At 45.2% G+C, this 144,179-nt stretch overlaps 1 protein-coding gene across 1 annotated transcript; it reads left to right on the top strand.

Annotated features, from left to right (window-relative positions):
* Positions 1-30,976: 30,976 nt before the first annotated feature.
* On the top strand, positions 30,977-140,391 carry CFAP73 (cilia and flagella associated protein 73). The gene is made up of 8 exons (XM_078667167.1): positions 30,977-31,130; positions 52,593-52,698; positions 94,666-94,770; positions 96,469-96,669; positions 106,150-106,371; positions 111,827-111,985; positions 112,727-112,840; positions 136,548-140,391. Exons 1-7 carry the CDS (start codon positions 31,072-31,074, stop codon positions 112,817-112,819), a joined length of 945 nt encoding a protein of 314 aa, XP_078523293.1. The 5' UTR covers positions 30,977-31,071; the 3' UTR covers positions 112,820-112,840; positions 136,548-140,391.
* The last annotated feature ends 3,788 nt before the right edge of the window (positions 140,392-144,179 follow it).

Genomic DNA, 144,179 nt, shown 5'->3' with positions numbered 1-144,179 from the left:
CTATTCGGCGTGAAGCCAAGGCTTCCGTCGCGGAAATCCTTGAACAATTAGAATATCAGGGAGTTATTGAAACGTGTGTGTCACCGATGAATAATCCTCTTTTTACTGTGACCAAGCCTGACGGATCATATCGTTTGGTATTGGATTACCGGCATTTGAACTCGCATTGCCGTAACTGTGCAGTACTGAATACTCACGGCTCTGCCCTAGTGGATAGTCTCGTGCGTAAGCGTTTTAAGACAACGCTTGACATATCCAACGGTTTTTATGCCCACAGATTGGACAGCTTTAGCTCCCAATGGACCAGTTTTACATGCGCTGGGGTCCAAAAACAATTCCGGCGTCTCCCAATGGGCTATAGGAATAGTCCTGGTATTTTTACCGCACGCATTGTCTCTATTCTGGAGGCACTCGACCCAGATGCTTGTTCGTATGTGGATGACATATATCTCACAGACGACGATATTTGGGAGCATCTGTGTCATGTAAATTCTGTTATTTGTAACTTTGCTGACATGGGTTACAAATTTAACTTTGCAAAATCGCACATTGCTGAGCACACAGTGTTGTTTTTGGGCTATGAGCTCAACAATGAAGGTAGAGGTTTGGCTCCTCACTTCTTGGAGAAATGCGCACAGTTGCGCGCTCCTACTACACTGAAAAAATTACAGTCTTTGCTGGGCTTTTTAAATTTCGGGAGGACATACATTCCGGAATATGCCCAGCGTATCAAGCCTTTGTATGCTTTGATACAACCAAATTTTTCAAAATCATGCTGGCTGCCTGAGCATTCAGCCATTTTGCAATCCTTGCAGGCTGATTTGCTCGCTTCTAAGTTCTTACTGACTCGTGACAACCATACCAACCTGGTGATAAGAATAATACCTGGGACGGTGGGTTTCACGTACCTGACATTTAATGAAGGAGACACAGTTCCTATTGCTTACAAGTCACACTTGTACACTTCGGCGGAAATGCGGTTTCCCACTGTGGAAAAGGTTTTAACAGCTGGCTATTCTTAAGGAACGAGCCCTGTCACAGGGGAAACGCATGTTGGTTGTAACACCCTGTCCTCATTTGGAGGCAGTCACGAAAGCCAGTGTACCGAATTCGAAAGCTTTGCACCCTCGGTGGATTCAGTGGGCTGCGTCCTTGACGTCCACGGATGTCACGTTTATTTTTGACGCCTTTTTGCGGTCGCAAGAGTACTTGCAGTATGAGTTTGTTCACCCTGCTCCTCTAGCAATGCGACCTTTGGAGGACTTCCATTGCATCATTTACACTGATGGTTCGGCGCAGGTTGCGCATGGCTCTAAACATGCCTACGTTTCCGCATGCGCCATTGTGGTAGGTGCTATGTTGAACGATGAGTTCATATCCGGTGAAGTGCACACGTTGCCACTTGGAGATTGCACCGCACAATTGGCAGAGCTTCGTGCGCTCTTACTAGCGTTGGAGTACGCAGATCCTAGTGTTACTACTCTTATTGTAAGTGATTCTTTCTACTGTGTCCAGTCTTACAATGAAAACTTGTTCTTTTGGATTCAGAATGACTTTCGTGATTCCAAGGGTAGCACAATAAAACATAAATTGATCTGGGTTCGAGTGGCAGAGCTTAAGGCTTCGTTGCCGCTCGTTTTTGTAATTCATACTCTTGGCCATCAGCGTGTGGGAGTCCACGCTGTCGGTAACTCGCTTGCTGATGAAGCAGCGAAGTCAGCAGTGTCTACATACTTAGTTGCAGCTGTTACACGGTCCAAAAGTAGAATTGATAGTGACATCTTGGCAGCTGATGCTGCCACTGAGAAGGGAGGTAAACATCCTTCGGGGTTCCCTTCGAAGTACACATACCACTTAAGTCCCGAAAAGGTTCCTTTTGTGAAAATTCCTGATGTTGGTGAACGTTTGATTCCCAACTCGAATCGCAGGCCAGATTTGATTACAGCAGCTCATGAAGGTGTGGCGTCCTGAGGCGTGGTTTCGGCGCCGACCGGGATGGCGGCGTGAGCGAGCGGCTCCGCGCCAAGTCCCGGAATTTATCCTGATAATCCAGCCTAGGGTACCTTTACAGGCATAGTTTCCCCTCACGGGGTATCTACTGTACTGAGGGCAGGATTTGAGACCCAGCAGGACCTCGGGAGACGTGTAATGTCCTGGTTCGGGAGCCCGGAGGAGACGGGCAGAGAACAAAGGAAGATGGCGGCGTGAAAAATCGGGAGGACCCAGAGACGGAATATCCCTGGACTGTGCTGGCTCGGCGACGGCAGCCCAGCTGGGCAAGCGGAGTGAGGGCGTGCCTGAGGGCGCCACCGGCGCTGAGCGAGGAGAGCGAAGACTTTGTGCCACCGGGTTCTGGTGAGTGCGGAGCCCCCCCCCCCCGCTCCCCGGCCCGGTGGATCGTAGATGGCGGGTAGAGCTTGAGCAGAGACGCCGGCAGCTGGCAGCAGACGATCGCCTGGGGGCTCTTGCCCGGATCTCCAGGCAGGAGCTGCAAGAGAAAATAGCCCGGACCACCGGGGGAGGGGCGGGTGCGGACTCTTGATGCAGCAACGGTGACGGGATCGGTGCGCACTCCTTTGAGGACCCGATCGCTGAGGAGCGTGCCAGCCCCCGAATGCAACTGAGGCCACGAGGGGTCGAGCATACTGCTGGGGACAACGGAGAGCTAACGTGGCTGGCAGATGTCACTAGCCTAGCCCGGAGTGGTGATCGTGGGAACGTGTGGCGAGGCTGGGTCAGCAGTATTGCCCCACCGCCCAGTATTGGTGTGGGCACCTGGAGTGATCGGCTCTGGGGGGCGCCTGCCCACCTGGCCAGGGGCACGCTGTTGGATTGTGAAGAGGGCCTTCTCGGGGACCCGGATCCCGGGTGGTGAACTGGCCGCCCCACGTGGCATTGGGTGGTGACTCGTTAGCGGCCACCAGTACCCGAGGGTTGGACCAGGGAGCGCAGACGGCGAAGGGAAGGAGCTTGTGCAGTGTCTGGAGGTGTGTGGGACCCTGATGCTTATGGACACAGTCTTCACTGGGAAGCTGTACTTGGCGGTTCGACTGCGGTGGGAGCACTGTGGACCGGTGAGGCCATAGGTGGTGGCCTGGGTGGAACACCTAACGCAGCCAACATGGCCGATGGCGGCGGTGTTTTGAACACACCACAGTTACAGGATGGCGCAACGGCCTTGGCCCAAGATGGCGGAACCCAGGCCCCGCTGGAGGCCACCACGCCGGAACAGAGACTGAACTTGCGCCTTGATGCTATCCTGGAGGCGATCACCGCGACGAAGGAGTCGCTGCACAACGACATAGCGCAGGTCGCCACGGGGCTGGGCCTTCTGAGAGCGGACCATGCCAAGCTCTCGGACAGAGTGAAGGAAAACGAACAATTGCTCCAGGAACTGAAACCAGCGGTCGTCACGGTGGAACACAAACTGACAGATGTTCTCGGACGCTTGGCGACTCTGGAGCGACGGGCGGAAGATGCTGAAAGTCGTAGCCGGAGGAACAACGTGAGGGTGGTGGGCCTTCCGGAGAAAATTGAAAGAAATAACGCTGTGGAATACATGGAGAACTGGTTTAAGACGGTTGTAGCACCGGAGGGTCTTTCTCCTTTCTTCTCCTTGGAAAGGGCGCACAGAGTTCCGGCCAGACCTCCCTTAGAGGGTCGACCACCTCGACCGATGGTGGTGAAGCTGCTGCATTATAAAGATCGGGACTTACTGATACAGAGAGCGCGGTCTCAGGGCCCCTTCCAAGTGGACAATAGTAAAGTCACGCTCTTCCCGGACTATACACAGGAAGTACAGAAAAGCAGAGCGTCCTTCTTATCCGTTAAGAAAGAGCTGAGAGAAGAAGGGATTCAGTACTCCTTGCTATTCCCGGCCAAGTTACGGGTAATCATCGATGACAGGACGCACTTTTTCCTGACTCCGGACGAGGCTTGGTCATGGCTTGAACTGTATCGCGCTGGAACGGATCGCACGCACACGAGCGGAAGGGAAAGGCCGAAGCCAGCCCGGATAAGGCAGTCGCAACGCATTCGAACTCGGAACAAACTCGAGAGGGCCAAGCGAGAAGCCCAGATGGCGGATGACAAGAAGGGAGCGTTGGCTGCAACGGCGAGTATAACGGGATCACAGCAGGAAAGAACATCGGGGGGTTCGGACTCCGAGGTGGAGGTAGAGAACTCCGGTGCAGATGACTCGGAGACGGGGAGCATGAAGGGGCCGGCAGTCACCCCGCAGACTTCGGATGGACTATTCAACGGGTGATTTTCAGAGACATGAACGGTACCGGGGCACCTGTTGGGACTGATCCTCCAGACTTTTGCTGGTATCTGAGGTATGGGGCTGTGAGGGTAGTATGGGACGGAGGGCTCGGGGTGGGAGCTCTGTCCGCCCTGGGTCGGTGCTCTATCACCCTCTTGTGGCCCTTAAGGCCTTCTGTGGTGACGACCACAGATTAGTACACAGTGTGTGGGTTTGATGGTTTGGAACGGGGCTGAAGCTGGGTTATTAGGTCCTGTCCTGGGGAATGGGAGTTTGGGGGTTTTGGGGGGGGGTTGGGGGGGGTGTTACAGGGGATGCAACTGCTGCAATGCGGGGTACAACTGTCTGATGGTGGAACTATACAGAAATGTCTACTATGGGGTCGTTACCTAATGTGAAATGTATTACATGGAATGTCCGCGGTATACAGACAATGGTGAAACGCCATAAGGTACATGCATACCTGGTGAGGCGGGGAGTGCAGATAGCAATGCTTCAGGAGACTCATTTAACTAAGAAAGAATGTGGAGCTTTGCAGAGGAGGTGGCGGGGTCAGGTGTTTGGCACGACCTATTCAGCATTCGCCAGAGGGGCCCTAATCTGGGTGAGAGCAGGGACTCCGTTCGAAGTCACGTCACAGCGGGTTGATCCCGAGGGTAGATATGTGGTGGTGGAGGGGCGACTTTACGGGAGGGAGGTGGTCCTGTGTAGTGTGTATGCCCCCAACTCTGATCAGGCACGCTTTTTTGACGGCTTAACAAATTCACTAGCTCACTTTTTGGCTGGCCCGGTCTTATTAGGGGGCGACTTTAACTCGATCACTGATGTAGTGCTGGATAGGTCGCACCCGCCGTTGGTCGACTCCCCAGTGCGCAGGCTGGCGGCTCATAGGAAGGATTGGCAGGAGAAGTGGGGACTGCTTGATGTGTGGAGGGTACAGCATCCTGAGACAAGGGATTACTCCTACTTTTCTGCAATACACGATCTACATGTTAGATTAGACGCAGTGTTGTGTAGTGGCACTTTGGCAGCGACGGTGGTGCATACGGAGTACCTGGCTAGGACCTTATCGGATCATAACCCCTTATTGGTGTCAGTGCAGTGGCAGCGGGCTAGGTCGGCGGTCCCATCGTGGCGGCTTCGGCCGGAGGCGCTGGAAGATCTGGTGGTCAGTGACATGGTTCGACAGGGCATTGACCGCTACTTTGCGGAGAATGAGGGCTCCGCAACGTCGCGATCAATAGAATGGGATGCGATGAAAGTGGTGGTGAGGGGCGTGTGCATGGGTGGGTTCTCGAATGCACGGACAGCTGTTCTGAATGATTTAGCGAAAGCAGAAGTGGCGTTGCGGGACCTGGAACGTCAGAGGCCTGAACGGCCGGATTTGCAGGAGAAATTGGTGGAGGCTAAGGAAGTGGTGGCGACTGAGACTGAACGGTTGCGGTGTTATGACTATAAGTTGTATAACATCAAGGTGCATGAGGAACGTGACAAGGTGGGCGCGCTCCTTGCCAAGCTTGCGGATCCTGAGCCTAGGGGGCGCCCAATAATGAGTATAAGAGCGGAGGGGGGGGAGGTAGCCTACTCGCAATCAGCAGTGTTGACGTGCTTTCAATCCTATTACACGGGACTGTATGCATGCCACCTGGAGGCGGGGAGGGAAGAGATAGGTGGACACTTGGCCTTGCTCCCGCTGCCAGAGCTGGATAGTGAGGATGCTAAGGAACTGGGAGGTCCTATAACGCTAGCAGAAGTACAGGTAGCTATTAAACAGATGGCTCGGAACAAGACCCCGGGAGTGGACGGTTTGCCAATAGAGTTCTATGCCAAATTTGTTGACATCCTAGCGCCAAAGCTATTGGTGGTATACTCGGAGGCCAGGCAACGGGGTTGCCTGCCTGAGTCCATGAGGGAGGCACTAGTGGTGCCACTGTTGAAGCCAGGTAAGGATGCGTTGAGTGTGACGTCTTACAGGCCCTTATCGATGCTGACAGTGGACTATAAGATCCTGAGTCGAATCCTGGCCACCAGGTTGCTGCCGCACATGACGAAACTAGTGCATAGGGACCAAGCGGGGTTTATACCGACTAGGAATACTTCCATGAATATACGACGGCTGATCCGAATTTTGGACGGTGCCGGGTCTTCGGCTCTTGACTCCGTGGTGCTAGCAGTCGATGTCGAAAAGGCTTTTGATAGCCTCGAATGGCAGTATCTAGATGAGGTGCTGCTGAAGTTCGGAGCTGGGGAGGGATTCCGGAACTGGACGAGGGTCCTTTACGCGTCAGCTAGGGCAAGGGTGCGCCTGGGCCCGTTGATATCTTCGGCCTACCCTGTTTGTAGGGGGACGAGACAGGGCTGCTCATTGTCCCCCCTGCTGTTCGCATTGGCGATGGAGCCGCTGGCAGCGCAGGCGAGGATGGGCACAGTGTATGGAGGGATCACACAGGGGCCGGAGTCGCATTATATCTCGTTATACGCTGATGACTTGCTGCTGTACTTAGCGGACGCTGAACGGGCTCTGGAGGGGGCGGTAGATATGCTGGCTGGATTCGGTCGGCTGTCGGGCCTTAAGGTGAACTGGACTAAAACCTGTATATTCCCATTGCGGGCAGGTACGCCCTGTCCCCCGTTAACGAGGGAGGTTGTCTGGGAACCATCTGGCTTTACCTACCTCGGGGTGCGAATTTATCACGAGGCAGCTGATCTCCTGGAGGGGAACGTAGGGCGATGCATACGTGCGCTGAAGGGCTGCATGGCATTTTGGGCCTCTCTCCCTCTGTCGGTACTGGGCCGAGTAGCACTGTTGAAGATGGTGGCGCTTCCCCGGCTGCTTTATTATTTCCGAACGCTGCCGGTATGGATTCCACAGCGGGTCTTTAAGGAACTGAAGATGTTGGTGACTGGCTTCCTTTGGGGCCAGGGTCGGCGGAGGGTGGCGTTGGACACTTTGATCAGGCCTAAGATTGAAGGGGGAATGGCAGTCCCCGATTTTGAGCTATATTACCTAGCGGCGCAACTGCAGACCCTAACGCAAAATGTGGCTAGAGAATTCAGGGGCCCTGAGTGCGACCGTGGTACTGGCATTCCGAAGTACATCCTTTCTTATATAGTTATGCAACAGAAACTGGATTTGAGGGAGCTAACGGTAGAGGAAAAGACGCTTAAAATGTGCTGGCAACGGAGTCTGAAAAGAGCGAGGAAGGTCCGGCCGTATGCACCGGAGATACCGCTGGGAATGTTGACCGCGCTGCCGCATGGGGGAGACTGGTCCAGGCTCCTGGAATGGGAGGAATTGGGTCTACAGATGGTGGGGGACCTGTACATCGATGGAGCATTGGTTCCCTATCAAGTGCTTCAGGAGCAGTTTGGCTTGCCGGACGGTACTTTTCTATTGCACGCGGCTGTGGTGGCGGCGCTGCAGAAACACTGGGGAGCAGGGCTTGCCGAGCCGGATGTGACCATGGCATGCCAGTACGTGGTGATGGCAGCGGGCACGGTTAAAGCGGTGACTTGTCTCCACATGAGAATGTTGAACGAGGGGCTGGCTCCACTGCTGGCCTTGAAGTCGCGATGGGAGGATAGTATAGGCAAGCCCATTCCGGACACGGTCTGGAGTCAGGTCCTGCGGCGGACGTGGAAGGGCACGAGGAACGCACGGTTTCAGCAGGTGCATTTCTTTATAATACATAGGGCGTACCTGACTCCGGAGAGGATAAAACGGTATTTCCAGGTGCCTGACGCCGTGTGCCCGCGATGCTTGGCGCCCGAGGTTGACTTGGATCACATGTTGTGGGGGTGTCCGACACTGGGGGCGTTCTGGCCGGAAGTGGGGATGCTCTTGAATGCGGTAACGGATAGGGAGGTGGACTTTGATATGGCGGTATGTCTCCTGTTCTGGTTCCCGCATACAAAAAAGACGAGAATCACCAGTAAATTTATTGATTTGGGGCTTGTATTGGCGCAAAGAGAGATAACCTGGCACTGGAAGTCTAGAGAAGGCCCATCAGTGAGGAGGTGGATGAATGAGTTGTTGAAGTGGGCGGGCTGTGAAAGCATCATTAGAATGCGGCGGGCTACCAGGCTTGGCAAGGAGAGCTGTTTGGACATGGCGAGAGCTTGGGAGATGGTGGTGCAGGCGTTGCGTGATTACATGGTGGGGGATGACGAGGAGGAGTGATGATCCGTGCGGCTTCCATGCACTTTTAGCAGTTGCGAACGACTCCTGGTAGATGACGAGCCTTTGAGATAGCACGGATTTGGACGACCCGCATTAGCAGCAACAGCAGTAGTTGGGAGGGGGGGGGGGCAGTTTGAGGAGGGTAGCTTGACTTAGCGGCTCGGAGCAGTGCAGGAGGATAGCTCGTAGGTGGGACCCGGGAATCCGGGCTCCCGGGATGGCAGGCAGGTATTATGACACTGACACTGGGGAGACCCGGGAGGGGGACTCTGGAGCGACCTGATTGGAACTGTGTTGCGCGAGGTATGAGCTGTTGACGGTTTCTCCCTGGAATTCTGAGTTGGTTGTTGAGGTAGGGGGGGGGAGTTTTAGGGGGGGGTAAAAGCAGATACTAAAAAGTGATGCTGATCGAATACCTGGGTAAGGAGTACACAGCGGCCTCTAACTGAGAAGGGTAATCCTACAGCGCCGCCCAGCCTCCGGGATGTGGGCCGAATGGCTGTGTACGTTGTATCTGTAACTCTTAAGATTGTGATGCTGCAAGTGTACTGATTGGCATAAGATGTGGTCTTGTTTCTAATTCTGCAATAAAAATATATTTAAAAAAAAAAAATGAAGGTGTGGCGTCCGCGCATGCGGGCGTCTCAGCCACTGTAACTCAATTACAACAACGTTTCTGGTGGCGGGGACTGTACAAACAGACGCGTGATTATGTCCTTCTTTGTGACATATGTCAGCAGATTAAACCTTCGACTGCTGCGCGTCCGCCACAGACTCAGTTGTACATTTCTAATAAACCTCTAGGTTGTGTTTATTTAGATCACTGCGGTCCTTTTTCATCTGATACTGCGTATAAGTACATCTTAGTTGCAGTTGATTCATGCACACGCTTTGTGTGGGTCTGGCCCCATCGCAGCGCTGATTCACGGACTGTCGTTAGAGATTTGCGTAGCTTTGTAGGGATTTTTGCCTGTGGTACCTTCCATTCGGATCAGGGTCCGGCTTTCGCCTCTAAGGCGTATAAGGATGCCATGAATTCGATGGGGGTCCAAGTCAAGTTTTCATCTCCCTACAGACCTGAGGGTAACAGTGTAGTGGAGCGAATGAACCGTGATTTAAAGCAATCTTTGACAGCTCGAGTTATAGGCACTGGCAGAAACTGGCTAGCCCACCTCTATGGCGTGCAGCGTGCTCTTAATAATCTCCCTAGAAGGTCTCTGGGTGGGCGGACCCCATACGAAATGCTCTTTGGCATCAGGATGTTCGTCCCTGACCTTGACAGTCTAGACTGCGTGGCTCGCGCCTCGACCTTTGACGTAGATGAACATTGTACTGTTTTACAGAATCTACAAGAGACCAGAGACAGTCTTGCAAAGGAACACTTGCCCTCCACGTCGGATGTTGCGTTGCAGATCCCGGTAGTCGGCTGGCTACCCCAAGTTGGAGAACTGGTTCGAGAGAAGATCGACAACAAGAAAGAATTTGGTCCTTCCTATCGAGCTCCGGTTCCAGTGCTTGGAATGAAGGGCACAAGAACAGTCATTTTACCACCACTTCCTGGTCGTAAGGAAAACAGGTTTATCTCAATTGACAATGTCAAGATACACAGAGTGGCCGATTCTTCTTAGTATGACACCGGCTGTTTCCTGTCCTTCCATTGTGAGAACTTCAGTTTTGCCCACAGCTTCTAATCATGGAACTGAAGTAGCCATTGAATTACCTGCGATTTCCAGTCCTTTATTAAGTACTTTGCCCGGTACAGTCCATGATGAAATTGACTATACTTACCCCACTGACTTGTCTATGCCTGACCTGCAAGCACGTTTGGCCACAGAATCCAGATTTTCCTTTGACTCTGTTTCCAATGCCTCGAAGAAACCTTCACGTTTTGCAGTTTATGCTACCTTGTTTAAAAAACATTTTTTAATTCCCCCTTGGACATATATTTGGCTGGTGCTTTTTTTGATATATCTTTTTATGTCAATTGGTTTTGTATTTTATTTTTTCCGATTGGTAAATGGACACTATGTCGAGGAAAGAACATGCATTCGCCATCTCAATGGAACTTTGGCCCCCATTTCCTCATCGCATTCTGCACATAGACTGAGAAGAGGCTTGACATTTGTTAACATCACTGCTTGGCCTGTCCTTGATGGGATAGTGTGGGATGCCGTTAGGTTTCAAATTCATGGCCCTACCGAGGTTGTTAATGTCCCCAATGTGCTTAGAGTTAACATGGGGGATGTGGTGAAACAAAACATACGTTCTGATGATTGGGATGTTCAGGCCGTAGAGTCTTTGTTTTCTGATTTGAAATACTATGCTGCCTTTGATGCTGAAGATTTATATTTAGAATCTGCTAATTATGGTGATTTGTTTTGCTTTCAACATTTTGGCAATCACTTCTTGCATAAAACAACATCCAGAAGGGATACTGTGAATTATACACAATGGGAGCATTGTCCGGCTCCTATACAAGGCAGTTCAAGTACTTTTTTGAAAAAGTACACATATTTTACTGACTTCAATCAGTCTAATCCCGAGTCCTTTTATTTCAAAATGACACAGAAGCCTATGTCCAAGGTTAGACTTACCGATACCAAACTATTGTATTCGAAGTCCTTTCTTAATCAGCTAGCTGTTGGCGGTTATGAATTATGGAAGGAAACAATTGACCTAAAATCAGTTTGGGGTTCTAAAAACTGGCAGGTACAAGGTGCTGAGGCTTTGCACCGTGCATGTCTCATCCCGAATCAGATTTTGTTTTTGATTTCTACTATTTCACAAACGACATGCTTTGGATTGGCTACTGCTAAAAAACTAAATTTTCCTTCTATCCCCGAGTTAGAGGAATATTCAGGCTGGAGTAATTATACTCAATTTTCGATTAGGGATTTACAGACCCTATTGCTGAATTCTTCCTTTAACATATCCAGTATAGACCCTAAAGGTTGGCTAGTGTGGCACAAGAGTTCTGATTCTTGCCAGCGCCGTTTTCTGGGTTTGTCTGACTGCTTTGCTTAGGTTAAACCAGATTCACGTTTTGAAACTGAGCATTCTGTCACAACTTACTCTGTGGGTAAATTATGTCAAACGTGGCTGAAACATTCTACATTATCTGCAGTTAAATTACATCTTGCAAAACTAAATGATGATGTTGATTTAAATGATTTCATAAAAGGCCCGGCTAGTGGTAGGTCGAAAAGATGGATATATGCTGTCTACAATGAAATCTGGAAAACATCACAGATTGAAATGGCAACACGACTTAGGGCTATAGATCAGGCAAATCTAGAGAAAGTGCTTGCAGTGGTAGACAATAGTATTAACATGCTTTCTTCCCGCATTTACACTTTAGATAACATTGTGTCTTCTGTAGTGGATATTGTGCATGATGAAGTATCTATGTTGTACCATGGTCAGAATCAATTACGTTCTATCATGCAATTTGCATGGACCCTGCAAACGCTTAAAGCTGGCAAGGTGCCATGGAGCTACATGAATGTTTCCTCTCTCTTTGCCCCCTTTAATTTGACTGACAAACAACGCTTGCTTTCTATGCGAGATGCTTCTTTTTCTATGTTACATATTGAGAAGTTGGAGTCCTTGCCTTTTTCTGTGGCAGAGGCCTCAGCTGCAACGTGGCTTATCCACGGTCTGATAACATTACCTTTTGCTTTGTATAAATTTACTAACTGTATGAAATATGTTGCCATAGGTCGCTATGAGCCTTTGGGCAGTGGTTTTCTCCATGAAGTATGGTCCCTTCCTTTCACTTATAGATGTTTGAAGGACGGCCAGGAAGTTTATCTAAATGGGGAGGAATGTACAGAAACTCCAGTTCACTCGTTAATATGTAGGCACATACAATTACACGGTTCTTGCAACCAGGACCGACCAAACTTGGCCTGTGTTTTAAAAGGCACTCCTGTACCAGCAATCACCCCGACTTTTACCTTGTTGGGGAACGGGAGTCATTTACTTTTGAATAATGAAGATTGTTGCGGGTTAATTAAAGGTGTAGCTTATGTGGTAACAGTAAGTGAACGTGTCGTTTGCTGCAGAAATGTCTTGTACCCACCCACACATGAAAATAGGGAGGTTTCCATTTGGCCACGCATACCAACCTTGAAGGCAGAGTTCAACGGCATGACTAGACTGAGGGCTCTATTGTCCCAGAAAGAAGTGGCCTTGAGTTCGGCTCGGGAAACTTTCGTGCTTCACATAGCTAACACCCGGACTGAGGTTCAGGCCCTTTTAAATACTGATTTACCGTTGCATTTTGGCGAAATGATACATTCTATCTTTAACGCGTCCTCGACATCTGGGCTAGCGCATTTTTTTAAAACAGTTAGCAGCGGCCTTGTGACTTCATTTGAAAAGATATTTGGAGTGATCCCTAGTTTCTTTCATTCCATTTTTTCGAGTCTGTTTGGTGGATTCCCGGTTTTACTGGCACTAGCGGCAGGCGTCCTAATTGTACTTTGCTTCCTTAAATATGGATGCCCCACATGTGGAAGAAGCCGCCCAGCCCCTGCTGCCGCTGTTTCGCAACTGGATGCTTGAATATTTTGGCACACTGCCGCTTGCGATTTTGAGCACGGCATATGGATTATCGTTTCGATTCTCCTACTTCACCTGTGTCCAACCTGTGTTTCACTGCCTGAGTTGTGATTTTGATTGGGCCATTGATTTGTGTCTCTGCGGACTGGTTTCTCCTGACATCGATTTTAATCAGCTGATGAGTCCTATCACTACTCACGAGTTGGTTTGTTCTGACGAAAGGATTATGGCCTTAGCAGCGGTGCATGGACTAATGGGTCCTTGGGACTTATTCGCAGCAGCGCAGGATTTCTTGGAACTGAGCTTTCTTGAGAACCCACCGAGTTGTCCTCTGATGGTAATAGAGGCTCCAATACTTGAGGAACACGTATGTTCTTTTCCACTTTTGAATTGGATGGCTGAACTGTTTTCGGATGAAGACGGTGATTTCATGCTGGAGGCTGTTGCTGCATATTTTGCTTATACGGTCTTGTCCTAAAAACTTTTCCATGGTTTATTTCCGGCCATTTGACTTTCAGCTTAAATATTTTGCGATTTTTAGTACATTGATTAGTTTCCCAGACCTATTGACTTGAGCAAAATATTGGAATTTTTTAAAGTATTTTCATGGCTCGCAGTTCTTGAACTCTGCTTTCTTGAAGTTGCCCTTATCTTATCTTATCCGTCCTCGGATCATGGGGGGGTGTCATATAGCTACTGTATATCTTTATAATGTGTTAAGTTAGCATATGCTCATTAAATGTTTAAACGCCATTTTTTCCTTTTGCTGCTTCTGCACACGACACTTAATTGTTGATTTAGCTTTCAACCTAGTAGTTCGTTGTGGTTTACTTGAGAATAATATGTTATTACTCTGATATCAGCTTTGCTTAATAAACTATGTCTGTACATAGAGTGCTGAAGCTTCAGGAACAACACGATACAGAATTGTTATGAGGTCTGATCTTCGCGCCTTTATAGACATAACATAAGTGCAGCTTCTGCCAACTTTGGGCTTGAGGCGGGTTTTATATTGCTTTGCTTGAGGCACAAACACACACTTGATGCTGTTCGCATGCAGAGAGAGCTGGTGTATGCTGATGTGAGCTCTTCATTCTAGGATCCTGAGGTATGGGCCCGCCCTAATTCAACCCAAAGAGACCTTCTTAGCTATTAATATAATATGTGTGTTAGGGAGGGTGAGAAATAAGTGTTGTTAACTCTTATTCATTACAGCATGTTAACATGCTGTCACCATTTGCTTTCTATGGACTAGTAACTATGCTGATAACTTTGCTTTTGATAATATGTTTCCTTGTATTATCTAAGATACTGCGCCTGAGAAGACGGCATTAGTAAATAAATATTTCAAATGTTCACGTGTTCTTCTTGACTCCACGTTCTGGTTTGAAATGATTGCATAACGAAAGAGTGCTCATGTGTTCCACGTAACCTGAGGTATTGTAAGCTCATGTTCTGGTTTGTCTAAACATTGGGAGTTTGTTATGACCAATGAGACACTGTAGCTAGCTCGGTAAGGGGTTTGTTGGGTACTAAGGTGAGTTTTGGGTCACCCTAATTCGCTGAGGTTCCAATCCTCTGTGCACAGTTCTGTGGGAGAACAGAAACCCTGCTACAGTTGCCTCAAAAATTGTATTATCAAGAGAGGAAAAGTTGCACCTAAATGGCAAAATGCCATTTTAGCTTAAGGCTCGGATAAACCTACAACAGCTGTGTATCTCCTCTAGGTCCTTTTACTGTTGGGTGCTCCCTGGTGGCAAATTATATATTTTGGGAGAATTTGTGACAGAAGATGTTTTTCCTTTATTGTGGTTCTTCTTTTATTGGGTTTTATACTACTCATAATCTTTGTGGTGCTTCCAGTGTATACAATTTGAAAGCAAACTAGGCACCAATTAAGCAATATGTTATTAGGAGTTCACCCCTTTGTACTTAGTGTTCGGACAAAAAGCATTCGTTCTTACCTGTACTTTATCATGTGTGTTCCTACATAGTGTGAACACAAGGCTTGCAAGAAGGAAGCAGGCAGATATTGCACAGAGTAGGGCTTAGGGCTGATCACTGTGACACCTCAAGGCTTAAACTAAGGTAGGACTAGATATAGTCTAGGACGTAGGCATCAGAGAGTAGTGTGTCTAAGCCAAGCCTACATCCTTTACATTGCAAGCCACATCTACATCCTTTTACACCTTGATTCAGACTAAGGACCCGATTACGGGTTTGGAAGTCCTGGAGTGGACCACGCTGCCGCCCTGCTCCAGGACCGCCAAACGGGGCCGCCGGTCCCCCACCAGATTACAAGTATTTTCGTAGTCTGGCGTGTGATCTAGTGGCTTTCCCACTTCCGTGCCTTTCAAAGAGGCACCGCAATAGGAACGTCAAATCCCATTCCTGCAAGGCATGGACTGACAAGGAAAGGGGGCACATGCACACAGGGGGGCACACCATGTGCCCCTTTTACATGCATCCCACGGACCTGAGGTTTCTGTCCCGCCAGAATTTTCATGGCAGGCTCACAACCATGAAACTCGTAATATGCGATTTCACAGCAGTCTGACCGCCGCAGTCGTAATATGGTGGTCGGACCACTGGTGCCGTGGCCCCCCGAATGCCACCGCGCCTCCACCATGGGTTCGGCAGGCCTATGGACTGGCAATCTCGTAATCAGGCCATAAATCTTTTAAACCATTAGCCTAGCCTGCATTTTTTGAACGTATACAGGCCCACGCTTTCTTCATCTTAAGCCAAGCCTACATCTTATACAACTTATGAAAAGCCTACATATTTTGCATCTTAAACCAGGTCTAGTTCTTTTACGCCATGCTCCAAACTTACACCTTTCACAAACTAAGTCAAGCCTACATCCCTTTGATTTATTTTTTGCTGGGGGACCATATGGCTGATCATGTTGAAGGCCACGGACAGGTTGAGAAACATGAAAACCATCAGAACCGACCTTGTTTCTCTACCTTGGCAACTACAGAGACACCAGAAGCTGTGCATTCACTGCACACTTCAGTCATTTTAGAGTTCATTGGACGTCACATATATGAAAATTGTTCCCAAGGTTGAATAGGCCCATCTTTAGCATTCTTCATCATGTAATGTTATGTAACTTATGTTATTTTAATTTCTCAAACATTTGTACAAAGTTTTTGGGCACTGCTTGTCAAGAAAACAGCCAATTTACGTTCAAAATGTAGAGAGAACATAGAAGATAGAACTATGGCAGCAAATAAAAATAAGAAAGACGTGATATTATGCTGCAGGTTTACTGGAACTTATCCTGTAGCTAAAAACGGATTCATCAATCAGTTTCTTCATAATAAGTTCCATTTTGGCAGGAGAATAGGTTTTCTATATATGACACACTATACAGGATAATCTGTAGACGACTGGGGCCATTTGCTGAGATAATAACAACGCTGCCACCAACGATAGATATATATATCCAATTCAAGGAAGATGTTCCTGGGGCAAATGAAGTACAATTTATTTCTCATACCCTTGTAGGTGAAAGACAACGTCTGTGGTTCAGTCATTCCATTTTACACCAAAGAAAGGAGAGTGTATGCATGGAAAAGACAATACTTAGTCATTACTCAGGGACAAAAAAAGAAAACAACAGTACCTTCATCCTCACAAATGAAACCGTTCAAATATTTCATTCTTTTGCATCATAAATTCCATTTGATCCATGGGCCTGTTTAGAATTATTCACAGTCTTTTACATTCTGTGAAATTGACATTGAAATGTCGCCTTATTTTAGGTCTGTGGCTATTACAAATGAACCTTTCTTGTATAAAACCTGCAGATATCAGACCATTATTTCCCCCGTCCCCCAAGTTCCACACCTAAATCATTTGCTGCAGGTGTTACTCCCAATATGGGCACCGGCCCACTTACTAACTCCCCCCATGGCTGTGCCCTTAACCCACCCAATATTAAAATCTGGAACTGCCTCCTAGCTAATGTCAGGTCCCTCCCCAAGCATGCTACCAACATATGGGATCTTCTAACTGACAAAAAGCCAGATCTTGGGTTCCTAACGGAGACTTGGATTAAACCCTCCGCTATCCCAACCATTGCTTTGGCTCTACCGCCCGGATTCCGCATCCAAAGACTTGATAGGATTGAACGAGCTGGTGGTGGAGTAGCCTTAATTCATAAGGACTCTATATCTGTCACCATTCTTGACCAGCTATGCACTGACCTATTTGAATGACTCATCTTTAGGTTTGATCTCCACCCCCAACATAGCTGGAAAGGGGCTCTTGTGTACAGACCCCCGGGCCCACTACAAGATTTTAGTAGCCGTTTGCTAGAATTTATCTCTCCTCATGTAATTGCCACCTGCAATTTCCTACTCCTAGGGGATTTTAACATTCATAGTTAGGATGCCTGCAACCATGACGCTATGGTATGCCTAAAAGACCTGGCCTCTTAAAAATAAATAATGAACCCACCCATATAGCTGGCCACACCTTGGATCTCATCCTATCCAACTCCCAGAATATCCTATGTGGGGAAACACACCCTCTGATCTGGTCTGACGACTCACTGGTAAACTTTCGTCTGACAAGTCCGTATACCCCCCCGACTCCCACACCCCACACAAACAGATGGTATAGACCCTGGCATAAAATTAGGCCTGACCACTTTCTGTCCCCTTTTCTGTCCTGGGACAACGACACTCTCAATTACTGTGTAGAACAGCAATTATCTCATTTTAACTCCATCATTTTAAACACGTTTGACGAGGCAGCCCCCTTGCAGCCACAAACCCACCTCCCCAAACTCACACCCTCAGATTGGTATTCCCCTGCCTTGCGTACCGAAAGAGTTGGTGTAAAAAATTAGAGCCGATATGGCGTCTCTCTCAGAGAGAACATGATAAAGCGAGTTACAAAACCGCCTTAACTTCCTACCACAAGAATATTAAAATCACACGCAAACTCCATATTACACATCAATTGGAGCAAGCTGGAACCAATTCCAGGACCCTCTTTCAAATCGTTAAATCCTACACCAATCCCAGAGCCTGTGTTATTGCGGAATCTCCATCACAGTCTCTGTGCAACAATATTGCCTCTTACCTTACTCAAAAAATTGAAAACATATACCAGAATATCATTTCTGCTAATGCTGTTTCTTCCCACAATAGGCCACACCGGCCACCACAACACCTCCTCACAATTACATTGCTTCCCTCCTCTTAGTCCAGCAGACGTCATATCCCTTCTGACCATAACTAAGTCCGGCTCTCCCCTGGACATCATCCCTGCTAAAATTTCTTCAAGATTTGCTGACCAGCTTGCAATTCCCATCTGTTCTATCCTCAATAGCTTCCTGAGCTCAGGTAGACTCCCTCCTGAATGGAAAAACGCACAAGTAGTACCCATACGTAAAAACCTCAGGATTACAACTGCTGAACTGACTAACTACCGACCTATATCCTTACTCCCTCTGCAGACCAAGCTCATTGAAAGACATATTAACAAACACTTGTCTGAGTTTATTGAAGCCTCTCACCACCTAGACGTCTCACAGTCAGGTTTTAGGGCCAAACACAGTACCGAATCGGTTCTTATCGAGGTAACTGATAACATCAGAATGGCACTAGACAAGGGTCAGGCAGCACTCTTGGTGCTGCTTGACCTGTCAGCAGCATTCGATACCATCTCACACCCAATCCTACTGGAGAGACTTCGAAACATAGGTGTTCAGGGGCTGGCCCTGAAGTGGGTGACTGACTTCCTAACTGACAGAACACAAACTGTTACTCTGGGAAGTTATAAATCCACACCTACCAAAGTGACCAAGGGGGTTCCGCAGGGCTCATGCTTGAGCCCCACCCTTTTCAATATTTATGTTACCCCTCTGGCTAAACTCATCAGGTCCCTAGGATTCATTCCCATCTCATACGCAGACGACACACAGCTCCTCCTCACATTTGATAAAAACAGACCAGATATACAGCTCATTTTCTCCGAAGGCATGAAGGCTATCGCTGCCTGGATGCGGACTAATTTCCTACAACTAAACGCTGAGAAATCAGAAATTATGCTGTTTAGAGGAGCTGTTACATGCTGGTCGCCAAACTGGTGGCCTGAGGAGCTGGGTCATGCCCCAGCCCCCAAGGAAGTGGTCAAGAACCTAGGCATCAGAATTGACCTAAACCTAACCCTTGATGCACATGCTAATACTACAGCTGGCTCCTGCTTCTACATCCTTAATCTACTTAGAAGGATTTTTCCCCTTCTACCCTCTTCCACCAAAAAAACGTTAATGCAAGCCTTGGTACTAAGTAGACTAGACTATTGTAACGCTTTGCTATTTTCGGCAAATTAAGGCTCCCTCAATAAACTACAAGTAGTGCAGAACACGGCCGCCCGTGTTGTAGCTGACGCCCCCGCCAGAACACCCTCTGCTCCCCTCCTTAATATTCTCCATTGGCTCCCCATGAGAAAGCGGGTAAAATTTAAAATAGGCTGCACTATCTTCAAAATCCCTTAACGGTCAAGGCCCTTCCTATCTTTCTAACCAACTAGCAATGTACACCCCTCCGCGTTTGCTTAGATCAGGCTCCAAACTTTCGTTATGCACCCCTAGAATAAAAAAAGTGCGCAGCGGAGGCAAAGCATTCTCTTACCATGCCCCTGCCTTTTGGAATAAGCTACCTTTCCATCTCCGCAACTATCAGAATCTCCCCCAGTTCAGAAAGCTCCTGAAAACTCACCTTTTCTAGTTCTTTGCCTCGGCTGATTTCTCCCGTCCTAAGCGCAGAGATACCCTTTTGGATGATTCAGCGCTATACAAATCAATAAACTTCCAACTTCCAACTTCAAACTTCAATACCCCCTGCGGCCAGCAGTGCCTGCTCCCATGCCTTGAGTCCACAGTAGTGTCTTTTATTAGTTCAGGAGCACCTACCCTACACCAGGGTGGGTTTATGTGTATCGGTAAAAAGCAAGAGCCTAAAAAATCTCAAGGGAAATTCATATGTGAACTGTACGTAAACTGATGGGCAGAGAGGGGTAGGTCATGAGCGTGACTCCGCAACAGATCATTTTCTAACCTCAGTTGTTACGTGGTTCTCTGCCCTACTCTGTGGTGCTAGGAACGACACAGTCAAAGGGTTGGATATTGTTATCTCTTTTAGGGACCTCATGATCAGGTACAGCTTAACTGATCCATTGAGGTTTTTTAGGCTCTTCCGTTTCAACAATACACATAAACCAGCCCTGGTGTAGAGTAGGGATTACTCATTCATTCCATCTGGTCCTGAAGAAATGCCACGGACCCCTCCTAGACCACACAGGTATTAAACATCTCAACCTTTTAATAATCCCACGTGTAGAAATTGTCACAGCTCATTGCACCCCAGTGACAGCTTTTTGCACTTTTGTTTTTAACCCTGCCAAACGGAACGTATATTAAAATATTTGTTCTTGATACTTCTTAGGTAGTTTTAAGTCACGGTCTCTTCACTATACACTCTACCCTACGTTCACATACCCTCACTTACTCACAGGGCTTACAGAGAAGATTTCTTCTAAAGAGCCCTTTTGCAGGGCCCGGGGAGCATTGCAGTGGCTGCCCCACGAGGAGCGAAGCCCTATGATGAAGCATGACACCCATCCAGGTGTGTGAGGGCTCAATCTTCCAATAAGGAAGACCCCTCCTTAACTGATGTTTTTTCCACCTGCACTTCTCATCAGACTTTCCCTCTTTCTAAAGGAACAGCTACCCTTCTTTTGTATTGATACATTGTTTTATGGGAGCATGGGCTCTGGACCTTTATCTTGTTCCTAGTTCCCACACTCTGTTTGATTGAATGCACCAGAAGTTGTGTCAGGTCAGGAATGGGATGTTTTGATAATCCTCCAGTTGTTGGCCGGGACTTAGCACTTCGGTTCAACAGTTGGCTACATCATAATACAGAAGTAATATGAGAGCTGTATATTTTATGTTATTGTCATCTGCAAAGTGCATTCTATCATTAATGTGGCACCACCATGCTTTCTTGATTGGGTGCCCTTTTCATATAGTTCTGGGATTTCCATCCCTCGATGTACGCATGATTGGTTGGTTATGTTTGGTTAGCGTGGGATCACTCATGGAAAAACAGAGGACTACAAATGAAAAACTGGGGCATGGATCAGGATAGACAGCTGATCATGTTACCAATAATGGGTTAGCCAGGAGGCTACTCAGTGTCTGCTTGCAGTACTGGGTTGAGATGCAGGTATCACAATATCATGTAGACAAAATGGCAGGGCTAAGGTGAATGGTGTCAATACTAGCGTAGCAGGGAGTCCAAGGCCAAAATTGAGTTTTTGATATAAAAACACCAAGAAAACTGCATCTCAGGACTAAAGCGCACCGGTGGAGCTCTATATGGTACAAGATTTCGAGCAATAGGGAGGCAAAGAGTTAGGAATAAGATACAATAGCAGTGTGGCGTATGGCTTCAGAATATAATGTGTTCGATCGTCTCAGGGATCTTTAATGGACTTTGTGGATGGATTTGCATCCCGAAGGGCGCTGATGGTTATTTTATTTGACTGTCGTGCACTGTTAGCCACTGCTTGACTCGAGTAGGACATGCTGTTGAGCTGTCTTGTTCACTACTTGCATGGCTTTGATGCACTGCTGTGCACCTGTGGGTGAGGCATGTTTAAAGTAACCTGTTCTGTGTGGTGAGAGGACAGGGATGTGTTACTGAGGCAGAAATGCTTTAACAACCATGCAGCTGGGGTGCGATCAATGCAAGAGATGGGAACAAAGACCATCTAATGGCAATCTATCAATTGATGAGCTCTGGTAGATGCCTGGGACATGTTTTGTCAAACGTGTTTAATTGGAAGATGGGCTGCACTTATGGGGAAAATGAAAGCAGGACAAACAACATAAGCTTAGCATTGCCTGGATACATATCTAGCATCATATATCATCAGGCCGTTATGACAAAACATTGAATAAATTGAGTCAATATGCTAGGGAATATGAGATGAAACTTTGTCATTGACACTGGTGGAAAATGACGTTCATCAGGTGTAGCTGTGTAGGGTCCCTGCATAACTTGTATCGAGAAATGAGAAAGCAGCGCCCTGATGGGCAAATACACTCATCAGATAGGCTAATGCTTAGAACTGTGACACCCTGGCAGAGCACTGTATGGTAACATTACTAGAATGGCAAGGAGGTAGTAGGCCAGGCCAGAGGAGCATTGGCAGACATCTGTAGCTACCAATGTTGGATAGTATGAAGGCTACATGCCAGCACTGCTTATTTTGAGCCGATGGTTGCAGATGGGACCCACCAGCACTCATTGACTAATGTTGGTTGTCATATGTGACATCATATTTTATTTATTTTTATCAATGTTAAGTATGCTATTGTCATTGTGTTATGTATTGGTGTTGACTGCTTGTATAGCATTGTTTATGTGTTTGTATGTTATTTTCAGCCCTGACGAAGTTTCAGAAGTAGATGGAACGAAACGTGTTGGCTGGATTTTATCCAATTTGATTACAGAAGATTCATAATAAACAGCATATTTGGAATACACACAAAATGGAAATGTATTGGACTTCGATCTTTTGCTGGTGCACCTATTCAATTGCTATTATCTTTGATCTGCTGGACAGTGGCAGCGAACAGCAGCAGGTGCCGGATTAGTAGTGCACAGGACTTTGTACATATTGTGTGAATTATGATTGAGGTGTGGTCCTTACAATCCGCTGTTGTTTGTATTTTTGGGGTTCAGCACTTATTTCTCAAAATCAGACTTTGACCTAGAGCAAGAGAGAGAAAGACATGGAAGAGGGCAAGAAGGAAGAGAAAGATGGAAATCCTGTGTCAAAGAGAGAAATCAGGGATGAAAAAGAACTTGTAAGCTTGAGAAAAAAGGGTATAAGTATATGTTGGTGGATGAAAGAAGCATGGGGTGGAATCAAGACTACAAAGCCTTGGTATTCAGCAGCCCTGATAATTGTGTGCACAGTCCGGAATGTTATGAGGCACTAGCATTTATTTTTGCAAATTAACCTCTGCTGTGTCATTGGGAAGGAACTGTGTATGTTACCACTGCTGGAACACCTGTGTTTTCAGTGGATGGGCACTTCTCAGCACACATCAAGGCCCAATTATTTGTACAGACACTCACATGCCCTCCCCCTGGAACAGTCTGAGTAATCTCTGTGCGTGGCAGATCGTGAGAAAGCTGCTGCTACAAACAGTATGAGGCCTGGGCGAGCTTCTAGTTAGTCAGACAGAAGCCGCGCTGGCACATTACATGGGCAATTTAGAGAAGCATTTACTAGCGAGAGCTCTGCCAGCGAACAGACTAATGAGAAGGCACGGAAGGAGCCAATGCGAGTGAGTGTCTGAAACATAACTCCAGAGGGAGAGGGAATCAGCAAGAACAAGGGAGGAAAGTCTGAAAAGCGCAACTTCCTTTCTCCTTTTATGCCCTCCAAGCTACGTGTCTTTCTTCTCCCATTTCATCCTTCTGGCAGTTTCTCTCCTCTCTTTATTTCTTATTTCCGACATTCGTTTTCTTTCTTATTTTCTCATCACGCTTCCCTCTTATACACACAAAGCCATAGAAATTCAGCATTTATAGTTACCTCCGCTAACTATAACTTACGCCCCAGCAATGCACTGCTTATGACCTCACATATTACATCACTCATGACATGGTTAGTGACATCACTTATTACATCTTAAATGACATCAATGATGACAGCACTGCTGCCATCATCCACAGAACCACTCACACCACACACAATTTCTAATACACCCTCTCACACACCTACAGACCCACCCACATAACTACTCACAGGCCTATAGAACCACTCACACACCCACTCATTTAACCATGGAGCCACTCATACACCCACTCAGTCACCTCTGCAAGCCTTCACATAGCCACTCACTCACTCATACAACTACTCGCACAACCACTCACTCACTCATATAACAAATCAAACAGCTACACTCTTACCAGTACAGCTACTTACACACCCACTTATCCAACCATACAACCACTTACACAACTATTCACTCATGCATACAACCTCGGAACACATCCATACACTCACCCATGCAGACACTCACACAAGCATCACTCTCCAGTACAGCCACTTACACAGCAACTCACTTAATCAAACACCCACTCACCCGTACATCCAGACACCCACTCACTCATCCATACAGCCAATCACACACTCGCCCATACACCCACTCAGTTACTGATTCAGCCACTCAGACACCCACTGTATGCCAGCCACATAGCCACTTGCCTACCTATACAGCCACTCACACACCCACTCACTCACCAATACAGGCACTACTGCCACTCTCACAGCCACTCACTCACCTATACAGCTACTCACACAGCCACTTATTCACCCATACAGCTACTCACAGCCCCACTTATTCACCAATACAGGCACTCACACACCCATTCATATACCCATAAAGCCACTCACACACAGATACAACAGTCACACACATACTACATGTTAGAAATAGTATAACTCATTAGTAGTACACATTGTGAAGGAACTCTCCAACCCCAGCTCCAACACCAACAACATCCCACCTTCGCAAGACCTGTGCGACTCGCTGGCCACCTTCTTCCACCGCAAGATCGCCGACATCCACGACAGCTTCAACGTTACGACCGCCCAGTCTTTCACTGAGACCTCGGCCCCCATGACCACCGCCCGCACCAACAGCCTGCTCTCCTGGACCTGCATCAACGATGAGGACACCAGCAAGATCATGAACACCATCCACTCCAGATCACTGTTAGACCCTTGCCCACACCACATCTTCAACAAAGCCAGCATAGCCATCGCCCCATCTCTGGAAAGCAATCAAAATCTCCTTCGAGACAGCAACCTTCCCGGAAAGCTGGAAGCATGCCGAGATCAACGCCTTACTCACGAAACCTAAGGCTGACCCCAAGGACCTCAAAAACGTCCGACCCATCTCCCTGCTCCCGTTCCCGGCAAAAGTGGAGAAAGCCGTCAACAAACAACTGACCCGCTACCTCGAGGAGAACAGCATCCTGGACCCATCCCAGTCCGGGTTCCGCAGCAACCATAGCACCGAAACCGCCCTCATCGCCGCCACCAATGACATCAGGACCCTGCTAGACAACGTCCACCTTCAATCCCCCTACCAATCTTATGACACCCGAAATATTGGCTTTTGAACGACTAGTCATGAAGGAAGTGATGGACCTTAAAGCCACACCAAGGTTCATCCCTTACAACCTTCCCCTAATTGAAAAACATGCCCTCAACTCCCTCCAAAACAACAGTGGAATCATCATTAAGCCCGCAGACAAGGGCGGCGGGATAGTCGTCCTTAGCAACACCCAATATGACCAGGAGATCATGCGCCAACTCTCCAATGCGGAACATTACCGCCCACTCTCCAGGGATCCTCTGAACGACATTAGAGAAAAGATTCTATCAACCACGTCCTTGGCCAAGGATCTTGACATCATCACCAAAAAGGAATTTGAATACCTGAACAACCCACACCCCAGGACACCTGTCCTTTACGTCCTTCTGAAAATTCATAAGGACGCCACGAATCCTCCTGGACGACCCATAGTCTCTGGTTGCGGGTCTATACTGGAACCACTGGGAAAGTACATAGATGCCATCATCAAGGAATTTGTACTGACCACTGACACCTTTATACGAGATACAATGGACCTCATCAATACCATAGAAGACAAGGCTTTTGATACTACCACTCAGCTTCTAGCCAGCCTGGACATCGAGTCACTTTATACGAACATCCCTCACCAGGAAGGACTCGAAGTTATCAAAAACATCCTGCTTTCCAGACCCCAACCAACAAAAATCCCAACTGATTTCATCATGGATCTACTTCGAATTGCACTACAAAATAATTACTTTTTGTATAAAGACACAATCTATTTACAAATAAAGGGTGTCTCAATGGGCGCTTGCTTCGCCCCCAACTTTGCCATTCTTTTTGTCCACGACATGGAAAAATCACTTATCCTGAACCCTATCAACCCGTACCGACCACAGATCGATCTGTGGCGACGGTACATAGATGACATTCTTTTAATCTGGAATGGGTCTCCAGATACCCTTTTACCCTTTATCGACTGGCTCAACAACGCACAGGAATACCTAAAATTCACAAGTGAATACAAGGGGAAAAATCCTTTACAACGCAACTTTTACCACGCAGTGCCTTTACGACGCAACTTTTACAACGCAAACCATTAGAACGCATTGCTCTGGGGGGCGCTCTAGGATAGGAAATAAGTTTAATTTACTATCCAACACCTTCCCTAGTGTCCACGGGGACTGGAGTTGGAATAGTAAATTAAACTATTCACTATCTAGCACCCCAAAGTGCTATGCGTTGTAAAGGTTTGCATTGTAAAAACCGCGTTGTAAAGGCATGCGTGGTAAAAGCATGCGTTGTAATGTCATACATCCTCATATAAGACCAACGACTTACCCTTCCTGGATGTGATAATCCATGCAGAAGATGGTTCCTTCGGTACATCCCTTTACCGAAAACCTACGGAGCGAAATACATTGCTACACTATTCCAGCTACCATTCCAGAGGCCTGCCAGACGGACTACCATATGGCCAATTCTTGCGGATCCGCCGCAACTGCAAATGGCGCAAAGACTATTTCAGGGAGGCAGACGTATTGGTTACCAAACTTATCAACAGAGGTTACCCACGACGACTAGTTACAAGAGCGAAGAAGCGCGCCTGGTACAACCATCGTGAAGATCTACTGTCCCCGAATAACAACCAAAATACGCTGACCAGAATTCCATTTGTCTCCACATTCAGCCCTGATAGCAACAAGATTAGTAAAATAATCAAGAAAAATTGGCCACTCCTACGATCTCAGGAACTATTCCAGGAACCCCCTTTGTTCTCCTATCAACGGGGTAATAACATCGCCAATCATCTGGTACATGCCATCACATGGCCGGACCAACCCACGGACAAATATACCATCACAGCCGCATGGGGCCTGGAACCTGTAATTGGACACTACAAATGCCAATCCTGTAGTGTGTGTGACCTCACCATCAACACAAAAGAATTCATCTACAACGGCCTCACACACAAACTCACCCATCACTCCAACTGCAAGACCCAAAATGTGATCTATGCGATCCGCTGCCCATGTGACCTCATTTATATCGGCCAGACCACCCAAATGGTTAAGCAGCGCATCATCCAGCATAGAAGCAGAATTAACTGAAAAGTGTTGACCGCCCCCTGGTCTCACACTTTCTCGAAAAACAACATCTTGACACTGACCTAAGATGGATGGTCATTGAGAAACCCAAACTGCCTATCAGAGGCGGCAGTATGTCCAATTTGCTAAACAGAGCAGAATGCAAATGGATTTCACGCGTTGACTCTGTCAACCATGGCCTTAATACTCTTGATGAGTGGAACAGTACCATCACTGTCTAAATACCCTTATCCTGAAAACCGAGCCCTCCCTCCTTGGGCCTTCTAACTCTCTGTGCCTTGAGACACTCCCTGTAGCTGTTTCCTCCCCATCATACTGCCCCATACCATATGCAACTTGGCATATGTTCTCTATGCATTCTTAGCCAATATGTTTACACATGCATTCTATTCAGTTAAATTCTACTGTGATTCATCACAACTGATAGTTGCCTTAATTACATATATGTTTTACGTGCTCCACTCATGTACTACAATGCTGACACAACATATATGTATTTCGCTCCCTTTTAATTGTAAACATGTAATCCAACTGACCGATTGAACAATGCATGAGTAATGTCTTAATGCCTGTTTTCTAATGTTTTTCAATGTGCCCTCGATTCGCTACTCATTCGGCTTCCTACGATGCCTTGAGCACGCCAGTCCTGATCCGTCCTCAATTCTTCCTGTTTTCCTACGTTACCTTGACAACACCGCAAGCCACCCCCTGTCCCGCCCCGGACACGCCTTCCACCCAGCCCGCCGCCCTATCACAGATAATATACTAGGTCCGAACCCTTCCGGGTTCACGGAGCCGCTTGCATTCACAGCCAGTCGCCCGAATCGCCTGAGCCCTTATCGCCGCCGGCCACCTTGATTTATTCAGGTACTTATGATTATGTTGTCCCGCAGCACGCCAGACAAGGAGCACGCCAGTTACCGCTCCCGTCGGGCTACCGCTCCATACGAGCCTGCTCCCTTACACCCTCCACACCTCCTGCTATCTCGTTGAGCTCTAACTCGGGGCCTGTTTTTTCATAGGTGCTGCCACGCTACCACTGCCCACGGCGACACCATACCGGTGCAGGTAAATTGATTAAAGTAGATATTAGCCTGTGACTTCATCGTCCCCATCTTGGGTCGTGACGGTCCCTGCTTTTTTTTTTCTCTCTTAGACGCCGCTGCCTCCACCAGGGTACCCAGATACCACGCAATTGGTCTTGCGTGCACAAGTATGTTGTAGCACAATTACCCACATTATCCCCAGCACCCGCCTTCCCGTTATCACCATAGTTCACTGCCACCCCCTTGCCACTTCTCCCACATGCGTAAAATACCCCCCTTCAAAACACTCCTCCCACACACCCCTTGACTTCGTCGCCTATCCCCCTGTCATTTCGCGAACCACGACGCGCCCTAGACGACCCTTCTTAATCACTACTCACTTAGTCCTCACACCCCTTGCCCTGGCATGGTTTTGCTCAGCCCCGTCCTATGGGCGTGTTCCGTCTCTTCTCTCCTCACCCAATCCCCCCCCACCCCCTCCCTTCGCCATCCTTCCTTTCCCCTTCCTGATTCAACCTTTCTCCCAACAGCACTGCCCGTAACTCGACAACCCTGTCCTGATGACGATCCCGACCCAAGGGGATCGAAACGCCGTCGACATCGCAGCGCAATCTCATGGCGCATTTAACATTTTTGACTCCTGTAAAATTGTTTATTCCATGTTTTAAGTGACTAATACTTAATCCTGCGGAGCCTTCACTGTATAATTTCATTGTCACTGTGCGCCGTTCACGCTGTACACGTTCAGCACTTGCCACTTCACCTTTCACAAATTGTATATATCACCATTCACCAAGTGCCATCGGGTTGTCACATGATTCCTTCTGTACAGTGCTGATTTAACTGTATTTCCATGTGAAACATCCTTCTTCAAAATTGGTGAATAACAAGCTTTTAAAACTATATGAGCCTCATTGTTTCTTGTTAATGTAATGCTGAATGCATACATCACTTAACTGCCTCCAACTGATACCTGTTGGGAATTGTTTTTCTTTCTACTCCACACCCATCCCAACGTGGTTTATGGGTTTACTCCTGTTATTCTTATACACCTCGAGGAGAACAGCATCCTGGACCCATCTCAGTCCGGGTTCCGCAGCAACCATAGCACCGAAACCGCCCTCATCGCCGCCACCAATGACATCAGGACCCTGCTAGACAACGGAGAAACAGCAGCCCTCATCCTTCTGGACTTGTCAGCCGCCTTCGACACGGTCTGCCACCGTACACTACAAATACCCCTACCCGACGCTGGGATCCAAGAGAAGGCCCTGGACTGGACCATATATATATGTAGAGAGAGAGAGAGATATATATAGATATATATATAGATATTGAATTAATTCAAAATATGCGCTCGTCATCGTGAACAAGGCTGCAGATGGCAGCTGAAATGTGCAGATGAATTGACTCATTTCAGTGATCTTTAAATAAAAGTAATACTGAATTCCTACCTTGGAGTGCCGATTACGTTCTTACTGGGAACTCTCTCTCTCTCTCTCTCTCTCTCTCTCTCTCTCTCTATATATATATATATATATATATATATATATATATATATATATATATATATATATATACACACATCAGCCGCTGTCGGTAGTGGGAATAGCTGCCGGGCGGTGATGTGGGGAGGGGCAAGGTGAGGGTAGTAAACTATGGATTACAGAGGTTTACAGGTAAGTAAACATATAAATAAATAAAACAAATTTTGTTGCGAGCACTGCATCCCATTTGGGGATGCAGTGGGCGCAACAAAATTCATTTTATTCATTTGTATGTTTACCTACCTGTAAACCTCTGTAATCCATAGTTTACAACGCCCCACCCTGCCCCTCCCCCCTCCCCACGTCATCGCCCAGCAGCTACTCCCACTACCGACACCGCGGCTGATATATATATATATATATATATATATATATATGGAGAGAGAAAGAGAGAGAGAGAGAGGTTTCACTTACCTGATATATTCTTACATTTTTGTTGTAAAAGCATGTGTGGTAAAGGCATATATATGCATGGTAAAGACTTGCGTGGTAAAAGACACATAGTAAAGGTATGCATGATAAAGGCATGCATTGAAAAAGTCATACATCCGTTTAATCCGCTCTGCTTATGTCACCACTTAATCTTTTTGTGCCTCCATTATGTCCCTTTCCCCCACTAAGTGCTTCCCGTTTATCTTCCCTTCATTTCTTTTACACTCATGTGTGACCCTGTACAGTTTCCCCATTTTGCATATTTTATTTACTTCCTCCGATTTGCCCCATCGTTCTTCCCTTTCTCCTTCCCCGTGTTTCCTTCCGTGTCTCTTTGCAGCCTCCTCTATTTTATCCCCGCTTTCTTGATGTTCTCATTCCATATGCTCCCCCTATGTTAACTCAATCCACTCGCTTCTATCTTTTCTTCGTTTTATTCTCTCTGCTCCTACTTGTTTTCCTACATCTTTTTTCTTCCATCATTTCCTTCCTCTCGTTGTTCGGCTTTCTCCGACTCTCTCCTTTACTTCCCTTTCGCTTCTCTTCACATGTTGGTTCACCCTTCCTATATTTCCTCCCTTCCCCTCGCTAGCCCCGCCTCCGCATCCAGGACGCATCTCCCTGGTAACAGAATGCGGCCCGGCGGCTCCATGGTGACTAAAGCAGAGCGCGCTTCTGCCTTGCAAGGCTCGAATCCCACGCGTGGCCCTTCGGCACCCTCGGCCCGGACCCTCAGCCAGCACCATGGCACTCCTCAACATGGAGGAGTACTTCCGCACCGCCCTGGAGGACAAGCTGCTAGTGTAAGAGGAAAGAGTGGGGTGTTCTGCTGGGGGAGGGGAGCGTCGCGTGAGGAGACATGTCTACTAGAGAAGTTCTTCTGCAGGACGTGCTGCTCGCTGCGCGGAGGAAAGTCAAGTGGTCCCTTTCGCTGCTTTTTGTCAGGGTTCTATGGATCCCTCGGGGACCTGGGTCCCGGTGCCACTGCACCAGGGGCACCAATGGTCGCTGCGCCCCTGGAAGGGGGTGGGCATGTTGATAGGGGAGGTGCTGCTCTGTACAGGAAGGGTGCGCATTGCTGAGGAAAGCGGCAGCTTTGTAGAGAAGAGGCGTTCGCTATCTCTGCCAAACCATAGATAGGAAATGCTCTCTGAAGGGACATACTCTCTCTCTCTCCTGAAACAGGGGACTCAACTGGGCGAGATTTGTGTATTTTGGGGGCGCGTCCGGTAGAAGGCACATTTAGGAGGCACATGATCTCTACCCGAAGGAACCTCATTGCACGAGGGCAGGTGGAATGGCTATTGTGCTCACTACCCAAAGGAGACAGATATGGGTGGCCACCCTACTATAAACACTACTACAAGCAGCAGGCAAGGTGTAAGTAAGGTAGTGCATCCGCATCCCACTGCACGAGTAGTGTAAGGGATGTACACGACATCAAGAAACAGTTAGGACGTGCACACTAGAATAAGAGTGTCTACTCCACCAGAAGACGCAGGAAACGTGGTGTGCTTTACCGCAAGTCTGCAACGGGGGAGTGAGAGTTGTACGCTACTGCCAAGTAGCAGGAAGGGGTATGCATTTATACAAGGAATGATACAATCTACTCTACTTAAAAAAAGGCACGTGGCATGATTTTACTATTAGCAGTGATTATGGCTTACACTGTACAATACAATGCAGGTAACAGTGCGCCCCACTGTAGAGGGTGGGTGAGCAGGGTTGCACTACTACAAGTAGTGGGTAAAGGGTTACAGACAACTAGGAGGCCATACGGGCTTCACAGTGAACCAAAATAGTGGAGAAGTGGGTCACACTGCTACAAGCAGAAGGATGGTGCATGCATACTCGAGGGAGGCTCACTTCAGGGCTTCAGCTACCCTCTTTTTTATGCTGTCTGGGAGCATCAGCTCAACTTTCGATGCCCCTTCATGCTTTCACTACATAGTTGTGAGCTTTCCTCTGTTCTGCTAGTAGAGTTACCACATATTACACATTTGGTTTCTTTTTTCGCCCTTCTTGCTGACAGCCAAGGTTCCAGCTTCTCAGTGCCGGTTGCTCCTTCTTGGCATAAGGAGTCACTTTGAACAATTACACCTGAAAGAAACAGAGGTCAAAAAGAACACAATTTAAAAGACACCATCCTTAAGATGTAAATGTATACAAGAAATGTGTCGAGCTCTGCTCTCTTTAGGTTGAGCCTCCCAGACAGTGGTTGCAAAAGACATTTTGTGAATTTGTGAACTTACCAAGAACACACAAGTGCTTGCAGTGGGCCCCAGTGCTTACCATTAGTTGGCTTTACTGTCAGTCATTTGTCTACTTTTTATTCGATGGATTTTCATGTCCCAACTTGTCAATATTGTGTTTGTCTCTCCCATGGAGCAAAGCCTCTTTACCATCTTTTTGATGGCTGCCTAGCGTTCTCCTCATGTTTTTTTTTTTAATTTTCTTTATTGTGGTTTCAAGGTACAATCCATATGCATATTCAGTTATATCCCATAGACAACCATTAACAGTGAGCATTACAGTTTCCACTCAACAGCAAATTTTCGATTTAGCCTGCCCCTTAAAGGTGTTTACCGAACCGACAGTTAGTGTGGTCATTTTCATTGTTAAGAAGATAAACTTGTAACTAAACACCCCCTCCCAACCCTTTCCCCCTACCGGGTCCACTAACCTAGATGTCCATCCACCAGAGGCTCAGTCAGGGGTATCCTCTTGTCTCCCCTCTTGTCTGTGGGACTCATTTCCTAACTGACTACCCTCATATTGACAGATTGACAGTGTGCTTGAGTTTTGTCCTGAGGCGGAAGCCGGGATTTGTGTGCCTGAATTGCCGTGACCTTCTTTATTTTTAATAATAATTACTTGCACCTGTGTTTTACTGCTTGTACTTTTAAAAACTGCGCAAACTGAATTTGGAAATAAAATAACTTAAAATTGCCACATTGCATTGACCTACCTAGCGTGGACCCGATTATCGGTCTCTGCTTCCTAGCCCCTCCGCAGCCGAATAGGCGCTGCCCGGGCTCGGTCTCCTTGCGGCCACCATCTTGGGTGAGGAGCTGGCGAGCGGATCAGCGCTCGGCCCCTCCCCTTCTCGGAGGTACAAAAGACTTTCGCCCACGCAAGCACCGATTGACACTGTGCTTGAGTTTTGTCCTGAGGCGGAAGCCGGGATTTGTGTGCCTGAATTGCCGTGACCTTCATTATTTTTAATAAAAATTACTTGCACCTGTGTTTTACTGCTTGTACTTTTAAAAACTGCGCAAACTGAATTTGGAAATAAAATAACTTAAAATTGCCACATTGCATTGTCCTACCTAGCGTGGACCAGGCCCTGGTACTCCTGGATTTGTCGGCCGCTTTTGACACGGTCGATCATTCCATCTTGATCGACCGTGTCATCCAGGTCGGCATCCAGTGTACAGCAGCCAGCTGGCTGAAATCCTTCCTGGAAAACCGCTCACAGGCAGTTCGACTTGGAGAACTAGTTGGCACCAAACAAACCATCACATGTGGGGTTCCACAGGGATCCTCCCTGTCACCCCACTTGTTTAACATCTATATATTCCCCCTAATTCAGGCTCTCAGAAACCAACAAATAACGGTGTTCAACTACGCAGATGATTTGCAGTTGATCTTCTCAATTGACAATTCTGAAGCATCAATTTCCACCTTCCAGTCTACTATGAGATTCATCCAAACTTGGATGGACCAGAACCATTTAAAATTGTACCCGGGGGTTAGATGGCGGCGGAGTAGGACGTGTCTCAGAGTCCCTCCGGCGCCACAACAACTACAGCCTTGTGTAGCATCCTCCCCGGGCCGTCGACACCCGTGGCTGTTCGCCTGTGAGCTGCCTGTTGCGGCGCCTGGCCGTCCGGTGGTTTTAGCTGACCCACCGAGTCGGGAATCATCGCACCCGGCAAAGCGGCCTGCGGAGCTGACGGAGGGCCTGGAGGCTGACGGGTCTGCCTTGGAGAGAGCGGATCATCATAGCTGCCCTCCGGACCGGAGCTGACTTGCCGAGTGCCGCTGCATGCTGGGGCTGGTTGCGGATTCGGCCGGCGTCTTGGAGAACGAGCTGCGGGCCGCCCGTGTTCGGCTGGAGGGCGAGACTCGTTGGCACCGGCTGCCGGCCCCGGGAGTGCAGGGGCGCGGCAACGCTAACTACTAGAGGACGGGGCTTTGGGGCCTGGTGGGCCCACTCACACGGACCGGACCGCTGCCCATCGCCTTGAGATCTGTAGCTGCGACCCGATAGCGGGACCCCCACGCCCGGCTGCAGGTGAACATCGGCAGACGGGGGCTAAGGCGGCGGGAGCGCCGTCTCGCTTGACGTGAGTGCTGGAGGTGAGCGGTCGGCTCGGGCCGTGAGGAGGCCTAACCTGATCGGCCTGCGATCTGGCCCGCTCTGAAGACGGAGGGAGTTGACCACACGCGGCCTGCCTGGTGGGCACTTTGGTGGTGAGAGGAGGAGAGAGGCGGCGGACCTGCTGTCTGTAGGGCAGAGCAGTGGTTGGCTGGTGGTCAGCGCTTTGGTGGTGAGAGGAGGAGAGAGGCGGCGGACCTGCTGTCTGTAGGGCAGAGCAGTGGTTGGCTGGTGGTCAGCGCTTTGGAGGCGGCAGGCGGCGGGGACGGCCAGACGCTTCGTGCGGCGGCCCTAACTAGGGGCCCTGCATAATTCATCGCCCATGCGTGGGCCCTGTCCCAGCAGCCTGGTGTGAGGCGTCCACTGGGAACGCGGAGTGGTGGGTCGGAACTGAGGCTCGGCGTACACATGGCGCTCAGAGTGCCTGGAGTTGGGTCCCTCCTGCTGGTGCGGACCGGGTGGGCTACCGGAGAGTACCTCTTGCTCCTGGACCGGGATCTGGACAGTCTCGGTGTAGCGTCCGGCCTGTGGTACTGCGGAGGGGGCGGACTGTGACCCCTCGGCCTGCATACCCGAGCGAGCGAGGGTGCCGCGATGTCCTCCTCGCAGCGAAAAGGGAAGCCTGGTAAAGATGGCCCCTCCAAAGGATCCGCCTAAACCGAAGGACGACGATGCCCCCGCCACCAAAGCCTTTATGATGTAGCTTTTTGCCTCCATTAAGGAAGACATCTCTGAACTTCGTTCTCAACTGGCTTCAGACCTTCGTGAGGTGAGGAGAGACGTGGACGGTATCGGAGAGCGGGTAGCTACTTTGGAAGATCATGACCTGAGTGTGCCGAACGATGTCCACCAATTGCAACAAGATGTGATTCGGCTCACGGAGCAGAACTTGGACCTTCAAGCACATGCGGAGGACTTGGAGAATCGTTCCCGCCGGAACAACATTTGCATACGTGCAGTACCCTGGGACGGAGAATCAGGTGATCTGCGGGGCTATGTTGTGGCACTCTTCTTGCAGATCCTGGATGATGAGGACCTACATGACATCAAGATGGACAGGGTCCACAGGGTCGGTCTGCCTAGACGTGGAGGGGGTCCTCCGCCCGACAACTTGGTCTGCGTTCATGATTTCCAGCTGAAAGAACGCATTCTTCGGAAGGCACGGGAGCTTCCATCATTGCAGTTCCAGGACCACCACCCACAATTGTATCAGGACCTAGCGGCGTCGACACTTCAAAAGAGGCGTGAGTTTTGTCCTGTGACCACCTTTCTGCGGTAGTATAATGTGTCCTACTCCTGGGGCCACCCCTTCCGCATCATTTTTAGATGGCAGAATAGACTGGCACAGATCCGATCTCTTCAGGTGGCGAAGGACCTCCTGGGCCTTGATGACACTGCCCCCCCTCAGAGAGCGGAAGCTCCCCATCGCGGAGACGACGGCGGTCCTCCTCATGGCATAGAGTGGGACGGGAGTCGAATCGGAGAAGACCTGATCGTGCGACCAGTCTACAGGAAAGGGGGGCAGCAGTGGCCTCTGTGGCCTCGGCCACGGTGGCGACATCCCAGCATGGCTCCGGGGCGGCTTGAGTCCTGAGATGACAGTTGCTTGGCGCCGGAGGGACAAGGATCTGCAGGTACCGTGGGTAAATTTGTACTTTTTGAGAAGACACCCTGGTCTGTGACCTACGGGGCGCTCCCTGTGGCGTCCCGTCCTCGCCCCCTGGAGGACTTCACAGTCTTCAATGTACTGGTAATGTTCAGAACATTGTTCCTCCATGTTCTTGTTTCTTCTTATTGTTCTACTGGTTTGGGGGCCGAACTGGGGCTCCTTTGGGGGGGGGGTGGTGGTATTCCAGGGAGTTGTTGGGGATATGGGGAGGGAGGGGCGCGGCGGGGGTAGTGGTGGTGACTGGAATGTATGGTTGGCTGTGTCTTTTGTGCTAGGGCGTGTGACTGTGGTATCTGCGGACGGGGTGCGTTTGACTTCAGGGGCTCCGACTCCAGGCATGTACTCTTTGACTGTGGGGTGCTGGGAGGGTTATCTGGGGGCTGTACTGCATTATCTGTGGTTACCAATGGTGAATGTGGTGGGGAGGGGAGGGGAGGGGTGGTGCGGATGTAGCGGGATTGTGTCTGTTATCTAATGATGCCTCTTAGTATCGGGACATGGAATGTCAAAGGCCTGAACTCACCGCAAAAACATCAGAAGGTGTGGAAGTACGTGATTGATCACCAGCTTGATATTGTGGGTCTCCAGGAGACCCATTTGGCACGTAGGGATGAGCTGCGCCTCCGGCACAAACTTTTCCCACTCATATATAGATCGTCTGCTTCCACAAAACACAGAGGGGTAGCTCTTCTCTTTCGTGCGGCCCTGCACTTTCAGCCTCTGGATGTCCGCAGTGATAAGGAGGGCCGTTGGCTGATGGTGAAGGGCCTAGTCCATGGTAGACTGAGCACCTTTGTGGTGGTGTATGCCCCCAATACGGGTCAGAATGGCTTTCTCCAGGGCCTGCTGCGGAGGGTGGGAGACTTTGCTGAGGGACACTTGTTCCTGTTGGGGGACTTTAATTTAGTGTGGAGTAGGGAGATGGATAGCTCGGGTACCCAAAGGGCTGATGCGGGCCTGTTTTCTGCTGAGACACAACGGCTTATTGGTGAAATGGGCTTACTCGATGGTTGGCGTTCTATGCACCCCCTGTCCCGAGATTACACATTTTTCTCCCATGTCCACCACTCCTACTCCCGCCTAGACCACATTTTTCTAAGTCAAGCCCTCAGGGGAGATGTCCTCGACTCTAGTATATTCCCGCTATCAGTCTCTGACCATATTCTACGTGTGCTCGGACTGCGCTGGTCACCTGCAGGTGACGGACAACGAAAGTGGTATTTCCCGGCATCAGTAGTCAGGGACGACACCTCAAGCAAGGAGTTACGGAAGGCTATCAGGGACTTTTTTGTTCTCAATCCTGTGTCCGATACGTCAATCTCCACCACCTGGGGCGCCTTTAAGGCGTCAATTAGGGGCACCTGCCTAGCTCTTAATGCTAACCTCAAAAAGATGCGACGAAAGGAACGAGAGGAATTGGAGTTAGAACTTGCAGCCCTTGAGCAGGCCCACAAATTAAATACTTCTAGATTGACCCTTCGCCCCCTGACGGCGGTTAGGGGGAAATTGAGGGCCCACTACAACAATAGAGCGGAGTTCACTTTGTTGAGACTGCGGCGCCTCTCGTACTTCCACGGGAATAAGGTGGGGAGACACCTGGCTCGCCAACTCCGAGACAAGAGGGAGCGGGATTATATAGGAGGGGTTCAAAACTCGATGGGTGAGCTGCAGCACCATGATGAGACGAAGGCTGCTCTCTTTGGTCGCTTCTATGCGGAACTCTATGCGGGAGACGCGCTCGATTCCGATGACCAGCGGGAATACCTACGGGGTCTGCCCATACCGCAGGTTTCTAAAGAATCGAACGTGCTACTAGCTGCCCCGTTCACTAGCAGCGAGGTGCTTGAGGCCATTAAAAACCTGAAACTACATAAGGCTCCGGGGCCAGATGGTTACACCGCCCTCTTTTACAAGACGTATGCCGCGGAAGTGTGCGACTTTCTGGTTTCCCTTTTTAATGACATGGCTGAATCCGGCACTATAACCGGCTCGCTCGCTGAGGCCGTAATTTCAATTATACCTAAACCCGGGAAAGACCCCACCCAGTGCTCTTGGTTTCGCCCAATAGCCCTCCTCAATATCAACGCAAAGCTATACTCCTCGATCGTTGCCAGTAGGCTCCAGGATTTGATGCCGGCACTCATATATCCGGATCAATCTGGATTTATTAAGGGGCGTCAGACCCATGATAATACAAGGCGGGTTATCCACTTGATAAAAAAAGCTAATAGGTTCCGGATACCGGCGGTACTAGTAGGTCTTGATGCTGAAAAAGCGTTCGACCGTGTGAACTGGGGCTTTCTGTTCCACACTCTAGCTGCCTTTGGTTTCTCAAACAAATTCATCTCGATGGTGAAGGCGAACTACTGCAGCCCCCGCTCTAGGGTGGCGGTGAACGGCCATCTATCTGCATTTTTCTCACACTCCCGCGGCACCAGACAGGGCTGTCCTCTCTCCCCCCTGCTCTTTGCCCTGAGCATTAAACCATTGGCATTAGCAGTACGGGAGCACGAGGGGATACGGGGCCTTCCCTTTACCGGAGAGCAGCACAAAATCACCCTATTTGCGGATGATGTCCTGCTCTCTATTATGGACCCAGCACGCTCTCTACCTCATGTCCGTGAGGTGTTATTCCGCTTTGAGGAGGTGGCCGGCTTCAAGGTCAATTATGACAAATATTATGTGTTAAATCTCACGCTCTCACCGGCAGAGGTGGATCAAGTGCGGCCTCTCACCCCATTGGCTTGGGCCTCCAGCTCCATCGTATATCTGGGGGTTCATTTGACACCTACGATTGGGAAATTGTATTCAGCGAACTTCCCTCCGCTGTTGGCAAAGACCCGGGCGGACTTGGAGTGGTAGAAGCCCAAATACTTATCATGGCTGGGCAGAATTCACGCCATTAAGATGGTCCTCCTCCCCAAATACCTGTACCTCTTTCAGGCGCTCCCTATCCCTCTGGACATGGACTTCTTTCGACGCCTTAAAACTCAAATGCTCCGGTTTGTCTGGCAGGGGGGTCGAGCGCGATTTTCTTTCACAGTTTTGCGACGACCACGGGAGGAAGGAGGTGTGGGTCTTCCCGATATGCATCTGTATTACAAAGCAGCACAATTATGAGTACTGGTGGAATGGTCCCAACAAGCCTCAGAGAAACACTGGTTACACATGGACAGGAGTGTCGCAGGTAGATCAATCTGGGACCTGGCATGGAAGCCCAAGAAAGACAGGCCCCAAAACGCTTACATTAGTACTCCCACCAGTACCACTCTGAAGGTCTGGGATACGTTGGCCTCTGATGACCGTTGGACCACATTTCCATCTCCGTTCACGCCTATACACTTTAATCCGTCATTTCAGCCGGCACTCCAGGAGGGCCCCTTCAGGGTGTGGAGGGAGGGGGGATGTAGGGCTTTGACCCACCTATTTCACGGCTACACTCCGCTTTCCTTTGATAACTGTATGAGGGACTATGGTGTCCCACCGTCGGAACGATTCCACCATGTCCAGCTGCTCCACTGGGCCATGTCACCTGAGGTCCTCGATGCGGCTACAAGACCTCCATCACCCTTTGAGGCTTTCATCCTCCGGACCTCTGCCATGAAAGGTGTCATTTCCTTCCTTTACCGGCTTCTACTTACCTCAGCGGTGGCGCCTCGTCCCCGATACATGGGGCAATGGGAGGAGCTTCTGGGGCAGGACATTTCGGACAAGGAATGGTCGGCACTGTGGCGCGATATTGCAGCGCATAATCACTCGTTGGCCTTGAGAGAGGCCCACCTTAAGACGCTCATGGACTGGTACTTGTACCCGGCCAGACTCCATCGTATATTCCCGGCTACTTCTGACAGATGCTGGAGGGGCTGTGGTCTGCTGGGGGATTTCCGCCATATTTGGTGGGATTGCCCGATTATTCGCCCGTACTTGGAAGAGATCCTCTCCCACATTAAGGAGATCCTTGGTTATCACTCTAGTATTTCTCATGCATGGTGTGTTTACGGTGGACTGGAACCAACAGACCATGCATTTACACACGGGCTCACGGACAGCGGGAGGGGGGACGGGCACACAGACAGCGGGAGGGGTCGGGCTCACGGACAGCGGGAGGGGGGGCGGGAACGGGAGTAAAATATGCCGCTTACCTGCTAGCCGATGTCCCTCGTTGCGGTGCCTTCCAGGAGAAATGACCAAAACAAACCTTCAACAACAAAAAAAAACACCGCCCACCGCCGCATGACGTGGGCAAAAGCCTAAAATTCTCGGGAACGCCCACGAATCTGCTCCGGCATTGACGGACAGATCTCTGTTCCAATGGCTAGCCTCCATTTATGGAGCGAGCCAAAGGAACAGAGGGGCGGGACTACACACACACACACACTGTAAACATAAGATTTTGACTGCGCGAAACGCTGCTTGCGCAGCTTTCGACAGGCGAAACCTAAAAATGTGAAGTGGGTGGGTCTGTGGCCGGTTGGCTGTTTGTGGGGGTATTGACTGCCAGTGAGAGACCAGGCGCATGACCTGCCAGATTGAAAGTATTTACATCATACCACACTTTCTGTGTAAAGTTCTAACTTTGTGCCCAGTTTTGTGTGAATCTGCTCAACTGTTTTTTCGAAGAATATTTAAAATGGGAAATCGCACATTTGGGAACCCTTCCCTTCTTTTTCTTAGGCCTAGCTTGGTGGATTAGCTCGAAACTTTCCTTGGAGGAGCCGAAGTAGCTGAGGTTTGTTTTGGGAATGTTATATAAAGATTCATCAAACAGCACCAAAGTTTTTTTTAAAAAACAAACTTTATTGAGTTTTATGGTACATTACGGCCAGCGCTGATTGCATACATTGCGGTTACAGTACATTACAGAATAGTACCGATATATCCAAACAACAATACAGCCTGTGAACATACAGACTAACTAGTAAACTTGGCACAAGCTACACAGTGTTCCCCCACTGCAAAAAGTGTCCACTAGACGTATGTATATGGCCGGGATGTCTCGTACTATGGTTATGTAAAGTGCTGCCTGATTATGGAGGGTCTGGGATGGTAGGGGGTTAGGTAGACCTATCCCATGGTATGTTGCCCAAAGAGACCAAATGTCCCTGTGTTTTTGCAGACAGCCTCGCGCCTAATACACGGCTATCTCTGCCCGCATGTAGCTGTCCATGGCCTTCTCCCCCTTCCTATTGGTGGCGGGGAAGTCCCCTTCCAAGATTGGGCAGTATCCCGCTTGGCCAGTGTGAGGCCCAGAAATAATAAGTGTTGCTTGTAATGGTTCCCCCGACCCCTTCTGTGCTGTTTAGTAGGAATAACTTGGTTTAAGTGCCAACCTCCAGGACAGGACCTGCTCCAGGCCGGAGTATACCTTGTGCCAGAACGGCTGCAGTGGCCCGCAGCTCCTGACTGTGTGCAAGTACAGCACCAAAGTTTTAAGCAAGAACAAAATGCCTTTCCCATGGAAACTCTGACCTAACTATAATGTCACAGTAGCGACTGCCACAGAGTAATAATATTATAAAACACAATGGCGGTTGCCACTGTGCATGGTTCAGGTGCACTTTCTATTCAAACATTTTTTGATTTACCTGCAAATTTTGACCATTTGTACAAAATTTGCAAATCACTAAGACAGTCGGCTAAGGTCCAGCAATTTTGTGCAGATCAGTTCAGGGGAATAACGTTAAGGGTGTGCGGGGTGGGAATGTTAAAAGAGACTTATTTTCCCTTTCAGCTCCCATAGGGTATTTTGCTCACGCATAGAGCCTAAACCTCTGAACGGAATTATGCCATACTTAATATAGAAAAGTAGAACTGTACTTCAAAAGCTTGCTTTAATTGGTTTTGTGAAGTACATTATGCTGTTTTTGAGATATTTGCATTGAAAATGTTTTCAAGTGGGCCTGAAAGGTTTAACACTTTTGTGTATCTCTTTCATTTTAAATGCGAGTGATGGCTTATGATTTCTGCCAATCATATTTGAATTTGATCTGGATTGGCTGGAGATGGACTTTGTGCAGTGGAAAAAACTTTCACAGCCATGGGACGGCACCAGGTGAGCTGCCAGACCCCAAAGGTGGAGCTTGGAGGCACCAAGAAGCATTGAAAAATGCACCTAGAAATCACCCAAAAATGGGCTCAAAACACAAGAATTTAAGATTTTCATTTTAGGTACAAGAAAAAGTCCACATTTTGTGTTGAAACTCGTTTTCAGTCTAAATATGACAAAAATGAAAATATTGAATCATTATTTTCCTGTTCAAAAATAAGAAATTAATGGGGAAATTATTTTCCCATTAAAAAAATTGACAACACATCTTGCACATGGCAGTTCGGGCTTGACTGTTCCCATGAGGCACAGGGTCAAGACTGATTTGCATATGGTTAGGTCTAAACTGCGGTGGCGAAGTGAGCTAAAGAACGATGGTGGATTCAACCCAGATCTGTGACTGGGGGTGAGTGTCTGAAAAGTTTCAACACTCTGTCCATCGTCTCCTTGTCTATGCTTTGTTTGCCCTAAGTTGGCAGGGTAGGCCCAGATGTGGATCCCATACTCACTTTGCCACTGAATTCAAGCTAGCCTGGCTGAGATGGGGCGTTATCCCAAAACTGGTCCCAGGATGCTTGTTTCCAGTCCAGGGAGGACCTGGCCTGGCAGTTCGGGCTGGACTGGAACAGGGTCAAGACTAATTTGAATATGGCTGGGTCTGAACTGGGGTGGTGAAGGGAGCTAAAAAATGATTTCCTACGGCAGCGAGGCACTACGTGGAAGAGACGCCAGGAACCTAGATAACATCCAGGTAAAAGCATATAGAACTCTGTTCTCACTCCCATCTTACACCTCGCCTGCCTAAATAAGGCTGGAGTTTGGCCTAAAAAAACAAGACCTTGCAAGACAAGGAGCCTTCATTATCTGCTGCCACAAACTCCGCTCTGCCTCCAATGATACTTTAAATGCGATGTTGTGGCAAGACATACAAAGCAGGGATGTATCTCAGGCACGCTCCTACTTGAAGTCAGCACTGGGGGCAATCAAGGCAACCACACTTTGGGACATGGAACTGGGGCACGACCCTTTTAAAAAAGCGGTTGGAAAAACGTAAAAACCCTTTCCCTAATAGAGGACAAGGCCGCTTTTGCCCAGCAGAGAGCACCAACCACCATGGCTCAGGAGCAATGGCCATGAAGTCTGTCCACTCTGCAATCTAGCAACGGGAGACATACTCCACATGACCTGTCTCTGTGAAGAGCTCCGACAAGTCCGCCGACACCTACTAAGGGACCAGTTCAAGCAGATAGGGACCAGCACGCGAAGGCAGGCTGTGCTTGCTTGCTTGAACCCGGCGAACACAAAACTGAACTGTAGATATGTCAAGTTTCTGACTGCGATAGAGCAAAGACTACAAAATTTACAACTGGCGGTAACCACTGGCTCTGGCACCTAACGGATGAACCTTGGGCTACAAATGCCCAGCCCGCTCCGGCTCAGGGAACACTGCTAGACAACCACTCTCGGTCTCTTACTGTATGGTATTCGATAAAGATGATTAGACTTACTACATTCTTTTAACACATTTTAAGATTTTGTTTCAAATGTAACGATTGTATTGGTTTTAATTAACTATACATAATAAAATTTACCTTACCTTACCTTACCTAAAGAATGATTATGGATTAAACCCAGATCTGTGACTGGGGGTGAATGTCTGAAAAGTTTCAGCACTTTGACGTGGGGGTGTTATGCTGCAACTGGTCCCAGAATACTTGTCTATGGTCCAGGGAAGACATGCCTTGGCAGTTCGGGCTGTACTGTTCCCATGAGGCACAGGGTCAAGACTGATTTGCATATGGCTAGGTCTGAACTGGGGTGGCAAAGTGAGCTTAACACCTTCCATGCTCATGACAAGCTCAGCTCGTCATGAGGCACGGTGGCGCTGTGCTCATGACGAGCTGAGCTCGTCATGACCACCACGGCGTTCACACGCGGGGATAATTCCCCTGCTGTGCTGAATGTTCTGAAGAAACAGGCGTGGTCATGACGAACTCAGCTCGTCAGGAGCACAGCGCCACCGTGCAGCGTGACAAGCCAAACTCGTCACAAGCACCGTGGCGCTGCGCGCGCACCCCCCCCCCCTCCCCGGGCCGCAGGGGAATTAGCCCTGCGGCGAAGGGGTTACGAATGATGAAGGAAATGGATGAGCCGCCGGTTCGCTGAACTTCATCTAAACAACATGGCCTCGACCCTTTCCCCTTGGCGACTGGGACGCTTTCTGCATTTATTCGACCCCGCTCAGTCAAGGGTGCCGGCCAGCCATGGGCGTCCGCAGGGGGGGCAAGGAGGGGCGCGTGCCCCCCCTGGAGCGCACCTTCTTGCCTTCCATGCAGACGCCCATGACCATCACCACGCGGCGTCTTCACTCCCTCGTTCACCCCTCTTTTAAACTTCACACCAACTCATCTCCCTTCTACCTTGACTTTAAACAGAGGCACAACTAGAGTCACATTTCGGGGGGGGGGGAGTAATTCATCCAGCCATTAGCAGAGTGGAGATGCAGGGGCTCTAAGAAGGGGTGACAACACAACAAAGCCTCATTAACAAGTAAATGGTCTTTTAAAGACCTGTGTGAAGTACTCGGGTGCGGCTGTGTGTGTGCCCGGGAAGCTGACACACACGAGGGGGGCTGCTGATGCCCTTTGAGCGCAATGTACGTTGCGTGCCGGACTTTAAATACTCTTGGTGGTAAAATCTGTGAATTTATTTGTTGCTAGTTTAGTCTCCGATGGCAGCTTTGCTGGTGATAACAATTCAGGCACAAACTCCCATTTGCACCGGATACAGGATTATTATTAGGGTGCCGGCAATGGGGTATGTATTTGCACCCAATTACATGTGCCCTGAAATAAGGAATAACATGAGTAAACGTTTCCTGTGGCAAGTTTTGAATGTTATTACTCCTGGTGTACAGATTTTTACATCAAATAGCCTCCTGGTAGGACCCTTTGACAATTGCATGAGCAAACACAAGAGCAAACGGCATGTATGATCAGCTCATAACAGGAGTAAGAACAACAAATATAACCTTTTGCCTTTGTTCTCTCCACCCACCTCAGAACTAGGCCTGTAAGGTGATGTTTCCTCTTAAACCCTTGGCGTAAGAACCAGACCAAACTAATGTCACTGTTTGTGTAATTGCGTATTTGTTGGGCAGCCTGTCCTGGCACACATTGTTACTAGAGGGTAGAAAGCATTTACTACTTACTTGTGAGCGTTATTATTTATTTGAGGTAAACCCACGCCCTTCAGAGATTAGTGCACTTTAAAACGGGTGATTTATCACACACCTTTACAGTATATTGAGAATGACCTCATGTGGGGTAATATATGTGCTCGGTACAGTGCAGAACATGAGGGTGCTCCTGCCAGATCCCGGGGCTGCTATTAAGCATGGTCCAGGATCCAGGGTGCCCTCCCTGAGGTAATGCTGATTTTGGCCTGGCGTAATTTGCCAACACCATGACACATTCAGCAACACCCGCCACTGGCAGTTCTTTAGTCTGAGCATCAACCTGCAGGCGGTGAAGGGGCTTTTTTATTTTCACTTCCAGATGGACCCAAAACAATGGACTACTTTAAATGGCCATCAGCCCTCCTTTTGTTCGAGTATCACCTGGTGGAACCCCAAAACAAGGGCCTAATTTAAAGGGCCATCAGCACTCCTTTTGTTTGAGTATCACCATGGTGGGAACTACCTGGGGCCTAACACCTAAATGCTAATGCAATGGAGGGAAACTAAGACCCATAGCTTGTGATCTGTACAAGGAAAATATGATTTGGAGGCAGGTTTTTGACGTTGTTCAACCTCTGTGTATAAGAGATGAGCACACACCGTAAATATGTCAGATCTGGGTAATTGCACGTATTAGGATTTTAAAAAGTTCTAATTTTTTTTATTCAATTGTTTCATAGCATTTCTCATCCCAGTGTAGGGTGTCAGAGTATGTTACATCACACACACACGTTAAAAAAAGACAATAAATCATAAGTGTTCAAATGAATCTACAGTATGTTACATAAGACAATGAGGATTACAAATTGTCAAGAGTGCCTGGTAGGGAGAAACAAAAAGTCATGATTTAAAACCCGTTTGACTTTCTTACTTCTGAATGACCTCTTTTAGCAATCTTGCTAACAGACAGATTTTGAAAATAACAATAAGGTTCTAAACCCATGCCTTGACACTTGCATGTATCCCTTTGATGCCAATCCATAGCACTCTGTGATATATTAGAATTATTGCAAGTTATGAACAGCAATTAACAAGAGGATGTCAAAAGCAGTAACCCGCTTACCTTGATACATAAAATACAAATTTTAAATTTTCATGTTAAACTTCATGATTCTTAACTGGGTGTAGACAAAACACAGATCTTTGCATTAACCACCAGATAATTCTTACTTTATTAAAGAAAGAGATGGCTGTGGCACAACAACCCTATGGTGTATGAGATCATATGCAGCCTGCTTCCTGTCCCCCATGGCTCCTCCTGCGCCCCAGTGTTTCTTGTGCCTCACCTGGCACACATCATGTCGGAGGATGGTGATGACGTTAACATATTCCCCCCCCCCTGGAAAAATTTCTGTGGACACCCATGCGCCAGCCCTCATCATCTTCACGTTGCGTTTCATTGCTACTGCATGGGTATATGTCTCACCAACTCAATCCCAACTTCCGTCTTAGCCATCCCCATCCTGTGCACCTGGGAACTACTGCTGATGGCAACCCTAGCAAAATGGCAGACGGGGGGTAGGGTCCTCACACTGAACAGCCTGTTTCATCACTGTAACTTAATGCCTTTCATTGAACTGGTAGACAGGGCTAGCCTTTAGCATGGGCGAGCTGGGCCCAGGCCCTGGGCGGCAGTTTTCTTAGGGGCGCATGGAGCTGTGTGCATTAAGGTTATGCCAACAGCAGCGCCCTTATCATCTTGCTCCCGCCTTGCCCGTGCCCCTGCCTGTTCTTTTCTGTCTGACTCGCAAGTTCACAGTGTTTTTAGACCTTAATTATCATAAGGATGGCAATGTTTTTAACACCCCTTTAGCTCCCTTCCTTGCCCTCCAATCACCCTCTCCCCCTGCTGGAAAACATCAACAAAACAATCACCTGTATGAGGCACCTAAACTATCGGTGATTTAGGTGAGCTAGGGGGAGATCCAGGGATGTGGGGGAATGACCAGTGAACACAAAAGGGACCCCCTGCTGCCTCATTTAATTCACTACTATCAGTAAGGGTGGCAACTTTCTCTCTGCCCCCGCCTACGGCGCTATCTTAGCAAAGGCCGGCTCTGCTAGTAGAGCACTGCAACTTTCAACGGGGAGTTGAGGGGGGAATTTCTAATGCATCGCACCACCTGCCGCTCACTACGCACCACCTGGGCCATCACAGAAGTGGAACTCCTCTCACATGCTTCTGCAACACCTACACACTATGGGACCACCTGCCCCCCATCTCAGCTAGCAGTCGGAGGTCCTTCTTTACCAGCCCTTCGGGAGGTGGGACAACCTCTCCCAAATTAAGAATGGGTCAGAGTGCTGGCATACACGGGCTCAGTTTCAAGCAACGTTAGGCTTAAACATATACAGTTTATTTATTCTACTTAGAGCTTACCTCCCTAAGAGGCAGGGCCTATGTAATTAGGGTGTGGCTTGAAAACACTTCAGCAAAAAATCTGTGCTTTGCATAGTATGCCACCCCACTGATATTTTGGTGCTTCTGTCATTGCATCTAGATATATAATACAACAAGTAACATTACACCTACAACGACCAAGGACTCTTGGCCTTGTCAATGGTTGTTTGTTGCGTAAAGTTGTATATAATATTGAAAATGCTTCAGCTCTTGTGGTAGAGGTTGTGGCGTAAGGCTAGAGCTGCCGACTTTGGGGAAGCAGGTTCGAAATCACTTACTTACCCCCCCTCCAATTAACCCCCGCATACCAAAACAAATCATTTATAAATATGTCATTGTGTAATGTAGATGGTGCTTATGTAAAGTGCCCCAATACCTTTGGGTCGAGTTTGCACTACATAAAGCTGCAAACAAAAGTTACATCAAAAGCAGTGAACTGCGGCAGAGTTCAGATTTCTTTTCCACCCTGAGGGTGAGGACAAAAATGGAGAGCCTGATAGGGACCCATCTCAGCACCTGCTTTTTAGAGCTGCCTCCGGCATTGTTCACTGGCATGACCCGGCCCACTTAAAGTCCTGCCTACACCACATGTTGTGGGCATATGGATCATTATCGCAGTATTGAGTAGAGGTGACTACTCAACTCGCACAGATGGACTGCTCAGTGTCTCTCCACCACTCCTGGGAGGCTTGTGACCTCGGTTGGATCCTGCAGTCTGAGAAACAGAAGGGGGCCACTTACGCTCTGCGCTTAGAAGACTTCTGGGGGGCTCTGGAAATATTCCATTGACATGGAATTGGGCCATGAAGCAACAATTCCAACTAAGTCAGTGCTTAATTGATGTAGGTTGTTACCGGTGAAGGAACCTGCACTCATTTTTTGGGACTTATTTTTCATCATCAGATGTTGACCCAGAATAAGAGACAGAAAGGAAATTTGGATGCCTTATTGCTCCGATTCCAAGAGGTGATGGACAACAATTCTACACACACCTAAGTGCACCCCTAAGACAGTATGTGCAGCGTGTCACCACCCTGTTTAAAGCGTTCAGTGAACCATTTTTTCTGCTTCCCAATGCATTAGGCGAGGCCCACAGCACATGCTGTCTTACTAGCTGCATTCAGCACCCCTAGCCAGGGTCGGATTGGGAAGGAGGGAAGTTGGGCATTGAGCGATGGGCTGGTGCCTAATGGCCTCTACTTCGTCCCTCTGCTGCCAGGCCATAAATCGCTCTTCAGGCTGTGGTGGGCAGCCAAGGGTGGTAAGTGTGACAATCTGCCTTACTGGGAGACAGGTGTTGCTCCATTTGTTTGGTCATTCTTACCGCAGCCCCTGTGGGACCGACTTGGCCCGGAAGTAGTGTCTTGCTCCTGACAACTTCCTTGCCAGGCCATCAAATTCAGGCTGTGGTGGGTGGGGGAGGGTGGGAGTATGCTGGGGTCTTGCTTGGGGGGCCAGTTGATTTTCTAGTGATGGGCCATCTACAACACAGACCTCCTCCCTCGCCAGAGCTGCAGTAGCTATGTCCTTTTTCTTGACCCTTCCCCGCAAGGCCATGCCCTGAGGCTATGGAGGGCTGTGGAGGGAGTGATGTAAGAGAAGCCTTCCTGGAGCGTGTGTTTGTATTTTCATAGGCCTCGCTGTGAGGCAACCTTTTCAAGCTTTTATTAAACTAGAGAGGAGGTGGCGTTACAGCCAAACCTGCTAATGTTGGAAGTGGGAAACCCTCCCCGTCCCAGCGTCGGCTCAGCATATTGTAATCCTGGCCAAACCACTTGGGGCCTAATTACGATGTTGGTTGGACTATTGTCCGACTGACACCATTTATTTATTTTATTATTATTTGTATTTTATTTTATTAAGTAGTTTTATATAGCGCTAGCCCGACCCGAGGGTATCGGAGCGCTTCACAACAGTTTTTTTTAGCAAGATTCATACAATAAGCAGTATTCAGCATATAAGTTCGGCAGCCCAAGTGTGCTGAGCAGCATTGAGGTTGTATGTGGGTCCTGAGATAACCTCATAGCCCGACCCGAGGGTATCGGAGCGCTTCACAACTGTTATTTTAGCAAGATTCATAAAATAAGCAGTATTCAGCATATAAGTTCTGCAGTCCAAGTGTGCTGAGCAGCTTTGAGGTAGTACGTGGGTCTCGAGATAACCTCATAGAGTGCACGTTGTCTTGGGGTTGATACAATAAAGCAGGATTCTACATAATAGGTTCTGAAGTCCAAGTGTGCTGAGCAGCATTGAGGTAGTCCGTGAGTCCTGAGATAACCTCATAGAGTGCACATTGTCTTGGGGTTGAACCAATTAAGAAGGGGGGAGGAGCAGCTGGGGGTCGAATAGCAGGGAGTAGGTAAGTCTTAGAGCAGTAATGTCAGGAAGAGACGGCGAGCAAGGGATAGCGGAATGGAACCGCCAGACTATGAGTCGGCGGTTCCACCCACTGAATTAGGATGCGACCTCCCATGGGCGGTCAGAAACACCGATTTTTCAATTGCAGCTTGTGCGACGGATGGAAAATGGCAGCAGCATAAACTGCATTAAAAAAAAAATGTTTTCAAACATCCCTTCACTGTGTGGGAGGTAACATTACGGTGCCTGCCACACAGTGCAGGGATGTTCAGGGGGTGCCCCATGGCGGAGGGCCAGGAGGGGAAGGGGCTCTATTAAGGGCCCCCAAAGTCACTTTCTGCCTGCCTTTTCTTGGCGGACGGACTGCCATGAAAGGGCAGGCGGAAAGCATCATCGTAATCCCTACGGTGAAGCCAAGGCTGGCTCCGCCATTATTACGGGATGACTATTCCGCCCGACAAGCTCTGTGAGCCCGTCCGAAGTGGAGCAGAATTCCCCTACGGGTTTCCCTCCGACTGCCAGTATTGGAATGCGGTGGGCAGACGTAAACCTATGATGTCGGGCGGAAAGCCTCAGCAAGCTGTCTGATGGCTTTCCACCTGACATCATAATTAGGCCTTTAATCTCCAAACGCCTGAAGTAAAAATGTATTTGATCTTGTGTAGTGTAACATGTGCTCATGTAAAATGCTTGATTGGCCTAGCGCCGAGTTCACCCTATAAAAAACTATAAAAAAGCAATTAGAAAAAACCCAGCAATTTATTCATGTTATCAGATTTTGCAAGGGCCAGAGAATGATAATTAGAGAGCACTCCTTATATAAAGATATCCATATTGTATTTTATCGTGGCTTTTCTATCTTTGTTTAGTTTAGCTATTAGTCACGGATGAGTTAAGCACCTTTAGAACACATTTTAAAGGGCTTTCACCTTACGCTGACTGTTTAAAATACATACTGATCAGAGTTTAAAATAAAGACTGGGTGACTTTCTTCATTTTCGCAGCTGCCAGTATATTAAAATACAGGTCATGTTGGTAATAAAATGGCCTGGTGGCAACCCTAGCCAGGTCAGGTATTGTGGTCCCTGGGACATTTTATTTCACCTCGTCCCCCCCTGGCCAAAATGCAGCGCTTCTCGTTTTCACCAATCTTACTGATTATATAGGCTTTAAAATGCTTAGGTTACCAAATATTTCCCTAAAAATGAGTTCAATGAGACTAGCCAAATGATGTTTCATAAATCGGCATGATCTGCGAGTGTGGGCCACTTTCTTTGGGACTACCCGGGCCTAATTGCAATTACAATTCGACCCTGCACAGAGCTGACACAGACGCAACTCCCGCACAAGTAGACCTCACCCACTTCCTTTAAATGCAAATGCTCCTTGGACCACCCTTCTGGGTCCAGTCATGCTAGCATGGGACCACAGTTGCTACGAACCCCTTATCTAGCCTCATAGCCTGCTCCCTCACCCCTGTTTCTCCCCTGGTCTCCCCCTGCACACCTGTTACTCTCCCTGGCCTCGTAAAAGCGTAAAGCTCCACTCTTCGCACAACACCACTATTATAACTTTAGAAGGTATGGCACATGCTTGTATCTTCTTAATTGTACAAAAAAAAATACAAATATTTAACGCAAATAAACACTAGAAGAGGAAGAAATGGACTTTGGGATAAGGAAGATGGGGCAGGTTGACAAGAATGGGCCAAGGAAACATGAACAAAGTGTTTTGAACAGTGATATTTTGAGACAAGGATTTTGGCAAAATGAGCAAGCAGCTGCTAGGACCTGGAGGCATTAACACATGGTCAGGAAGGCATAGACTTGTGGACACTTATACACGATCACACTCCTCAACAAACTAGCACAAACCACACATGCCAAGAGGCAATGGCATATGCTTCCCTTTACAAAGCATAACCTGGCGTGCCAGCCAGATGTACCCTCAATATTCCAAAAATGGCAATCTGACTAACTAAAGTCTATTTGCTTCATTGTGTGTTGTGCCACCCATTGGTATTCCAAATGGTACACCTCTGACATGGAATACCGCAACCCCACACCTTCGCCAAGCCAATAATGAGCCCAATCCTCAATTCTACCATTAAGCAGAACAAACAAGTTGAGGAGCAGATTAAAACTCAACATTCAATTTCCTTGTACCTTCTAGAAAAATGCCAGAGAGGGAAGATGACTTCCTAACTCCTGCCACCCGCATGTTGGAAAAGAGACGAGAAATGGCCGAGGTGGAGCAGGCACTTCTTGCTCAGAAAGAGGTAAGTGGTAATGGTTTACTAATTCAGATAATTTTATATGAGTTACATCTGTTTGAAAACAGATTGCTTGAAGAAGTAATCACTGAGTAATTAAGTAGGGAGGTAAGTTTTGGAACAGTTGGGCAAAGCCAATAGATCTGACATTGGCTGCCAGCCTCTTGGTTTTACAAGTGTTTTTTAAGTCTTTTTGTTAATCTTTATTACATTTTATTTTTGCGAAATGGCCACCTGTGCACGCAGAGGTGTGTGCAGGTACAGGCAGATGTCTTTGAATGTTTTTGTAACAAAGATTTACAGAAATATTCAGAGATGGCCAACCTTGTGTGTTATTGTGCGCATATGCTTCACGCTTTGTGGCCATCTTGGAATAGGTTGGAAGCCCATTCAAAGATGGCCACCTTGCATGCTCCCAAAAACCTTCTCATAGGTCATGGCATTAGCAGCACATTTGTAAAGGATGGGGATTTTATCTACTATTTCTCGATGCTCTTTTTCTCAACAAGTTCATCTTCATTTCAATCTGAATGAGGTCTTGCTCCAATGCTTATGACTACAGGTAAGTCCAGGGCCGGACTGGCTACCGGGCAGTTGTGTGTGCTGCCGAGCTGGGGGCTAATTTCTCTGTGGTGTGGGCTTATTTCGTTGATGGGGACGTTCGTGCGCTTTGAAATAAAAAAAGCAAAATGAATTTCGTTTTGCACACACAGGTCCCCATCAACGAAATCATTCCCCTGCTCGGCAGGACACACAACTGCCCGGTAGCCAGTCCGGCCCTGGGTAAGTCATTTAAAGTTATTCCGGACTAGCTGTTCAATCCACTCACTAACTGAGGCTGTACTGGACACCCAAAGTGCAGAAGCATTTCCTTTGGAGGAAAGACTGTTTTCTATCCTCCTGCTGAAATGCCTGACTCTTAAGAAACGTACATTTCCGACAGCCAAACAAGTCTACTCTTTTCTAGGTTCCATGGCCTCATGCATCTTTCTGGTTCCCAACACCACTCTCCACAAAAGACTGCTTCAACAACCAGTGGTTCCCATGCTTGTGCAATTAGAACAATCTGTTGAAGTACATGCCTTTCCACCAGGATTTTCACCCCAAAAAGAGTTACAGATGCTTCTCTGGCACGTTGGGCTGTGCATGTGAATCATCTCCATATTTAAAGCACATGGTGCAGAATAAAATGTCCTACCACATCAACTTTCTGTAACTCTTCCTGCTATCATGGCACACTCCCTCCTTGTTCAAAAGGAAAATATAAGTATAATGTACTGCTTGAACAGGCACGTGATTGAGGATTTTATCTCTGCAGGCCCATGCAACTTGGAAATGACTACTGACCAGGAATATCCAAATCACCACAGTTAGCCTCCCAGTAGAGTTGAATGCCGAAGCAGACGCTGTTAGCAGAATGTTCAGGAGTATCACACATGTTATACAAAACAGCATCTTAAAAAAATGTCATCTACGTATAGGGTTTTCTTCAGACATCTTCACAAATGGGGTAAACAAGAGTTAAAGGTGAAAGCTGTTTTGATAGACTGGTTAGGGAAATTCCTAAATATATTTCCTCCAGTTTCCTTGATTCCAGCAGCCATTGTCAATTACAAGATTTATTACAAGACCAGAATGATTCTCATTGTCCAGAATGGCCAAGACAGTGGTGGTTTCCAGTTCTGTTTCACCTGTCGGAACATCCGCACAAAAACTGCCTTGCTGAGTGGATCTTCTTCACAAGTTCAAGGGTAAGATTCTACATTCAAACTTACCATCATTGAGCTTGGCAGCTAACTCCTGAACATATCCAATGTGGTCATTTGAGCCTCCGACAAGATTGCATGGCCATTTGCAATTTTGCCAGGGCATCTAATTCACTTAAACCTAAGAGGTTCTGCATTAAGGGCCTGATTCAGAGTTCGCTGGACGGGTTACTCCATTACAAATGTGACGAATATGTCACCTGCCATATTACAAGTGCCATTGGATATAATGCACTTCTAATATGGTGGACGGGATATCCGTCACGTTTGTGACAGAGTAACACGTCAGCCTAATTCTACATCAAGCCCTTATTGCCTCACATCATCCTAAAGAAATGCCAGGAACCAATACTGTTTTACCTGTTCTATTCGGCCAAGATCTGGTTGCATTTTTCCTCAATAGAGGTATATCTTGCAGTTGTTAATCCCATGAAGTCCTTTGCAAACTTCTTTTTATAACTGTACCACAGATCCTCTACTGAGCCCCCCCCAAAAAAGTAAAACATAAAAAAGGTGACCTTTTAAAATAGAAGTGCCCCAGGGTCGGCCAGAGCACGGGGTGGTCAGCAGAATTTACTTATATGGGGAGGGGGTTGTGCGCCCCTCCTCTCCAAGTCATTTGAAGAAGCAGGATCTTTTTTTATGGGCAAGGGGCATGTGGCCTCCTTCCCCAAGTCATTAAAGGCCCTGGGCACCCAAACCCTGGGGCCTGCCATATTTTATTTTGTGGAGGAGAACATGGTATAGCTCCACGGACCTTACCCCCTTGGGATTGCTCACTGTTGCTGTGGAAGGAACCCCAATCCCCAGAACACTGTTCCCTGCCCACGAGAGCTCTGGAAGGGAAGACTTCGGAACTGCCACCCAGCGGGAGCAGAAAGACTCTAGCAGGTGGGAGCTGTAATGTTTCTCCCTGACTGCACTGTCACAGGCAGGGAACACAGGATTGCTACCACCTTGTGGGAGAGCTGAGAGAAAAGTTTTTCCCAGCCAGGCGGGAGTAAAGCCGGCTCCCTCAGCACCCAGGATGGCCCCCAAAGTAAAACATTTTGTAAATGTTGTGGAAGGCCCGGGACAACCCAGCCTTTTACATTTTGGCAATGACTTACATAAAAAAATAGAGAACTTCACTGAAGAACATTAAAAAAAAAAATTGAAAGTCACTGAAGAAGAAACCAAAGTTATAGTTAGCTGTTTAAAAATAATCTTAGTTATCCCCTGAAAAAGCGAAGTTTAAAGTGACAATTAAAGTACCCATTAACTCATGCCCTTGCCATGCACTGCTTATACCCTCACATATCACTCATGAGATGTTCAATGACAGCATTGATAACATCACTTATGACATCTGAAATTACATAATTTATGATGACATTGTGCATGGCTGGGGCACAAGTTATAGTTATTTCAGGATGTGAGTTACTTCATTTAAATATAACTGGTGAATTTCAGTGCTTTTCCAAAATTCTGAATCTTATGTTCTAACTGACATTTCCACGTAATTATAACGTCTCTTTAACCTTTGTTTTTTTCAGTGGAAATAAATAAATCATATATTCCTTCTTCCCCCTTTGGGCCCCTCTGGTAAATTGTATTCCATCCCTCTCTTCCAACCTCTCTTTCTCTTCATGCCTATTGTTCCCTTCGCATTGTTGTCTTTGACAGTTAGGACAGTCGAGCTGCTGCCTTCTGTGAGATTGAGGCGGCATTGATATTGTCTGAGAATAAATACCTTCAACACTTCGCATCTGGACTCCTGCTTTCATTTCGGTTTCATCAATATAACAATGGCGACAAGATTTCAACGGAGCCAACATCACCCCTGAGGCTTAGGCTGACAGTACTGTGAAGGCTATTAAGCCCAATTCTGATTTACAAGATCATTCCTTTGTGGATTTCTTGCTGACTAGTAAGACAGATGAAGATCAGTTCCTTGTCTCTGCTTGAGGAATTATTTCGGCTCTCATCTTCCTTTTTTTTTTTGTAGTTTTAAATAGCGCTACCTCGACCCGGCGGTATTGGATCGTTTTACATGAGCACCAGTTACATTACACAAGGACACACTCATTTTATTTTTAGGACTGGGGAGATTAGGGGACAGATTCACTACTTCTAGTGCATCTCTGCTAATCAGCAGGGATGCGCCAGAAGAGTTGCGATGCATCTGCCCACCCGTGCGCCACCACTGATGCGCCGCATTTACAATGCGGCGCACCGTGGCGTACGATGGGCAGATGCGTTGTCGCATCCCCCGTCGGAAAGGCGGCGCATTGCTGGAGTTGCTTCGCAAGCACGCAGCAGCTCCAGCAAGGCTCGGGAGGAGCCCTATCCCTAACATGCTGCATCAATCCGTACGCCTGCTTCAAGCAGGTGCAGGGTTTTGACGCAGCATGGCCTTAAAAGTGACAGAGTGAAATCTTATAGATTTTACTCAGCCACTTTTAGGAGGCAGTCGTGCGCAGAAACACCCCCCCTGCGCCGGAACTCCTACATGTGGTCAGGGCTTTACAACGTGCCGCATCACCCAGATGCATCACGTTGTAAATACCCCGCAGCATGGCGCTGGCTTTGCGCCTCCGATGCGTCACAAAAGTGACGCAATGGCGGCGTAAAAGAGGCGCAAGGGGCTTGTAAATCTGCCCCTCACTGATTTGCCCAGAATCACAGGATATTGAGCCAATGCCAAGACACGAACCGGGTTCTCAGCTCCAAAGTCGGCAGCTCTGCTGAAAATCTTCTGCAGCACCAATTAGCGTGTGCTGTTTGGAGCCTTTGAGTACCCTACTGCTACTCACGTCTGTAGCATTCATGTATTTATGCTTTCCTTGCTCCTAGCTACCTAGCTGTGGTACCTTCTCAGTCCTAGCACTGCTTGTTGTGTGCGCATTGACGAAGTGAAGATATTTGGACTCTCCTGCTGTTGCTCATATCTTATGAGAGTCCTTTATGTGTGTGCTCGACACACTTATTGTGTTGTTTTCCTTATTGTTTACTTGACATAATAATTTGTGCTTTTGTTTGGATTGCTGTCACTTTCATCCTTTAACATATAATGCTACTTTACAGTTCTGTTTGTGCATGAAACTACACAAGGGTCCCCCTCAACTCACGAGTGGTGTATTCATACTGTTTACCCCTGCTTCACATCTTCCAGAATGCGGGGACTGTTTCCTTCTTTTTCCAACATTTTTGTGAATTAGCAATCGGCAATCAGCAAATCCACAGAAGACTAGGGCTCTACTTTCACCTGTAAGGGAACGATTGCTTTCAGTTTTCTTTACTGTGTGTTAGTACCCCAAGGAGGCCCCTCGCCGAGAATATTACAGACGAGTGGCTAGAATTGGAGTACACGTACACGTGTCTAATTGCGTTACCCCCAGCATAACCTTGAGAACGCATTGAGCGGTGACAGGCGCGGTGATACTTGTGACTTTAAAGATATTGCTACGCCTGACTATAAGATGATGAGATGACAATCTCGTATTGTGTTATTCTGAATTAAAGGAGACTGAAGGAGATAATTACATCGTTAATTAAGACTTTAGAAACGGATGAGATAGCCCTGAAGAAGTCTTAAGTCATTGTACTGACTAGACGAAACACGTGTTGGCTGCACTTTGGACATTGAGAAGAACTGTGAAGAATATTAAATTTGGATGTTGCCAATAGGAACACTACGACTGGTGGACTGTTATTCTTTATTACCACAGGAGTGCTCGGATGAACCCCTTTATTGGTGTGTTAGACCCCGCTTCCTGGGCACCAGGGCACTCAGGGGTTACTGCAATCTAATCGCATCAACAGGAGTGTTCCCCACTGGTTTCCTGGGGCCTCAGTACTAGTAGACCAAAACTAGATAACAAAGTACTCCTCTCCGGCACTTGACTCTCTCAGGGTAGTGAGACAGAGCAACCCAAGGCTTACTCAAGGAGGTGAGGTGGGGTTAGACATTCAGAATACAATGCACACCACACTACCAACTGATAAAATCAATGTCCAGTCAGTGCTTTACTTTTTATAAAAGAAAAGTACTTTAATACACACAAGAGAATTATACGACATATAAAATTAGGATAAACAGTGAAAACCAGATGTCTCTACAACCCTCTAGGCAAGAGTTCTGACCGCAAACAGTATTATAACGCCTTGACGCCAAGCACTAGAAAAACACTGTTAACATAAAAACATTGCATATTACAGACCATGTTGCACAGGGTTGCTCTCATACGCTATAGCCTTGATACCAATCTTTGTAGTATATGATGTGAAGTCAAAGGTTCTTGATCAGCTCCATAACCTCCAACCAAAGCAACAGAAGTGCCCTTCCGCCCTGAGTGAGGACACTGCTCTAGTGGAGTCAGGGATCTGATCTCAGGTGCCTGATGTCTTGGCACAGTTTACTGGAGTCCCACTAGTCCGGTAGCCACTGGCTAGCTGTAGGAGGGTAGTGACTGGACAGTGTGCCAGTTCACCTTGATAGCCCCAGAGATCACAAAAAGAAAGGTGGCGGCCTGTTTCACTGGTCTCTATTTCCACCTACTGCTTGTACAGGCTCCCACAGCGGAGAAGAGGAGTTTAGAGGGGATTTGATCTCACCTTCAAGGAGTAGAATCAATCTTCCCCTTCTATGGCTCCCTTGATGTGCCTCAAGCTTCCTTTCCACACCAGCTACCTTAATGTGCTGCAAGATTCCTTTCCACACCAGCTCCCTTGATGTGCTGCAAGCTTCCTATCCACACCAGCTCTCTTGATGTGCTGCAAGCTTCCTTTTCTCCTTGCGCAGCTGTCTGCAATTTCCTTGTTCAAAAGCGCACGCTCCACAAGTCTCAGAGACACAGCTGGCCTTCTCCCATGCTGCTGATATCCTGGTTCCTCATTGAACTCTTGGCAGCAGAATCCATCCATCATAGAGAAAACGTCCTTAACCCTTTCCATGCTCATGACGAGCTCAGCTCGTCGTGCAGTACACTGCTACTGTGCTCATGACGAGCTGAGCTCGTCATGAACAATGGGAATCTAGGATCTGCAGCACAGAGGGGGAATTGCCTTAGCACTGATGTGGTTAAGTTCCAAATGCAGTGAGCAAGTGTCTTATCTCTTGCCTTCACACTGCGGGACGCGGCTGGCTTCCTTTGGACGAGCCTGGTGTGGCCGTCTCTTCAGTAATAAACCAGTCTAGAACAACAGCTGACCACCTCAGGCCAGACTTTTATCACCTCTGATTGATACGCTCATCCAATCAGAGGGTCTGCTACTTTTGCATCCTGATTACACCTCCAATCACAAACCATTCATGGCGTGTTCAATGCATGACCAAAGCATGCACATATGACCTACTGTCTTTCCTGGCACCAGCCTGTGCTATTCCCTAAAGAGGAATTTTAATTAACTCCAGACCAGGAGGCACTGACCGGGTGGGGTCCTTTTAGCAGAGTTAGTGCAGCTAAACCCAGACAGGAGCTGAGTGTCTACCCCGCCCACCAGGCCTCTCCAAGGAATTGGGGAGAGGCACGGGATAGCTGGGATGTCCAGCAGAACAGCTCACATTCCACACACTGGCTCAACTCACCATTCTTTCCCAGTACACCCACGGGCTCTCAAGCACACATCAGGTAGACAAAGGCAACAGGACCCCAGGCAAGAGACAGACTGCACAGACTTGATCAGGATGGTGGCTAGTGACTCACCCCTAACTATAGATGTATTGCTGCCACCACTGTCAGTGTACCACAGCCTGGGTAGAGAAGGCAGTAGCAACTCTCTGAAAAATAGGGATGCATTAGGCATGCCCCCTCGACCTCAGAGCCAAGCTCTAGGTTCTCAATCCATGTAAACAGGGAGACCCTCAGTGTACATGTATGATTATCATGCTTACTTCGGTAGGGATCTAGAAACCAACCAGTAGCCTTTGGTTGACTTGCCTGAAAATTAGCATAAAGCAGGGGAAGCACTCTCTCCAGAGACTTGCAGAGGACTTCCCGTCCCAACACAGTGTCTTTTACTTCTTGCACAATATCTTCGCTGGTACCACATAAGGGAACTGGAGAAATATAAAGTTTACTCTCACCAAGTTGTACATCTACATTGCTAGTACATCTTTCATGAAGAACAGTAAGACTTTGGGTTTCTGATTATCTGCTTTATTCTAATTGATATTTTGTTTCACCGTCTTCTCATGCAATTTGTTCTACTACCATATTTTATGCTGTGCTATTCTATGTGTGTGTTTAACATCTAGTATATAACTATTAGTATTTACTTTTTACATTGTTTAATATTTCTTGGTGCATTACTTTGTATTGTTAAAAGGCTGCAGCAAGTATGAGTCAACCTCCTCCTCTGTCTGAGATGAACCAACATTACCTTGGAAATAGTGGGTAAAATTGTTTGAATCATATCTAATTGATCTTATTGGAGGTGATTCAATTTCACCCATTATAAAACAACACATTATTAAATAATTTGGGAAAGAAGATGTAGAAGTTTAGGTGACATTAATGTGTATTCGAATAAATTAAAACAATTATAAGAGCAATTTGTAAAATAAATTAATGTTGTATTGGAAAGACAAACATTTTTAATAGAACCCAAGGCAAACACAAAAAGAAGGGAATTATATTGCTGTGTTAAGAGGATTAGTCAACAATTGTGAACTTGGAGAGTTGTCTGATTCTTTCATAAGACATCAACTAGTGAGTTGTAGTAACAACCCTAGAATTCATGAAAAGCTTTTAACTAAGAATCCTAATCTTAAACATGCTGTTGATATAGCCAAGAATGTGGAGCATACAGCTGACAGTGTGAAAGAAATTAACTATTGAACACAAAGTGAATTAAGTCAAGGAACACATTAAAAATATTGATTTAAAGAATGGAAAAGAAAATGTATGTATCAATAGTAAGGAAAGAAGTTATCATGAGAACAAGTTTAAGTGTTTTGGATATGTTAGTGTTTGTTAATCCCTTACTGAACAACCCACCTTGTCCTGCAGAGAATGCCTTATGCAGGAAGTGCAACAAGAGAGGTCATTTTGCACATCTACAAGGATATCAGGCACAAAACTACAAATACTTTAGAGAACAATGAAGAAGATCCAAATTAATCTCTTTCCCAAGTGAACAGTAAACATGACTAGATAAAGCTACCAAGTTGTAAATCAAGTTAGATTATAAAAAACCTCAGCGTTTTCTCGGACTCATGTTTACCATTCACTTTTATTGACAATGACATTTTCATGCAAATTTTGATGAGGTAAAATATTCACTTCAGCAACCTGATATAAATCCAGTGGGCTATAATTCGACCCTATACCTTTGGAGGGGATGCCCTCAATGAAAATTTCCTTCAAAGATAGAAGTACCATAGGATGATTATGGACGGGGGAGTCTGGTGGGGGGAGATTGATGGAATGAGGAGGGTTGAAGAGTACTGCAGTGTGATAACCCCACTTGGACATGATCATTTGATTGATGAGACTGCATTTATAATGGACTTTACTCTGGCACTGTTCACAAATTGGAAGAGGTTGGGTTTGCCTCTGTATATTGTATCTACACATACAAAGAACAATAAATAAAGCTGTTTTTAAAACAGATAGAAGTACAGTAGGATGGAAAGATAAGTGGCAAAAAGAAGGACCTAACCTTTTATGCTGAAGACATCAAAGAGAACTAGGTATTAAGCTTGACCCCACCCTAGAGGAAGCAGTCTTAATAGTAGAAAGATCTGTGTATGGAAAAGAAAAATGTGAAGTATTTACTAAAAGACTGGGACATCTCAAGAATTTCCAACATAAAATCAAATAATTAAAAGACAAAACTATACCTGTTGCACACAAATTCAGGTCTATACCTCTTATGATGAAGGTACCTATGATGAAAGATTTAGAGAAATTAAACACAAAAGGTGATTAAATCCATAAAAAGCACAGAATGGGTTTCACCCATAAATATTGCTCCCAAGGTAGGTGGGCAATAAATATAGTTATACGTTGGTCTTAAAGACCGTAATGCTGCATATGGGTGATAATCAACCTTTACTAAAAATTAATTAAATGTTAAATATGAATAGCGAGCAGGGATGTTGAATTCCTATAGCTCGACGCCTCGGACATATTGTGTGAGGTCAGGGGCAACACATTTTCATGTGTATTTTGTCCTTGGGACAAGTAGGCCCAACCCCCTGTAGCACAAACCCTTTGGCTGTCAGTTTTACTTCCACATTATGCATCAGGAAAGGGCACTGTCTGCCGTTAAGGTAATATGTTTGCCCATATGTTAATACTGTTCAAACTTGTGGTTATGGTTCATTAATTGAAAGCCTTTATTATCAGGGTGAGCGCTCTAGGTAAATGTAAACTTCGACTGCACTACTAGCAGTGGTTCCAGTATAAAAATGTGTGCACACGTTTTCAAAGTTTAGCAAAATGAGGCTATATAAAATGCTCCCAGAATGCTCTCTGATTTGATGCAAATATTTGCAGAAGCTTGAAAGCAAGATTGACGATTCTTTGCTTTCAACATAAAATGTTGATAAAAAAATGAAAGCAAGAAAAAAACATTTTGCTGAACTACTGTAAAATTTTAGGTACCATTTCTTTGCAGCATCATTTAGTAGACAAATTATTAATATAATGGTATTGTTATATTTTGTTTGGGTTGCAGCCCTGAGGAAGTCTTAAGTCTTATATGACCAGACGAAACACGTGTCGGCTGCATGGCTGCATGGCTATATGTAGAATGAAGAATATTCTGAATATTGAAGACTGTTTCCAATGAAGATGATAATTATAAAGATTCAAGATTAAAACTGTTACGACTTAATTGAATACTGATTATTTGTTTGGACTTTTGAGTGCTCGACGAAAATATTTGGTTTTCATTTAGTAACGTGTTGATGCATGCTAGTATTTCCCAAAATATTCATAATGAAAATCAGTGTAGCCAGTTTCATTAAGATTATGGGAAATAAAAAATAAACAAGCATTCGCAAAGCCAGTAGCTTTGAAATTGGGGGTCAGCTTTTTAGTTTCGTCAGTGTGTGACTTGTTTTGGCATGGTTTCTGTAAAACCTTATTGGTGTGGGAGCTGCCGGACCCTCATCATTATAATAAACATTGGCAAAAGTAAAAATTATTTTTTGGTCTCAAACAGCACACACTGCCACAGTAGTTACTGGCACTGAACAAAACTACTTTGTGTTCCGATACACTCCTTGTGAAAGAGCAGAATGAGGTCACTCACAGTAAAGCTAGACAATACAGCGTGAGAGACAGAATTTTAATAAAAACAAACGATCTCGGTCAACGCCAGACCAAATTAAGGGCCCAATTATTAAAGAAAGTCTCAAAAGTGCGCCCATGGGATATGTCCTAGCATTAAGAGTAGCTATACACAGCTTTTTTGAATTCTAAAGAACTTATAGAAGTAGGACAAGAAACAGTACTCCTAGAACATATTTGTGAACTGCATTTTAGCATGAGCAAATATGCATGTGTAGATTTGCTCATGCGAAAATCTGAGTGTTTGCAAGTTCCCTCCGACCACTTTTTTCCCCAACTGTGGAAAAAGGTTTACATCTGCCATTGTCAGTAGTATATTTCTTGAGATGGAAAAAGATTATAGAAGAGTTGTTGAAAACCCTTAAAACATGCAAGTTAATAGGTTTGCACTGACTCAAAAGGGCATTCTAACCCTGGATCTATTGCTTACCACTACTGTCATCTCAAAGAAATGCCATATACAACACCACAAGACATAAACATGTTAAAATAATCTTAAGCGGAGGTGGAGAAGTGTGGCTCACCGGTTTGAGGAGGCCGTCCCTGATGCAGAGGTCAGACCCGGGACCAGGGTTCAATACCCGACGCGGCAGGGTCATGAGCTCAAAATGTCCACGGAGTCGATAATTCTCGCCTCGGTGCCTACTCGAATCGTGGGTTCACACTCTGCAACTCTGGGCAATAGCTTGCTTAATCTCCACTACGGCCCCACCGCGATGGGATGCCTGGTCTTCACCTTGGGGATGCCCAGTAGGGGTAATCTCGCAGGGAAAGGCGAGGACGGGTTCCCAAAGCAAGCGCCTTGAGACCTTACAGTGAAAAGGCGCTATATAAGAACGTATGATTTACGATTTATTTACGATTTAAGCACCATAAAAATTAAGATTTGATTGGTATAAAACTGGACAAAGGTATCTTTGTAGATTCTTCTTAAAAAAGAGGAACAATCATACATAAACAGTAATTCATATACAGTCAAGTCATAAAATTATACACATCAGTTAAAAGAGCAAACATATAAAACATCTTTCATCTCGATTCAAAAACAGCAGCACTTTACTGGTCATAATATGCCTTCTTTTCCTTTCCCTGGCAGCGGAGGCTAAAAAACTAGCAATATAAAAAATCTCCCTAGTGTCATTGAACATCTGAAGGTACACTAATGCCGGTCGTACCCGAGTAAGACCTTTTCCCTTTAAAATTGGCAATAAAAACTTTCCTACGGCTGTCATGAACATGATCAAAGAACATAATAAAGTGCATAGTGTCTTGGGTGGAAAAATGATCACATGTGCAAGGGTCTGAATCTTTCACCTTGCTCCAACCCTGCGGTTCGGCAAAAATACAGTACAGAAGGTTAAAACAAAATCTGATTAAAAGAAAGCGATGGTATGGTTTTGTTTCAACTTTCAGGTATGGTTCTGTTGATGGAGATGTTTATAACAAAAGGTAGGCTCGTACCATGGGTTTCATTATCTCTTTGGCCTTTTTCTCCATATACATCATGCGTAGAAAATGTTTTTCAACCCACGGCAGGTCCTCTTTCCTGTCATTGTCTGGGGAGTCAAAGAGATCAGGACGTCCTAATTTGTTTGGTAGTGACTTTACATACTGTAGCCATGAGATGCAGCTTGTTCTGTCCAGGTCTAAACAATCCCGAACAATCTCTCTATTCATCAGCAATTCAGGAGTAGTCCAAATCGTAAGCCAACATACAAGGGGAGCCAGACCTATCAGATTGGATACAGAGCCAAAACCTAATTCTTGGTGAATAATATACGAGGGAGTGGATTGCGGAACTGAGAACAGATTCCTAAAAAAATGTTTCCACTATTTGTAAAGCTCCTGCCGGCCTTTAGCCCCAGATTGCAGAACCATACTTGGAGATGGCAATACATTCGATCTATAGATGTTAAGCATAGCTTCAATTGGCTTAGCCCCAAGTCTCTGTGCAAACCAAGGAGAGCTGCTGTGGATCTTGCCATGAACTGGTACAACTGTGTTTCTTTCTTTTTGCCAACTGGTACAACTGTGTTTCTTTCTTTTTGCAAACTGGTACAACTGTGTTTCTTTCTTTTTGCCACCCTCCCTCCAATGACTGAATTGCTATTGAGCTTGATATATGGACTGAGTATCATATAAGTAATATGCCACAGGAACCATTGTTTTCTGGATAAGCGTAGATCTTGCCATAGCATGCTTTTTTGCTTTCCGTTGCTGGACCCACAAGCCCTTCTCATCACACAGGACCCCAGAGTATCTGAATGAAGTCACCCTAGTTAATACAGACCCTTGGCAGTAGAATGTTTTGTACTTTTTAGGTCTCTGACCCATATATCAGAACTCTTATATAATAAGATTGCTGCCATATTTTGTCGCCGTACTACATGGCACCGAAGGGGCAGATGGATTTTGTTACAGGACAAGTAGATTTATGAAGCAACCTGCCCCATTGACAAGTAGATATTTTATTAAATTCCACACCCCTGAGCGAGGCTAGTTATTTTCTGTTATATATCTTTCATCTGCTTATCATCAGGTGAAACTCTTTCCATGCAGTAAATTACTCACTTCACATATTCACACCATTAGGAGCATATAGATTTTGTAGGATGACTTTTGAAGTGACATCTGCTGCAGCTGTCGTTCAAAGAATAATGCAGCAAATCTTGAAGATAATGTCTTATGCTTCCAAGATGATTGTTTGATTCCTGGTAACACCGAGAAAGAACATGCTGAGGTTTTTCAAACAGTTTTAAGAAAACTAAACGATGCTGGTCTTACAATCTAGGAGGAAAAGTGGCAAATTTATTTCGGATCTGTCACATACTTAGGTCATGTCTTATCTAAAGATGTATCTGCATCAAACCTAAACATGATCTTATTGATGCCATTAGAAAGGCCCCATCTCCAAATAGTAAAGACAAAGTTAAATCTTCCTTAGGTCTGTCATACTATGACTCCAAATTAGTAAAGAATTTCACAAGTTTTACTGATGCACTCTGGAAACTCTTAAAGAAAAATTAGAAATGTATTTGGGATACATCTTGAAAGTAGCATTGTAAGCATTAAAAGCAAAAATAGTTAATGCCCCATTTCTCTGCAGTTTTGACGCTAAAAGACATACCATTCTCGCCATAGACGTCGGTACTAATGGTATAGGTGCCACTCAGTCAAATCGTGAGAGAGAAGGAAAGGCTAAATGCATTTGCGTCTTGTGCACTGGCAGATGGTGAAACAAGACGTTCCGTGATGAAGTGAGAAGCACAGTCTTGTGTTTGGGCCGGACTTCAGTTTAAGTTTTTTCATTGCGACATACCATTTGTTTTAAGGCAGACCACAAACCACTGATTTCAGCCTTTACTATGAAGGGTGTGGAGAAATCTACTCCTAGAATATCAAGATGGTTTCTGGGATTTGAAGGCTTTCAATTTTAATATGATTTGTGTTCCGGAATAAAAAATGTAGCTGCTGCTGTCTTTCCATAATGCCATTACCACAAGAGAGTGTAAATGAGGATGCCAAACGGCTCAGCGAATATAAACCAAACATTGGTAGAAAGCTAGATCTTAAACCAAAAGGGATGCTTTTTGTGATTTGGCGTAAATCCATTTTGCAGTTTTTGCGAAACTAAGCCTAGAAAATGTTGTAATCTTCACCATCGCAGAGGATCTGCAGAGCGGATAGATCTCAAGATAAGGTCTGATTGTCTGCCACCACATCAACAACGATGTTGCGGCAGCCATCCTAGGACTAAGATTAAAAAAATAGATTTAATGGTGCAGGGTAGGTATACTCTGCCCCCCTTGGACAGGTGATCAAAAACATATGTTTTTTAAATAGAATTGTCACGTTTGCAGTTGATCTGTGAATCAATGATTAAATAACCCCACCCTCTCCACCTAAGGCATGGGTTGGAAAGGGAGGGGAGGAATGCAGCCCCTTCCCCGAGCCTTCTTCAGGCACCTGGGACCCCAACCTACCCAGACCTAATAACATAATAAAGGGAGGGGGGCGTGCAACCATCCTCCCCAAGTCTCTTTAGGACCTGGGGACTCCATCCCCAGGGGCTGTTATTTTAATTTTAGGGAGAGGTGGCACAAGGCATTCTCTCTGAGACTATTCATGCCCTGGGGACCCCATTCCCTGAGGCCGTTATTTTAATTTGGTGGGGGGGGGTGCACGGCCCCCCTCCCCGAGCGAGATCAGTCCGTGTACCCCATCCCCCATGGCCTGATACTCTGCAGTCTCCCTGGGAGCTCAAACAATGCTCCAGCAAAGAGCATCCCATAATGCCGTAGGGCTTTTTTAAATAGATATTTTCTGTCTGGTGGTTCTTCTAGAGGAGGCAGGGCATTTCCAAACATGTTTTAATGTTGTGGGGAATGCAGAAACTGCAACAACTCTCCATTAACATAGACAAAACAGTAAGTCCGCTGGGTCATGAAATCCATGCCCCCAGGAGAACCTACCTTATTTTTCTAAAGCACTCTTAGCTATAGCTCTATGTTCTTCAGCTGGAGTGCAAGATCCTCCTGTGGCTGTATTGTTACATTATTGGTGATTTTTTTTATAAAGATGATAGATCTGCTTTATATCTGTTGATATGCTCACCCTTTCAAAAGCCAATAGACTCCCTTTTTATATTTTGGTTGTGTGACCCTTTGACAAAGTCAGTAAGTCTGACTGACTGCAGCCAGGCCCTGTGGGAGTTAGGGTGCTTGCAGGAGGTTAGGTGCAGGGCCTGGCCGCAGGTCAAAGGCTGTGCCCAGAAAGTGGCTGGGTGCCAGCGTGGGGTTAGACACAAGGCCTGGCCCCACGCTGCGCACAGCTGAAGGCCCTTCCCCCAACTCCATGCATCACACGGCGATCGACATTTTATTTTATGTTATCAAAATTGGGAAATTCTCTGAAAAAACAAAGGTTAAAGTGATGTTATAGTTAGGAATTGTAATAATATGTTAGTTTACATTTATAAAAAACCTTAGAAATTCACTGAAAAAAATTAAAGTTGAAGGGACCTCAGAGGTGAAAATGTCAGTTAAAGCATACAGTTTTAAATGACAAATCCACTGAAATCTCAAATAACTTTAACTCATGCCCTAAAGATTCTATAACTCGCGCCCTTGGGATGCAATGCTAATTACTTCACATATTCCATCAGTATAGACATGTTTTATAACATCACTGCAGCATCTGAAATTACATCATTGGTGACAAGACTGTGCATGGTCGTGGTGTAAGGTGTAGTTACTTTAGGGCAAGAGTTATAGTTACTTGAGCTAATTGGTGAGTTTCTGCATTTTTTTTGTTTAAAACTATGTTTTAACTGAAATTTTCACCTAGCTATAACGACCCTTTACCTTTGTATTTTTGCAGTTAATTAATATATATATATCAGTCTACTCCTTCCTGCACCTATGGTAAATTTTAGCCCACTCCTCTTGGTCTCTTCCAACCTCCCATTTCTTATCCTTCCTTGGCTATTGTTCCTTTCCTTTGCATTGTTAGGGCCATTATTATATTTGACAGTTATGAGAGTTTAGGTGCTGCTGTTCGAGCGATTGAGGCGTTGGCGTTGATGTTGTCTGGGAATTCATTCCTTCCTTCACTTCATCACAACTGGACTCCTGCTTTTATTTGTTTTTTATCAATGTAACACATTTGTTGAGTGCAAAGACGTTAAAAGAGAAAAGTTTATTTTGTACTCTTCTAACACACCCCATACAAAGTCAACTTCTGCTTCCTATAGTGATATTGCTTTTGGGGGAATTAGGAGTAATCTTAATTATTCATTAAAATTGTAGACATTAGAAAAGTTTAGACCTTTGTATCTAGTTTTAAGTCGTAGTAGTAATTATATGTTTATGTGGGCATTTGCAACTACTTCCGGTTTTGCCACTTCCTGTCACGTCACTGCCTGTGATGTCACGTATGACGAAGACACCAGTTATGCAAAGAATCAGCTACCTTCTGAGCAGCCATCTCTTCTCAGAAATATGGTGTTTCCTATGTGTAGCCTTGACGTTGTTTTGAATACCAATGTACAATGGGCAACAGGAAATGTTGCAAGTCCAGCCAGCACTCCATTTTAATAATTTGATTGGGTTAGAGCTTCCGTTGTGGCCACAGATTGACAGTACTGTTGCAGGATAAACATATTTTGTTGACCAGTGCGATAAAATATGAGACATTATTTAACAAGGTGAAGGGTGCAGAGCTAGGTGCAACCTCAGCCGCCGATGGACATGACTGTGTTGTATTGCTTGGAGTATCAACTTTGTATAGCTAGCAACAAGGTAAGCCTCCAATTTAATGGCTTCATTCACCCCAAACATCCTCAGAGAAAGTAGGTTCTCATCGACATACTGGTGCATGGTGACCTGGTGGCATGCTAAAAGAGCTCGAACCGTGCGGTTGACCCTACCACACTCAAGGAAATGCTGTATGGGTTTGTAAGAGACCTCGTCTGACGCTCTGGCTATGGTGGGTTAAAAATGATCAAGGGAAGAGGAGGACTGAGGAGTTGCAGCTAGTGAGTGTGGACAAGAGGTGGGTAGTCAAAGCAGGGCTGACGGATGACCGAGTGGCGGTTCCGATGAGTGATGGGGCGAGGGTAGTAGACTTGTAGAGCTCCTGGGCGGCAGCCTGAAAGTATTGCAAGAAAAGACAGATGGTTGATGGGCACCCAGAGTAGGAGGTCAGGAATTGTGGGTCATGAGTAGTGATGGTTACAAATAGGGCTGTTTAATGGCAGCGAATGGGGGCTTAGAAGGCCTCAAGCGAGGACTAGGAAGTCAGGCAATGGGTTGTGTTGGTGTGAAGGAAAGAAGATACCGCTAGTGGGGTGGTAGGTGGGGAGGGTGAGAAGACAGGACTGATAGGTAGAAGTTACTGAGGTCAGAAATATCGACAGCCTTCGTGAAGGGAAGTATACATAAATAAGTATCAGTTTACTGTATTAAACTAAAAATATATGTACCAGGACAATACATATATGTTCAAGTCGAGTAGATGAGGAGTGAAGAATAGCAAATCGATCATTATTTATATATACTTACCTTCAAGATGTTCTGGAAGTCGGTATTTTTGCCACAGTATTTAGCAGATCGATATTTTAGCTCTTGATATTCCGACACACAAGCAAGAGGAGGCAAACCAAGCTGATGGGAGGAAGGTGGTATGGTCGAGAGTAGGAATTATTAGCAATTACGGTAGGAAGACAGGGCTGGCGAGAGGCAGGTAATGTTAACAAGTGTCTTTTGTTTCTAAGACAGTCTTGAGACTGTTTATTCAAAGTGAAATATAGAAAGTGCCATGAAAATAGACCACAGTAGGCCACAGTTTATAATGAGAATAAAGAAAAAAATGCTTTAGTTCGGTAGGAGAATAAGACCCAGTAGGCTGTGCTTTGTTATGGGAATGAGGCTGAAAAGGCAGTGATTTGCTTTCACAATAAGGCAAAATATGATGTCGTTTGTTATGTGAATGAAGCAGAAGAGGTTGTGATTTGTTATCAGAAGAAAGCACAGGCTGTGGTTTGATATGAGAACAACACAGCAAAGGCTGCGATTTCTTAGGAAAAAGCGGATAAGGCTGTGATCTATGTAGTCAGGCTTCCCTGTGCTTTGAGGGTAAAGTTGTGATTTGCGGGAACAAGGTTTGCTAGTCTCTGATTTGTAACCACGTTGTTTCCGAGGAGGTGATTTAGCGGTCCAAAGTGGGTGAAACTTTGATGTACGAGCACAAGGCTGGTAAGTCAGTGGTTTATGGACTTATGGAGGTAAATGATGCCACGTGACTCCAATTTATGGGAACAAAAATGGCGGGCTATGATTTAGGGAAACAAGATGTCGAAGTTGTGATCTAAGGGAACAAGGCTGGTGATGTGATTTATGGCAACGTGGTTCCCAAGGATATGATTTACGAAAAGGAAAGGAAACTAAGCAAATGTGCGGAATATATACAAGTGGATTGACACGGCTATGACATTTTTGGGGGGATGCTACTAGACATGAGAAATGTATCCTGGCATTTGGGTCTTAGGGTGAGCTGTATGCTTTTTGATTAAACGAGACAGAGTTTTTTGTCTGTGCTTAATGCTTAAACCTAGCACAGATCAGCACCCTGCAAACCCCTGTCTGTATTTTAGGACAGTCTTTGGAAGCAATAGGCTTGTCACTTATGCGCTGCCAAATTTCTTCTATATGCAACGGCGCCAATCGTTTACCTGCATGTAGCGCATGGTACAAGTGTGTTATGAGCGTATGTCTGCCTGCCATGGATTGCATAGTCACCAGTGTGTGTGTGTAGGTTTAGGGGCCCTGGAGAATGTAGGCCACCACTGGCATGCCATGGCCGCAATTTTGCCATGCTTGAGGAACTGTCCGCCACTCAGATCAAATGTCTCAATCGCTTCCTGAATAGTGATGAAGCATCCCTCTGGATAGAGGTTTGAAACATTATACAACCACCTGCCTACCATTTATCGACTGCCATTAGTCATCCTATTTGCTCAAAGGTGCGCACTATCCATGCATCCAAGTCCGAGGCATACGGTGCCCGCCTCATCAGTTGTTGCAGCGCTGTTTCCCAGAGACTGCCTATCAGACGGATCACATACGGGAAACAGTCAGGTTAGATCCCTCACCAACAGCTCTCTTAGCTGGTGCCCATTGTGTGTGCCTTCTAGTAGTGACTTTTCCCAATTGGGCTCCCCATCCAGTCCATGGACGGCGTGCTGCAGGTATGCCACCAGATAGTATAATTCCAAGTCTGGAACCTCCAACCCTCTTCATCCCATTCCCACTTAAGGGTATTAAGACAAATTCTACATCTCAGGCTGGCCCAGATGAGTTCCACCAATAGTGAGTCCAGTTCCTGAACCACCCTCCAAGCGATCTCATACATAGCACCCTGCAGAACATTCAAACACCTAGGTAGTACCACCATTTTAATTAGCGCTGTCTTCCCCATTAAGGATACATTTAAGGTGTTCCAAAATGAGATTGAGGGGCATAAATTACAGAGCACTTGATCCAGATTTAATTCATAAGTCCGATGCTGTCCATGTGCGATATGGATGGCGAGGTATTTGACACTGTCCACCTTCTAGGGCAGTCACGATTCTGGGAGTTGGTCTATGAGCAGACCCTTCAACTCACCCAGTGGGAATAGGGTGGACTTAGTGCTGTTAACTCAAAGCCTCGAGAATTCCCAAAATTCTTGCCTAACATTAAGCACTATTGGGCCAGTTATGTCCTGCTGGTGTAGACAGATCATGGCAACATCTGCGTACAGTGATACTAGATGCACCATACTGCCAACCTGTATGCCCCCCCTTGGAGGGTGTGCCTAAGCCGGCACGCTAGAGTCTCCATCGTGATGGTGAAAATCAACGGGGACAGCGGGCACCCCTGTCGCGTGCCCCTCTGCAATACAATCTCGACATACCGCCTGGTTCTCATCCCCACTTTCGGGCTCGTATACAGCAATTTAACCCACTTGATATAGTTGTGCCCCAGTCCCATCCTATCTAGCACCTGTCAGACATAGTCCCAGCGCACAGAGTTGAAGGCTTCCTCAATATCGAGGAAAACAAGTGCATACTGATTGTGGTCCTGCACGGGTTCGTAAAGAACATATGTCAACCAGCAGAGGTTATGCTGCATATTCCTATGTAGGATAAATCCCAACTGATCTGTGTGGATCAGATGTGGAAGATGCGGAGCATTCCTGCCTCCAATAGATGACTAAGGATTTTCTGATCTACATTTCACATGGAGAGCGGCCAGTAGGAGCCCGCCTCTAAAGGGTCTTTGCCCAGTTTCGGTATTACTATTAGGGCCTCTCTCATGGAGTCTGGGAGCAACCCCCTTTCCAGTTTCTCAGTGTATACTGTCATCATTCTGTCAACCAGGGCCTTGGGAAAGAGTTTATAAAATTCTTCAAGAAGTCTGTCACCTGCCAGCACCTTAGCAGTTTTCAATGTGGCCCCAGCTCCAAGTAATTCCTATCCATCCGAAGGAGCCCCCAGTAGCTCACGGTCCTCCGAGAAGAGCCGCAGCAGCTCCGCTAGGTATGCGGGTAGTAAAAGGGCCTCCGAGCTAGATGGCCGCGTTGCATACACCTCCCGCAGAAAATGTCGCTGAACGCCTGCTGAGTGTATACAATGCACCCCAGTTAGTCTCTATTTGCCAAGACAGACTGCCCGAGGCCTCAGATCTAATCAGTCACACTAATTAGCGTCCAGCCTTATCAACCTCCATGTACCAGCGGCTGCCACCAATTTATGTCGAGTGTGCTTTTCCAGTTGGTCCCATAGTTCACACACCCTGTGTCGTTGCCTATCTCAATCCCTGAGGCTACCCATATCAATGCCCCACGGGCATGGTCTAAGTAGGATGTGGCTTAGACCTGACCTCTCCACCTTTGTTTCAGATATTTAATGCGCCCCCCCCAGATAATTCTCCTTGAGAAATGCCACAGCTATTCTATATCTCCGGAAATATGCATGTACCCTTTTTTCCTTCTCAGGACTATTCAGACCATGTACATTCCAAGTCAGTAGTTTATACTTAGTTCCTAGGCCCGCCATAGAGATTTCGGGATAGTGACCAGTCCCCCATCCAAGAGATTGACCTGAGACGCAGCTCACAGCACCAGTCATCCACTGTGGAAAAGTAAATTTTGCCATGTTCTGTGTCCCTACGTGTCCCCCATCTTATGTTATGTGTGTATGATTAGTATGCATATGTATTCCCCATGTTCGATTAAAGGCGCAATTACAGTTGTGTCCATCTCTAGTATGCCAGTTTCCAGTTCTCGTGAATATTACGAATATCAGGCCTATGTAAAGTTACGTTGCCACGTTTCTCAGTGTGCACGTTATTTCATTGTAAAGTCCCCGTTTCTAGGCCTCAAAAGGGCCTGGACACCAGATTCAGCTCCTGTCTCCTGAGCCCTCGCTGAGGAGCGATACAGCCCCCACCTGTGTTCCTGACCCTTCCCTTACTTCCTGCCTCACAGTGCCCGGCTCAGCCTGGCTCTGCCTACGAGTCTGCCAAGAGTATGTTATGATTCTAGTTATCAGTCCAGCCCTCCTTCACTGCATTCCTAAGCTACTGAATCGCATCAATAGTTTCCGTCACAGTCTAGCCTTTACGTCTCCATGTAAGAGAAATACTGTATTAATGGTCATTTAATATTCTTCATCACGCACTACATGTAGAATAATGCATGCTCCAGTCTTAGAGTCTGTTAGCCTCTCCCCTCCTGACTCTTAGTTTATATCGACATGTCCTCTAAACATTAGATACTAGATAAGGTTTAGGTACATGTCGCCCTGACTCCCCAGACTTCAGTCTCTGCTCCTAGCACAGAGTTCATAGCCCCCAGCTTCTCCTAGTAACACGTCATTGTCAGTTTGCGCGCACCATTAGGTTAGAGGTCCCGGCTCCTCAGGTAGCCCCCTCCATGTTTCCGCCCCATTTATGACATATTCTGTTACGTTTACATCACATGTCTATGTACACGCCTCTTGTTACACCTACTTTCACCCTTATCTTTCGCGACTGCTATTGACCACACCCACTGCTCCGCCTACTGTATTCATTGTAATGCAACTGTTTTAGTATATATGCTTGTGTATTGTTATTAAAGTTAGCGCGCTCATCCCAGATCCAGCCCCGGCAGCTGCCGGGCCACGCCAGTCCAATCCTGTCCCCCCTGCCGGGCCCTGCCATCCTATTCCTGTGCAGGTTGTCCTGTTCCTGTCCTTTATGCTGTATTAAACCTGCAAACTCCTACTACCTCGAATCTTGACTCTTATTTATTGAGCTATCTGTTATTGCTATGTCCAGTAAAACCTAGATCCGGTATTATTTATTTATATACCACATAATGGCGCGCGAATAGGGACTTGCCCTTTCCCCACGCGCCGGTGAAGCCACGCCGGCCCCCTGATCCTCTGCAGCCGTGACGGAACCATACCGTGCACGTGCAGATATTTCTGCTTCAAGTATCCCTCAGGCCCACGGAGGAGACGGAGGTGGCGGTCCAGCATCCAGACGAGGCGGTGGAGGAACGCGGCGAGTCCCGACCAGAGCCCAAGCCGAGAGTCCAAGGTCCGAGGTATCCGGAGGCCCACCCGTAACTGAAGTCCGAAGTTCGTCCGTCCGGCGTCGAAGCAGTCCAGTCCAGTCCGAGGCCTTCCGTTCTTGCTGCCCGGTGAGTACCGTTGCTGGGGTAGTATCTAGACAGGGTCAATCTAATTGTCTCTGGTCCGTGGGGTTTTGGTGGTACACAGACCCAAAACGAAGTGTCCACTCCGGTGGATGCGGGTCCTGACGTGTCTCTTTATGAGACCGGTAAGTTTCGTACTGTTTCAGCAGTGCATCTAGTTTCTGTTCTAGTCAGTTCTGTTCTCGAGAAATTCATGTATTCTGTTTTCAGTATTCCAGGTAGTATTCTGTTCGAACTGTTATTTTAAATGTTCTTGATGTATTTTAATGTCGTGGTATGAATGTGAAGTAATTATCGTGTTCATTGTGTATTGTATTGTGTCTAGATTACAGTTCAGTCATGCCGTTATTTTCCAGACTACGTCAGTTAAAAACTAGAAAAGGTCTGTTAGAAGAAGCAGTTCCTGTCCCGCCTAGGGACAGTCCAGGTCATTTTATGTATCAGAAGCATGGCATAAGTGCCATATTATATCTAGATTTATGGGTAGAGTATACCAAACAGTTAGAAGAAAAGTATAGATGGCCCGTATCGGGTACATGGGATGCCGAGTGCATCATGCGAGTAGAAGAAGCATTATGGAAAAAGAAAGCCAGACAGTCACAGAAAGATGCCATCGAGTTATGGCGCAAAGAATCTCATAAAAGAACCGAAAAAGAAATCAGAAAGTCAGAATTAAGTAGAGAATCCTTAGAACGAGCCCAAGAAAGGGAACTAATCGAGATAGGTGAACGAGTTAAAACCGAACAGTCAGACAGACAGAGAAATGCCCTCATTAAGGGTATGTATCCTCTTCTTGCCGAGGGCTTGCCAAAAGCGACCCCGGAGGCATCCAGTAATTTTCCGCCACCATTAGTTCCGACCAAGCTACGTCACAAACCGACCGCAGCTGATATTTTCATTTCGTCCTACTTGGACGACACAGTCCCAGAATATGCAAATCCTGTTCCGCCAGCTCCTGTAAATAATGTAAATCCCGCTCCTCCAGTCACCGGAGTACCTGCTACGGTACCCCCGGTTCAGCCCACATTACAATTTCCCACTCTGCCAACACGAAGAGTATCAGTCGACGATTCCAGTTTAGGGGCCGCAGGAGGAGGTCCTCCTGGTACCCCGCCACCACACCAACGTTTAACGTTAGTCGAGTTACATGAATGTGCGTTACAGCGTACGCCCAAATATAAGTCCGTTGCAGATATCCGACGAGCTCTTACTGAATGCCGCTATGATCCGGTTGCAGGTGATGATAGTACAGTAATATATTCCATCCGTGTAAGACGGGTGACTGGGTATTTAGACACCCTACCGAATATGAAAGAAGATCTAGACAGAATATATCGTTTCATCCGTACAGGGGATGATCCAGAAAGTATTGGTGAAGCCATGTCTCAAAGGAAAGCTGAGATCCAGCTCATGTTATTAAAGTTTCTGATTAATTGTTTAATAAGGGAACAAGATTATCCGACCAAAGATCCGGCCGAAATGAGAATCCTGACGAGGTGGAGTGATAATATAGCCGAGGGTAAGCACAGAACTATCAGTAGTATAGAGAGTATGTACAAGAGAATTCGTAAGGAAATAATAAAGTTACACGAACAACGTAAAGCAGCACAAGTAAGCGAGAAAGAGAATGACTCTTCTACTGAAGAGGTAGAGGACGAGAATCCCGCCAGAATAGCGTATGTAGGAAAATCTAGATTTCCAGACCGACATTCACGTCTAGACTACAAGAAAACTGTTCCTCATCCAGCACCAGAACAAGGTTCTCTAGAACAAGTATTTCAAGCCACCGATCAAATTCTGAAATCACGAATCGGTTATAGTAAGTTGAGTACTATGCATGAACAAGAACTAGCCCGATCAGCAGTCCGATGGATTACTGATTCTACCACTTTTCCAGATGAAATAGTGGCACAAATGTTTCTGAAATTGCCCCCAGCCGAGCAACGACTGTTGGGTATGTATATGATCCAGCACCTCATTACATTGTATGAGGGTCAATATTCTGATCCAGGTCCGTTACATGATGTCCTGAACGAGTTACTCCAGTATAGATGGAAAGGTCTAGGTACCGATTTAATTAGTGTTATTCTAGAACAGCGCCACAAATATAGAACGTTCTTGAACCCGCATTTTGTTCATGTCTCACCTCCAGAAAGTAAACCGTTTTACATAGATAGACAGAATCCGTTACGAGAAGTACACCCAGTCAGGACAACAGATGGTGAAATGCAACGAGTGTTTGTTTACACCCCGATTACAAAGATGGAACTCTTAGAGATGAAGAAATTAATTCCCTGTCATGACAAAGATCCAGCAGGGTTCCACCGAGAATTAAAAGACATGCTCCGTATGGGAGAATACACGTATCCAGATGTTATTAAAATGCTAAAGGTCCTGTTGCCCGCAGGGGTATACGAGAAACTCAAGGAAAAAGATTGGGAGGTGGGAGAGAAAAAGATCGATTGGGCAGTTCTAGAAGCTGAAGATAAGATACGAGTACCAGGTACCGGTCTTGGAGATAAATGTAAAGAATTACCTGAATTATTGATACAAGTTTTGCCAAGATTATTAGCCACTAAAAAGGAAGACTGGGATGCAATCTCAGCATGTAAACAGAAACAAGACGAAGACACTAGTGATTTTTATTCTAGATTTGAGAAATGTTTTATCATAAACAGTGGCCTCAAGACGAGTAGCGAGTCATACCCTCATCTTTTTGTTACTAAATTAGTCGAGAATTCAAGTCCACAAGTTAAGAATCGAGTTTTGAAAGTCGAAAGTACATGGCAAGCTAATACCCCGTCCCAGATGTTACAGATGCTTCAGTATCACCAGAATAGAATCAGAGAAGAGCAAGATCATGAAAGAAAACGTATGAAAGACACGAAAATGAAAGTACTAGTTGCACAATCTGTTCCACAAGACAGTCAGAAGAGGGGTCCGAATCAAGCGAGTCATTCTGCAGCTCCCGTTAAAGGGACATGCAATTATTGTAAACAGCCAGGTCATTTTATAAACGAGTGTGCAGTTCTGAAACATAATATAGCCACTGGTAAAACTAAAGAAAGACCACGTCCGCCTAGACAAGAACAAGTTTCACAGACTTCTCAGCCACAGAATGCACAACAGACAGTTCCAGCACCGCAGCCTATTGCTGCAACACAGCATGTTACACAGCAGATGTACCAGTATGCACAGTCTGAGTATCCAGAGTATCAGCCATATTCATGAAACAGCCTAGAGAGGGAGGTAGGCTTGCCTCTCATCGAGATTCCTGTAGATCAAGAAGGTCCCTATGTTCATAGTCAGGTACTAGGGAAAGACAGAAAGTTTCTGATTGATACAGGGGCAAGTAGGACGACCATCAGTCACGCCGAAGTTCCAGGGGCTCCGCTCTCAGGCTCTAGAAATGTTTCCCTTGGATTTTCAGGAAAGCCTATTGTAAACGAGATATCTAAGCCAGTTACTCTAGAAGTAGGTCCATTGTCCCGAACTACTGATCTGTTACTTACGAAGTCATGTCCAGAAAATCTGTTAGGTATTAAAACACTGAAAGAATTAGGTGCAGTTATTTGCTGCTCCCCAGAGGGAATACGCCTGTTTCTACGTGACTTCAAGGGTCACTATGTATTACGAGATTTTGATCCGAGATTGTCTAATGTTCCGCAGCATCTATGGGCGCAAGGTCCAACTGATGTAGGTTATATGCAAATCACACCCCATCGTGTGACTCTCAAGCCAGGTGTAGTGTTACCACGAATCAGACAGTACAGATTGCCACCTGAGGCTGTAGCAGCCTTATCCAAAATTATTGACGAGCTCATGGCTCAAGGAGTAGTTGTAGAAACTGACTCCAATGTATGTAATTCTCCGATCATTCCAGTCATGAAACGTACTGATCCAAATGCACCCCCAGTATATCGATTAGTGATTGACCTACGAGAACTTAATAAATGTATTATTCCCCAGTATCCAGTTGTCCCAGATATCTCTTCCCTATTGACAGCTATTGATTCCGAAGCCTCATTTTTTACAGTCATAGACCTCAAGAACGCGTTTTTCAGTGTCCCCATTCATCCAGACAGCCAGTTTCTTTTCGGATTTTGTTTAAATGGAAGGAGCTATATGTTCACACGAGCTCCTCAAGGTTTCACAGAAAGTCCTAGTATTTACAGTCAAGCACTTAAAAGACAACTAGACAACATTCACATGCCAACTGACACTGCCCTGCTCCAGTATGTCGATGATCTACTGATCACAGCCCGTTCTGAACGTGCTTGCGAGCGAGCATCACTTACAGTCTTGTATTTCCTTGCCGAGATGGGGCACAAGGTGTCGCCTTCGAAGCTTCAATTCTGTGTCCAGCAAGTGATCTATTTAGGCCACTTACTGTCCAAGAGGGGTGGGCAGTTGACACCAGACCGTATCCAGTTAATAGCGAGTCTTCCTCAGCCCAAGACCCAGAAGGAGGTGCGTGCTTTTATCGGCCTTACTTCTTACTGCAGACAATGGATTCCTCAGTATGCATTTCTAGCTAAGCCACTGATACAGTTAACGACACAGGAGGCAGCCGTATCGACTGTCCTCCCTTGGACATCTGTACATACACTTAGTTTCAATGAGTTAAAGAAAGCTTTATGCCAAGCTCCAGTTCTAGCTACACCGAACTACAGTAAGCCTTTTACACTTTTCGTCACAGAACGCGAAGGTACAGCATTATCTGTTCTCACACAAGATCAAGCAGGACAATACAAGCCCTGTGCTTATTTTTCGAGCACACTAGATCCTGTAGCCCAGGCTCTGCCTGCGTGCCTCAAGTCAGTTGCAGCCACAGCTCTAGCTATCAGACAAAGTGATTCCATAGTATTAGGACATTCCTTGACAGTACAAGTTCCACACTCCGTGGAAGTTCTTTTAAACCGTACACAGACTCAACACTTAACAATTGCACGTTTAACAGGTTATGAACTGACACTGTTCCAGCCACACATAGAAATCAGACGCTGCAACGTTCTAAATCCTGCTACACTGTTACCGTCAGTTAATTCAAATCCTGCCACACACGACTGTGTGGAAGTAGTTAATACTATGACTAAGCCAAGACAAGATCTGACAGATATTCCATTACCAGATCCCGACCTGACACTTTATGTGGATGGTTCATGTATGAGAACGAGTACAGGAGAACTAGTAGCCGCGTATGCAGTGACTACTGACACTGAAGTTATAGAAACACACCGTATTGACACCCTGTCTGCTCAAGCAGCAGAGCTAGTTGCTCTGACACAAGCCTGCATACACGCTAAGAACCTGAAAGTTAATGTTTACACAGATTCACGTTACGCATTCGGAGTTGTACACGACTTCGGAGTGCTCTGGCAGGAGAGAGGTTTCATGACTTCTCATGGAACCAAGATTCAGCATGGTCTCCTTATTCAAGCTCTGTTAGATGCCATACACTTACCGACATCTATTGCTATCATGAAGTGCAAAGCACATACGAAAGTTACTGACATTATTTCTCAAGGTAACGATCTAGCAGATCGCACAGCCAAGCTTACAGCACAGACTCCAGACATTCCAGTTAATCCGACACAGACACATACTCCAGATCCGACTACCTGTATGACAGTTAAGGACCCTACTCAAGATGTCATAGATATTCAGTTACATGCTACTCCCGATGAAATCAAGAAATGGTCCGAACAAGGAGGGGTCCAGACAGATCAGGGATGGGTAACTAAGGGTAGAGCCACATGGTTTCTCCCCGACTCTATGGTTCAAGTCATTATCAATACCGCACATAGTCCAGCCCATTTAGGAGAAAAAGCTATGTTAGACAGTATCCAGAACATTTGGTTCAACAAGCATTTACGAGCTGCAGCCAAGCAGAAAGTCCGTACCTGTATGATATGTTGCCAGTTTAATCCAGGTAAAAGTGTCCCGGTGGAACAAGGTGGATTCCAGCCCCCTGACCACCCTTTTGAAGTCCTCCAAATGGATTATATTCAGATGGAGCGATGTCGAGGTTTCAAGTATGTCCTTGTAGTTGTATGCGCTTTGTCCAGGTGGACAGAAGCATATCCAGTCCCAGATTACACAGCCACGACCACTGCCAAACAGTTGGTTCGTGAGTTCTTCCCCCGTTATGGACTCCCTAGAGTCGTATATTCTGACAACGGCCAGCCATTCTCATCTGAGCTTATGAAACATGTTTCCCTGTTGTTAGGGTACCAGTGGAAGTTCCATTGTGTACGCCATCCAGAAGCAGCTGGTCTCGTAGAGAGACATAATCAGACCCTGAAAATCCGTATTGCCAAGATTTGTAAAGAGAAAGGTGTAGACTGGCTAGTAGCTCTGCCAGTCGCTTTATTTTATATGCGCATGGTTGCACATTCCAAATCAGGTCTGTCCCCGTATGAAGTCGTATTCGGCCGCCCCCCTAATATGTGGGGTACACCTAGACCCCGAAGTATTACCGATGTTTCAAGTAATATGCTGACAGATTACCTAGCTTCCTTGATGTCTGCCCTCAACTCTTGTCGTTCACAGGTTGCTGCCGCATTTCCAGACAATACCGAGGTGGCACCGCATGACATCGTTCCCGGATGCATGGTTCTTGTCCGGAACTTTGATCGTTCAAGTCCGCTGGAGCCTCGCTGGAAGGAACCCCGACAGGTCCTCCTGGCCACCCGTACTGCCGTCAAGCTGGAAGGCAGGAAGGGCTGGGTCCACCTGTCTCATGTGAAAAGATTTTACGGACTGAAGCCTGTTTCTAAGAACATTTCCCAGGATTTGAAAGACTGCCAAAGTACTATTCTCAAGGACTGTCCCGCAAAAGACAATGATACTGAACCCTCCCTGTTAGAGAAAACTCCGCAACAGGAGTATAAGCAAAAACTAAGGTCTAGTAAAATAAGTCAGCCAGTTTGATTGTCTAAGTCCTCCCCTAGGTGAAACGGTTAGACCGGTTTCTGACATGTATAAAATAGACCCCCATAGTGAGAGAGTTAGCCAAAACTCAATCCGATGTATCGTTTTTCTAAGTTTCATATTGTTTTTCAGCCTTATGACTACCTGCACAGGTTATGCTTTTTATTTGTATTTTCCAGTTTCTCATGTAAATAAGTCTGCTAATGCTACAGTAGAGCACACGTTTAGTGATCTGCCTCCTCATGAACTCTCTTATCGTCTCGCTATGCGAAATAATTCTTTTATCCGTATGTTACATTATTCACACCAGACCAGCAATGCCACTAATTGTTGGGTGTGTGGTCGACTCCCCCCTTTCCAGACACCGAAGGGAGTTCTGCCACTCTTTCCTTATCCATTTTCACATAATGGTTCGTGTGGAGCATGGTCCACGTTAACGTCATCCTCAACAGATATGTCTTTTCTTAACAGTATATGTTTTCCAGACAAGCAAGGTCTTCCCCACAGAACAGGGTTAGATCTAGAAAATGAAGTTTATAATTTAGGTAATTATTCTTCGAATTTTATGGTCCTGAATGTTCAGTCTAATACTACTCCAGACTTACCTGCTATTTCAGTACTACCAGTCAAAGGTGAATTATGTGTCCGAAAGAATGGTTCCGTACATGTAGGCCATAGTGATTGTACTACTATTGTCAAGTATAGTGACAGTAGGAAATCTATTTTTAAAGCTTCACGTCATTCTTATTTTGTTTGTGGCCAGACCGCATATGTTCGTCTGCCCCTCGATTGGGAGGGAACCTGTTACATTGCCTTCCTACTGCCACCAGTTTTTCTAGTCCCACCTGACTACCATAGGAATTCCCACCTAGTACATACTAGACACAAGAGAAACCTCCCGATTGTCGATTATACTGAAACTGCTCTAGAACAATACATAGATATCAATAAAGGTGTCTTTCCTTATTTAGGTACAGTCGTGAATAGTAAACTGATACGTAGATTAACCAGAACCCTTGAAGCAGTAGTGATTGAGACTACTTCTGCTCTAGGTAACTTAACCGAAGAGCAATCCTTTATGAGAATTGTCGTGCTCCAGAATCGTCTCGTCCTTGACGTCATACTGGCCGATAGGGGCGGGGCATGTAGAGTCATCGGATCTAGTTGCTGCATTTTCATTCCTAATAACGCGCCGTCTGTTTATTCAGCTATAACCAGACTCCATAAAATTGCCCATATGTTACACCAAGATCCAGGCACCTGGACATGGTCCGGTTGGTTCTGGAATATAATTTCCGCCTGGGGATGGAAAGTATTGTCCTTTCTAGGTATTGCAGTAGCGATCATATTCAGTTGCTGCCTATGTATACAATGTGGCCCTGCGATTTGTGGCATTTGTGCTACCTCTTGTATTCCTAGTCCCAAGTCCCGTTCTAAATCCAGTTCCAAGAAAATTCGAGACGAGCAAATGATACTGTATGAAATGATAGATGGTATCATGAATATTGATGTTTCCTGATGGAAACGTAGTGACAAGGAGGGAATGTGGAAAAGTAAATTTTGCCATGTTCTGTGTCCCTACGTGTCCCCCATCTTATGTTATGTGTGTATGATTAGTATGCATATGTATTCCCCATGTTCGATTAAAGGCGCAATTACAGTTGTGTCCATCTCTAGTATGCCAGTTTCCAGTTCTCGTGAATATTACGAATATCAGGCCTATGTAAAGTTACGTTGCCACGTTTCTCAGTGTGCACGTTATTTCATTGTAAAGTCCCCGTTTCTAGGCCTCAAAAGGGCCTGGACACCAGATTCAGCTCCTGTCTCCTGAGCCCTCGCTGAGGAGCGATACAGCCCCCACCTGTGTTCCTGACCCTTCACTTACTTCCTGCCTCACAGTGCCCGGCTCAGCCTGGCTCTGCCTACGAGTCTGCCAAGAGTATGTTATGATTCTAGTTATCAGTCCAGCCCTCCTTCACTGCATTCCTAAGCTACTGAATCGCATCAATAGTTTCCATCACAGTCTAGCCTTTACGTCTCCATGTAAGAGAAATACTGTATTAATGGTCATTTAATATTCTTCATCACGCACTACATGTAGAATAATGCATGCTCCAGTCTTAGAGTCTGTTAGCCTCTCCCCTCCTGACTCTTAGTTTATATCGACATGTCCTCTAAACATTAGATACTAGATAGGGTTTAGGTACATGTCGCCCTGACTCCCCAGACTTCAGTCTCTGCTCCTAGCACAGAGCACCTGTCAGACATAGTCCCAGCGCACAGAGTTGAAGGCTTCCTCAATATCGAGGAAAACAAGTGCATACTGATTGTGGTCCTGCACGGGTTCGTAAAGAACATATGTCAACCAGCAGAGGTTATGCTGCATATTCCTATGTAGGATAAATCCCAACTGATCTGTGTGGATCAGATGTGGAAGATGCGGAGCATTCCTGCCTCCAATAGATGACTAAGGATTTTCTGATCTACATTTCACATGGAGAGCGGCCAGTAGGAGCCCGCCTCTAAAGGGTCTTTGCCCAGTTTCGGTATTACTATTAGGGCCTCTCTCATGGAGTCTGGGAGCAACCCCCTTTCCAGTTTCTCAGTGTATACTGTCATCATTCTGTCAACCAGGGCCTTGGGAAAGAGTTTATAAAATTCTTCAAGAAGTCTGTCACCTGCCAGCACCTTAGCAGTTTTCAATGTGGCCCCAGCTCCAAGTAATTCCTATCCATCCGAAGGAGCCCCCAGTAGCTCACGGTCCTCCGAGAAGAGCCGCAGCAGCTCCGCTAGGTATGCGGGTAGTAAAAGGGCCTCCGAGCTAGATGGCCGCGTTGCATACACCTCCCGCAGAAAATGTCGCTGAACGCCTGCTGAGTGTATACAATGCACCCCAGTTAGTCTCTATTTGCCAAGACAGACTGCCCGAGGCCTCAGATCTAATCAGTCACACTAATTAGCGTCCAGCCTTATCAACCTCCATGTACCAGCGGCTGCCACCAATTTATGTCGAGTGTGCTTTTCCAGTTGGTCCCATAGTTCACACACCCTGTGTCGTTGCTTATCTCAATCCCTGAGGCTACCCATATCAATGCCCCACGGGCATGGTCTAAGTAGGATGTGGCTTAGACCTGACCTCTCCACCTTTGTTTCAGATATTTAATGCGCCCCCCCCCAGATAATTCTCCTTGAGAAATGCCACAGCTATTCTATATCTCCGGAAATATGCATGTACCCTTTTTTCCTTCTCAGGACTATTCAGACCATGTACATTCCAAGTCAGTAGTTTATACTTAGTTCCTAGGCCCGCCATAGAGATTTCGGGATAGTGACCAGTCCCCCATCCAAGAGATTGACCTGAGACGCAGCTCACAGCACCAGTCATCCACGGAAGATCCCCTACCTAACAAAACTAAAATTAACAACATGGTCATAAAAAAGAGAACCCCTCCCAGCCCCTCATCCCTCCTTCAAGAAGAATCTACAAGCCCCTCTTGATACAACTAATGGTTGTAGGGATAGCAAATTCCACCCTAATCGCCCTCCGCTCCCTCCTAGTCCCGACTTAGGTGCTAAAAAGGCACTTGTAGAATCTGTCCCAGACACCAGGTTACCCATGATATGCACCCTCATCCGTGCAGTTTCAATACCTTAGGCAGGGCACAGGTCGGGGGTACACGCAGGTACACAGCGTCCACCCACTATTTTCAGGGGGTGGATGTCGTCCACCCCATCAATAAGTTGAGACCCACAGAAGTATGTCGAACTTGTACCGGTGTAATTTTCAGACACCGGGACACGTGCAGGAGCGCCTGTATGTTGTCTGCTTTCCATTCCCAGTAGCAAAGTGCAGTCGGTGAGGGGGATTTTTTTTTCACATCCAGCATGGCCGAAGATGAAGGCCGAAGTTAAGGGGCCATCAGGCCTCCTTTTGTTTGAATATGCTGACTGGAGCCGGCCTTGAACCTCACACTTAAAAGTAAACGCAACGAAGGGGAAACAACAGCATACAGGTTGTTATCCCTTCACAGGTATTTAAGAGAGGCATGTTTTTTACTTTGTTCAGTCCCTGCATATAAATGCAGCACTTTTTAGAATGTCAGATGTGTTTGTCTGTCCCAGTATTTACGCAAATAACAATTTCAAAAGCACTGTTTTATTTCTTTATAGCGCTACACTCCCAATGCAGGGTGTCAGAGCTCTTTACAAATCATACACATTATATATTGACAATAAATCCTGTAAGTGTGTAAATCAATGTACAAGACGAGTGACATGAGACAGGGTTACAAGGTATAGGAGTCACATGTCCATATCTCACTGTGCAATATTAGAAGATTACAATTTATGAACTGCAGGTAACAAAAGGATCTCTGTGTTATAAGAGGTGCCCCAGGTACCTGTCTACACAAAATAAATATCTGTCATCTACATGTTAAGTGATGTGCTTAGCAGGAGACACATTAACCTTCTCTACTACTTTTGATTCAAATCTGGGACTTCACAAAACACAGATCTCTCCCACAAATGTGTTAAGTTCCAGAGTTATCTCACCATTACTACTATTCCCTGAGATTTACTGGGCACCTGTACAGCAGAAAATGCAGACTTTGCAACCAACTAAGCAGAACAGATCTACTGCCATGCTTTGCCTTGTTGCCAATATTTTTGTGGCAGGGTTTAAAAAAAATAAATGTATTAGTTGAGGCCCAGATTTTGCATCAAGATTGCTCCACTTTTTTGGCACAACCCCAACGCAAAGTCTCATTAGTTAAATCTCATAACGCACTTAAATGTACTCGATGATATACCTGATAAACATGTGTGAGGTCTTAATATCTGATTTCACTTCTTGTTATATCACTTCCTGTGATGTCATGTGCAATGTCACGCGTCGTGACATCTCGCGCTGTGATTGCACGCGTCATGCTTTCACTTGCATACTACCTAACTAGGTTAGTCCTTCCACTTCTTTTTCTAGGACTTGTGCCCTGGCTTTAGGTGTGTCAGGATGCAGCAGGATTATGTTCTCCTTGGTGGGAGCGGCAGCAGGGCACGTCTAGTTGGTCATCTTGCTTGGCCATGCCCTCCTCTTTCTTGTAGGTGCATAAGTTTCCAGTGTTCTATCAAAGCCTGGTCCTTCATAATACTCACACAAACAATTCCTGTGTTGATATATGATGGGACCTATCATGTCTTCTACACTCTACAGGGATCTGAAGATTTTGTAAAGGTGGTTTTACTTACAATTTATCTACCACTCTGGTGATCTTAACCAGTATTGGGAGTTCTTAGATAAATTATTACTGGGTAGAAAAAAATTCCGGGTATACCCTCAGGAATTACTTTTATTTATTGATTGCCTTGGATGGTGTTAACATTTTTAATATTGTGGATGTTTGGTAAGATGCAATGATTAATCTATCCATGGGATTTAGCCCGCTAGGTATACCCTGAGAAATGTTACAGTTCTTGATTCCTTTCCGTTTTTTAAAGGAACTGATTTCTGTTTGTATTGATTGCACTTCCAAGGCTCTTTGAGTTACTCCTGTTTCTACAGACCCTGTCGACAGCTTGTAGCCGCCAGCTTTTTAGGTCTCGGCAACGAGAACTATTGTCGCCATGTAAGCTCGCAAGGGAGTACAGAGTGGTGCACGAGCCGACCAGGGTCTGTGGACGCGCACACACGCAGGCAGGCAGGCACACACACACCAGACAGACACAGACAGACACACACACGCACGCACACACACACACACACACACACACCCTCCCTCTCTGCCCACTCCCTCTCTGCCGCCCCCCCCCTCTACCCCCACTCACCGGGCTCTTTCCCTCTGCAGCGGGTCAGTCACGGCAGCAGGCAGGCTCGGTGTCTTCTCCGGCGATCTTCAGCTGATGTGCACGCTCACGCTGCGTCTCCTGCGCGCCCACCACGCTGTTTCGCGCCCGTTGATCCTCAGCTTGTGATTACTACTCCTTCTAACCCGGAATCTAAATTACTATTTCTTGGTTCTCTAACTCCACTCTGTTGATTCGTAACAAACTGATATTCAGCACATTTCACAGTCTCGCTTTTGCTTCTCATAAATACAATAAGATTATTTTAAGCAATGTCTACCCTTCTTTTGGTTCTGTGCCTATTATGCTTCGGACTATAGAGTTTTAGAAAGTGTGGTGGAAGATTCCATGATATCAGCGGCGTGCAGAGTGCAGAGTAGTGAGTGCAGAGTAGTGAGTGCAGAGTAGTGAGTGCAGAGTAGTGAGTGCAGAGTAGTGAGTGTGCAGAGTAGTGAGTGTGCAGAGAGAGTGTGCAGAGAGAGTGTGCAGAGAGAGTGTGCAGAGAGAGTGTGCAGAGTAGTGAGTGCAGAGTAGTGAGTGCAGAGTAGTGAGTGCAGAGTAGTGAGTGCAGAGTAGTGAGTGCAGAGTAGTGAGTGCAGAGTAGTGAGTGCGCAGAGTAGTGAGTGCGCAGAGTAGTGAGTGCGCAGAGTAGTGAGTGCGCAGAGTAGTGAGTGCAGAGTGAGTGTGCAGAGTGAGTGTGCAGAGTGAGTGTGCAGAGTAGTGAGTGCAGAGGAGTGAGTGCAGAGGAGTGAGTGCGCAGAGTAGTGAGTGCAGAGGAGTGAGTGCGCAGAGTAGTGAGTGCAGAGTAGTGAGTGCAGAGTAGTGAGTGCAGAGTGCAGAGTAGTGAGTGCAGAGTAGTGAGTGCAGAGTAGTGAGTGCAGAGTGCAGAGTAGTGAGTGCAGAGTAGTGAGTGCAGAGTGCAGAGTAGTGAGTGCAGAGTGCAGAGTAGTGAGTGCAGAGTGCAGAGTAGTGAGTGCAGAGTGCAGTGCAGGTATGTGCAGTGCAGTGCAGGTGAGTGCAGTGCAGTGCAGTGCAGGTGAGTGCAGTGCAGGTGAGTGAAGTGCAGTGCAGGTGAGTGCAGTGCAGGTGAGTGCAGTGCAGGTGAGTGCAGTGCAGGTGAGTGCAGTGCAGGTGAGTGCAGTGCAGTACAGGTGAGTGCAGTGCAGTACAGGTGAGTGCAGTGCAGTACAGGTGAGTGCAGTGCAGTGCAGGTGAGTGAAGTGCAGTGCAGGTGAGTGAAGTGCAGTGCAGGTGAGTGCAGTGCAGGTGAGTGCAGTGCAGGTGAGTGCAGTGCAGGTGAGTGCAGTGCAGGTGAGTGCAGTGCAGGTGAGTGCAGTGCAGTGCAGGTGAGTGCAGTGCAGGTGAGTGCAGTGCAGGTGAGTGCAGTGCAGTACAGGTGAGTGCAGTGCAGTACAGGTGAGTGCAGTGCAGGTGAGTGAAGTGCAGTGCAGGTGAGTGCAGTGCAGGTGAGTGCAGTGCAGGTGAGTGCAGTGCAGGTGAGTGCAGTGCAGTGCAGGTGAGTGCAGTGCAGGTGAGTGCAGTGCAGTGCAGGTGAGTGCAGTGCAGTGCAGGTGAGTGCAGTGCAGTGCAATGCAGGTGAGTGCAGTGCAGGTGAGTGCAGTGCAGGTGAGTGCAGTGCAGGTGAGTGCAGTGCAGTGCACGTGAGTGCAGTGCACGTGAGTGCAGTGCAGTGCACGTGAGTGCAGTGCAGGTGAGTGCAGTGCAGTGCAGGTGAGTGCAGTGCAGTGCAGGTGAGTGCAGTGCAGGTGAGTGCAGTGCAGGTGAGTGCAGTGCAGGTGAGTGCAGTGCAGTGCAGATGAGTGCAGTGCAGGTGAGTGCAGTGCAGGTGAGTGCAGTGCAGGTGAGTGCAGTGTAGGTGAGTGCAGTGTAGGTGAGTGCAGTGCAGTGGAGTGTAGTGCAGGTGAGTGTAGTGCAGGTGAGTGTAGTGCAGTGCAGGTGAGTGCAGTGCAGTGCAGGTGAGTGCAGTGCAGGTGAGTGCAGTGCAGGTGAGTGCAGTGCAGTGCAGTGCAGGTGAGTGCAGGTGAGTGCAGTGCAGGTGAGTGCAGTGCAGTGCAGGTGAGTGCAGTGCAGGTGAGTGCAGTGCAGTGCAGTGCAGTGCAGGTGAGTGCAGGTGAGTGCAGTGCAGTGCAGGTGAGTGCAGTGCAGGTGAGTGCAGTGCAGGTGAGTGCAGTGGAGTGCAGGTGAGTGCAGTGCAGGTGAGTGCAGTGCAGTGGAGTGCAGTGCAGGTGAGTGCAGTGGAGTGCAGTGCAGGTGAGTGCAGTGCAGTGGAGTGCAGTGCAGGTGAGTGCAGTGCAGGTGAGTGCAATGCAGTGCAGGTGAGTGCAGTGCAGGTGAGTGCAGTGCAGTGCAGGTGAGTGCAGTGCAGTGTAGGTGGGTGCAGTGCAGTGCAGGTGAGTGCAGTGCAGTGCAGTGCAGGTGAGTGCAGTGTAGGTGGGTGCAGTGCAGTGGAGTGCAGTGCAGGTGAGTGCAGGTGAGTGCAGTGCAGGTGAGAGCAGTGCAGGTGAGTGCAGTGCAGGTGAGTGCAGTGCGTGCAGTGCAGGTGAGTGCAGTGCAGTGCAGGTGAGTGCAGTTCAGGTGAGTGCAGTGCAGGTGAGTGCAGTGCAGGTGAGTGCAGTGCAGTGCAGGTGAGTGCAGTGCAGGTGAGTGCAGTGCAGGTGAGTGCAGTGCAGGTGAGTGCAGTGCAGGTGAGTGCAGTGCGTGCAGTGCAGGTGAGTGCAGTGCAGGTGAGTGCAGTGCAGTGCAGGTGAGTGCAGTGCAGGTGAGTGCAGTGGAGTGCAGGTGAGTGCAGTGCAGTGGAGTGCAGGTGAGTGCAGTGCAGTGCAGGTGAGTGCAGTGCAGTGGCATGCAGGTGAGTGCAGTGCAGGTGAGTGCAGTGGCGTGCAGGTGAGTGCAGTGCAGGTGAGTGCAGTGCAGGTGAGTGCAGTGCAGGTGAGTGCAGTGCAGGTGAGTGCAGTGCAGGTGAGTGCAGTGCAGTGCAGGTGAGTGCAGTGCAGGTGCGTGCAGTGCAGGTGAGTGCAGTGCAGGTGAGTGCAGTGCAGTGCACGTGAGTGCAGTGCAGGTGAGTGCAGTGCAGGTGAGTGCAGTGCATGTGAGTGCAGTGCAGATGAGTGCAGGTGAGTGCAGTGCAGTGCAGGTGAGTGCAGTGCAGTGCAGGTGAGTGCAGTGCAGTGCAGGTGAGTGCAGTGCAGTGCAGGTGAGTGCAGGTGAGTGCAGTGCAGGTGAGTGCAGTGCAGGTGAGTGCAGTGCAGTGCAGGTGAGTGCAGTGCAGTGCAGGTGAGTGCAGTGCAGGTGAGTGCAGTGCAGGTGAGTGCAGTGCAGGTGAGTGCAGTGCAGTGCAGGTGAGTGCAGTGCAGGTGAGTGCAGTGCAGTGCAGTGCAGGTGAGTGCAGTTGAGTGCAGAGTGGTGTGTATTGACAATGTAAATGACAATGCCATTTATTTATGATTTAAAGAAAAAAAAAAGAAATGTCATGAGCAATGCCAATAGCTCTACCTTTAATGATGCCGAGACCATTGCATTGTAAATGCTTGTTCTTCCTGTGCTGAAGAAGGTATTAATGCTAGCTCTGACAATTTCTGTTGTCCTGATTGGGTTTATTGCTGTTTGCTACAGCTTCCAAGAAAAGTAGCAGTCTCACATGCTTTACTCTAGACAGTGACAGGTTCTAGTTCAATAAACGACTTCGGTTAATAATGCAGATTAAGTGCTTATTGAACTGTTTCCCAGCGTTATGGGGCTCTGTATGCCTTAACTGTTATATGTAAATAGTCCATCAGTTTCAAGCCTGGTTCTTGTCCACACAAGTCGTCTTTCAGAGAGAATAAGTATATATATATATATATAGATAGATATAGATATATATATATATATATATATATATATATATCTATATATATATATATATATTGCTTGGTTATTAATTCTTATTCACTTTGTTTTGCGCCATTCTTTATAAAGTAAAAATCTCATGCAGTTCACCATTACATAATCTCCACATTCTACTTGTGCTCTCCCCTTGTATTGCTGCCAGCCATGTAGATTGTTATCAGAAATGTGGAGTCATTCTCATTCACCTCTTCCAATATGACCACCGTTTCAAGAGCTATAGTACCCCTCCTCTTTCCATGAGGTGTCCTTCACCCTCCCCTTTCTCTCCTTCATTACCTGTCTACTTCCCCAGCTCCTTCCCCCTCCCCTGAATCTTTCCCCTTACCTGCTTTTCCCCTTATGTATTTGTGCTTATCGTTTATCTCGACCTTAGAAGTAACTATGTTGCCATGCTCTAATAATTGTGTAACCTTTGTAACGATGTAACCTGTAACTATGATCTGATGCTCATGTAAAGCGCTCTGATACCTCCGGGTCTAGCCAGCGCTATATAAAACCTTTAAAATAAAAATAAATAAATATTCCCGGTTGCTTGCCCACCTTAGTCTTGGTGCCTCTTCTCAGGTTTCCTTCTATGCTAGGCTCGTTTTCATCACTCATTAATATCGTCTAAAAATGTTGGGTCCTTTAGTGCGACGCCACAACGGATGTCAGGAGCTACTTTCTCTGTGTGGTCATGGGTGCTCTCTGTACCTCTATGGACCTTCATCTTTCCAGCTTGCTTGCGGATTCCTCTGTTCCTGCTGCAGTCGCATCGTGGAGTTCTCATCTCTGAAACAATCCTTGTGGGGTTATTCCATGAATTTGATTCCTGTGTATCTGGCCTGTGATCATCAAGTAACTATCGAAATGCCACTATTTTCCTCAGCCCAGGGTCTGTCCCCCACTGGGATGAATTTTTAAAAGAAATTAGCGGAAAGTTTGGTTTGTGTCGGAAATATGCCAGAAGACTTTGGTTATTGGTTATGTACACAAATCTGATTGGTTTTGTTAATGCGTAGGGGACTCAGTGATTTGTTGTGGATAATGCACAAAATGTTATATTTTGTTACAGGAATACGTTATGGTGACTGTCAAGCCAATTCGCCTTAGCCTAGCAAACTCGAGGCATCTTTTTATTAAATATTGCCTATTGTCCCCATAAAACTAGAAATCAGATACTACTGAACGCTTACTCAATCGCAAGAACCTCCTTTTTAGGCATTAACTGAGATCATAGGGATGAGAAAACGTCAAGGCTTGAAGGATGTTGTGGAAAATATAGTTAACACTATATTGGAGCCCAGTAGATATAGGGCCTGATTCACAAAGATTTTGATGTGTTTTAGTAATGTAGTACTCCTCGTTGACTGCCTAAATCCAGCAGTAAGCAGAATTGCAGTCATGGCATACCACCTGGGTTTAGTTGGGAGTGCCAGCAAGCATTGTCTTACTCAACCTGGGCTGCAGGTAAAAATCCTGGTATTACTGTGCTGGTAGCTACCACCACCGTTTGTCATGTCATGGTCTAGACGTGAGGATGGAGTACCCCCATCTTCCAATAGAGTTGAATACTCTGCTGCTCATCCAATAACTAGCATAATTATCTACAGTACCTGCTAGGACATAGAATCAATCTCTTGGGTATTGGGTAGGGAGCATGCCAGGTTCATCTAAATATGATGAGGTCAGGAGCACAGTGGGACACTTTTGTTTTGCTACGGAGTTTTGACCCGGCAGGCATGCTTACAAATATCATTTGTTTTGGAGAAACACATTCATGGCTACTATGATTTTACTATATCTGTTTTTTAAGGGACTAATTAGAAAATTGGTGATGTTTTTAAGGAAATATAAAGTAAATGGTGCACCATTTTATGGAAATGTTAGCAGAAGCCGAAGTGTGTTTTGGTTGCTCTGACCTGTAAAGGGCGAATGCAAAGCCTGATGTTTATAAAGATTTAATGAGATGACTTGAAGGGATTATGGAATGTTTTTCTAGTGTGTTTTGTCCCCTCCAGGAATACCAGATGAAAATGGAAAGTATTCAGCAGCGCCGGGAGGAGCTGGAACGCAAGGAAGAGCAGCTCAAGGACTCCATCTTCAAATTCGACCGATTCCTCAAAGTAGGTTCTTTTTGCATCAAAGTCAGTGGGTATTTCCAACAAATTAAAGGGAGACAATCTTCTTTAGACCACTTGTCCAGCTTTTGATCTACCTCCATGTCTCCATGTTCTGCTTATGGCAGTTCGGCTGGACTGTCCCCATTGGAGAAGAATCAAGACTGATTTGCACATGACTGGGTCCAATCTGAGTAATTACCAGTCGCTTAGATCAATTTAAGCATTCCATCTATCACCTTTTTGTATACTTATTTTTGTTGTGTGGCCCGCCCATGATCTTTCATAGGGCTCTTGTACACATTAAGCATATGATTTGTTCATGGGTTCCCGTGTCCCACCTGTGATAGGTCGCTGGACTCCAGTGTGAAGCTTGTGATATGCAGTTGGGATCAGGTGTTGTGCTTGTGATTGGCATCACTTGCCGTACTTTTATTCTCTGGTGCTTTTGAAATATCCATGGGCTCCAGTGTCCTGCTTGTAAGCTGTTCCTCAGGTTGTCTGTCGTGCTTATGATCGTTCACTTGGTTCAGTGGTCTGATTGCTCTGTCCTGCTAGTGATTAGTCACTGCTTATTTCTTTCTTTATTTATTTTCAACACTTATAGAGCGCACTATAACCTGGCAGGCATCCTGGCGCTAACATATGTGTGCCCAACTGAGCCCATACTGAGGGGTCTCATCAGAGTAGAAAGTTATGCACTGGGGAAGAGCCAAGTCATTAACCTCTTCCTGAATAAAATCAGGATCAATGCTGCTTGTGATTTGCTACAGAACAGTGTTAGGTATTGTGGTGTGTCCCCTGGTTTCTGGGTCCTGCTTGTGATTTTCCATTGATTCTGTATGCTGCTTATCTCCTCCTCTTTGTGATCTGTCCAGGGGGTTCTGTGTCCTGCCTACGGTCCATCACCAAGCTCTGTTCCTGATCGGTCATTGTGCTTGATTTCCTGTCTACAATCTGTCACTAGGTTCCTGTATTGCTTTTGTGATCTGTCAGCTGTCCAATATCTGTTGCTAATCTGCCCTCGGGCTCTCATTCGCCTCTTGAAGTCTGTCATTTGGCTCATTTGGCTCCTACTCTCTCGCCGTGCACTGTGCCCAGCTTTTTTGCTCCTCGTATTCAACTATCTGACCATACGCAGAACGTAAAGATACAGCTGAATGTGTAGCAATCTACCTCTGTTTAGGGTTTATCTTCGTACAGCTCTAATCCTTTAGAACTTAAATGCCCACAAGGGTTGTTTGCTTGCTTTTATTTTATATCATTAGATTAACTTGGTCATATATGAACATTATCATGTAGTTTAAAATTTTTATAGTGTTCAGCTTGTAATTTGATCTGTACTGAGGTCAGAGCTGTTGATGTTGGAGATGCTGTTACTATGTTACAATGGATGTTCATCTCTAATTACAGAAGTCTCATAACACTATAACCCATATCAGGTTTCCTGAGCCTCCAAAATAGGAAGAAAAATGGAAAGGGTACAGGCATTTTGGAGATGGCCTTGTGACCAACAAGGCCTTCAAGGCCTTACCATGGATGAAAATACATGGTCAACAGCAGGGCTTATTAGCTGAAGCCGGCTTCCAAAATGGCACCTCTCTCAACAAGACAAAGTGGCCAATCTGGTGGCACAAAGCAGGGTTGAATGGGAGGAGCACTGACTTCTGCTAGCCTCATGTATGGTTTCTCTGAATTTTGCAGGAAAATGACTCCAAGCGAAGCCGTGCGGTGCGGAAGGCCACTGAGGAGCGTCAGCTGACTGGGCAGAAAGAGAAGGAGGCCATACGCATACAACAGGAGATCACACAGTTAGGCGAGCAGAAGGAGCGGCTTCAGCAGCGCATGGCCAGGCACGCCGTGTTCCAGAAATATCTGGAGCGTGTGCTAGAAAAATCAGATGAGGTAAGGTACCTCCTTCATGTTACCTGTCCTCACTCAACTCATTACTGAGAGTGTTTCAAGGCAGAACAACAGCAGTGGGCAGCCCTTCCACCCTCCACACACACTGATACCTTAGTCATGCAATACTTTCTTCTTTGAAAGGCTCCTCAAGCAGTGATAATTGGTTCCTTTCCACCAAGTCAACCATCCTCTTACACTGTGCCTTTGTTCCACCACTTCACTGAGCCTTTTGTCTCCTCTCCACTGTCACTTGTCTCATTGCCACTCTGTTGTCTGTCCCCCTCTCCCTGGTCTTACTTCTGCTGAACTGTCATTCTTCTCTTCTTCTTTCCCTTTGCTGTGTCATCTCTCCTTCAGTCTGTGCTCCTGGTTTCCATACCACAGCTGCACCCTTTGTCTGCCCTTCTACACCATAACTGTTACTTTCCTCTCTCACTCACCCTCTTGTGCCAATGATCTTGCTAGTGGCCATGGTCTTCTGTCAAGCCTTTTGGTCCTTATCAACAATGCCCTTGTTCTTTACTCTCTTAGCTCAGCTTTTGGTCATGTCCCAGTGAGTCTACTGTCCAATTTCCTCCTGCAGTGGTCTAGTGACCTCGACACTACTCCACCCTGTGCCCTTCCTACTCATTCGGTATACAACGGTAACCACGCATTTTTTTACAACGCGGTACCTTTACCACGCTACTTTTACCACGCAAGTCGATACAACGACTTGCGCTGGGGGGCGCTCCAGGATAGTAAATAGATTAATTTACTATCCAACTCCTTTCCCTAGAGTCCACGGGGACTGGAGTTGGAATAGTAAATTAAAAAATGTACTATCCAGCGCCCCTCCACGCAAGTCGTTGTAACGACTTGTGTGGTAAAAGTAGCGTTGTAACGGTACGCGTTGTAAAAGTACGCGTGGTACCGTCATATATCCTACTCATTCACCTCTGCTGCAGCTTTAGTCTCCTCCGGCCATTCACGGCTCAAGTTCAAAGGTCAGACTGCATGAAGATAGACCCAAAACATCTACTTTCAAAATACATACCTTACTTAACTATCTTCCTTCATATATTTCAATCTATTTTAAATGACTAAATCCAGCCAAACTAACCTCCCTGTTGTGAAACTATTCTACTCCAGCACTGTCGTACTAGCAGGAAAACGCTTGACAGTGTATTTTGGCATAGGAAGAAATATACAGGCGTTTTTGACTCTGTTTCTGCAAGCTACACCATTTATATTTTTGGGCCCACAATGGTCCATGTGATCTTTTTGCTGTCCTTGGTTCCCGACCAGAAAGCTTTGTGTCTTAGTATTGGTCACCTTCAAGCGCTTCACACCTGTGCCACTCCTTCCCCCACCACACACACATAACTATACATCACTGGTTTCCCTCTTGGTGTAACAGAATATTAATTACAGATGTCATGTTATAAGAAAAGCACGCTCTCCCTGTTTTTGTGCATTTGTGCCACAGTATTTGTCTGTTCAGCTTCTGCTTTAATAGGGTATAACATGAGAATATTAGAACTGTCCACTGAACGGCTTATTAAAAGTGTTGCTCCACCAAAGACCAGGTGGAGTGATTGGCATAAACTAGTGTACAAGTGTTTTCCCTCGGATGAGGGTTTGGTTTATTGCACATTGGCAAGACAGAATTAACTCATACATCATACCAAAGGGACCAATTAGTTTTGAGAGTAGCAGATTCACTGAGTGAACAATATTAATACTTCATATATAGGTGGGTAAGTGGGCTGAAGATGAGGCGGGTAAAAAGAATATCAGGGGTAGGGGCAAAGAACCCGGGAGCAGAGCTCTTCTTTCTACCAAATCCTATGGCCCCACCACCCTCGGCAGCATCCACAGACTTCGAAGTGCAAAGGGACATTCCCCTCAGACTGAGCACTGAATGAAGCCTCCACTGAGAGAACTACAGAGTATAAAGTAGTCCTTGGCATGCAGCCAGTTTGTGTCCATCGTCACTCGGGGACTCTGGTGGCAGACGGTATGGCTCAGCAGTAAACCCCGGGTGTCTGGCAGAGCCCTCCATCGGGGTGGGTGCATTTTTAGAGTTATCACAAGATAATCTCCGTAGTAACTTATGTATTCCTGGTTTACCAGCCCCACTTTCTTTTATAAGTAGGATGTCCATCATCGCTATGAGGAGAAACCAGATGCACACATCAAAGAATTGAAAAGCAATGGGGAAGCCAGTGATACCGTGTGGTCTACCGCCACATAGGTCCCAGTAGCCTTACTTCTTCAGTTCCATGTTTCCTTGCCTAATTCTTTAGCACGAGGAGTTTAGAGTATAGCAGGTGGAATACCTACAGAATTGAGGCGTGGATAAGGAGTCTGGTTGGAAATGCATACCGCACAGAACCTTTTCCTCTCCTAGACAATCCAGAAAAAAGTGCATGTCCCATGGACTGTGTCAGGAAAATGGATATATGAATTTATATTTTTGTGCTTGTTCGTTGTTTATGTTTGCTTACTGTGACATAAGGAGACTTTAAAGCACGGGTGTAAGGGAGAGTACTGTGTACCTTTAGTGTAATCATCATGGCATAAACGGAAGGAACACATTATGTGGCTCCCAAATATAGATGTTAAATGGGCATTTTGTTAGCTTTTAGCCCACAGCTGTTCCTCTGTTCAAAGGGATGGTGGCAGGATTTACCCCAGAGTTACCATCATGAACACTGCTGCCCAAACATAGCAAATGCAAGATCTCTGTGAATTTCCCAGTATGCCAGTAGCATGGGGATTGCAACTGGGTCTAGTGAATTTTAATTTATGTTTTTCTTCTACTTTTATCTGTGACTTGCAGGTTTTCAGACAAAAACCTATAAATCACACAGTAAAAAGACACCATGCAAGAGTACGAAAACTCCCTGTCAGAAGCACCTACTTTGCAGGACTTTGGGGGTCTTTTGAATCAATGACCCACCAAAGCCCAGACCAGAGGTTGGAAATCTTCCTCCAAGGCAGCCTCGAGGTTCACAGAAATGACTTACTTCACTCAAGCCCCCTAAATCTGCATGTTATGCACTCTGAGCTGAACAGAGTGGTGGGTAAAAGACACCTTGTTTGAGATTATTCCAAAGCCATGGGGTTGCCTTGATAAATCAAGCAGAAACCTTGAGAGCAAGACTTTGTGACCTTTTGTCTGAGCCCTTGTGGAGATTAATGAAAGATATTTATTAGTTATTGCACCGTTATGGCACAGGTTTAAAACCTGGTGGTACAGAAAAATAATATTTTTTGCTGTTGAGTGGGAGGTGCAGAAGTTGCACACAAGTTATCCACTTAAACACAATGTCAGCAAGTCTTGTAAAGGTACCCTGCTTCATGGTATCAATCCTGGATTCTCTAAAGTGTTCCTTTTTGCACTTTGGAGGGAGTAGGTTTGGTGGATTTATAAATCACATGTATACCCCCATAGGACAGGACTCTTACCGGAAAAGTAGAGTAACAAGCATTTGCAATGCAATAGGTCTCGCAGCATTAAAGTTTGAGTTACTTGCATTGTAAATGACAATGCTTTGCATTAGTTTTTTTTTAATTTGCAATTGGTATATAAACATTGTTTGTGAATGGTTAGCTGTTGCTTATGCTAAGCTAAGTTGGCAGTAATATAGAGTGCTAGTCTTGCTTGTTATAAGCATGCTGATTTAAAGCGCTCCGATACCTGCGGGTAAAGTTTGCGCTATATAAAAGTGAAAACTAATAAATAAATAAAACACAGCCTACCTGTACCACGTCCGTTCTTATGACAAAGGAGTTTGGCTAACGCAAAAGGCCTACTAGAGCTCCAAGCCCACCTATCTGACAAAAAAAAAATCGAAAGACCGCCAGCCAGTCCGAGAACTAAGGTCTGCCAACTCACACTCCAGCTGCTGTAAGTCACATGAGCGGGTCACGTTGCTCAGAAGAGCATAATTACATGCAAAAAAAAAAAGGCACGCGACCAAATCCCAAGGCGCGCGTCGACGCGTCGCGACCCAATCCCAAGGCGTGCGTCGGAATCCGACTCTGCAATGCTTCTCAATCTGCACGTGGCCATCTCTTGTCTCCACTCGTTGTCGGCTGAGCCGACAGCTATAGTCTCGTGGCGAGAGCGCACTTTCGCGCGCTTTTCGCAGACGGGACCTAAAAAACCCTACCTAGAAACTTTGACAGCTGAGCAGTAGAAACTGCAACCCTGCCCTTCACACTTCCTATCTCCCAAACCTGCAGTGCTCATGAAGAACAAGTAATCAGCAGCCCCTCCCCAACTAGGCCCTCATTGAATTTCAGGGGAGAGCCCTGTCTCCATTGCTTCCTACCCTCAGGTAAGACATGGGAATGAAGGCAAATGCTGCATTTTCACTTCCCCTAGAAGGGGATCCCTAGAAGAACTTCAGCCGCCACCTCATTCAAAATTACAATTCCGCTGAAAGGGAACCACAGGGATGCATATAACCAGCTTGAAAAATAATTTTTTGCAAAATTACTGTTTATATAAAATGGTTTTGCTTCGAATTCATTGGTGCCGGCAACAACTAATGAGGATAAAAAGCAATTACTTCAGTCTAAACAGGGTCTCATAGCACTGTATCGATTGGTAGATCTACTCGTACGATAATACTGCACTGTATTTTTGTGGCTACCACCTGCACAGCACAGTACATTGTTGAGGTAATCTAGGCAGTGCAGTATATAAACAATCAGGAAACCATGCCACGCCTGCACTTTGTCTTCCTGGCTCAATACAGGTTGTGGCAAGCCAGTTCGGTGAAAATAATTAATTCATAGTGGGGCGGCCTGGATGGGGCTCGACAGCAATGGCCCTTATTTTCGTTTAAACACTGGGACAGTGCCTCGGTGACGGTCTGCTCTTCAAAACACCAGTGGTGCAGTAAAAGTACCCTGTGCTGACTGAGTGATCTAATGTAAACAAAACAACACGCTCACTACCTCTTGATTGGATAATAAAAGACATCCGTAAATGGGGTGCAGTGGGCCCCGGTGCCACAGAACCTGCTGCACTAATGCGAGGCATTCACCTATTGAACACGAATCCATGCAAAGTCTGTTGCCCCTATTTATTTGTCCTTGCACTTTCATTTCTTGTTTTTTGTGTGTTTGTTTGCAGTTTATGTAGCGCAAACTCGACCCGAAGGTATCAGAGCGCTTCACATGAGAACCTGTCCTATCCCATCCATATCTTCATACTCCTCGCTTAAGACCTCTGCCTTCTCCTGCCCTTAACCCCAGCTCCTTTTCTCCCGCCAGTCACAGAAGCCCCCGGCTGACGCTGCTTCCCCTGGCCATACATGCAGGGGGGGTGGTCGGGGCAGCCCGCCAGCCTCAAGCTATCCAGAGACCATTCAACCCTAGCAGTGTGTTACTGTACCACCTTTCCTCCTCCTGGCCGTTTGGCGGTCGATTTCCCATGGAGACCATCATCTTTGCAATCGTAATGCGTCACCAATAGCCTTCTGAAACCAGTCGGGGTGCAATTTGCGTTAATTTGGCAACCACTTGTTAGCACATCGGCGTTATCTCCTCTGTGGCTTGCAATTTCTAAATGCTGTGCAGCCTGCGGGAACATGTTCTTTGATATTCTCAATTGTTTGTATTCGCGCGTCAGTATTTGCTGAATTGACTGTCTGTTATGTGGATGGAATTCGTCGCATGAGAATTAACCTACAAGTGAAAGGTGACTTTGGCGTGTTAGGGGTCCTATTTTTTTATATATTTTTTTGAGGAACGGGGATCTGAAGTGCCATAGTTACATAGTTTTAATCAGAAAGCACCGTGGACAGCATCAGTGTCTGGCGGTGCTCCTGTACTTCATGAAACGTAGCCGCCTACTTGCATAATGAGAGGGACAGGGGTGCATAGGCGCGGATTAGACCTCAGTCAGCACGCAAGAATGTCGCTGTAAAGGAAAAAGAAAATACCTCTTCTCCCATTGAAAGGCGGCAGCTGCCTTCCCAGCGTCAGGGCGTCCAGCACTAGCTGCAATAAAACGAACGACGGTGGTGGCGGGGGGGGGGAACGGGGTGGAGAGGTGTGGTGTGTGTCTGTATGTGTGCGCTTGTGTGTGCGCATGCGTGTAGGTGCGCTCGTGTGTGTCTCTCTCTGTGTGTCTGTGTGCGCGTGCGTGTGAGAAAGCAGGGGGAGGCTGTGGAGGCGGTCTTAGTGGCGCGAGCAACTGGAGGCTTCCAACGAGCGAAAGTGAAGACGGGAGATGGGCACAGCAAGCGCGTGTTCAAGCGCGCAACCAAATCCTGCTGCGCGTGCCCATCTCTTGTCTCCACTTTCGCTCCTTGTCGGCTGAGCCGACGACTATAGTTCTCTGGCGAGAACGCGCTTCGCACGGTTCTAGCCGAGACCTAAAAAGGAAGATAACATTCAGATTTAAAGAAGTTTAATAAAATTCAGGTGATTAGAGATCAAGTACAATTAACTAAAGAAGAGGCAAGCACAGAGAGGGCCTCGCTATCCCTTGCAATGCCTGTTGAATGAAGGTAAAGTTGCCAGTTCCTGATCTGCTGAATGGAGAGTTATAGCATAAGATAATATTGTTGAAAAAGTGAGAGGTTACACCAGTTGTACTTAATAAATGATATATGGCTTAAAGGCACTCTTGGAAGGTCATCTGATCACATATCAGATCATATCCCTGTATGGAAGTATAGCACTCATCGATAGCAACAGGGCGCAGTCAGATATAGAAGTTATGAGATTCAAGTCTGGATGCAGTATCTCCCTAGGAATGTGAATTAGCAGGACAGGAAGCCCAGGTTGTAGCAGCCGGTTTTCTAAAGAGCACATCCATATGTAAATGTATTAGTCTCATGAGCATCCATCTTAAATTCCAGCTGTTGTTGATGAATAATTTTCAGGCTAAAATCGCCCAAATGGACAATTTCCTCACTGAGTGAGAAGCCGGCCCAGGCCACGCCCTGGTCTTTTCTCGAAGAGGTGACAGGCCTGAATTCTCCCCAATTAGAAAGGGTGGCCAAGCTGTAGGAGACAGTGTGTGAACTCTGCATAGTCCATTTAGGAGGGCGTTGGGTATAGGCCTAAAGGGACTTTCTACTCTGAGTTCATCCACTGGAATCCTGGAACAAAGGAGTGCCTCACATTGAAACTATCTAGATCAGGGGTTCCATTGACATAGCCTTGCATGAGAGTATAGATGGTGGACAGAGCTAATCCAACACGTTGTGAAGTCCCCTGGCAGGCAGTCCAACATTAGTTTAGCCTCATCAGAGATTAATGGGACTTTGGCCAGACAGGCCAACCATATTGGGCTAACTAAACATCCATCCTTAGTGGTATTATTCAATTGTAACACTGCCGCATTGTCCATCCTTGCCTCCCCCCTTGCCCATTGTAAATTCCTCATTTATCTCTGTCTCCTAGCCTTCTGTCTGACACCTGATACTTCCTGTGATTCATGGAGCGTCTCCATTCAGTGCCTCATTCTCTCTGTTTTGTCTCTAACAAATGTGGCCACTTTTCTTCACTGTCTATGTCTCCATCATTACCTCTATGTTACCGCATCCTCCTCTGACTCATGCTCAATCTTTCATTCCATCTTTCTCAGCACTGCCCATTCTTGTTCGCTGCTCAGTTATCTACCTCAGCCTTGCCCGCTCCTCTTTTATGCTAATATCGCCCATTCTCCCATCCTTAATCCTCCTATCCCCTTATTGTCTCTTGACCCCCCTCTAAGCTGTACACTATGTCTATCTCTGACCCTTGTCCTTTTCGCCCCTTTTCCTCATTTACTCGCACTCATCTCTGAGGCAGTCTCCCTCCATTTCTCTTTCATCTCTACCCCTTCTTTGAGGTTGGTTCCTCTGCTGGCAGTGGTCCTAAACATAAAAGTACTTTGCAAAGCTACTTGTCGGTTTAGTGATAGGTACTTGCCATCCTGGGCCAAGGACTTTGCACAAGATATGACAGGCACGTACACTGCTTTCTGACTATTGTATTGTAGGCCTAGAGCAGGTCTACATGCCAAGGAAGGACATGATGCGAATAATGAAAGAGGCAGGCATACAGACACCAACAGGGTACAACATCTGAAGTTTATTAAATAAGCAGTATAGAAAAGAGAAGGAGGTAAGCCGCAAGCATCCTACGAATTCTAGGTCTGTTGTCTTCACTCCCCACGCTCCAAACCCTTCTCGCATTCCCTTCTAGTACCCCCTAAACTCACAAGCCTACTTGATGGCATAGATATAAAACAACTCCCTTCCTCTAAAACAACAATAAAGATGAAAACAATAAAAAAAACTAGAGAATAGATTACTAATACAAATAAGCATAAATCCCAAGATGCAATGACCAGAAAGTACATGAATGCATCAACAATGACTTTTTGCATATAATAAGTACATAAGCTTTTATCCCATAACGAAATCTTCAAATTTCTTTGAAATTCTCCACAAACGTGTAGCATGTTGACTTTGCGCACTAGTTATGTTCTGGCCATTAATTTGACATTTCTTATCCATAGCCTCATCATTTCCATTCTTCTTATCCAGCCTGGGAAAACCAATACCTTGATCACCCTTGGTGACTTCCTGTACTTTGACCTCTCATGAAACATTTCACCATTGACCATTAGTCAACTTTACATCCCCCGCCAGTGTGCTCTTTGCCATACTCTAAACGTGTGGCCTACTTCCCACCAAAGTTCTTTGTAATTGGCGTCTATCTAGTCTACCATTAACATCCACGCAGCTGCTGTCCTGGTCCCTCTTCCAGACTAAGGTCTATATCTCCCAACTTCTTCCATCCCACCTCATGCCGTCTGTTCTAGGCCAGACCTCCCCGGTACCTTTTGTCCCTTATGTTGCCAACGTGCATTTGGTCCCTCTGTCCAGCCCCACCACCACCAAATCCTTTGTCCTCTTTCTGTGCACTCCTTTAGCTTCACGTTATGGCTGCTTAAGGTATTTTGAGGTATTTCTACATGTTATGTTATGTTTATATGTAGAGGGCACTATCACCCGGGAGGGTATCCTGGCACAGGGCAGGTGTGATCCTGCTACACATGTGGCCTGGTGAGACTACTTGAAAAGCCAGGTCCTCAGTTTCTTGCAGAACTCAAGAAGTGAGGAGGGGGCTCTTATGTGTAGCAGCAGGTTGTTTCATGCTTTAGGAGTGATGTAGGAGAAGGCTCGACCACCAAATATGTTTTTTCGTATATGTGGGATTTGTGCAAGTAGGAGTCGAGTAGATGTGTTCTGAAGGTTTGTGAAAGCAGATGAGATTGTTGTGGTATGCTGGGCCAGTGTTATGTAGAACCTTAAAATTGTGGGTGAGGAGTTTAAATTGTGCTCATTTGTGAATGAGGTGCCAGTGGTGCTCCTTCAGGTGTGGTGTGATGTGAGTGTGGCATGGGAGGTTAGATGAATACCTACTCACTGCCCATATCATGCCCAGGCAAGGCAGTCTGTAATATTATGACTCTTTCAGTTCCAGGAGGTACGGGAAATGATTGACCGGTTTAACACCCTGGCTGCCACTCAGGCCAACCTGTTGCGGCGCGAGATTGTACACCAGGAGGCCATGGAGCATGAGCGGGCCACGCTGTTTAAATACATGGAGGAGAAGCACAGCGAGATCCTGCAGGATAACAATGAACTAGCACAGCTGCAGACTGAGCTGGAGACCGCACGCGGCAATCTGATTCAACTGGTATGTCAAGGCAACACCAAACAGTGATAGTCAATGCGGATTTACTTTCTTGTATGGCATTCTTTCTAAGGAGTGAAGGGCTCTTTGAAGGATTATGCCAATCACTGTGGCTCCCAGTCAGAGTTTACTATTTGCACTACAAACAGCTACCAAAAATAGCTCCCTTGATACAAATACCTCGCCCAAATACAGCACTTGTACAAGGTATTTCTTGGCTTTATCAACTCACGTCTCCAATTTTTGAAGCAGTGTTCCTAACTTTAAGGGCCTAAGACTCTCGAGATCACAAACAGGGGGATTTAACCATGCATACATTAGAAACCTCTTTAGCAAAGTTCCTTATAGTTTATCACCAGAGAAGGAACCACAATAAGACTTACACTTTCCAAAATCAGAGGTCTGGGTTGTGGAACGGCTTATCTTCTGTACGCCTTCCTTGCATCAGTAGACCCATGAGATTTTACAAGCTCAGCCTGTCGTATGAAGGAAGACTGTAGACCTTATATACAGAACTTTCCTTATTCTGGAGTTTTCCAGTGCCCCTATCAGAAATGTATTTTATACAGCCCCTTTTAGGAACCATATTGGGTCCCCACCTAGCTAAATCATAAGAAGATATGATTGTAAATCATAGATTCTTTTGTTCTCATAAACTGTAAAAGCTGCTAATATGCGACTGTTCAAGTTGCCATCTACATCTGAAAAACCGATTTGACCTGATCAATGTGAATCGATTTAATTTGGGGCACCAAACTAATAGGATAATGTATGCAGAAACCTGTCTAATGACTAAAACCAGGTGGACCAGAACTCAGGGTAGGTACTCATTTCCGCCAACAAAACTTGCATTGAATAATGCCTGCCTAAGGGGATTGGTTTGTGCTAAGATTTAGAGACAAGACAAACGATCCTTAAATAAAAAGAACTATAAGTATTTTTAGATTTTATCTGTCCGTAGCATCACAGGTGAACTATGTGTCTAGTAGTAATATGTTCTATGTTCTAATACATATTCCCTGTGAGGAAAATCATCCACATTTTGTACTTTGCTTTGAGCTAATATGGGTCGAATCTATTGCTAACTCGAGGCTAGATTACTTAAAGAACATGTACTTGGGAAACGTATCGAGAAACTTCAAGTGCTGCTTACAAATTAATGTATTTATATAAAAATCTCCGAAACAAACGTACATTCCCTCACCAGTTAAAAAGATGAAATCAAAAGTGACTGGAGAATTTTGCGTTGTAAATGTTCAATATTAGGAGTTTCTTCTGTTGGAGTTCTAAATCTTGAAATGCTCTTCCCTTTCCTTGCGTACTGAGCTCTTTTGGAGTCCCTCTTTATGAAAGATCTTGAGAGCTCCTTTTTCTGGGTAGACCTGGTCATGGCTCTGATTGCCTCTGTTCCAGAAAGGCCACTGTTTACTCTTAGTGAACCGCATCCAGTACATACAGCACCATTTATTTGTCCTTTACAAATGCATGCTTGGTTATCATTTTTAGCTTCCCATAATCAATTTGTTCCCTCCTTCATGTGGTCTGGAAAAAATACCTTGATGGAGATGATGGCCTCTGGATGATCCCCGGATACTATCGCTAGTTACTCGCCTTACACTCAACCACAAATGTGCCGTAGGTTGTGCCAAAGGTCTAGATATCACATCACCATAAGCCATCTACGTCTGGTAGAGGCAACCAAATTCCTTCACTCATATCACCTTAACACAGTGTCAGTGCTGCTAGAATAGACATATATGAAAGCATTAACTTTGTGGGTATCTTCAAATAACTATAGAGGTCTCCACTTGATCTAAATATACATACCTCAGCATTCAACTTTGAAAGTATGCATCTTATTCCCTAGTGGGAGGTCCTCTGGTAGCCCTTAACCGAGGAATGCACTTTTCAAAGCTCTGTAAGAAGTCAATAAAGTGGAAAAAAACAGTACATCGACAGTCCACTTAAATATTTGGGGCCTTATTTATGAGAAGTATCGCATCGCTGCGACAAAGCAGCAATGCAACACTTTCTCATAGATTTCACTGCGCCACTCCTACGATTCTTCTTTCTTGTGGGGGAATGCCCACCCTGCATACATTGTATCTGACGCATGAATAATGTAGCGCAGAAGTTTACGAAGTGATGCATCTGCGTGGATGTGTCACTTCGTAAAAATGGTGCAACATGGCGCATTATTTACAAACCCAGATCTGTGGCTGGGGGTGAGTGTCTGAAAAGTTTCAGCGCTCTGTCCATCATTTCCTTGTGTTAGCTTATTTATGCTGCCTCAGCGTCCCAAAAAGTGACACAATGGCGATGTAAATTTGATGCAAGGGCTCATAAATAAGGCCCTGTGTTGAAACTGTTTGCAATCCACTTTTCCCCCCAAGAATGTTTACAATCTTGTGCAAATGTCCTCTTTGAATACCTCATTCCTATACTTATTGTCTTCAGTTGGTGTACAGAGCTCAGGTCCTGTAAAGCAGAACAACTCAGAAAATATTTTTCAATCATTTATTGCCCAGTTCCAATATTGTGTGTCTTAGGAAATAGTAAAGTGTATCTAGTCTGCCCCCGAAACTAGGTAACCCAAGCTGGGTCTCACAGAGCTTTTGCTTCTGTGACTTAAAGAGATGGCACTGAAGCAATTTGGTTACTGCGTTTCTAGTCCACATGTGAAGTGTGACCCTGAAAATCATTCTTCCTGCAAGGCAAGCACATAACAAGATGCAGCAGAGACTGTCTTCCAACACGTATGTGGAGAATACAGGATCCAACGGGTTTTCTTCTTTTCCCTCCTGCCAAATCATCAGCAATGATGACACACCACACAAAGTCCTGTTATCTCAAATGAGGCATTATTTGTAGATTTCCTCCTTCTCGTAGGTTCTTCTGCCTCCTCTGACAGTGCACACACTAAACTGTCATGACACAATCGAAGTATCCTACCTATGGCCATGCTCAATTTGAACTCATAATCTATTGGTGGCAATTATGCTCTGAGATGGAAGGATGTTTGCATCCTAACCTCACACTTGGGCTTTTTCGGGAAGCAATGTCCCTGCTCCCAAGCTGGAAATCAGAGGAAATTCCACTCTTGTTGGAGTAATATCTCCGTATTTGACATGTGATGATCCCCCTGGGCTGAAGTGCCTACCTAGCCAGGGCTATGGTCTATTTCTCTTATATTTGTTCTAAATTTCCTCCTGGGCTCCTCTGAATTCGTGGTAAGTGGTGCCAGTGTCTGGATTTTATGCTGTCTCGTAGAGGAACACACAACTAGGCCACTGAACCATTAATTTCCATAGTCACATAACTGTGCCACTGAGAATCTTTCAGCAACAGTATTTGTCACAGGGGCATTGTAAAGGAGGATCTCACTACATGTGTTTTTTAAGTGTGGCTCCTTAGGATGTTTATCCAGCATCCTAGGTAGGTAGCCTAATGTAATCATACAACAAAACACACCATCAAATGGGAAACAACAGACAATAGCTTTTTGAGCATACGATCTTATGCAGCACCCCGACGAAGCCACTTTTGAGGGATTCATGAATGGCACCCCTTCATTTCACCCCAGAACATTTCAGTGAAAACACAGTTCAATAAAAAGTACTGAGTTGATAAAAAATGTAACTGATAAACACATTCAGAGATATACAAATCGGAGACATGCATTCAACTGAAATTTGAGATAATAAAGTGAAATATGAGGTCAACATTAGGATTAGGGAGAAGATCTGGTCCCTGAGCACGTTGGGTCCAGTTCTAGAGTAAGGTTAGGGTTAGAGACACTGTCAGAGTAAAGATTAATGTTAATGTAAGTTAGGTGTCAAGGTTAGCTTTTATGTCAAGGTTCTCTTAGTTTCATTATATCGGGTAGTGTTGAATAACAATGACGCATAAGAAGGCTTATGGTCAAGATTAGGTTCAGGAACAGGGCTTGGTTTAGACTAGGGTTAGGCTTTACACAAGGATCAAAGGGTATGGCAGAGTTTGAATTTAGGGCTAGGTTTCAAGGTATTTACAAAACAATATTCGATAGTAAAAACACTCAAAAATTGTTGAAAATGAAGGAAGTATTTCACTGAAAAAGACAGCTTTTCAACGACCTTTTCATTGAATGTTAAACCATATTGCTTTCAATAAAATACTAGTGTAGCAAAGCCTGGCATTTTAACAGAAATAGTTGTTAAGAGGTTCTCGATCGACTGCGATCTGCCTTTATCCATGTCGATGGTGATCTGCCTTTGTCCATATTTACTTTGAGGTCTTGTTTAGACTCTGTCATTGCTTGTTACTAGCTATTTTGCACTGATTGTTGAGGGCATTGTTGTTGTATTGTAAAATGGAAAACTTCAAATCTTAATTAAAACAATTCAAACAAAAAAAGATTAACGTGCTAATTTTTGTTTTTAAACAAAAATTATAACGTAACTGGCGCTCAGGGCCACTCAACCGAACATAGGTGTAACAGTTTCCCATATCACACCGTAAATGTAATCAACTAATTATTTTTGATGCATTTTTCTGGCCTCCAAACACACCAGTATAAAGCTACACCTTGAAGACTTACTTTAGGGCAAACTAATCAGAATTGTTAATTAAACTGCAGTGCACTATGGAACATGATGGCCCTGGCGAGGATTAACTGAATCATCATGTAAATAAACAGTAGTGACCATGCACACCTAATGAAGCTTATTCCTATTTTTATCAGCCTGGCTAATGGTCTCAAACTAAAGCACTATTCCTTGCTATGAATGCACAAGAAAGGAAGACACATGGAAAATATGAAACTTTTATTGATGATGTGCTGCAAGATTGTCCTCAACACAACGCACATAAGGTGGTTACCTATGAATTGTTGCATCTAGAGGTTGCAATGTCTATCTTAGGCGCACCACCTCCAAATTAAACAGTACTTTTGCTCACATCACATTCAGGAGGATCTGTAATGCTAAAAATGTCCACATAGCAGTGGGACTGTCCCTTTACCCACTCAATACAGTCATCTCCACTTGTACAGATCCATGCACATACCAAAACTCCCTACACCTGACTAGAATACGCCAGACCCACAGATACAGTCTGACCGATAACTTTGCCATGTATTATTCCAGGGCATTGATCAGTGGACAGGAGTATTGCTCAACTGATGAGCTGGTGCATTTGTCCATTTTAGATTTCAGTGTTTGGCAAGGAACTTTATATGGTCATTGGCCTGAAGTGTTCATTTTAGCATTTTCCCCATGGTTACCTTTTAAACGAACAGCCTGAGCTCCTGCGGTGAGGACCCAGGATTCATGCTAAACAAATATTTGCTGATTGGTGGAGACAAAAAGGTTGCACTTTGGCAAGACCAGCAAAGATCAATGAAAAGGTGTTAATGGTTTGGTGATTGTAAACAATCTTACATGGAGGGTTGACAACTTTCTTCCATTATCTGCTTCAGGAGTCAAATTGGACTCATATCCAGAACACTGCAGCCCAGAAGACGCTCACGATTGGACTGGTCAAGATGGCGACCTACAATCTATTCCAGATCCTCACCAAGCAGATGCATCTACAGGCAAACATCCCAATGGAAGACACAGAGGGTCAACTGGACAAGGTTGAAGCACAATTATACACTTTAGCTCAGCTTAGCCGGTGCGAATAAAGATGCAGCACAGAGCTTTATCACAAGCATCATTCCTGCACTAGCCTCTATATTCCCACCACAACACGTGCTCCTGTACATCTTCTATAGCCCTGTCACACTCTGTGTACCCACTTCATTTCCTACGGCTCCCCTGCAGCCAGCGCACCTTTGCTGTTCCCTATTGTTTCATTATAGCCAGCACTTCTGCCGAGCTATCCACAGCGTTTCACAGTCAAGGCTCAAACACACTTCCCTAATGCTGTACACAGCCAACAATTATACACTATTTCTGTCAACTTCCTGCAGTCAAAAACTGAAACATGCTCCTGTAGTATTCCATCGCACCCTATGCAACTGCACCAATCCTTATACTTAATCAAACTCAGCACTTCTGCACCATGCCCTGTCTCTTCCTCATAGCCAGCGCTCCTTCTCCATTCCATATAGCTCCAGGGCACCATTACTGAAAGCTCTCTCGCAATCAGTTTGTGTAGTTCCCGTAATTAGCATTCATCGCCATTTCCTATAGCACTCCAGAAGCCAGCCGTCCTCTTTATTTCTGTTAAACAGTACCAATTTTGTGCTTCTGTCTTAAAGTAACTTATTTTCCCTCTCAATCGCCTGTCCTTTTTGCTCAGTCTATGCCATGAATGGACATATCTGTTTACAATCAGTCTGATATCATATTTTGTGCTTTTCTTTCTTTCACAGATTGGGATATGTTTAGGAGATTTGACAGATATCTTTACAGACCTTCGAAAAGCAGAAACTGCATCCAGGCAAGCCCTTTTAACTGCTAACTGACCCCAACCTTCCTCAACTAAGGTGAGTAGCTCATCGGTGGGTCAGTGTTCCTCATCACACAGGCCAGTCACCACTCATACTCCAAACTACTGCTTAGGGGAACGTGTGGTGTACGTGGGAGCAGAAACATTAGTGAGGTGTGTGGCATACGATCAATATGACAAGGGTTTAGAGCTGCATTCTGGTACTGCAGAATTTCTGAGGCCGTTTAGTCGGGGGAGTTAAAAAAGATTATCTGACTAAGCCTGTAGTCTCCATTCTTGTAAGAAATATGCTGTTTAACAGTAACTACATTTCCCCTACTTCAGTAGCTTTCATAGAGTCTCATTTGACCCTCTCTATTGCCTGATCCAAGGCTTTTTCTGTTTCTGTCTTTTTACGTTAGTGTCATAGAACGCTGAGCTCTCTGAGGGAGTGGCGATCAGTGCACTCTCACCTCACTGGCTGAAGTTTGGGTTTTTTATAATGAGGCGACTGGGTTACTAAAATACATTGTTTTTATGTTGTTTAAGAAGCAGTTTTATTTGCACTGCCTCGATTGATTAGAACATTGGACTCTTGGGAGCTCCATTGAAAACAAAGGAATGCTCCGGGTTTTAAAAGACTGGTAGAAGGCCAGAGCATCAACATTCCAATGTTTGTTCACAGCTGTTGCTGTGAACAAAGCCCTCATAGAGCCCAAAGAGATTTCAATCCCCTCGAGCTCCGTGAGGCCTTTGTTTTACAAATTCTGCTTTCTAGGGGTGGAATGTTCTAATAGCCTTAGATCCCTACGTAGCGTGCTCTACCGGCCATTAAAGGCCCGCTCCCTTGTTAAAGCCCTCGCCATCGTCTCAGGCCTTTAACGCTGGAGCGGGCCTTTAATGGCCTGTAAAGGCTGCTACGGGGGCACAAAGGCTATATTAAAAAAATCCCACCATAAGTAAAACATTTCTATTTAATTATTACATATTTAAAATTCAAAACATAATGTGTAGAAATAATTTAAAGGAATGTAATTTTTCCCCCAAAAAATTAAGTTACTCCTATTTTTAAATAAAAAATGTTAAGATATTTTATCATAAAATAATATTATTTGTTTTATTTATACAGCTTCTAGTTTCCTCTAACCAGGTCTTGGTAGCAAATAATACTATGTCAAATTGCCATCTGTGCCCAACCCTGGGCTGAACATCTAATTTAAGCTTCCACAGAGACAATGGAGTGATTAGTTAAGGGATCCGTTAGGGGGTTAGCCCACATAGCCATTTAGCCTCTACTAATCGATTGTGAAACCCCAAAAAAGTCTATTCATGATGCAGAACTGAATTGACATGAAAAGCAAGTAAGTTGTAAAAAGAACAGGAGGATCTAAATGCCAGGTATCCACTAGTGCATAATCCGGATTTAGGCCTGCTAATAACCTGCAGTTTTGGGCTTAAACTGTCTTTTTGTTCTACTCGAAGTGTCCAATTAAAAGTTTTGTATACATTAAAATCGCCCTCAAAAATGAGAGGTCCTACCGAGCCCATGGGAAGCTCAAAGAGTTGTTTAAGGACCTCTAGCTCATCCTCGATTGGGCCATAATTAATGAAATTGAAATTGGACGTCTCTCCTCAGACCTTAATCCATATCAATCTACCCTGATGATTTCTCTTGACAGCTACAACATGCCAGTTGATACTAGATATGTAATAAATTACCACCCCCCTTACTGCAGCCCCTGATGATGAATAAAAAGAGTGAGAAAATATTTTATGGGTCAATATCGTGAGATTGTTAGGCTGAAAATGAGTCTCCTGAGAAAAGGAATCACCTCTGTTCTTAGGGAGGACAGAAAATTAATCATTAAACTATATTAACGCCCAATCAGTAGGCCATTAGCATTTCATGTGACAACCTTGCAATGCTTTATTAATTGCACCATTCTAGAAGATCTTTTATAGCAGAGTTCATAAATTTAAAAGAGCTACTGGTCCCAACCCCCTTGCCATCTCGAGGACTAGAAATAGGCAAAGCCACAACTCTTATTTGCTTACTTCTACTCTCAACTACTACACTGCTCTTTGTTTGCTTGTGCTCAACCTCCTGTGACCATTCCCCCAACTTGTAGTGCCCGCCTCCCCAATCGAACCCTTAAAGGGGAAATTGCCCGCTTTATACCGTAAACAAACCCTAACCTTACCTTGGGCCATGTTATTGCACATAGCGTCGCTCCTCTCTCTCCCAATTGAGATGACAAACCTCCCTTTCACTCCCCACTCAACAACCCAATGTGGAAGTGATCCTTACAATACAAGAAGCCAAAGAAGAAAAGGGCCAATACACCACCCCTCCTGTGAATTCCAATGCTCAAATTAAGCAAGGTCAGAAAACAGAAACATATGAACAAGATCTCCACCAATTCACTCAAATGGGGTACTATGCATGTAAATCTCACCCCCACCTGACTTTGTATTTTTTATAACAAATCCTGAGCCTGTCTTACAGATGACCAGAGGTAAAACTGCTCCTTAACAACTACCTTAAGCTTTGACTGTTGAGCCAAAGAAGCCTGCACACCCGCTGATTTAAACAGTCCTACAAAGCCGTAAAATTCCTTTCTATGTCTTGCTGCTGAAATTGACGTATCCAACTAAATACAAAAATGCTGATTCTCTGGAAGCGAAAATGACTTTCTCGTAATCTCTGTAGAGAGGATCAGCTTTAATTCTAAAGTTGGCAAAATTTACTAGAATGGTACATCTGTAATTTGATTTAGAACACCCGCACAACCATGTCCTTGATGATTTAATCTAAAATGCCATCCCTTCAATGGGTTTTCGTCCTGGTTTGATTCTGACAGGAAGGACCTGTTCAAGGAAAACCTACATAGATGCTCCCAGCCCCCAAGAGTCTGGATCCGCAGAATGTCAGGGTATTTATGTAGTCTTGTTTGGAGATGGGAATTTCATATAGGCCATGTGCCTCTACCTATTTCATAGGTAGAGGCACATGGACATCAGGCCTGTAGAATTGTTAAGGCTTTCCTTGAGACAAGAACATGTGTTTAGAATGTGTGACCAGGCTCAAAATTTAAAATGTGGTCTTCCATTGCTAACAGACAGACATTTTGAATGCTGAAGATCACCCCCAGGCATTGATTCCTATGTACAAGATGAAGCGAGAATTTGCCCTGGTTGACAGAGAATGTTATGTAAAGTAAAGGTAATAGTAAGGATTCCAACTAGCAATGCCAGCCTAAAGTGCTTAGAGACCGTTGGTGATAATGAGCTATACAAATATAAATTAAAATTTTTTCCTTTGTTGCTCTCCTACCTTCGATGCGTATTTTTTTAACTGTGATACAGAAGCAAATTTCTTCCCTGCTAATGTGTGTCAGAACAACATACTACAACACAGTATAGTACACTGCAGTGCCATGCAATGTTGGTCACTGCTGTGCATACTTGCTCATCTTCTGTTCCTTCTTTTACTGGGATGTAAAACGGATGTAAAACTATGCTCCTTGGAGATGCATTGCACACAGTAAGCCAATTATTTGAATTATTTGAATGCCTTGTCTAAAAGGTCTCACATCTTGCACTGTACCTTCCTGACACATCTGCTTACAGTCCTCTGATCTGGGATAAGTACAACATGATTGTCCACTTGAGGAATGGGGAAATGTCTTGAACATACCTTCTGGGAAGAAAGCAAAACAACGAACAAACAGAGGCTCTTTGGTACTTTCTGCTGATTTAAGTTTACTTTGGTTACTTTACGTGGCCCTTCATTACCTTTTAAGCAACGTATTTGCTCCATTGTTTCTTTGTAGCTGGAGTGTCTGGAAAAGGGAGGGATAGGGACTAGTTTAGGAACTGACATGCACCTGCCCACAAAACAGTATGGCAGTGTTACTCACAAACTGCATGTTTTCACAAACAGCACTTCTATAGTTACTACAGCCACAAAGGACACAAAACGGTTGTAAATATCCTCCAGCACAGAACTGGAGTAAGTTAAACACCACACTTGGCCAACCATTGATACTACAATACAGGTGCATAAAAATAATGGAGGCAGGGACTTAAAATAGAAGACCAATGGAACTAATGTTAAATTAAATAAATTAAGTTTAACATTGTAAAAATATACATTTAATCTAATTTGAAAAAATAAATATATAAATACAACATAATTATTAGTTTGTTATAAAATATGTTAACTACTTTTCTTACATTTTAAAATAATGTAACTTTAATTTTCTAATAAAATAATTGAATGAATTTGAATTAATTCTGTACATAACTTTTAATATTTTTACTACATAATAAATATAGAATTAATAGTTTTGTAAGATTTCTTTTAATTAAAACATTAAAAAATAATTTAAATTTAATGTATTCAAAAAAATAAATATTAAGTTAATAATACTGTAGCTTTTCTTTATTTTGGTGTACAACTACAATACAGATTTTAAATGAATTTACTTTTCCTAATATTTTGCCATCAGGAGATTTCCACACCGATGGTGAAGATCTCTGCTTACCTGTGAAAAGTTACAAGTGGTAATTTTGACCTCGGAAATTAGGCACAACCTCGTGTATTTAGGGGATGAACAGTTGTAAGCTTACATCCTATTGCAAATTTACACTTGTAAACAGTGAATAGCCTAAAATGGTTAATTTACAACAAAGTTTAGGAGTAAACTTACATGTGTAGATTAACTCATTTGTAAATTTACCTTTGCGAATAGGCCCCTAAATTCACATGAAGTTGGTTTCAGTTTGAGGCATTAATCCTGGATATTTAACCCCAAATGCTACCTGATTTTATCGTAAAATTCTGTTTTACTGTCATCCAAATGGCTGCATCAACACATGTGGGTCACATGACCTATATATACTATCCTAAGATTTTATGAATTTGTATACTTCAGTAGTCTTCCTAAATTGATAAGCTGGTCCTACAAGTCTAGTTAAATGAGCAATGGAACAGCTTCTCTGAATTTGTGATCCATATGAGTCTCTCTGTGCTCACTCAGGGAGCATGCTATGCATTGGCTTTCGTGACTGTTAAGGTCCAAACAAAATAGAAAATTTTAATAAGATGAAACCTGGTCTTAGGTTACAGACCTATTCTGTGACATGTCAGAGTGAAATGCCTTTTATGCAAAGCTGCTCTGTACACCAGTTACAGAACTCAGAACAGTACTGTGGCAGCGACTGGCAGACAGTGATGGTTGGATTTGTCAGGGGAGCTCCTGGTCTCGGTTATGCAGTTTCTGAATTGCCAGCACGACTTTATTCTACACCCTTGAAATACGATGTTCAGGGAACCTAGGAACAGTGACTTCCAATAGTGTATCCTACGTAGTGTTGGTTGCTGGACTCAGGAGTCTTCTCTAACAGCATCTGATGTTCTTCGGCTGGCCAATCCAGACACTCTGAGATGCATTGGTACTTTATTTTTTAGCTCTTGCACAATATATATACACATCATACAAACTTTACTTAATTGCTTCTAGGTACTTGTGAGAATAAGATGTTATTACATATTAGAATAGGTGATCTTTTGTTAGGTTTCGCCTGGGCCGGAGCACTAGCTCCGCCCAGGAGAAATCTTATGTTCCTACAGTGTGGGGCTTAGTCCCGCCTCTGTCTCCCATTGGCTAGCTCCATAAATGGAGGCTAGCCATTGGGAGACAGAGGCTGTCAATCACGCTTTCCGAGTGAAAACGCGATTCGGGGGCGTTTCTCGGGCTTTTTTTAAGTCCCGCCCCTTTGTCCTGGACCGTGCTGTCATTGGCTGCCGCCCGGGACACCCCCGTGACGTCATTCCCCGGGCCGCGCTGTGATTGGCTGGCCGGCCCGGGACCTGACTTGTTTTTAAATGTTTCCGATGCGTGGTTTCTTGTTTACTTAACAAGCCCTGGAATCGCATGCTGTAGTTTCTCTGCCTCCCGTTTACATAAACGACCACTAGGTGGCAGTAAACAGCGACAAAATGGACAGAAAGCAAAAGCAACAAGGGGACGTGATGGAAAAGTCAAGCGAGGTGAATTTCATCTTTTAGCACTTCAAAAGCTGTTACTCGAAACGTGTTAACAGTGCAGACTGTAGAAACAACATCCGCGTGTCTGTCGAACGAGGCGTCACCGGAAATGTTCTTTGTAAACATCCAGCAACTGATTTATGTATTTCTGCGCGTGCTTTGTTGAAGGCTGACTTCTGCCGAGCACCGCTGACGGTGGGCGTGGTCATCACGGGTAACTCTAGCCCCTTCTTCCACGGAGGATGGATGAGTCTGGTCTGCCGGGAACTCAAAATGCAGCAATTTCGAATAGTGCGGAACTCGGCCCAAGGGAGTTCTTTACATGAGCACTAGTTACATTACAGGAGATCTGGCTATTTATTCTTTTAGACACAAGGAGAGTATGTGATTCGTCCACAATCACAGGGTGTAAGAGGCGAAGCTGAGACTCGAACCAGGTATCTCAATTCCAAAGTGGGTAGTTCTGGCAGAAGTATCCAGTGCTAAAATTGGGCCGGCACCTTTTCATTTACTCCGCTTGAGTACCCGAACTTTTCCTCGTTCAAGGAGAGCACCTGTGCTCTCATGGCTTCAACGCGGGTGGCGCTGCGCTCATCGGGATTCTCTTGCAGCACCTTCTTTACGAAGGGTTTCAAACTGGAAGGAAGCCGGGGCTGAGCTGATGCATGCACGCATGAACAGCTGTTCCCGTGTTTCCTTTAACCGCACATCTTTCCCAGTCGGGTTAAAAGGTTCTAAAATCTGTTGGGCGGGGGCTGAGGCCGCATTGTTCAGCGAAGTTCCCCTTCTTAGCATGCCCGTTCTTTACCTGAAAATCACCAACCATCGGCAATTTAAATCAATTTAAATCAAATCTATTTGCTTGAAAGGGAATGCCTGCCCCACAGGAATTAAGTGGCAAGGGAAGACCAACTCAAGCATCAGAGTTCACTATATTATGCAGCAAGAAAAGGAAAATTATGCGGCGTCATGAGGCATATTCTGAAGCAGTTTTAATTCACCTTTTAGAAATATCAGTTTAGCACCCACATACTGCAATCGGCAATTATAAAGTGGTTTGCTTCTCTGCGACGAAAGTCCTGCCACTGCACTGAAATAAGTGTGGTAGCGTTTTAGTTGTTTTTGACCCATTGGAGCTAAAAGCATTTTTTTAATTCTGCAAATTATGCAATAGATGATGGATTATGTGGGAAATGCAGCGAATACATAATGTGGAAAATGCCACTACCACAGAGGTACATAATTCCAGTGCTCCTGCTCTTATGTGAGGTACACTTACATCACTTTTTCTTGTGACAGAGAAACTGCTAATGCCCTTGACGGAGATGGGGCTCTCCATCAGCCACCTTCATGCTTGTATCTTGAAGGTTCTCGACGCGCAGTACTGGGGATGTTAGGGCTACGGGGTTGATCCACAGGGGGAGGTAAAAATAATCCTGTTTACTGATAAAACTGATGTAGAGATGTCAGAAGTGGTCGCGGGCTATGTGGCCTACCCTTTGCCAAGCTGTTTGTATATTTGCATTTGGTATTTCCACAGCACGTTGAAGATCTGCTGCCCCAGGAGATGCCTTCGACCATTGATTGTATTCAAGCGAGGCCTGGTCTGGCTTGTCATACATGTCAGTTTTCATTCTTAGCTAAGTAGATTGTATAAATGGAAGCTCAGTGTCACAGCCTGGTGGAAGGCCTGCTGCACCATGACATGTATGTATTGTATTGTATTTGTATTTATATAGTTCTTACCACCCGAGACGAGGTGTCAAAGTGCTTTTTCGGCGAGTAGCACACTACTCCGGAACCCATAAAGAATCAGTGGTGAATTAGTATAGTGAATTATGAAAGTAATTTGAGTGGTGGATGTGTTAGTGAGTTATTTGAATTGAGAAGGATAGTGGAGGGATAGAAGAGGGGAGAGGTTTGCATGCTACCCCTGATGGGGGTGTTGAAGGGCTTTTTGGGTGAGTAGCACACTACCCTGGAACCTATGAAGGATTAGTGGTGAATTAGTATAGTGAAATATGAAAGTAATTTGAGTGGTGGATATGTTAGTCTTTTATTCGGGTTGAAAATGACAGTGGAGATATAGAAGAGGGAAGGATTTAGAAATAGTTTTTTGTTTTTGTTTTGGAGAGCTCATAATAGTAGGAGGGGGCTTGGGGTGAGTAAAAGGGAGGTGGAGGGGAAGAGAAGAGGGAAGAGTTTAGAAAGGTGGTGACAGACTGCCTCAAAGCGAAACCTGGACCTGTTTGTACATATGCATTCCTGTTAGTCAGCACAGTCCTATAAGTAACTACAGCATGTACTTTTTAGCCTACAAAAGTAGCCTTGCTGGAGACTTCATTTCTTTATTGCTTTTTTATGTCTCCTGTTTTAAATGTAGTGTTGTTAAAAAAAATACAGTCACTTTTTGTACTGGATTTTTATTTGATGGGACAATTTCTTTGCTCTACCTGGTTCTCTTATAATGAGGTTGGTTATGAGCTTTCATCTCCATCTGTGCAAGCAGGGTACAAAAAACACAACAAATGCTGATATAAAGTCAAGGTGAACATAAAATGGTGTGAATGGCAACTCAGAAACTCCCCTTGTACAAGGGGCGTAACCTCCTGCAAGGAAAGGGGTGTTTGCTGGGTGAAAAGGATGGTGCAGAGTATGTGGAAGAGCGACTACGTGTAAGAGAGCCCCAGCAGGATGTGGTGTTGCTGGTCAATTGGAAAGCAAAGAAGAGGAACCATGCCATCAAGAATCCTACTGCGAAACTTGTATTCAGCAATCTGTGGGAAGTAGGATACAGGGCATATATTAACAAGTCTCTAAGTCATTGATCTCACCCAAACTCTCTTATGCCATTTTTAGTCCTTGTGAGATATTAAAAGCACCTTTGATGTGCTTTGGTCCTAGTTCACAGGACTTCCTGCTCCTAAACCATCATATCTCATGATTCTGTCAAGACCATTGATGTCAAAGCATTGTGTGAAGTGTTATGGCTGGAACTGTGTCAGAGTGAAAAAAATACTTTCAGAATTAGCATCTGCCACCTCACTTAAAGGCTCTAGCCCGATACACCCTTTTTACTACTTTAAGGCCCTTGCCAGATAAATCCTACATTCCTCTTTAAAGCTCTTGCCCAGTACACCCTATATACCACTTTCAGGCTCTTGCCCGATACAACCTATGAACCTCTTTAAGGCTCTTGCCCAGTACACCCTATATACCACTTTAAAGCTCTTGCCCAGTAACCCTATATACCGCTTTCAGTCTCATGCCCGATACACCCTATATACCACTTAAAGGCTCTTGCCCGATACAACCAATGAACCACTTTAAGGTTCTTGCCCAGAACACCCTATAAACCACTTTAAAGCTCTTTCCCAGTAACCCTATATACTGCAGCTCACTGGTTGGTTCATGGGAGCGGCCCGAGCCTGCAGCCCACTGGTTGATTCATGGCACCGGTCCAAGCCTGCAGCCCACTGGTTGGTTCATGGCAGCGGCCCAAGCACGCAGCCCAGGATTGGTTCATGGGAGTGGCCCGAGCCTGCAGCCCACTGGTTGGTTCATGGTAAAACGCCAGAGTGGTGAATGGCCAGTACAGCTCTGCAAAAGCTTTATCTTGTTTAGAACCACTCTATTGCTTGTGGTGTGTCTTTGCTTATTAATCTGGTTTTATGTTTTCATGCTATGTTTTAACTTGTCAAGCAACTTCATAGACCGTAACCCTCCTTCACGTTGCCCATCTTTTCTTATATTCCCTAACTCTGGGTTGTCACTCTTAATTCTGATTTGTACTGTCTAAGTCTAATGCTATTTAGCTCACATTTTCAGACTGATAACTAGAGCTCGAGCCAAGGGTAGACGCTTTCTACCTGCTATTTTCAGAAGGTAGATGCCATCTACCCTGCGGCAAAGCTGGCCGCTTTCAGCAGAGTGCTACGTTCCTTCCCTACTTCTCCTGAATTTACAGAAATACGCTGAACTCGTCCTGGTGTCATTTTCTGACACGGGACACTTTCAGCAGCACCTGCATGTTGTCTGCTTTTGTTCCAAGCAGCAAGGTAAAGGCGGCGAGGAGGCTTATTAGATGCAAGCTGGGTCCATAACAAAGGCAAAGCTAAGGGGCTATTAGGCCTCTTTTTGTTTGAGTATTCTGGCTGGGGGCTATCAGAAGCCGCACACCTCGAGGCAATGGAATGGAAACAAAGGCATCACTTCACTGGCAATTAAGAGAGAAATGCTTTTGACTTTGTTCAGTCCCTGTATATAAGAGAAATATATGCATGCATTGTAAGGATGCCAGATGTGTTGGTCGCCCCAGTATTTACCCAAATAACAATTTAAATACCACTATTTCATTTTTTGACTTTCATAGCACTTTAGCACTACAGTAGTGCTAAGGTGCTATAAAAGAAATAAAACAAAATAGTGGTATTTACATTTTTATTTGTGTACGTGTGATGCAAGTGGTGCCACTGCTCATCCCATTTCAGAGTGTCAGAGCTAGTTACATCACATTTACAGATTATACAATGACAATAAATTATATGTTTGTACATCAATATAAAGGATGCGTTACATAAGACAGTGATGGGCACAATGTGTGGGAGCCGCATGTTGTTCATACCTCAATGTGCTATATCAGAAGGATTACAATTTATGAACTGCCTGTAACAAAAGGATCTGTCTTAAAAGTAGTAACACACTCACCATTTACATAAAAAAAATCTTTCATCTGCATGTTACGTAATGTGCTTTGCAGGAGACATATTAACCCTCTATGCTACTTTGATTCAAAATTAGGACTTGGCATAACAGTGCAAATACGTTATCCTCAAGAGTTATCTTACCATTATTATTCCCTGAGATTTAGCTGGCACACACATATCTCTACAGCAGGTGCTTTAAACCTATTAGATATTTTGAAATACAGACATTGCAACCAATTAGGCAGAACAGATGTACTGCTACATTTCTACTTGTTGGCAATTTCTTTGTGGCAGGGTGTAAAAAAATGTATACGTCGAGGCCCAGATTTTACATCTGGGTTTCGTCAATATTTTGGCACAACCCCAACGCAAAATCTAATTTGTTAAATATTGTAATGCACTCAAATGTACTCGTGAATTACCTGCTGAACATAGGTGAGGTCTTTAGATCTGATGTCACTTCCTGTGAGGTCATGGGTTGGAATGCCACTTCCTGTGATACCACATGCAATGTCATGCGCAGTGATGTTACCTCCTGTCATCTAACATGCAGTGATGTCACTTCCTGTGATGTCACACACATTCTGCCTAACTTGGTGAGTCCCCCCACTTCTGTTTTTTAGGACTTGAGCACTTACGAACTGCCTTTTTTCTGCCTAACCCTGCTTTATCTTCTAACCACACTTTCACACTTGCCGGTACTCCACTTTATGTTTAAGGCCATGTCCCTTTGTTGCGTGATACAAGAGTTACAGCTGAGAGGCTCTACACATCATTAAAAGGCATTGATCACTACCAGAGGGCATGCTGAGCCCAAACAGGGGTGCATTACCCACCATGTATGGTATTACATATGTGTTGTTGTTAAAGGCAACAGCTGTTCCGTTATATATATTCATATATGTTATATCTGCATCATCTATGTGCCCCAAGTCAAGTACACAACATTGCTGCATTGATTCTTAGTTTCCACTGTCCGAAGAGGTAGACTGACATAATTGGGGTTAATCTTTGCTTGTTTTTTTTTTAAATATGCAAGGTCTAACCACAGTATTCCAGATTTATTTTAAATAACCACACATTTAAAAGCACCTTTCTATTTTTTCCAGTTTTTGTATCTGCACAAAGACAAGCATTGCTTTCCACCATATTGCAAAGGCACTATATGTATACAAATTACTTACTCATTAACGATGTTTGTGACGTCCCAAGTGTCACTCTATTTTTTAAAAGAAAATATAATCTTTATATCAGTATTTTTTTGTTTTTATTTTATAATGAACCCATGTGCTGTTCACTGTCAGTTACTTAAACAGTTTGCGAGAGATTAAGCTATTGGCAATGTAAATGACAATGCCATTTATTTATCTGTTTTCAAAACCAACACATAAATACAAATTTTGTCATTTACAATGCCAATAGCTCTAACTTTTCCAAAGGCGAAACCGTTGCATTGTAAATGCTTGTTTTTTTATGAAGGCAAGGGAAGTTTGAGAGAACCGAGTGAAAAGTTAGGTGCTTTCACAGCTTATCAGCTATGGCACAGATGCAGTCATCAAACCCTTCACCTAGCCAATGCCATGGCACAAATGTGAGATGCAGGTTTAGTACTTTACTAAGAACACAGAGGACTCCCAAGGGCAATGCATTTCGACAAATAGAGAATTCAAAGCTGGGGAGCTGTAAAAAAAATATTTCTGGCCTTCCAATGCAGACTTAATAGTGAAGAAGAGACAAATCGTTCATTATAGCAACAGCAACATTTGAGCAGGGTCCCTTGAGTTGTTACTAAAGAAATGCAGTTCAGCAGAAGTTTTAAGAAATAAGTCAAATACCATCATCGAAGGTGGGCTAGCTTTTGTATGCAGGGAAACATTTCTTAACAGCAATATCCTTCCTGTTGCTCAAAACATGGCCTATAGTAACCCACAGATAATCAACATCAGATTGCAGCTGTAATGTTTATCAGTCTGTAGAAGTCAGGTTATGTAATTTTCTACATGGTCGTAGTGTTGGGGAAAAGAAACACAACCATGCGCGGGAAGATGATGAAAAGTGCCAAAGGCAGTAAACACCGAGTGCTAGTAAAAAAGCTAAAAGCGGAAAACATTTCGAACATAAACACACACTAAAGGCAGTGACAACCCAGTAAGGAAAGTGCAATGAGTGGCAACAGCCAAGTGCAAGGTAACACTGTCAGGAGAAGCAGATGACTGCAGAGAAATATTAGAGGAGGTGAATAATAGAGAATACAATCACACTTACCCGAACCTGAGTAAAGAGAGCAATTCGACCTCAGCATCAGGCGCCGCAACCCAAGCAGAAGGACAGGATTGTGCTTACGAGGCTGGTGAGTCATGTCAGACCAACTTAAAGGGTGTGAGTGATGGTCAGAATAGAGAAATTTGTCTTTTCCAGTGGCAACGCAAAAAGAAGCCACACAACGAACAACGTGGTTGAAAGAGAACTATGGGTGAAAAACAAGGGTCTAAGGGATAGTGTTTAACGACCAACTAAGCTCCATACCCCAAATTCAAATACATATATAACACAAGGGAGAAAAGCAGTCAGTTAAATCAAACTAGAATTCTAAAAGATCAGAAGGAGTGTTCAACACATTCAGACAATTTGCCTAGCACTTGGCATGAGTATGAGTTCCATCAACCCACCAGTTTGGCGGAGTCTCATCATCTGGAAAACAAAAGAGTAGAGTCTGTACAGCCAGTGTTGCCCAAAGGCTGGCACACTTGAATACCGGACCTCTTACTCTTGATCTACTCAGCCAGGAAACTTTGCAAAAAATATGGATGCTGATGGAGTGCAGTGCTTAAGTGAAAGTGAAGTTAAAAATAACTATAAGGACGAAAAATATGTTTATTAAGGATCGTCCAAATGTCATGAATAAAATAGCCTGATAGTGTGGAACAAATTTACTATCTCATGGCAGTGAGTTTGGTCGAAATGTTTCAGCCGCTATGGTAATTTACCCGGCTTTCTTCAGGACCGATTAGATGAAGAGTACTACTGCATGAAAAACATTTTATATACAAAAATATATTAGGAATGAGTACATCAGTGGTACAAGACCACCCTACCAGCACTGGATCGCATATACGTTGAATGGTTGGTAGGTAAGTATGGACTCTTATTCTTCCTACAACAAAAAAATGAAAGGAAAATTAGACTAATCAGTGAAGAACACAACCTTCTGAACAAAATAGAAGAGAAGTTTGAAGTCGATCCAAAAAAGTTTAATGATCGACAGTACTAGCCCTATAAGTGTCTTTATCTGTAGGTAAGCTGAATTTATCAATTGAAAAACTACTCACCCAGCTTTCTGTGGGAGTATACCTCACCTCACCCGGCAACTGCTCGGTGGTTGAGGCCCCGCTCTATTTGTAGGTAAAAACAAGGGAACATCAGTGAAGTGATCATAAAACATGCTCCCTTAGTTTTACTCTAATATCAAATAAATTAAAACCTATATAAAAAATAAGATCTCGAACATTCACACTGTGATGAAATAGCAGGAAATGCTACCTAATAAGAGGGTAGCTTAACAATAATGTTGATTGTTGCGATGTAGTAAGTACTCAAAAACTAGCTGTTATGCACAAAAGGCATAAAGATATGTACTCATTGTACAGCTAAACATTTAGTTTAAACAATTTTTCAAAGTTTGTGCATAATTGATTCAAAAGCAATTCTGTCACTGATGAAATTCACTTCAAACCTGGAGACCATAGCTAGAATGTGAGATAGAAAACAAACTCCAATGGTAGTCGCATTTAAGTTACAAGAGAGAGTGCAAATACGAAGTGGGGTTCTCTTAACCTCATTTAACAACTCAATGGAGTATAATTCCACAACAGAAACACACCCTAAGGAGCCCAAGAAGCCCCTGTTCTGATTCCTTACCTGTCCGTCGGTATCTCCTCTCGCGCTCTGAGCCGAAGGGAAGGTAACTGACGGCAGGATCGTGTATCTTTTTATACAGTATTTTCGCAACATGGGGTGAATCTTTGATTTTGAAATCTAACAATGGGTTACCTTTCAATATTCGCAAATTTAAAGACTGTCTCTCTCATCTGAACTTCATGTATTTGAAAAGCGTTGAGAGGTTCATGAGCACCTCAAGAAGACCACCCAGCTTGCTGCACTAGAAACGTTTGTCCTCTAATCAGTTCTTCAGTCTACACTTTATGAATACATTGCAACTCCCCATACTACCACATGTGAAAGCCCTGCCACATTAATGTTTTGGAGAGCCATAGGAAGCAAGTTGCCACAATAGACCGTACTACAGATCTGTTGGCATTGATAAACTTCATACTACTGGTTCATCTCACAAACTAAGTATGAAGACCTACACAGCTAGGCGCTCCTGTGCTAGGAGCATTGTGTTTAAAAGAGTACACACCATGTCATTGTTAGGCAGGAACGGAAACGCAAGTCTGACACTCCTTTAGATGTATTCCCTTTGAGGGATGTAAGCTGTAAAGGACACATGGTGATTGTTCACCGTCCTGGAAAGTCCAGTACACATGATTCTTTGTATTTCAGCGTGAGTGTGATTATAATATAAACAATTCAAGAGAAATTATTTGCACAAACAATGAATGCATCCACATTGTTTTATTCACAATGGGATTAAGTATACCAAATATACAGACAACTGTTCAATAAATTGAAATGGTTGTACAGTGCCCCAGGGGAGGGAGAAGGGGTGGGTATGTGTAAGGATATTGTGATGGGAAGGAATTAGTGACAGTAAAATCAGCAAGTTAACAAAACTGTGTTGGCGAGTTATATACAGAGCAAAGGACCATTCGTTCAAAAATAAAGTCAACAAATATCATACTTCAGAGGATACACTTAATGAAAAAATAGTGGCGTAGAGTTGACGATCAAACAGGTTATTGTCGATGTTTCGACCCTCAGAAGTCCGCAGGGATTAGTCGTGCCCTTGCTGCGGGTCTTCATCAGGACCAAAATGGGGGGCAGGCAACCTTGATTTAGCACAAGGTCAAGGACTGTCTTCTTGCGTGATCACTTAGCACGGTGCGTGTCTTGATTAGTTATTTAGTATGTGGTCGAGAGCTGTCATCACACGTGGTCACTTCGCATGGTGCGTGTCCATTAGTAGGATTAAATTGGCACGAGTTGAATAGTGTAGTTGGGAGAAGGTCGTGCAGTTGTATCCAGAGTTGCGGGGATTGCTAGTGAGAGCGGCGTCCTCGCCCAGATTCAATCGGCATTCCATATCACGGAGTTTTTATACCCGATGACCGGAGTTCTGATACCCCGCAACTCTGGATACAACTGCACGACCTTCTCCCAACTACACTATTCAACTCGTGCCAATTCAATCCTACTAATGGACACGCACCATGCGAAGTGACCACGTGTGATGACAGCTCTCGACCACATACTAAATAACTGAGGGTCGAAACGTCGACAATAACCTGTTTGATCGTCAACTTCACGCCACTATTTTTTCATTAAATGTATCCTGTGAAGTATGATATTTGTTTACTTTATTTTTGAACGAATGGTCCTTTGCTCTGTATATAACTCGCCAATACAGTTTTGTTAACTTGCTGATTTTACTGTCACTAATTCCTTCCCATCACAATATCCTTACACATACCCACCCCTTCCCCCTCCCCTGGGGCACTGTACAACCATTTCAATGTATTGAACAGTTGTCTGTATATTTGGTATACTTAATCCCATTGTGAATAAAACAATGTGGATGCATTCATTGTTTGTGCAAATAATTTCTCTTGAATTGTTTATATTATAATCACACTCACGCTGGGACCCCTTCCTCTCAGTACTTACACAACCCAGGTCCCAGTGACTATGTTTGGGTAAAACCCCCCATTTATACCCTCTTTGTATTTCAAGCACCTGCCTCGACCTTCGCCAACTCCAGATGTCAGAAGTGAGACTTATCCATCTGAGAATCCGGACAACCCAATGACTGTACCAATGTCTCTGTCGTCAGTGCCAGTTATGGACACTTCTCCTGTATCTCTGCAGCTTCACATGACCAGATGTGGGCATTGATTCGAGCAGCAAAACGACTTTTTGAAGAGTTGGGATGTATGTATGTAATATTTGTATAACCTATTTAACAAAGGGGGAGATGTAGTGTCTGTTTGTTAGAAATGACGGCACCCTTTTGGTCCCAGATGAACTCCGTAGACCAGTGACATAAGCGCTACAATTACACGCTGAGGAACAAAGATGTGGGATTCCAAGCTCTGTGTGTGGAATAATCATTTACATGTACCCGGGCTGGGGCAGATGTTACATAGGTACCAAGAAAAATAACTTTTCTCCTACAAGACTGATGTGCAACATGTCGTCCTCCTCTAAAGAGAACACGTCGATAGGCCTGGTGACGCAATAGGCACTTATAAAAGTCCAAGAGACAGAACATTGAGCAGGAAAGCCCCAGCAAATGTGTCATTCCAGGACTCGTGACTATCGAGCTCCAGGAAGCACAGAATGTATATGCTGGTACTTGGACTAACAACCAAGAAGGAAAAAGCCCTGAATCATAATGCACAGTACCATGAAATGAATTGCCTTTGGGATCCAGTAGTTATGACAAATAGAAAGTTTCCTCCTTACGAATATTTTCTTTGATAGAAATTCTTGTTAATATGTGACATTAGATCAACATAAAAAAATCAAGATATCTTCTTGGGCCTCGTCCTGATAGTAGTACCAAGAGAAATCTTAGACTTCTTAATACATTTATATTTTTGCTTCACTACTAACGTCATAGCTTTTGGAATAACAGTGGATTGACACCATTTTTTGAAGGAGCTAAATACTTTGGCAGGTGCTTCTCCAGTCTTACACCAACTGAGAACCTTCTGTGGGATGATGAAAAGATTCACAATATCAAGCAGACCAATCCCTTCATTCTGAATTTGATGATTCAGGGAAAAGACCGTCATTCAAGCGTATATCCCTGGGAAGAAGTCATTGCCTTTTTATTATCAAATGCCACATGGCCATCACATAAGTGTCAACAGACAATTACAACTTAACACCTGAACACACACAAGATGGCGCAGTTATGTCAATTTCTTTCCACTTTATCACAAGGTCTAACTCGCTGGGACTAGGGGCACCCCCGGTGCTGCAGCACCCCAAGGTCATCTGGAGGGATTCAACGGGACGAAGAGAAGTAATGAGGCCCTTTGTATTGTTTATTTTTGCAGTATTGAACCTTGATAAGAAAGACAAGATTTAGTGATGACTAAAATAAACTGGAACAGCACATGTTGCTAGTGTTGATTGAATTATATTTATGTAGACTAGGTTACGAAATAAAAATGTCTTTATGAGTCTTAGTTGGGAAGAGGAGGCCTTCGGGGATATCAAACACCACACACTTTTAGGAAGTGCAAAACATGAATGCCTATACGCTAATGTTTTGTTAAGGGAGATATAAGAATTTTTTTTTTTTTTTTTTACAAAAAAGCGCTTGAGCATGCTTGGTCTCACATATTAGATGACCAAAAGAAACCAGTGTTAATATACATTATAAATAATACAGAGTACTATCGCACAGTAATTAATATCCATTTACCAACTCGGTTATACGTGATACCTAAGGGGAGTGGGAAAGATGGGAGGGCTCCCTCAGCTGATAAGCAACAAGCAGGTTTGACTGTTATTACCAAGGCAAGTTGACCTACAGCTGCTCTGGGTGTTTCTGCCACGCTCAGGAACCAAAGTTACCAAACCAGGCAATTGGGCGTTAGAGATATCAGGGTTCTGAGTGCACTTGGTATCAACATTAGAGTTCTCTGGGGCTGTTGGCATTATATGGAGAAACACAAGTGGGTGTAAGTATTTGAGCACAGCAGAGCGCTCTGTGGCTCCGTTTTAGGAAGAGCAAGCCTGTGAATTGCCCGTCTGTCCCACTGTCCCACCCTTAGCTCTTCAGTGACCTCCAGTTTGTTGCTGAAGAGTCCGGGGAAGGAAAAGGAGTGGCTACAAAATGTAAATGTAGCACTCCTCATGATGATCAACTGACAATAGCGTAAAAGGGTGTGAGATGTTGGGTTTGGGACTCCAGTTGCCCATTGTAGTTTGTATGCTTCTATCCGGAGGGTGGTGAGCATGGGCACTATATATCTTTAAGAGTAGATACCCTAGCCACAATTTGGCACATCATCAGAAAAGACAGCCAGGAATCCTAAAATACAAAAACATCAGCTACTCACAGCTTTAGGTATCTAATATAGCAAGGTTTGTCTGATTTATTCACGTTTCATCTTTATAAAGCACAACTCAACCGCAAAGGTGTCTTTGTGCTGTACATCAAAATAATGTCGAATTGGGACAGTGGATCAAACGGTCCGTTTATATATGATCGCTTTTAAGTATGCTGTAGTAAAGTAAACTGTACTTGATATATGTGTACCTAAATTCAGCCTTTGGCCTCGTCAATCAGGAGAAGTTATTGCTATCGTTGCACAAGATGGGTGTTGCTAATTCTCTTTTGAGGGTAATAATTGGACGGCTTACGAGCAGTACAGCTACGGTCCTTTAGGGTCCCTTTGGTGAGTGCAGTGATTCCTTCCTGACTGACCAGGGAGTAGGGAAAGTCTGCTTGCTAGCCCCAGTCCTTTTTATCCTATTCTTAAGTGATATGGATAACATCTGTTAAAATTTAACCTTGACGTACCAATTATTGCCGGGAATAAGGTTCCAATCCTTCTTTTTGCAGATGATGCAGTGTTACTAGCTATAACTGAACATGCATTACACAGATTATTGATGTGTTTTATAGGTAACTTTATTAAGAAGGATCTAACTGTACACACAAAGAAAACCAAGGCTATGCTTGTTAAACCGTTACGCTACTTAGAAGAAAGCCTAGGGTCCATGGCGTACTATTAGAGTGTGTTATCATACTGTAACTATCTGGCCATACGCTTTGAAGATCAGTTAAGGTGGATAGCCAGATAGATAAGGCATCCATTACCTTACTACAAACCACAAGATACACACTTGGCTTTAGACAAAAGGTGGGTACCCACTTTTAAAGTATACATTTGCAAATTTACCAACAGAAAGTAGTGGCTGCTGCACTGTATGGAACAGAGCTATGGGGGTATGGCAATTTGAAGAAGCTTCAAGAGCTACAGAATCATTTTTAAGGTCCCGGTTTTTGCTGGGCCCTGGGGCCCCATTGGAGCCCCTGGATTTGAATCTAGGCATTTTCCCCCATAGCTGATCAAGCGGCATTGAAACCTGTATTGTATTCGGCCCATTTACATAAAAACCCTTGTGCAGCAATAGATCTTAAATCAGTTTTAGAAAGGGCTACATATGCAGGCAGGGCGAAAGAAATTAGTTGAACTATGTTAAAAATCTCCTAATATCCCTACAGTTAGAGGGTTACTGGAAGGATCCTAACCAAGTAGGCCTGTGACTCAATGGAAATTATTAAAAAGAGGCATTGGTCTTTTAAAATAGAGGAACATGTATACAGAGCACAGGTAGCCCATTGGCAAGGTACCTTGAATGCAAAGTGGATCTGGGGATTGAGAAGTACTTTGATTTGAGGCATCCGGAATTGAAGCACTCCTTACATATAAAACTTAACATGGTTACCTTTTCCAGCTAGGGAATACATAGTAAGATGTGAAAGGTAACACAATGGTAATAATCGCTGTGACTGTACTTTTGGTGTAAAAGACACTGTTAAGAACATTTTGCTATTTTCCACCAAGTTTGACCAGGTCTGTAAACAATGGTTACTCGCTTTATTCAAGCTTTACGGTACTCAGTCTGTATTAGACGCCCTGACACTCTGTCTAAGGACAGAGAAGCAAATACATTTTAGCTTTGTGTGCTGTGTCCTCCTATTTATGGGTAATGTGGCCGAAAATCAAGCATTTGGGGGTGTCGGCTTAAGTCAGGCGAGGCATACTATACTGTTCCAGGAGAGATGAATAAGTCTTTTTTTTAGACTTAGGCTCTTCTATGCATGTTGCCATGGTTGTAGGCCTAGTATTTAGGGCGGGGTTGGTAACTTCGATTAGGCCTAGTGTACGATGGGTCGGATCACGTTAGAGAGGTAACCCCGATAATGCATGACGTCTAATAGCTTTGTTAGGTGGCTTGCTTTTAAGTAACAGTTGTTATACTTGACTCGTGTACAGTACAGTACACGTCTCGGCTGCTAATATGTGCGCGATAGATGAGGTTCTATATCATCAAATATTAATTTGGTTTGACCGTCATGCTGTGAATTGTATGGGAGTGTTTGTTTCCAACAAGGAAGTGAAAGTCTAAATGGGATTTTAGGATGGTTATTAACAAGAAAGTAACAACTGCACTATCATTTTAATACATTAAATAAGAGTATTGTGTTCTCTCCTACTTTTGTAGAAAACGTTTTTAATTGTTGAATTGTTACTCCAAGTTGTGTCAAGTGGGGAAGTTTACAATGAATAACACCCGACTGCTATTAACTTGTGGGCTCTGAATCATTTAGCTATCTGACGTGTACTATTGTACAGCAAATATGTCAAAGTAGATAAAGGGCAATTTAAAAAAAGAACGATTTGTTACCTTTGATACAGGAAGAGATGATCATGTTTTATTGTTAGCTGTAAAAGCTAAAATGAGTATGTTGGTTTCAATCTTTGGTTCCGTTATGCACATCATATAAATTCTTTATAGAAGGGATTGTGTATGGAGGGTTTTTATGGATTTCTTTATATTATTCATTATGCAATTAAATGGTAAGTTTGACCTGTAAGGGCATTGTATATTGTTTTTCTGAGGGCAATAAATACATTATTCGATCCGATGGAAAATAACAAGGGGGCTTATGTCAGCTCCTTACATAAATCGGTATAGCACCAAGAAAGACAACAGATCACAAAACAACGATTCAGAAACACTTTCAGGAGAGAGTATTGAGGGATTAATTCAGCGAATAATAGGAACAGATTAGGTTGTAAGTGGGGGGTGCAAGAGGTAGATGGTAGGGGATTGTGGTTCACAGAGTACCTACAGCCATTAGGTTTGATTAAGTGATGGGGAGACAAGACCGGGTTTTGGGAAATGGTAGAAGATGAGAAGGGTACTAGCGTGAGATTAAGAAGGGGAGATATCGAGTGTGAAACCTTGAGTTGAGAGGATGCAGGAGTGGAGATAAGTTTCTATAGCGAGCGTTGGCTAAGGAACTGGAGGAAACTAGGACAGGAGGAAAAGAGAGTGTAGGGTGAACCACGTAACCATGGGGAGGCTAAGGAATTGTTGAAAGAAAACCAAGGTAAATGGAGAAACAGCAAAGGTCCCTGAAGGATATTAGTTCTGAAAGAGTTTAAACACCTTCTTTTTTAGTACTTTGCAGACTTGGAGAGGGTCTTATGGACACCTGAGGTCACGTGCTACTGACTTCCCAATGGAGAGAACTGACTTGCAGTGTCAATTAAGTTATTTAGATTGCATGGCAAACCGGGACTCATTTTCCACTGCGACATCAACCTGCCAGGCACGGGTCCTGCTAATCTGTAGTTACCCCATCCTACTAAAGTGAAACCGGCATGGTTCGTGGCCTTCTACGTGTCTCGTATTCAGGCTAAACCCCTGTGCGAGTTCGCAGCCCAGGAACTTATTGGAGCATTCATCTAGGCAACTTAAAATGAGATTGTCAGTCCTGAATGCCCAGTTCAGTCCACAATGCCGTAAGTGACTGGTAGTGCTAGGTGACTTTTGGAGGGTCCGCTCGCTAAACCAGATGCCTCAGTCTCCCATACACCCGGCATCTACAGAAACGATGATCCCTTCACCTCTCGCTCGCTTTTCAGCTTTGGATTCTCAACTATGCATCTATTAAAGGGAGGATTCAAAAAGGTCTGACTGTAGACAATGTGGAGTGAGGGAAAGCAGCATCCTGACTTACAAAGCACTTGTCGTGCTGCCGTAGTATTTCCCTCTGTACAATTATTTCTAACTCTGTCACACAACGATCCCTCTCATTGTCATCTCTTGCCATCCTTAATCCCAATTTATACCTGCATTCCAGTTCTAGGCTTATCATCTCCCCCTCTCCTAAATACATCTTCATCCTCTCCCTACTAGCCAGGAGCTTAAGAGCAGCTCCTCACCAATCACTATTGCTTCATCTGGTGTGATGCTGGCATTTCTATCAAGAAGACAACTGCAGCATTCACCTTCATCCTGCCACACCTCCTTCAGTACTCCGAAGTGACCTTACAGTTGTGTGTAGCACTAAAGAAACAAACACAACATAACACATTTTGCAAGCCCCCCCGAAACCTTTTAAGCTTGAAAGTCTAGCTGCCCTGACATGAAGTGGATAAAATAACCCAAAATAAAAGTTGCAGTTAGGATGGTGTCAAACCCCAATCTTTTCCCGCTTCCTTACAATGAAGCAAAAGGAAAAGCCCCTTAAGTTAAACACCCCTTGAAAACCCTAGGAAATTATACCATATACTAACTGCCGCTGGTGAACTATTGTAGAAACTTGTCAGCCAATCAGAGCGGCAAGGTCTCTGGAACGCTTAGCACGCAACCAGTGGGAAGCATCTGAACATGGCTTCCCGCTGGACAAAGGGCCCATATATAACACAGTAATACACTTATTGAATTAAATGTGTAACTTCTATGGAGCTATTTTAAATCAACTTTGGATCCACATCTTGAATACTTCACGTAGTGTGGTAAGTGAATTTATGTAAGATCTATTGCTGGAGAACTTGTTCTTAAATTGTAGCAGAATAAGACAAGGCTGTGCTTTTGAGATTTAAAGCTTCATGGCCCCCTCCTCACCCCCTGTTTTTTAACACATTCTTACAGTGGACGGTGTGGGGCATTAGGGGAGGATCGGAAAAAGTTACGACTCACACAAAGATCTATTGGCAGGGTCAGGCATGTCTTAACTGCTGAAATAATTACACAAATTATACAACTTAATGTTTTTTTTCCCTTAACAGATCCTTATATGCATCATCCCATGGGTTGTGTAAGCCAGAAGGAATCTCTTCACTTGCACTCTTCAAAGTGAAACCAGTTCTGTCATTACTACGCAAAATCATCAAGAACTTTGATATGCAAAGTAACTCTGCTTCCACGAAAAAATGACATGGGTGGTAGTTTGGGGCCACCTATATGAAACAACTGCTACACATTTATTGTGCTATCTTCCAACTTCGGCGACCACAAAGGTCTCTCAGATATCTACTTCAGGAGTGGTTCTGCACATGGGCAATGTATACAGTCTAAATGTGATGTTGTGAATGGTTAAAGTCATGCATCGTTTGTGATACACTGAGTCAAAATCTCAGCAAGCTCTTAATTCTCTTTCCCAACGATTAAGGATACAATTGTCTATTCAATAAAAGACCGGTCCTTTACATACAGACTTGTAAAACATAATGCCAGAAAAATTGGGAAGCACACAGAGTAGTCTATAGAGATTTCAAACATAAAAGGAGTGGTTTGTGGCAGGTAGGTGGTTCAAACGTAAGACTCAGAATGAGACAACATGGGAGACTGGGTGTAAGCTGCCTTTGGAGTGTAGGCAAATAGCTAAGGCAAAAAAAGAAAACAGTTCCGGGATGGCATCGGGCAACAGCCATAGAATGGAAGCTAGGAATACTGAATGCCTGATGCCAACTGCTGTCAAATCTGGACTCTCTGCAAGACTTTCCTCTGGCCACGCATTGTACCCAGAAATTCTCTCTCTAAGAATAACCACTTGTATCCTCCACATCATCTGTTGCTTCCAGTATCCTTCTTTACTGACAACGCAGCTTAGAAGTGTGATCAAGACTATGGAAAACAGCAAAGCCTTTAAATGAGGCCACATTACCTAAAGGCCATAGATGCAAAGTTGTACAGTTCACTTAACCTTCAAGAAGGCACTTTCCTGGAATTTAAGATACCACAGTGATCTGGGGGAAGTAGAGAGCATATTTTCCAATTCAGTGTCTTTGAAGCGAATAGTACAGTCTCTTTGAAGCAATGTGTAGACTCCCACAAGACCTGCAGCAATAAGAAGCATTCGACTATCAACAGTGTCTTCCCCAACAAACCTTTAAAGACTCTTTCTCATACAACAGATCATAATATTGCTGCTCCCCATTCACCAGGGTCAGACCATTTTCCCATCAGTATGTAGAATGCTCAGATGAACAGGAGCGTGTTGTGTTCAACAAGGAAATGCCATCAATCTACTGATTTCAAGTGTAAACACCAGATAATCCATTGTTCTTCCGGATTATGTGCCATTACCATCATCTCCCCTCTTTATGTTGTGCATAGATCAATTCTTTCATCTTCTCGGAATGAAGCCCTCAACCTTATAACAGTTCTATAGACAGATTGGTCCAGTTTTCCAAGAAGAAAGACTAGCATCATTCTGTGTCTTCCATGAGACTAAACCTTCATCCCTCTGTGTTAACCTAAAATACAGTACTGACCCAATGTCCTTATTGTGCTTGAGAGCAGACTATTGTCCACCCACTGTGCTATTTTCTTTTAAAAAACCATCCATCAGCCCTCCCCCAGATTCGGAGAACTATCCATCAACCTTATAAAATATTCAAGAACAAACTAGCTTCTTGCTGGGAGGAACTGGACAACAGATGACCCGAGGCCTCCATCTTGCTTTTCAACACGTCCCTACTGAGCTTAGAAAAGCTTCCTGACAAACAGAAGATGATAACGGCATCCTGACAGCAAGCTATGCTTACGAATTAAAGACTTGTCACCTTAGATGCTATAGACTTACGGAATCAGCACAGGTTGTATAGAATGACTGTGATTCCTTATTTATATTTTTTGTGCTTTCATCTGGGTTTTTCAAAGTTGTTATGAACAGGATGGCTTTTCATTTCCACCTGCAATGTCACCATCAGTATATGTGGTTGGACTCACCCCTTTTGCGCAGTTTCCATCTTCCTCTTGACCTGGATAACCTCACAGCTCCTGGATACCTTCATGGGTGATAGGCAGTACTATATGAAATCCTGTTCGACCGATTGACCGCACGTTACTCTGTCATGCTTGAGAAGCTTTCTGACTGAAAAGTGGGAAAGAAAAAAAGCTGATAGTTTTATGTCAAGTGTCAGGATTGGATATCAATGGAGCACAGGTTTCTGTGTCTGGCATTAAACGACTTAGTTTCAGGACTGATGAGGAAACCTCAGACAGTGGGCAGGCTGATTTGGAAGGGGTACAACAGATTTTAGATTCTGATGAGGAACTGGGCACAGTGTCCCACGATCCAAAAGGTAATTTAATTCTACCATTGCTCTCCAACCCTCCAAAGTCTCCAAAGGACAGTCCACTCAGTCAACCAATATTGAAATTGTTTGAGAACAAGCTGGGAGTGGGTCAAAATACAGACGATTAATCCTTGGCACTGAAACACAAAAAAGATCCTGGTAGGGCGGTGCTGAAAGGTCACAGTGGATCATGAAAAGATATCTTTAATGTCAAAAAGCCCTTGGGGCAGACTAGGAATTAAAGCTTTCAGCATCTAAAAATGCCCATATGAGTTTGTGATGACATCTTCTTAGCTGTAACAATAAATACATCTTTTGCAGTAGCATTTGCCTGAAGTATTACATGGCACTGTAGTCAAAATCACCCAAGGGTGATCTTCGTCCAAATCACGTACAACAGGACAACACATCTCCCCATCATACCCTAGAACACTATCAGATTGAGGGGGGACAAAATGTTTTTGAATAGAACCCGTAGCATAAGTCATACCAGCTGTATCTCTACAATGCTCAGTAAGAACTTGGGAAGCCTGTCACAAAAGAAAAACGGATATATTATTTTGTGTATTAAGTTATTTTACCCTTTGACTGATAAAACTCAACCCTCGAGGCCTAGAGCAAATTCCCCAAGGGAAAAACTAGAATTTTTACCTTCATTGGAAATGATGACTCAGTCACATACAGAGTATTGTGTAGATGTTGAAGTGAGGCAAAATGTCACAGACGGGCAGTTAATACTGAAAAATAGATTTACTACTAATCACTTTTCACACCCTCCACAATAAGCGGGGTACTTATTTGCCATTAGATTAACAGAAGGTCTCATCTGAAAATGGAATAGTTACTTGTAACAGTATCTCTGTAGCCGACGCCTATTCTTCATTCACCTCATAACTTCCCGCGTCCATAGTGAAGTACGTTAGCATTTTTTTCTATATATTTACATTATACTTCACTTGTACTATACTGTAAGAGAAAATAGAATTGAAGACTGCAGAGACACTGAGGACCATTGGAGATGATTTGATCATGAGTCATATAGCCGCTGTCTGTTATTCATGCATAAAAACGTAATTCATGTCCTCAAGATGCTTTTCTGAGCCCAATCATTGGATGGTGGAACAATGCAAAACCTGTGGATCTTGAGTAATCTCAGGCCGTACAGCCACATTACAGGTAATTGTTTATTTTTTTACCATACAGGTGTCCTTTGCGTTCCAACATGCCCTAAGAGCCATCAATCCTCAGGAGGGTGCAAGATTACTCCCAAACTGACATCCCAGCAAATCCCTCCTTCACAGAAGAATTTACAGTCAATATGAGAAATTAATTAGCATTATTAATATTTAATGTAATTTGAGGACAGATAAAGTGGCAAGAATTTAACTTAATAAATGATAGTGCTCAAGGAAAATTGACTGGTTTATATAATTTTCGATTGAATATAGTCCGTTTAGAAAGCCATCCCCTAATTGTATCATGCATTTATACGGCTCCTTGACAGGTGGACTCTAAATACTTGTATGCCCAACGTAAATAAAAACCTAATTTAAAAAAAGACTGACTGTTATACATTTTTGGGCTGTAAGCTTTCTTCCTAACGTTCTGCAACAGAATACAGAAACAGGAGACATGGTAATCTATCGTTTCCCAAGCATATGTATTTGTTGGGAATGCATTTTCCGCTGTAAGGTAAACAGTTGTGCACCCTTGCCCGGAGTGCCCTGCTGTAATGGTGTCCTGACTCTTATTTTGGCCCTGGCATCTATCTAATCTAGAGTACCTAGGCCTAAGCCTTTCCCTGGTAATGGAAGATCCTCAACATGTTCTGTGAACCAGAGGGGAGCACGTAGGGTGCCCTATTAAGGGGCAGTATTCTACTGTCCATACCCAGGGTAAAGCGGTAGTGGCGACATACTGTATTTAGTGATCCTTTAATGTCACCAGACTTTTTCTCTTAGAGTGAAATAGAGCGTATGTTACTGACCGCTCATGTGTAACGTTCCGATGCGGTTTGAAACACAGAACTTGAGTCTGACATCGGGTGTGCAAGTTGAGAGTTTGTATATGCAATGAGTATGTATCGCAAGTATGGTATCTGGTAGAAGGGCTCTGTGTTGTGTGAATCCAAGTACTGAGGCCAGTGGGATCCATTTTGGATGCTCGTGGTTTAGCCTGTTACAAGATGGAGGATGAGGGCAAGTTCCCCAGCTAGTGAAAGAGTGAACTGAGGAGAAAGGAGACATGGCTACCTTTAGTAATTCAACTAGGACCTTTCTAGCAAAAGATTGCAGAGTAGTTCTTCCTGACCAATGGTAGGCGTGAGAGGTTGGGCAGTAGTTTCTGTTGTTTAAGATGAGGACGTTTCTAGGCAGTTATAGCCCTTTTATCTATCTAATTAGTCTCCACCTGATTGTCATCAGCCTTCCTGATCCAGTAACACTCACTTTATTGTGCAAGTGTTCTGGATTCTCATATTTGGAGCCAGACCTTTTGCTCCCTGCTTTGCACAAAAGAAGTGTCTGAAACGTAGTCTGAAAACAGCATTTGAAAGAGAACCAACCTAGACCAATCCTGAAGCCTTATACATGTGATGCGCATCCCCCTATCTAGACAATGTGTATAGACACCCACTTTGTTCCAGTCCCACGTTGTTCTTTGCCAGGGAAGGGAGTGCTCCACTGAGCATTGGAAGAGCTGTTGTCCAACCAGGGCTGGTGTTTGCCTTACAGCCTGGCTCTCAGAGGCATGGGGACATCAACTGAAGTCTGCACTTTCTGCTGGAGAAGCGGAGGGCTTGCCTCAAGTGCCTAGAAGTCGGCCTGCTGAGGGAAGAGTGGTCCTGGCCTGCCGGAGAAAGAATCCTGCATGTTTGTGGTGTAAGAAGCTCCTAGAGAAAGCAAACTTCCCCACACCACGAAGCCAGGAGTGACAAGTCACAAGCAGGTCCCCTATGATTGCTTTGCGCATTTTTCGTGTAAGCTGATACAACATTGTACCAGAAGATCTGCTCATGTCACACAGCAGATGGCTGTGGGCTGAGAGACTAGTGCAGCCATTGCCAACGCTGTGAGGAAAGACTGTGTTGACATCAAAGCGAGAATCTGCAATCGGCCTGAGTCTGCAATGGCCAGATGACACTATCACCAAGGATTCAGCCTGGAGGCTGTAATTGGAACTGCAGGGTACCCCCCACAGCTGGTCAGGAAGGCCCCCCCTTACTGAGGAAGGGTGTTGCTACATAGGCCTGCCTCTCCACTTACCTCTATGGCTGTCGTCGTGAATGAGGCTGCCACAGCAGCCTACACAGAAGAGGAACTGCTGCTATGACGACAGGAGCTGATCCACTCCCACCACACTGCCTTAACTGCTACAGAAAGCAGCAAGTAAATTGCAGTGGCTAGTCTGCATGGAGACCAGAGACTACAACGCACTCTGTGCTCTTGCCGCCCACTAACTCCCTGAGAACCCTGTCACTGCTCCCCTTGCTACCTTGAGAGTCAAGTGTGCAAAGGGTTGTATTTATCTCTGATTGCAGAGCCTTAATAGGATGGACTACAGAGCATTAGAAGCATTTGACCCCAACCACCATAGTAGGGGCCTAGCTGATTGCCCTGTGGGTCTGACCGTACTGCCTTGAGTTTAATTTGACCACCTAAGAAAGTTACTTGTCTGTAATTGCACTGCTCCAGCAGTGGTATCTCATAGGTCATTGTGGTTTTACAAATTCCACATTGTCATCTGTGGAATATACACTTGGTTAGGTAGTCATCCACCACATTTGGGTGTGGTTTTGCCCGCAGCCAAAGGTTGCATGCGCCCTAAGCTCCCAGCAGAGGATCCCCAAGATTCTTCTATTAAGCAAGGTGCATACTCAAAATATGAAACACGACTTACCTCAGAGGAGGGTGAGTGGAGTGTGAATCTAAGACGTCAACATTGAAGCTTAGACGCTTCGTAATAGAAAAGCAAGCAGTTACCTGTCTCACTGGTCCATCTGCCACTGTCTCATTACCGGCACAATAAAGTTTTAGAACAAGCATGTACAATGCAATAGGTCTCGCAGCATTAAAGTTTGAGTTATTGGCATTGTGTATGTCAATGTGTTGCATCAATTTTTTTCAAACTTTGAATTGGTGTATAAATGAACATCTGGGCTTGGTGGTGCATAGCATGGCGAGAAGGGACAATATGATGTTACGTGGTGTCCTAATATAGCGTGCATAAGTCCTAAATCCGCCTTGGGGCGCTAAGTGACAACAATAGGTGGTGGAAAGGAAGGACAAGTTTTAGCTATTGGCATTGTAATTGTCCATGCTTTTTATTTAAAATTTAAAAACCAATACATAAATAAAAGGCATTGTCATTTACAATGGCAACAGCTCAAACTTGCATAAATGCAAGATCTATTGCATTGGAAATGCTTGTTTCAAGTTGGGTGAGCTGCGTGTCTCATTAAGCGGGCCAGCCATTATTAAGCATGTAAATAAAAAAATTAAAAACAATGACCCGTTCTGCTTCCTTAACATATTTCCGACATTGGACAATGGGAACCACTTTTGTGGCTACGGCCTGCCTCCTTGAAATCTGTCCATCCGGCAAAAATGTCACTCGTGTGCTGAAAGACGCTGTTCAGATCTTCTGCGAGAGTGCGCAGGCATTTTCGTGTACTTATGTGCATCAAAAAAAAAAGTCAGTATAAACTGACTTTTTTTGTGGGTATTTACTAGAAATGAATTTAAAAAAAGGGGGAAATCGTAAGGTGTCAATACCATCACGTTTTCAACATCTAAATATCACAACTGCACGCCACGAGTTTTAATACCGACTGGGTTGAGTCAGACTTTCATCCTTCTGTGCTCTGTGAGCCTTTCATGGTGGCAAACAAACACCATAGGATAAACTGGAGGAGGCACATTATCGGGACTGGCGGGAATGGATAGAGGGGCGTCAAGAAATACAGGAGATCACATTATTGCCAAAATAGAGGGTATCGGGGCAAGACAAGCAGCGCTTGGAGTCGGACATGTGGGTCCATTGCACCGGCGCTGGGCCGTATTTTCCCTGCTCCGGGGCGGCTATTGATGACAGGTCATCATCGATTAAAGCTGCCAGCGACTGTAGGCCCTGTGGAGTAGTGGGAGCCCGTATTTAAAGACCAAAGAGGCGACCGCGTTGCAAGATGAAGGGGCCCATCAGATTGTAGAGGTCCAGCTGTGGTGATTGCCCCCAGAACTGCCAAATTTGGGCGGCGGTGCATTTTACTTCTGTTCAGTTCAGCGGCGTGAAGTATGAACACCGGGGGACACAGAAGTAATGTAAACTGTGCAGACTGGA

Source organism: Lissotriton helveticus, chromosome 11 (assembly GCF_964261635.1).
Source record: "Lissotriton helveticus chromosome 11, aLisHel1.1, whole genome shotgun sequence".
NCBI lineage: Eukaryota > Metazoa > Chordata > Amphibia > Caudata > Salamandridae > Lissotriton > Lissotriton helveticus.
Note: the sequence above shows the minus strand (reverse complement) of the source record. Positions and strands in the feature narration are given on the sequence as shown.

Excerpts from the sequence above, each read along its gene's own strand:
- CFAP73 (XM_078667167.1), top strand. The coding sequence starts at position 31,072 with ATGGCACTCCTCAACATGGAGGAGTACTTCCGCACCGCCCTGGAGGAC. Across the intron at positions 94,771-96,468 it reads AATTCGACCGATTCCTCAAA|GAAAATGACTCCAAGCGAAG; the intron begins GTAGGTTCTTTT and ends TGAATTTTGCAG. Across the intron at positions 96,670-106,149 it reads TGCTAGAAAAATCAGATGAG|TTCCAGGAGGTACGGGAAAT; the intron begins GTAAGGTACCTC and ends TGACTCTTTCAG.